Source organism: Chlamydotis macqueenii, chromosome 2, assembly GCF_036417535.1.
Source record: "Chlamydotis macqueenii isolate bChlMac1 chromosome 2, bChlMac1.mat, whole genome shotgun sequence".
NCBI lineage: Eukaryota > Metazoa > Chordata > Aves > Otidiformes > Otididae > Chlamydotis > Chlamydotis macqueenii.
In genome coordinates, this window is record NC_141557.1 from 44,310,699 (window position 1) to 44,452,058 (window position 141,360).

Sequence of the window (141,360 nt, forward strand, 5' to 3'; positions counted from 1 at the left end):
AGGCCTGCGTTTCAGACCCAAAACACATGACATGAGTTACAGGGCTGCTCTGTACAGGCTGGGTTTAAGTGTGCCTTGCCGTTCCTCTACACCCGCTTATGAGGGGTTTCTTAATGCAAAATCAAATGTTTTCTCGATTATAATGACAGCAGCTATCATTATCACTTCTAGACAACTCCAATGTTTATTTTTGGTGCTTTTTCATTCATTACAATACACCTAGGGCTGTTTTAGTGCCATTTCTGAGGAGTCTGGCTTCTTCCCTGGTATATACAGCATCACTTACAGAGGACATGTAATCAGGTGTCTAGATAGGAAAGGGATCGGGACAAGTCACAGGCAAGGACCACAGACACCACTGTCAGGGAGAACTACACGTGGAGCATGCAGAGGCTTTTATTTTTTTTTACTATTTGCCATGGCTTAGTGAAAGTTTTGCGTTCCTTAACATTCACAGGGCATGCAAAGAGGCGGCGACAGCATGGCTGACAGCACTGCCCTGCGCCCGCTGAAGCAAGGCTCTGCACTGCACAGCAAGGCAGGGTCGCGGGGCCAGACCCACAGAGATATTTAGGGGCCTAACTTCTATTTCAGACTTCAGTGGGCGGCCGGTACCTAAATAGGAGTTGAGCACCTGATTACCTTTACAGGTCTGGGCGCGGGCGGAGGCATCTCCACGTCCCCTGCCTGCCTGTGGGAACCTCTGCTCCTCTCTGGCCGACGGTCGAACAGTGGTGCGGTGCGACCCTGGTGTTGTGAAGTAGCCGTTCTCTGACTGGTGACGGCCTGATTCACAACACCAGCTGCTGCACGGCACCCGAGGGGGCCTTCCTGGCCAGGCTCCCCGCCTCTGGGCTCCTCCAGGGTCCATCTTCCACAGCGCCGCATGCTGAAAAGCAAAGTGACAGGGTTAGCTCCATCGATCCCACCACAGCTTATATACCTCTACCGGTTTAAAATATGAAAGCGTGAAGGGTGTATGTCTCCAAGAGAAACAAAAAAAAAAAAAAAAGAAAAAAAAAGAAAAAAAGTGGTAAACTGGTGCTGCACTCAAGATCTACTGCTCTGTAGAGGTGGGCACTGCAGCACGATGCCGGTAACACGTACAGCTGCACTCCTGCTATTCATTTCCTGCGCTCATCTCAGGAGGGATGGAGGCTTGCAGGCAGGGGAAGCAACCTAGAAACTCAGCCAAGCTCTCAGAGACAGAGGAGAAACGGGCTGCTTTTTCACAGATCCCAGGACTGTGTCAGAAGGAGAGTGGTGCCCCAGGGACTTCTCGAGCACAACGCTGCTGTTAACCCTCATGCCTGCACCCTGTCTGCTCCTCCAAGGTGGGTGAGACACCAGCGCCTGCGTGGTCCGTTCCCAGAAGTTGCCTGGCGTTCTGGCATTCAGGAAGGTGCCCCACCCCACAGAAGTCCTGCTGGGACCCCTGAGTGTCCCAGTCTGCAGCCCTTCATTCCCCTGCCAGGGTTGCCTCAGGAACTCACAGAAGCTTAGGGACACAACCTGCTGCTGACCAGGAAAGCTAATCTTTTAAAACCACACACGGAGTTATGGATTCTGGGACTTTTGTATTGCTTGGGGGAAAAAGAAATCTCCCTCGCCTGCATGGGGCTGATGCTGGTGAGCACGATGACCATCACAGCCTGCATGCAGCGTGTATCTTGGGCAGCATGAGAGTTTGGTGCTGCAATGCTGCAGCACTACAGGAACGGCCTGGGGTAGAGCATGGGTCCAGGTGGTCCGGCAGCTTTTCCAGCAGAGAAGACAAAAAAGGTGGAAACAGACATGTGCTATGCTGCACCGGTGATACAATGACTCGCTTGATGTGGTCAGGTTGTTCTTAAGGGGTTACCAAGAACTCCTTGCTGGGCTAATTCATCTAGGCAGATGCGAAAAATAAGCAAATAATAAACTTCATCCTGTGTATTACAGACTTCTCTCAGCAACTAAAATTCAAAAGAAAGCAAGAGTTTCTGTGAATCAGCTGGGGACTATCAGTGGGATGATGACCCGCTGCATGTGTCCTTAAGCAAACCAGACAGAAAGGGATGCGAAGCCTAGCAAACCTCCCAGGAGAAACTGCTGCTTTTTAACAGTTCTCCTGAAATGAGTTAGGTGCGGAGGCAAAACTTCTGACCGTGCTGACAAAGGGAGCGGTCCCCTCCCCATCCATCCCCAGACAGACAGGTCATGCAATTTGGTCGCTTAGGAAATGGAGCTGATTTTTGACACCTGTGCATGTGTGCATACTTGTAAAGTCTCAGTCATGTTGCACGAACAACGCTTTTATTTAAAGAGCAGTTTTTGGAATTGTAATATGTTGAAAAAAAACCCCGATTTATTTATATTTTATGCGTATCTATTATTCAGCCTTCAGTCCTGAAAGGAAGAGCGTGAAAGCTGAAGTTGTGTTGTGGCTGTGGTGGCACGGCAATGCCGGATGAAGGTGGATTGCCTCCCCTGAGCCGATCTTTCACCGCGTGTGGCGGCACTGGGCACACTTGACGAAGCACATTGTGTCACACACAGAGTAACGCCAAATACTTTTTGTACATTCTCTGTTCCCTGGGAACACGAAAGCCTGCCACTAGTACTGTGGGTGGGAAAAGAGAAACAAATGATAGGAGTCTTTTTCAAGGTTGTTTAAATCCTTCTGAAACCTTTTGTGCAATTTGCGCTGAAGTATATCAGACCGCTTAAAAAAAAGCATGCTCCTGTATAAGCATTGCATGCTCCCCGAAGAAGCCAATTTAAAAGCCTTTTCCAGTAAAAAACAGTATTATATGCTGTACAACCAAGAAATGAACACTTAATCTAAGACTCTTTCTCCCCTTAATGTATCAGAGATGGAGGTTGGTTTTCTGCTTCTTTACCCCCTTGGTCAAATAGTCCAACTCAGTCTTAGAGTATGTCTGAGCTGAAATTTTCATCTCCCATTTTAAACTTTTTTACTTAGTGGGATTTTATTCAGTCATCTACTGGCAATAGCTTCCACGTTCTTTAACGCTACGTGGTTTGAAAGATTTCTTATGATTTCAGCTGGGTTACGCATATGTAAATGTATGATTTCCTAAAACAGCTGAGTAACCAGCAGCTCGGGAACTGCGTTCCCCCATGCTGTCCAGCTGGCTGGGTCTGGAAGCCTGAGGAAAACCACCAGAACCAAATATTTACTTCAGGATGACACTAGTGCATTACGAGGAAGGATCTCATCTCCTATAAATAGCAAAATAAACTTCTCAGTTTTGGGGGAAAAAAAAAGACAACACAAAAAAAATCCAGTAACACAGATAATCCTGCCTAGGGTATTTTTTATATTTAGAAACAGGAAAGCATAATGAGAAACTGTGCCAACGAGTTGGTTTTTGTACGCCGAGGTTCCAGGCAGTGAGCAGGACTCGGCCACGGGATCAGGACAGTACTCGGGACACCAACTGCAACCTCACCCTGCAAGGTTATTGCCGCCCTTAATATCCCATGCAAATAGATTTCCTTGCCTTGGTCACAGCAGTCTATTAATTCAGCCCTCTTGTCTGGTACATCTTTATCCTCTGCAGGTTAATCCTGCCAAATTCCTTTGCCGTAGTACATGTCACACAGCATATAATATCCAACAATGCAATTTTGCTAATCCTGTTTTATCAGCTTTGTCGCCCTGTCTGGTCAATCCAATAGTGAAAAACTGCACATAAGGTTTTTGCCAAGATCTCCCTCTCGTTTGCCCCCGCCCACCCCTCCTTTTGTACGGTTTCAATTAAATGGTTCGAGAGCAGAACATAGCGTTTGGATACCCGCCAATGTCCTTCAGACGCAGAATGTCAAGGCTCTTAATTATATAGGTCTCCCAACTCTTTCAGGCGCCCCACCTACCCAGTCAGCTGAATTTACTAAACGCAAGTGTAAAAAATCAGCTTGAATCTCTTTCTAAAACACTCTCCACGCATTAAGGACTTGAAGATGGATGAATAGCGATATATTTATCGCCCATTATCTTACTAGAAGATTAAACAAATGAGTAAAGACTGTCTCATTAACAGTTCTTTGTTGTCTTGTTTACTGTTTAGTGGACTCATTAACATTAATTATTAGAAGAGGAACATCAATTATTGCAATAACCTTTGTCAAGCCTAGCACACTGACTGCGAAACAGTAAAGGGATCCACATTTACCAGGCAGGATTTGCACAGACAGAAAGAAGAAAAAGCCAAGAGCCCTGAAATCCTCGACACTTCTCTAAGGCAGTGGAGATCCAGCAACACTTGGTAGTTCTGGCATCAGCGGAGCATCCTGCTCCAGACCTCTAGGCAGGGAATAAAAGGGTCAGGAAATTCTGAGCTTAACTCCACAGGACTTGCTTACCCAGCTCTAAGAGGCGAGACGTGAACAAAGGCATCCCTACTTCCTCTGGCGCTTGCCAGGCTGTATTTATTACACTAATTATTTTAACGCCGGGAACAGCCCCTTTCTCTCCCCCCATCATCAGCGCTGTGCATATGCTTGTGTAAATATAACGCAGACCGCAGGATCGATTTCAGGATTCTCCATCAATGCGCTGCTAGAGCTGACTGCTTTACTGCCTCAGGTGAGGAGCATTTTTACACTGTGAAAAGATATCATGGCTTGGGCTCCCCCCCTTCCTCCTCCTCCCTCTGGTTTCTCTTTCCTTTTGAGAAAACCAGCCCCAGGTGGAGATGATCTCCTCTGCCTGAGCAGAGACTTGGTAGTGTATCAGTATTTTAAGCACACCATATATTTCAGTAGCTCTGTCAGGAGTTAACTGTCAGCAGTAGCACATCCATTATTTAAAATACTGATGCGGAGGAAGGCTGTCACTGAGCTGGATCCGTCACCTTTGACACTGCTTCTCAGCCTAAATACAAGTGCCAGCCTGGGCCCAAGAACAAAATGAACCTTTTCAGAAGGACCCTGAGCCAAATCCAGGGTTTATAAGATTATATTTATACACAAATATGAGCAAGGGCAGCTAAGCACTGCACTTTTTGCAGATGATTCCACAACCACGTGCTGTGAGCCACTGCGAGCGAATACGCAGATCGCTCCTTACACCAGCCAAGTTTCAAAGAAAAAAAACCTCTTGCAATTTCTGCAAAGCTGCCCTGTGATGGCCACCCCATGCTCGGCATCACCAACAGCCTTCCTCCTCGCCCCACAGCCTCACCAGCACCTTCCCCTATGCTGCCCCTTGTAATGCGCTGGCTCTGCCTGCATCTCCCCACTAATTAAAACGTGAAACAATTAAGCTGGTTGCTAAATTAGCGATTCTAGCCCTACAGCCTCCTGGCCGGATAGAGGTCCGCAGGGACGGCCGTAGCCTGTTACCTCGGCGTGAATTTGTGCTGACAGGACAGTCCATCCGTCTTCACGTCTTTAGACAGCTGTGCTTACCCGGCAGAATGCAAACATCTCTGAACTTTGCTTACTGGATAAAAGGAAGCCTCTGTTTCCTATTGCATTTCCTCCTCCAAGATCAATCATACGTGTGGGCTAGACGCAGCATCCCTATGTTTGTAATTAATCTCGTAAAGGAAGAATATCTCCTCTCAATCGATTGCTGTATTTGTATGCAGTCTTCCTGCAAGGGAAGAAGTAGAAGAAGAAAATAAAAGCCGGTAGCAGAAGAATAATAATTAGCTGATCCCTTAATAAAGGCTGGTACGTGCTACATATGCACAGAAAGATGCTTTTTCAGTGAGTTGGTTCTTTGCTGGAAAAATCACCTTGTGATCAATGTTGATCATGAATACTGGGGACTTCAGGCTTGTTTTTAGATGCCCTGATAGAAGGACTTTGTTTCATCACAGTGAAGCTCAAAAGGGTTTTTGGGAAGCTTTTTTCATCAAAACAATACACGTGCACTTCAAAATAATCTTCCAGATGTTTTACGGTCTCTTGCGAAGTGTTACCGATAGCGGACGACAAAACAGACACCACACTGTTTGTTTGCTGCCTTGTTGGCGCATAGGAGACGCCGTCCCACCCACCATGCCAACATCTGCTGGAGAAGGATGTCTCATTTATGTTTTCCTTACTGTGCACAGAAATGTTTAAAATCCAGACTAAGGAAATATTCGTTAAAACAAAACAAAACAAAACAAAAACTCTGCATCGCAACCTGCGAGATCGTCTGCTTTATGAAGAATAATTTCTTCCTCTCTCAGGGAAAAAAAGAGGTGTGTACACAAAGTTACCGCCCTTCTGAAATCGACGGAGACTCAAACTCGTAGGCAGAGGGACAGAAACTCAGAGTATTTTAAAAAATGGGAAAGCAAGCCCTCTTCAGCAGTTCCAAGGACCCAGGCCCGACTCTTGCAACTGTTTTAGATCTGTCCATTTCCTTGCACGAAATGCATTGAGCTCACTGACATTTACATTGAGCCAGCGTATGCTTTATAATGAGAAAATAAATAGTCTCCCAGACACGTTTCGATGAAACGCATGCTTCTGATAGGCAGTGTACTAGTCCAGGGTGCCACTGCCTATTTTGATTTAACGGAGCAATACGAAGATTTGCTTGCTGAATGCAATACTGAGACAAGTCAGAGCCTTTCCCCCGTTATCGGAGTAGCAGGAGGGCAGGGCTGCTAGCGTTCAGAGCTCACTCTGTGCTACTTCCCACAACCTGCTTTACAAGCTTGGAGATGAGGGTGTAATGCTTATATGATCAAATATTCAGAAGTATTGAACTGTGCATGTCTGAGAGGAGGAAAAAAAAAACCCATACATTTTAGGGAACTGATTTACAGCAATAGTAAGTAGAACAGCAGTTTAAAATAAAATGCAAGTGTGGTATCTGCCTCAATGCCAACACTACAGCTGCATCAAGCAGAGCTTGTGAAGACCTCGAAGTGTCCTTGTGCCCACCAGCATCCCACTCTTGGAATAGGTAACAACGCGGTCCTTGCTCTGCTGCAGTACGGCCTCTTCAAGGACAGAGGCTGATTATTTTGTACTGTTCCTTTTTAATTGAGACATCTTTTAGCACTAGAAAAATTAAAGTTGTGCCTCAAAGGAAAAAGATACCAAGTATGCACAAAATACTTAAGTGAACTTTTTTTTCAGTGTACCTTAAATAGTGTAACCTTCACTTAGATATCTATATGATTTTCATAAAGAATTGAATGCCAGCACCTCCATTTTATAAACCCTTTATCAGAAAATATTCGCATCTACGTGATAACGAGCTGGCTTTCATCTGTGAAATCTATGGCCCATTACCAGATTGCCTGTTCATTGTTTAGAGGAATTACCAGCAAAACCGGGTGACAAATCACTGGTTTGAATCTTTCCACCTCCATTCACCCATCCCTGCATGACAGAAGCACAGCCCCCTGGATGGATGGTGCTGGCACCCCACCCAAAATGATGGATGCTTTGGGAGGAGCATTTGGGTGCCCGGCCCCTTGCCTCTTCCTCCCTCCTGCCCATGGCGAAGGGCATCCTCTCTCACTACCACCACTGAGATTTTTGCAGTTGTGAGGCTCATGGAGGCTTGAACGCCTGCGCTACTCTTTGGGTGCCTCCTCTCTGCGCCTCCTTCATCACTAAAGTCCTGGATGAAAAGCGTAAAGGGGGAAGCAATTCAGTAATCATCCCACCTCCTTGTCTTCTTTAACCTGGCGCTACTGAGCATCATCTTCAGCACTGGAGGAGGGAGCTGCTCCTCGCTTCTCCTGCTTTGCTCAGTCCCTGGGTTTTGACAGTCCCCAAAATAAAAAAAAAAAAAAAAAAAAAAATCTGAGTTGCTTCTTCTCTTGAAAGATGCTGTTTGCAAACACTGATTGTGAAAATTAAGGTGCTGTTCAAACATTCAGTGTTTGATAAGGTGCAGAGAGGATACAGTCTGGCCACGAGCAGCTGGCGATATAAAATACAAAGGCGGTAAGTATGCGACTAAAGAGCAAATGGTAAGCCCAGGGCTGGGTACTGAGTGTAAACCTCGCTTTCTCTCTGTGCCTGTTTAACAGGGGACTTCAAGACACTTGGCTGACTTGAAAGTTTTGATGCCTCTCCAATTGCCTTCAGGCTGCAAATCTTAGAAGATGAGATTTTCCTGTGGCATTTGACTTTTCTGGCTGAAACCCAGAGAGCTCAGCGGAGCAGACAGAATGGAGGTGAAAGTAACCCATTAAAAATGATAATACACCCACTGCATGTTTGGAGTAAAACTTGTGTAGAGTGAAAAAGAAATTTTTTCTTATCCGTGTTTTCTCCATATCCGTATGACCATCAATGTACTGCTCTTGAGTCTGGAAGACCAATAAATGCAAACCTTTCTTCAGGCTGCACTTACTGTCTTAATTTTCATGACTGAAGACAGAGTCCTTCTCTTCATCTCTCTTCTTTAATAAAATTAAAGACCAATATTAACGCTAGTTCCTCCCTCCTGCCCTCAGCCAAATGCCACAGGTACCTTCAGCTCTTGTCCACTGTACCTTTAACAGCCAAGTCATGGTCGGTGGATAGGGAGAGCTAACATAACATAATGGCCAGGTTAACAGAAAGGCTAATAAGGCTGTAGGAACTTGAGATTTTCTTCAGTGTTGTGGGATGGTGCCTCTCCTAAGGGACTACTGCTGTGGTCTTCAGTGGATGGGAAGGATATTCGGCACTCAGGACAGGACCTCGGAGATCAGCAAGGATGTTGTAGGTCAGGATGGAGATGCACCAGCAGAGTTTAGTGGGCAAGGTTTGCACAACGCGCCATTTCTCCCTCCAGCCAGAGATACCAGCTGTCCATTCCCATATGAGCAAGGGAAGAACATATATGCATCAAAAGATATAAATGAGAAATTCAGGTCCGTGACTTCATACAGATATAGTCTTTTTAGCAAAGGGTTTAGACATGGTTGAACCTTACACAGGATAAAAGGATGGAAAGTACGTCTTTGACACACTTCCAACTCAAATTACGCTGAGATCAGAAATACCAGAAAAGTTGACCAGGGGTCTGAAAATGCTCCTCCTTAGCGATAAAAAGACCCTGAACTCTTCCAAATTCTATCTGCTGTTTGTTACGCTTCCTTCACAAGCCGCTACCCTTCTGTTCCCAGACCTACAGAGGCTGGAGATACACATTTCTCAAAGCAGGCAGGAAGACAATAACAATTAACAGAACTGTTCAGTTCTGTTGAAGCCAGATAAAAACCACAATCGGCATAAGAATTCAAACCCATATCCCTAATGAAATTTAATTTCTGGTCCCAGCTATTTTTTCCTTAAGAAAACCCCCCAAAACAAAATACCACCACCACCACCAGCAGCAAAACCCAAACCAAAACATCCCTGAACAAACCCAAACAAAAATCCATCCCACAGCAACTCTTAAGGATAAGTATGCCCTTTCCTTTGCAGAGACCACACTGCAACCTATGTTAGTTCGAGCCAGCTGCACAAAGCGAGCCCCTCCTTTGTTACCAAACCAGTGAAAAAAACATGAATCAAAGTACAAATACTTCAGAGATTTCCCATTAAAGCTGCAAACTTGACAGAGAATCACATATGGTCAGTTGTACCACAAACGCGAAGCCACAATCTGAAATCCAGCTGGTCTCCTTTATCACAACAGGATGCGTCTATCTAGCAGTAGCCACTGAAAGAATGAAGTAATCTAGGGTCTGGAAGATAACAAGTTGGAAGAAAGCATGTTCGAGGATTTCAGCTTAATTAATAGCAATGGATTGTATTATCCTCTGCCTCCAGTTTTGCTCTTAATTCTTTTTCAGACGTGCTCTCCGTTAACAGACAGAATATAATCAGGAAAACTAAGTATAAGGGAGTTTTTGTTTGAAAAAACCAAAAAACCCTAGATCACCATGTATTTGGGATTCTTAGTACACAACATTCATGTCTCTATGTGGGTGTGCATGTTATTACAGCACTAATCTGTTTAACACAAACAAGCACAAGTATCTGAAGATGAGAATCTGCACCTAAAGACACAACCGACAAAACATTCACATGCAAATAGGATGCTCGGGAATTAAGCAAAGCTCGAGTTATTTGCACAAATAAGGTTTTTTTTTTTCTTCCCCAGCAGAGCTGACAATAAAAGTACTCCTGTCATCATCACAGCCTCCTGCAATGTTAACATGGAATTTTTCTCTGTGTATGCATGTGTGCTGGCAGCTTTTGTTAGCGTTTGTCTACAAAATTATAATAGGTGCCTTTCCTTGCGCACTGGCTTGTGTGATAGCGGTTTAAAAGACAAAACCAAGCCCTGTCTTTAATATAGCATTATCAGAGGCATCTCCCTTGGGGAGGTGTTACGGCCATCTAGCAGACACCTAGACGAGATACGCTTTCCTTCGGAGAGATATTGCCACAGAGCGTTTGAGAAAAAGAATGGATGCTCAGCTAATAGATGCGCATAATTACTAATCTGTGATGCTCCTTAATGGAAGATTTTGACAGGCAGTTTTGAGAGGTATCACAAAGACGTGCAATAGTGCTGCTGAGTTGGTGACTCATTCCCCTGGAATCCTCCAAGCTTAACTTTTATTAGCTCTATTTTTTTTTTCGTCACCTTCAGCAAATATTTGCAGATCCGAGCCCGTCGCTGCCCTCCCCTCCTGAAGAAGCATGTCAGAACAGAAATGTGCATCCAGATTTCCCTCATCCGCACACGCTGGGCACACGTTGCATCACAGCCAAGCAGAGATGCAGGGAACGCCATTTCTGTCGTGAGAGAGGTTAACGTGAAGAGGGTACTACAGAAATGACATGGAGTTGCCCGTATGGGAAACCAATTCCTACTTAAGGTGGAAAACTTTAGAGGAGATGGGGTTTTGCCACGGAGAGACATCTTGGGAGGCCAATCACCCTAACTCAGACTGAAAGTATGGGGGACCATGTCTTGCTCTCAATATCGGAGGTGCAAAACCATTCACACCAGTTGGGTGTAATGGAGAAGACCTGAAACTCAGAGGCGAGTAACTGGCCGGATTTCCCCCGTGTCTTTCCTCTGCATCCCTGCACGCCAGCACAGCTGAGGGCAAGATTTCTGATTCTTGCTATTCCTGTCCTGGAGAGGCAGAGTGGCCTGATTCCCCGCTCAGTTGGTTTTGCTCCTGTGATTTCAGGGGATGGCCTAGATGTGCTGCAAGGAATTAACCCCTCGCCCTCCTTCCCGCGCTCGCTTGTTTTGCTGTGAAGCGTAATGGCGAAAGAAACCACTACGGCGACACATCTTGCTGCGAGGGAGCACGATCGATCCACACAAAGCACAAAAAGCCCAAGCCCCGCTTGAAGGCTGTTTGGACTATTTTAAAGCAACGTACATTTGGCTTTTGTCCCTGTTTTTCCTTTGCATTTCCTTCGTACCTGGCTACCCTTGCAGGAGGTGATCGCTCTTGCTCAAATCCCCCATTTACCCCACCGTTCATCCCAACATTAAAGCATCCCAATGCTTTGAACAAGCAACCCAGGAGCTTCCGTTTCAACGCAGCAAAAAGCGACTGTGACAAAGCCTGGGCGATCGCGCGTGTGACAGGTTAATGTGAACCGTTTTGGAAGGTGAAACGGAGGCGTTGAGACCTGAGGGTGGCAAGCGGCGCTCTCCCAACCACCGCTCACGCTGGAAAAGGCCACCGGGTGTCTGCGGCATCTCGGGAGCCCTCTCATGCACAACAAATGTATTTTGAAAGGTTTTATAAACAAATCCAAAGGAGGTTATTAAATTCACCATTCTGTGTACAGAAGGCAGGAAAAAATTTTTGTGAGTCGGGTAAGTAAATAGAAGTCTAACTGCAAATAATAAAACTACATAAATAATACAGGAATGATGACTAGATTGCTGTATTTTGAGTGGATTTGAGGCAGATGTGAAACAGGTGGTAATTATTTGCTACACAGTAACTGCAATTTACTTGAATTAACTGCATAATACATTTTGGCCACAAATCCTTGCATTAACGCAATGTTTTCTGAACTTCTTTAGGGAAAAAAAAAATTAGTAGCGTATCAGGTTGCGTTTTACCACGGCACTTGCCTTTTTTGATCCCGAATAAAATACAAACTTTTAGGCAGACCTCTGTGAGGCTGGGCGAGCTGCCAGGGTGGCAAAGACCAGGAGCTCCAGGCAGAAAATGAGCCCTGGCTCCATGCAAGAGCTCCCTCCCCGCTGGTGTCACCCCGAATACCAAGACGGAGGTCTGCACCACGTCTCCTGCTGCCACCCCCAGAAATTTCACTCTGGGCATCTCCATCTGATCCATGCAATGGGGTTGCAAAGTAACTCCTGCGGCTCTGTTTCTCAGTCACGGACATACCTACTACAACTCTCCTGGTTTCAGGCACATAAACTGATTACAACGATGTTCCAGTGGAAATTTCCTCTTCGATTTGGCATTCTATTCTTTCAGCACACAATGATGAAAAATCTTAATTTGCTTCAGATGAGCCTGTTAGCTGTATTAATAAATGACAACGCTGAAACGAAGAAATAGCAGCGCCTGAAACCCCACCAGCAAAAAAAGCATTAAGCAGAAAGTATTAAGATTACTGTGCAAGGCATGTATTTGCTAAATTTAGCTTTTTACGCTACAGGATGATAATCCTGAAGTGGAATGAAAAATGCGCTGAATCACTACATCTAAAAAAAGTGTATTCTTCTTCAAGCAAAATGTACCAGCCATGTAAAACTGCATTTGAGTGCTTTTCACCCTACATTAAAATATTTATTGAACTGAAAGAGATTAAGGAATACCTGAGACCTTCCCAAATGCACGGTTCAGAGGAGCGGGGAATTAAATCAGAATTCATGTACTTGGAAGTTGGTATTCAAATTGTTTTCCGAAAGGAGCGCTCTATCTGTTTTGACAACCCAACGCACCGTGGCTGCTTCAGAATACATACATTACATGAATATTGGATCCCGTACCGCCTACCTTATTCAGGAGTAAGGGCAAGAGGGACGACTTCGGCAACGCTATTCACACGTTAGGATTTAGTCCTGAAAATCCTTCATCCAGTGGCAACGGTGATAAAATCATGGAGAAAAAGTGTGGATCCTCACCGTAATTGGCATAAGTCTCACGTACGAAACTTGTCAAATGCACGGATAATGTGCATAAACGGAGCAAGCCTTCAAAAATGCAGAGAAACGCTAAATTTTTGAAGACATATTTTAAAACAGGAGGCATATTTTGTCAGCTAAAGAATTCTTTTTAGAGAAACTAAACGTATCACGTTCCTACTTTGCTTGAATAAGCCATGCTATGGTACCATATGGCAATTTCCACCAATGGTGGCAATAATATATTTTTAAAAATAAGATCCTTTTTCCTCTCAACAAGCTTTACAGATGAGTATAGGAAAAAGAACACACTTGAATTAAGCAGATGCTTATGACATTCCTCCTGGCAATATAATGTGATTTATTGAGTTATACTGCAGTCTTCAGCTTTTTAACCAGATTAAGGCTGAAAAGAAGCCGGCAACTAAAACATTTTTTCCATTTTTATTTATATTATATTTAGTTATGTTGTATTTTTAGTTAAATAAACTTGTGGAAGCTACAAGACCTAATGGCCCGGATACGCAATTAATCAGATTTGAAAAGCAAGGACCATTTATCTACATAAACCAAATAGAATCTATTCTATTAAGCTAACCCATTCAAATCACAAACCTGACTGCTGCTAGTGAGAATATTTTGCTTGGCAAAGGTCCTAAAGGTTCTAAAATTATGTATGCTATTTTTATTTCCTCCTTGGATTGGATTAGTTACTAAGCAACTGAAGAGTTCAGTTCTGCTGGTTAACAGACATACTGTATTTCATAAAGTTGGTTACTATATAGGACCTAAGTGCCCGTGAAGAAAAGATAGTATGCACTGGTCTTTCGGAGGCTATTTGGTTTTGTACAACCAACCGTCCCAGCTTACATTTTAAATGCACATAATTACTACCTGCGTTGCAAGTTTTAAAAAAAGTTTTATCTTTAGGTTATATTTTTAAGAAAAGAGCAATCTCTAAATCAGCATGCTCCTTGACAAGGGAATTTGATCACTTTTCATTTCCTAAAAGATGCCGCTAATGAGTCTGAGCTATGTCATCAGTGTAATGCTTGCTCCTCGGTGCATTAAACAGAAATAGGACACAGTTTAATAATTAAAAAAAAAAAAAGGTAAAAAGTAGCAGGGAAGTAAAGACGATGCCCTAAAATAGCCCCCATTCCTGAAAACTGACAGAATACCCTTAACATCCATTAAGGCACATCCAAAAGTCCTATCTTTAGCTGATCTATTGCTATCACTTGTAATGACGTATGTTCTTTGTATGGCCATACTTTTGTTACTGCAGAGGAAAAAAATATTTCAAGCCTCTCAGGACTGTGAAGCGTGCTGCGTACTGACACCGAAGCCTTATAAAAGCTCAACCACGGGCCAAGCTGTTCAACTTCACAAACTATCTGCCAAGCCCCCCTTTAATAGAGTAAAGTGTGGAGCCGATGGTTGGTTTGACAGTTGATTCCTTTGGCTTGGGTGTTTCTTGGGAACTTCAGACTCGGTCAGCTCAACCTAACCTCTTCCTTCGGCAAACTCACTCCTGCATGAAGATGGTGTTAATTCTAACACTCCTCCCCTTTTGGTTTGTTTTGTGTTTTTTTTTTAGTTTTGTTTGCTTTAGCCACAGATGAAACCTCTGACACTTAGGAGGAATGAAATATTAATTTTTCATTTTTACTCTAAAATAGTCCCTGGAAGAATGTGTCCCACCAGACATACCCTGGCACCGTTTCTGAAATAAAAGACCATGCCTAGGTAAGTTAGCCTCCTCTCTTTCTCTCTGAGCCAGCTGATTGCCACTTTTCCGCACTGACGGGATGGCATGACTGTGGTTCACAAAGATGCCTCAGCTTGGCAGAGCCCAGGGATGCTTCTGGCCTGGATGTGAAGAGCACTTACTTGTGTAACCAGCTGCCACATCAAGCATCTTCCCTGCTCAAGTGCAGCTCGGTCAGGTGAACTGCCTTCCTTTCCAGCCTGCAAGGAAAAAACCCTGTGAAGGCTGGCAAGGCATTCCTGAGCTCAGGATGCACCAAGCACCCAACCTTGCTTGCTTAACACTGATGCAGCGAGAAAAAGCCAAGCTGAAGTGAAGGGGTTGCCTGGCAGCGCTTCTCTTCCCTGTGAAAATCGTTAGGAAATACCCGGTTAGCAGAGGGACCAAGAGAGATGCCGGAGCGCGTATCAGCCCCGCAGCTGCCTGTGCCTTCCATTTCTTCTAGGCAATGTATTTAAGCTTATACTCATAAACAGGCGCTACTGGATGATTATAGGAGTAATTGGAAATGCTTAAAGCAGCTACTCCATAAATCATTTGCATTCACTGGGTTCCACCTGGGCCCTCACTGCACTCTCCTTCCCCCGCTCGCTTTGACAGGCAGCACACAAAATGGGTCACTTTCGGCTCCCTTGAATATTTTATCACTAAAAAAGGGAAAAGCAAAAGGTCGGTGTTCAAAGAGATTCCTTGTCTGCATCCCTGTGCAACTTCAGCAATCTGGGCAATCTCAAGAGCAGACCTTTTGAGATGCACACAAGACCTCTGACCAAATCGCTGCCCCGCTATCACAGTCCTTCCTCCTGCGTGGCTCCTTGCTGTCTCAAGGCTAACATGCACACACACAAAAATCTACTTGTAGATACTAAAGCTGACCCCCAGCATGTAGTGCACTATCCTGGAAACTAGTTCAGGCAATTCAACCCCTTCTTTCAACTACAGTCTATCCTTTCAGCATCACTCTTCTAAAAGTGTTAAATTTAAAAATACTTAAAGAACCATTAGTGATTCTTAAAAAATGTCTACATAGGTACCAGGCCACCCAGCCGCAGAACAAAAAAAAAATAGCCTATCTAGAACAAAAAACTAGCCTATCTTCCTGCAAACTAAGCAGCAGCATGTTTGCACTCAGACCTGGACACTTAAGGACCCACAACCTCTGCAAAAGCAAAGACTGTCACCTGAAATCTGACAAACGAGCTACTTCAAAATCAAAGGGAAAGGAAAAAAAAAAAATACATCCATAGTTGTGATGCCCCCCAGCTCTGCTCTCTGGCCAGTAGCAGAGAGCGCAAAATTTTGATCACTTCTGTGGTCCCATTTAAGCCCAACGCAGCCAGGGCTTTATCAGTGTAAGCCTACACGGCAACTGCCATCAGGAGCACCGATGTCTTTTTTCGACGAGGTGCTGCACCACAAGATAGAGTGGTGTGTGACCCAAACCAGACACGTGGCGAGTCAATGCACATTTAATTTAAATACTAGGAATGTCCTGGCTTTTCCAGCAGGAATTCCTGTGGGATCATCCTGAGGTAGCCAGGAGGGGGACAGGAGAGACAGAAGATCCGACAGGGCCGATGCTGGTGGAGATAGGGAAGGAGGATGAGCAGTGTCTCAGTACCTGCTAAACCAGTGTAGTCATTTTAAACAATGTTTAAATACTGATGTTGAACAGTGACATGAATGAAATCTACTGGAAAACATGAAGCATTTAAAAATCAATGGGGAAAGCGTGAGATGCTGATCTGCGGTTTCAGTAAAGAAAAGTCAGCATTGCTAGGAGACAAGCTATGCTGTGAAAACTCAGAAGCAAGCTAGTACCCTAACACAAAGCACAAAGTCAGTCCTTAGCTAGCTTTTTGAGGTCAGCTTCTCTTGCTTCACCAAACCCTTGCCCTAATGAGCAAGGGTTCTACCCAGGGCATAAGGGCTGAGCAAAGTTAATGGGATTGCAGGAACAGGGACCGTTAGACCGAAGAAAAAATATTAGAAGCAATGCCTCAAAACCAGAATTGTCACTTTGCAAACTAACCGTCGTACTATCTCTTATAACCTCACGAGCACACCACAGGAAACCCCTTCAGAGATGTTCATCCCCTCTCAGTGGACACAATCTTGCAAAATCTCTGAGCAAGGCTGACTAGAAGGTCTTCATCTTTGGCATGTGTGTGGTTCCCCCGATTTCAGTAGGACTGCTCATGCTCAGCTCTATTTGATCCGTAGGTGAGCACCCACAACTTTAAAAAAAAAAACTTTTTACTTGTGATGAAAAGAAATGAAGCAAGGAGGCTGAACCTTACAAAGGAAGGAATTCTAATAGAAATGCCTCCCCAAGCGTGAACTCCTCTAGACCTTCAATTTATTTTCCAATACTGGTCTATACCTCTGCAGCCCGTTCCTGTGGGGTGCTACACATCAGTGATTCCCAGGACTTCCCCGCAGCAGGGCATCGTCATCTGTTCCCCTGCAGCAACTTCACCCTTGCAGCTCCAACTGCCTGCATGCAGGAATACTCCCACTGCACCACCCAGGATCTCAAATTGCATTTTTTCATTTTCAAGTTAATCCGTTCCCAAAACCATACGCATGCAAGCCAGGCTGCTGATTTAAACAGGAGCACTTGCAGGTTTGAAAAATCAGGTCACGGGGAAGAAAAAAAAAAAACAAAAATCCTGTTTTGTAATGCCTGAAGAAGGTACATGCGGGAGAGATGGGGTTTCTTTTCTAGGAAAAGAAATACGCAGTGAAACTCAAGGAAAGGAAAATGAAGCCTTGCTTCTGAACTGAGACAAACTGCTGTCTTACTGGCACAAGTAAATTAAAGGTGAAGGCTTTGTCAGGAGCTGTGCTCTGCGGAAGACAGCTAGAGAAGAAGAATTTAAGATTTCTGGGACAGGAAGAGTCACAAGAGATGAACATCGTATGATTTAATTATCCAACTGGAGGGATAAATTAAGCTTTTGACTTGGAGCTGCATATAAAGAGAGCAATTAGACTTCTCCTTAAGAAAATTAGCATACGGTTTAAGAAGGGAGTAATAGTTTAAAATGTAAGTATGAAATCACTACTGATATGCAATGGTAATAGAATTGTATCCTACATGGATTGAACTAGATGCTCCGTTGTTTTATATCAATATCCCTTTTCCAAAGCCAAAAGACCTTGTGCTGGTTTGCGCCATTAGAAGATCTGCCCCAGGGAGTCCATTTGCAGTGTGGACACAGCCTCGACCTTTTACTGAAGTTTTCTCCATTTCCAAATCCACACTGCTGCTATGTATCTCGGATATGTATGATTCATAGGTTATTAATCTCCTTAAAATCGGTGTGTGCTCTCAATCTGCTCTTGAAATGGGCTCTGCATATATGTGTACATGCTTAGCTTGCGTTCAAGTTTTTGTGACAGATTTTAGCATACAGTATTAGCAATACATTCTTTCTCTAATAAGGGAATTTTAAAAAGAAAAAAAACCTAAAAAGAAATATATATAATTTAAAGATATATTTTTACACTCCAGGCTCCATTGGCACTGCATTAAACAATTCCAATGAGATTAAGTGGTAAAATTAAGCAAAAAAAAAAAAAAAATCCCTAAAACAACTCCACCAAGCTTCAGATTTTCCAGGGAGGTAAATCAGTATAAGTCCTTTGACCAAAATAAAACACTGCCAGTCTATTCAACTAGGGAACAAGCCTTAAATCATTAGAAAAATACTTAGTAATAGATTTAAAGTTTAAATTAAATGATTTTCCAGATCAGGAGTGTATATAAGCTCATTCTCTATACAGTGCACCAACTTTCAAGTATGCCCTCTGTTTGGAAACCTACCAAAAATTATTGAGAGAGATCTCTCATCAGTACAGAGGCAAGCACTTTTGACCTCGTGTAAGATTTTGTTATGGTATCCTTATTTGAACAAGTAACAGTTCTGAGGAAGTCAATGTTTGCTCTGCTATTGTATTTCTATCTAGCAGCGCTTTCCAGAGCGAAGAAATTGCTTCTTATGCGTGCAGAAGCACTTGGCTTGCACATAAAAAGTCCCCGGAGGGTTAAAAAAACCCCAACACTTTTGGAAACCCTATCAACGTGCACACAAATTGCACACCAAAGAACTGGCTAGTATAAATCTGAATGCATTTAATACTCAAGTGAGGAGCAAGATAGTAACTCTGGAGCAATGATCTTCTCTTTTTGTGTAACTGTCTGTCCAACAAAATGTTTAAAAGAGTAATCATTTTCCATTCATGATCTTTTACCATGCACTTTTATGGTCAGATAATTAACTTCTCTAAAGTAATGCAGGAAAAAAAAAAGGGGAATAAAATATGAAAAAAATCACTGTGGGTTTTAGTGCATGAATATAAGCACACATTAGTTTAATTTTCCATTGAACAGATTCACACGGCTCTGTTTGAAGCCCTGGGAACTCAATGGTAAAAACCTAATGTGATTTGACCTCTTTTGTACAGAAAATGGCTTGATGGGAAGAAGATGCAACATCTGCAGCTCTACATATTTCTTATGTTCACTAAGTTTTTATGACTAGCAGTAGCAGAGGAGAAAATATTAAGAGTAAATACACAGGTGACAGGTATCACTATGTTTAGTCACCAGTTAGGAACTCGATCTTGTATGGAACTTCTCACTGTAATACAGCACCACAGATGACTAGGATGGATGCTTAGAGTGGAAAACAGCAGCTCTCCCTTTTGTAAATCAGATAGCTTGACTTACTCAGAGTTGAATTTCAGCTATAAACATTTTTGACAGTGTAACAGCAGTAAGCATCACAATGACTGAGGTTGCTGCAGAAAAGCTTCCTTGGTGGATGTCAACTGCTGGGGCACCGCTAGCATCGTCGAGATGCTGATGTAGTCCTCAACTGTTCGCAGAGGACAACCCAGGCAGGAGCAAATGCGTGAGCTCTCAGGGATACAGCTCAAAAGCTTCATGCCGGCGGGAATGGACCTCTTCACCCACATGTTGCACCAACGCTTCTCCCCTGAACAGACCACCCAGTAATGGGCCGGAGCAGGTCTTTAGGACTGGGTATATTTGTGCTTTTCTGTTTCTATGCTGACACTTAGTGTGTGGATGTCTCAAATTAAACACAGTTTTGTTTTTTTTTTCCTCCTTTACCTGTGAAAATCCCTGAAAATGCTGGTTTGTGCCTATTCAGAGCTGTCCTCTGGGAGCAGGTCTTTGTAACAGCTGCCCAAGATGACAGCCAAGTATTTATCTCTCTATGCTTTAGGTGTGTAACCGTCCTCGTTTCCCACCCTGCAGGTCGAGTTTGTATGGTCCAGGCAGCTCTTCCAAGGAAGCCGTTAGAGAAAGGCAGGGAGCAGGCTGTGGCTGCCAGATGGCTACGTATCTATCTATCTCCCACTCCCTGGCACTACCCCATCACGCAGCACCAACTGGGAGCTCCAGTGGGAAATTAATTCTCTCCCCTGGTCCTACTCAGGAAAGTTTCTGCTCCACATCATAAGTTTACAGCTATGCATCACGAAATAAGCCCCAAGAAGGGGGAAGGCAGCCATGCTGATACTAAGTGACTTGCTCGATGTCAAGTGGCAGCCAGGAATACGACCGCGGGGCCTGCACGGTGCAGGCTGCGAGTGGCAGCACGTGTGGGCATTGGAAGTTGAGGAGCGGGTTTGCAGAGCCCACCCCAAGAGTCAGTATCGCCACGTAGCAAGGCATTCCTGGCAGAAGTGGAGCTGCATCAGATTTGCTCTTCTGCAGCTACATTTGCTAGTTTAAAGTTTTGCATATACTTCTGAAAGTGAGTGCATGGTAAGGTATCACCTAAGCATTCAATGCCTTGGTTTTTTGCTGTCTAACACCACCGCCACCAGCCCATACAGAAGTCTACTCAGATATAACTATTTGGAAAAGACAGAAGATCATGTTACTCCCAGGAGAAAACCAAATGACCTCCCCAACCCTTTCTATGCTCAGGACAGTGGGCTGAGTACAAAGTGTCATGGATATAATTTGGCAAATACAGGTTATAAATACTTACTTAATGCAGTGTTTTCATAAAATACTGGCCCAAGTCTTTTTTTTTTTTTTTTTGTGTAACAACATTGGATACCAAGGCGTTACAGGAGGACATGTCTCCCTGGTGATCCTCTACCTTCCTGTACATACTGGTCATCAGGGAGGAACATTACGCCTGAATTACTGCTAGCATGGGCGTGAAATATATTAATGCAGATCTTATAAAGGCTAGTTTTGGAGGCTTATAAAAACCTACATATACTTTTGAACAATTAGTTCTGGCAGCGAGCCCTTTAATCCAATAAAGCCTCATTATGTCAATAAGAGACCTCACGCAACATGCAAATCGTGTAGCTCCTGCACAGCAGCCCACATGAGGGTGAATTAGCCATCAAGAACGCAGGTCTGGGCTGAAATGATCCCTAGTGCAAAGGCAAGGGATTCACACTGAGCCAGATTTCTCTCTTACAACATCCACGGGCTCAGAGCTCACTGCAGAAAACAGGACACCCTCCACAGACTTAAACAGGCCTTGCGAAAAGCAACCTGAACGAGGCTTCTTTCCAGTCTTGGGCCACCCAGCCAAAGTTATTAAAATGTATTGTTGTTTGCTTTGGGTTTTTTTTGGCAGCAGCTCCTAAAAGCCAAAGGTCCCTATGGCATCCCCAGAGCCCACTGGGACCATTTGTGTGTGATGATTCCTCTGAGCCAAGACCAGCACAGCGGCTGCTGCTTCTGGTCACCCCCTTGACTTCTAATAAAGCTGAAGACTCTCATTTGCTTTGCAGAAGCTAGAGCAAGATGGAGAGGAAAAAAAAAAAAGGCAAAAAAAAAAAAAGGCACAAAAGCACCAGTTACGGAGGAATTCAGTGTCATTACTGCCACCCCCAGCTCCAGGCATCAGCTTCAGTCAATTCCACCCAGACAATAAAGTCATTTATCACTTGAGGACCCGCACAGGTTCGATACCTGATGTAAAGCAGATGATTGCTTCCATTGATTCAGATGAAATATCTGAGCAGAGCTATGGATGGCTGCAGCTAGAGCGCATGCACGATTTGTGAAGCTTTAATAAATAAACCATTGATTACAAAATGGAGCCTGATAAATCCTGACAGGGCAGATCTGCAGCTGTACCTCTCCTCTGACTCCTATAATTAATGGCTTAGTGCTGCGCTACTGTTCAGTGAGGACCAGCTCATCTAGAAGCAATAGCACATGTTAGCGACATTTATGCAAACGTGCGTAATTACTGCAGCCAGCATAACTGACAAGGTCACTCCTTGTTTTGATCAGATTTCCTCAGTGGAGACCGTCAGCATTGGCTGGGGATGTCTTTCCCAAAGACAGACCAGGCGATACCATGGCAGGGAGGCAGGAGATGAATCCCTCAGCAAAATGGGGAGATCGGCCCTCAAGACAAAAACCACCAGAAGATGCTGAATGAGAGATGTGGGGAGCGACGGGGCTCTGGATTGTGTGTAGGCTGGGAAAGGGACTGTCCTGCTCCTGGTCACAGGTTTTAAGAAAAACTTCACGTAAGACAGCCCTTGACCAGTATCATCTCACAAGCTCAAAAGAGAGATCTGGACAAATCCAACCTCACACAGTGCGTTTCTCCTAAGCAACAAAACTACAGCCTTGCTGCTAACAGTTGTTTAAATGACCTATTTTTTCTTGAAGTGCTGGATTTAGAAGATCGCAACCAGCCCGTGAGCCTTGCTGGTACGTGTAAGAAGAAACACAAATCAAATCAAATGACGTTCATCTGTCTGCGCAAATCCTCCCGTAACCGTGATGCACGGCCCCAGAGCTCACACAGTCCCCGGCACTGCCAGCTTTTGCCTCTGTCTGCATGGAGGACATCTTTCTGTAACTGATATACATACTCTTCCAAAAACGTCTTTAAGTGTCAAGCCAGGCTAATATATGTCCAACTGCCAGTGGAACTGCTTTACTATTGACCAACCTATTAGACTCTCAAGGTACTGAGTGTCAGAGAAATCTCATACAATAGCCAACCATTAACATATTTTAACATGGTTGCAGCTTCCTGATGACATTCTTCTACAGTTTCAAGGCAAAACCTGAGATCCTTAAAACATATATAAAACCCATAAATATATTAAGGAACATATTAAAATAATAATGTATATTAAGACTTAAATATATTGCAGAGGAGACCGGCAGAGAGAGGAGAGGAAGGAGAAGGGATTTGTCTTAAAATTTTTATTTGACTCCCTCCAGGCTGACTGGAGACAGAAATAGACACATGATTTAAAAAAGAAAAAAAACAACCACCAGATTTTATCATGGTAAATTCTTGTAATTTAAAGAGGTGACTTTGCCTATTTAAATTTGAATGGAAAATGAGCTTTCTTTGGAAACATGATGCATAGATCTACAAAATATGTTCAATAACGTAGGGGGTATTACTGAGTTATGTCCACCAGAAAGTATTCATCTGAGTTAATTCTGTTTCCTAACTGAAATAAAGCGCAACAATAAATACTGGCTAATGTATAATTGCATGTAAAGTCAGGACCAATCTTTTCTTTCATTAAACTTGGTACAGTGTATGTGCTATGCATTTTTAATACCTTTAAATAATTTAGGAGAAATAGTGCAGACTAAGACTGACAGGAAATAGTCTAAGCTCCTAATTTTACGAAACAGTCTATAAATGAAATTTCAGAAGGATATAACTTCTTGATTAAAGGTAAATTGTTGTTGTCACACCCAGAAAAAAAGTATTATATCTTATTCTTTTAATTTATTACATTTATTACTATAATTTAGGAGAGCGCCACAAAGACGATAACCAAAGAATCACAGCCCAGGACCTCACTGTGCTATGTTCTCCCCAACCGCTGCAGGATAAACAACAACAATCTACAATTTGAGATATTAAAGCAAAAAACAGCTCCTTTTACAAGTATGCATCAGCTTCTGATTTTTGACAGGCAGGAAGAGCAAATGCATTTCCAACTCTTTCTATTTTCTTGCCGGATGGCTCTTAAACGCTTCTCTCCCTCCTCCCCACTCGTCACTCCTGACCCTTATTTCCTGCATGCGGTATTTCCGTCCTTCCCGTGAATCTGATGTGCCTGATAGACCGGGCATGCAGGTTGCTGATTAGCTCCATTGGCTTTAAAGTTTCCCTACCCCATTTCTCAGGTAATCTCGTACAAATGCCTATCTACAGCCAGCACATTTGGCAGAGATGCAGTAGCTCACCTCTTACTCCAGAAACACCTACAATAAATCAGAGAAAAGCTCTTAGCCCAGATGTTGAAAGGCAGGGGCGTAACAGCCTGGCTCAAGCTGGAACTTGAACTCAAATCCTACTGTGTGTTTCTACTCTTCCCTGCAAGCTCACGGTGGCAAAGGGTGGTAGTGGATCCATAGAGGGAAAATAAAAGGCAAAGCATAATGCACGAGCTTACACCAGCAAATAGTAATGCAAATGAGTAACTCTACTCACACGAGCAGTCTCCATAAATCCCAAATCATGTTTGTGTTCAAATACTTCCTCCCACGGCTGCAAAATGTGTGAGGAGGCTGAGAAAGAGTCATCCACAAGTACAAGGATTCACGTGACTTAAAGTCATCCTTATTAAAAACCAACTGTATGTATTTACCAAAGGAGTACGCAAGCAACCTTGACCATCTCTTTCCTCCAGCCAACACGAGGAGAGACCAAGCTGCCCCAGAGCAGAACAAAAAGGACGTGTTTTTTTTCAGCCAAGGGGGCTGAAACAGCTTCCACTTCCACTTGAGTGACTTGCTGCAGAAAATACCTGGTTTAAATTACTTTTTATAGCTTGTGTCATGCTGACTAAATAATTTAATAGTCCCTTCTAGCTTTGAAATCTTTTAAGTTAGGGAGACCTAACTATTGCACCATAGGTGGTAAATCCCTCTACCAAAGGAAGAGTAAACTTGGCCTTGAAAAACAGGGTTTTTTTAATAAACTAATCAACCAAAGCCCCATATAAGCCAGTGGGCAAGAGATTTATATCATTATGAAAGAGATCAGATGAGTTATGGTAAAATCTTAGAACCTGGAACTTTTTTGATCAGTTTGTACTAAGCTCTAAAAGACTACATAAAATAACACGTCTTGCCATAAAACACCAGTGTATTTGAAGAGGAAATCATACACAAAGAGGAGCAGATTACAGCGTGAACCCAATTTAACTCTACTAAAAGCTAGAAATATCTAATCTACCACAGTGTTTCAGAAACCAAACCCCAAACATGAAAAATCCAGCCATCATACAACATTCTGGGCTAGAGAGACCGTATCAGGTTCAGCAGGGGGAAATAAAAATAAAAAAAAGAAAGAAAAAAGCTGCAATGTGTTCCATTCGGTCCGAAGGGAACTAGGATCTTTAAAAAGGCATATGTGCACTTAAAACTTTACTTAGGAGACTTACACGGCAACTAGATATCAATGAAATAATGGATGTTCCAACTCCACATCGTGCTTAAGCAGGAGGACTTGTGTGCACAAAGTTAGGAATTTATCTATCTGTGCAAAATCAGCACCCTATACGGTATTCTCCTCCAAACTGGTGTTTGCACATGACACCCCTCCGGAGAAGCAGACGTCCCTGAATGTGAGCTGCTGAGCCACAGCCTTGCATTTCCCAACTGAAACGGCTGCTGTGAAGCCCCTTGGGCTTTTCCCTTGGAAGACCAGTGGCATGAGGCAAGTTTCCCACACAGAAACAGACCCAAGACTCCGAGATATCAATAAGAAAAACGTCCCATGATCTTTGAGGGCCTGTGCAACGCTGGGATGCTTGGCGCTTGGTCCTTGGTTAGGTCCCAAGTACGGCACTTCCAACGGTGCACCAGGCAATTAGCACAGGGGCTCCTTAGCAAGGGGCAAACGTGTTTGGTTTTTTTTGAGTATTAGGTAGAACTTTTGATACTCGTAATGACTCCATTGATCAATTAATCTGCAAAGTCTATGGCAGCTTCAGCATGAGGCGGTACGATCAAGTGCATGGGAGAAGAGCTCCATTGCACCGGGATGCCTGATGCAATGCTGCTGGTGGTTCCACCCTGACGGGCGCGTCTGAGTCTGAAGAGTCCTCTGCCCGAAGGATGGCGGCTGCCGCCCTGCTGCACTGCTGCGCGAGGGTACGCACCTCTTCAGAGCGCTTGTATCTTGATAAAGTTTTCTCTGCCTGACTGCTGCTGTCCTTAAAAAAAAAAAAAAAAAAAAAAAAAAAGACCGAGGGAAACAACTTCTGGCCTTAGGGGAAGAAGCCACAGTGTTTCCCCTTTAAAAGCAAACTGAGGATAGGGAATTCAGTAAAGCTTAGAACAACTAACCAAATGAACTATTTAAAGAGCATTTTTTTCTTTCTGCTACATAGCACAGACACGAATACATACACATTGTATACACCTTCCCCGCAGTTTTCAAGTAGGGAACACACTTCTGTTTTTCCTCTGCACATGCAACACCTCTCCCCCAGATCTTGCTCTAATATTCTGAATTTCTCAGGAGTTTCAAATCTAATAAAAAAAAAAATAAAATCTACTTAGCAGAAAGATGTTTTCCTCTTTTTTACTGCCAAGTCTTTCCAGCTCGTTACTGGTTTCAGATGCAAAGTATGCAACACCCAGGCAACCAGTGACAGATTTAAGGGCTAGCCCCTGATGCCCATGTAGCGTTTCAGACTAGCACTTTGGGACCAATATAACTAACTGGGAGGCTCACAGTTTTCCAAATGAACGCAGAGTAACGGCTTCTCCTTTTTCATCTGGACCCAGCAGCAGAAGGCATCCAGCTTCTGGGGAAAGGTAATTATAAGTGCTCTGAATCAGTAACAGCAGAGCTTTCTAAACAACTTTTCTATAAAGCCATACAGACCATACAGCTCAATAAATCCTTTTTTTAGTTCTCACATGAAGGGACCTGCATAACTTAAAACACAGCTTTATTATGTAATAAAACCTTCCATTGCACTGAATCGCCCTGTGTGTTTCATGTGGACAGAGATAAAACGTCTGTGTGTGCACATGGGCGCGCGCACACGCTGCCCTATTGCGTATCCTTGCGTTTCACCATCTGGCATCATTCTAGGGATTAATAAAGAGAAAGTTAGGTTTAAAATACCACATACACACCCAAGGAAGGAGAATCTTCAGAAGGCTTTAACAACCAACATGAAGGCGCTACCAGAAAAACAAAGCAAGCCAGCTACGACTGCGAGCGTGCATTAGGAACACAAAACACACAATTATCAAACTGACAGACGCAAAAAGTGACAACTATATGCGTTTTATGTAGCGTGAGTAAGTAGCAAACCAGTACGATTGCTTAAAACTTGTTTGAGTCCAGAGGAATTGAAATATGACAAATGCTAACGCGACAGAGAAATGTCAAAATTGATGCGGAATTACACATGCCAGCGACTGAACTAAAACTAGCTGAGATTAAGTCAGAGACAAAGATGAAATGCCAGATTGCCTAAAGCTAATTATCTGGACAATTAATGGAATGCCTGCAACTCATTTTGATTATTAAGAGCACAGTCTATTGGAAAAAGGACAAAGCTATTTGCAAAAGTCTGCACTGATTTCCTCGGAAGAGGATGCTGGCAATGAAGTGGAAGAAATTCTTACCCTGGAGATGACTAAGCCAGCTGCTAAACTACAGTACAGCCATGTCACTTGGTACCAAAACCATACTGATCCCTTCCTTGGGCTGTCACTGGTGTCAAAATTCCATGCACATCTCATTTCCCAAGCTGATAATGTGACAGGGATCCTAGATAAGGAAAAATATTTGCATGTCTTCGATGCTACAAAGCAAGACACGTGTAACTAAGTATTTCTATACTTTGACCTGCCAGAAATTAAACTGAACTTCCTCCTGATCTTCCTTAACTTTATCATGCACTACTTTTCAGGAAATTCCTACATTCTTCTATATTTATATGCTCAAGAGCTAAATATGGTTCCCAGATAAATTCTTTATATGATGATACTTCTTAAACTGGCCAGAGACTAGACAGATGCAAATACTCACTCAGTTAATACGAGGAAACACAAAAAATGTTTAATAAAAATATTTAACTTACTTATTTAAAAAAATGGGGGGGAAAAAAAGAAAAAAAAAAACTAATCCCAAGTACATAGATATTATCTATGGAGAATTATCTGAGCCTTTTTCTACGTTACTGGTACAGGACTACATTCATATCTGGAATGAGAAATACTGAGCGGGTTTCCCTTTTAAGCGAACGTTTTTGACCATAACGAGCACAGGGGCCACCTTCTTTTGAAGACACAGTGTTACACTTTAGTTTTTTTTTTTTCCTCCCTTTAGTGACATCCTGGGAAACATGTATGCATTCACCGTGGCCATTAAGCAGAACATCCATCAGCCACAAGCCACTCTACCCAGGACAGCAGAGAACAGGAATGGATGTGACCCAACCCTGGTCTTTCTCTGGAGGGTTTCCCCACAGATATCCCCTTCAAATATCAGATTTAAATCAGAGCACTTGTCTCGAATGAGCAAAGACCTGTAGCGCAAACCCGCAAGCCCATGCTCTCCTAAGCCTGGGAGGGTGAGCAGCATGGTCGCAGCAAGCTCTGCTCATCAGTCAGCTCAGACCCACCAGGAAAACTCCTGGGTGGGGCTGGATTTATTCATTTGGACTCTGGCACAGACTTGATGTAGTAGCACTTAGCTAATGCCTTTGCACTGCACGTATATTCATTCTGGAGGTTTTTACATCATTTAACAGCTCAAGGTGTAGGAATTTCCAGAGTTGCCTTGATCTTCAAATGAGGATGTATTTCAGCATAGAGATCAAAAAGCCAAGCTGTTCCTGCTTCTTTAATTTCCCATTGTTTAGAATTGTTTAAATTCAACATTGTTCCCTTAAAAATCGAGAGCCTACAGGATAGCATTCGCTACAGAACAGATCAGGGACCACTGCACTTCTTGGGACAGACCCTTCGCCAGGCTGACATCAGTTTAGCAGGCGGTGCGGACGTGAAAACTGATTTTACAAACACAGTTCCCAAACAGGCATCGGATTTTAGCTGAGGGGAAGGCAGCCAGCTTTGCAGCAGGGAAACTAACTTCAAACGGGCATACAGGGAGGGAGCCTGTGCCTTCAAAACATACTTTATCCATCCTTGGATGACAGAGATAAGATAAAACATGAGAGAAGCTGCACTTCCTATTTTATTCTCTGCACAAGAAGGGCTGGAAAAGGGACTGGCATTTAGGGTTTTAGAGCTGATGCACCACCTTAGTCTGGTGAGCAAACATGGTTCTGCTGACTGGTTGGCAAAACGGCACTGGGCACCAATCTAAATCCTGAATCAAAGCTGTTTTAGTAAAACCCCAATGAGTTTTACAAGCACAAAGAATGTGCTGTGCATTAACTGAGAGCAACAGCCTTTTCCCCCACTCACTGTGAAAGCCCAACTCCCAAACGCAGAGGTCACGGCAGTTCAGAGGGGGATCTCAAGCAGGACGGATGTTCAACACTTTTCATCTCATACTAGGACTCAGGCCACACTGGATTGCCACCTCCAGGTAGTGTTACAAGCAGAAAATATTTTGGATCCACAGGCTTAAAAGGTATTTTTTTCACCAACAGAAGAAGTATCAAAAATAGTTTTTGGTCATTTGTTAAATATTAGGATGCTTTTCAGAATATTTTATCTTGCTAACAGTTAAGGGGTTTCCAGGCCCTTAGGGAAAAAACATTAATATTTCATCTTTCAGACAGGTCAAATCTCTCTTTTTTTTTTTTTTTGTCCATTTTAACTGATTTGCAGCTCCTGAGATGGCAATTAACATCTTGGCCAGAGACGTACACATAAACAAAAACTCTTAGCATATCAGGTCATACTGGTATTAAAAAAATGTGCTTATTCTGTTTTCAGCTTTTATTTTGGTTTGCCAAACAAAGAAATCAGCTGTTTCCCAGGGGAGAGTTGACAGACACACTGATTTTCAAAACACAGAGATGATGCGTTGTGCAAAACCAGACATGCACAACACACTCTGTCCCACACACTGCAGTCAAGGCAAGGGAGTGGGGAGCAAAGCACACTGCAGTGTTTCAAGGAGGGAAAAGAGCTGATGGGTCTAGCTCAGCTGCTGGAGTAATGTTTTCTGATCTTTGCTCAGAAAAGATGATTTAAGGCTCTGAAAGATTTTTATTTTTTTTCTCTGTCATAAACCAGTGCGTCAGAATAATGCACACTTCTGCTGACCTCATGGGAGGCACAGGAATCGTGCCAATCCATCACACGGATGCCACTGTCCACCCAGTATCTCCCCGTCTGTGCTTTTAAAAGGTTAAAAAAACCCAACTATTGGTTTTGTGAAAGGATATTTTTCCCTTTACATCGGACTTAAAAATACTGGCAATTTATACAACCTGTATCTATACTTGGAGAGGCAATGCAGAGGGAATCATCGTTGCTGAACTCCAGATTTCTTTACAGGCTTGACAAAACCCAAGCCACTGTGAAACACGCGTGAGCAAAAGCCGAGCGTTGCCCCACGCTTTGATCCCTCTCACACCAAACAGAGGTTAAAAGACTGCTGAAAGATGCATTGCAGGCTTCCGCGCTACAATCCATCCATCTCAAGCACAGACGGGAAAGATCTCACAAAGACTGAGCCTTTGGTAAAGCAACAATTCTGTATTTAAATGCTGATTTGTTTGGACAAGGTTTTCAGGAGGACTCCTGCGCGGCAGCGGTTCCCAGCGAGCTCAGCACGAGCCAGAGCGCTCATTTTATCCTGTCTTTCCATAGCATCAAACAAATGGCAGCTCTCTCTACTTGACTACTCTTTTCACATCTCAGGCGAGTTTTTCCCATTACAAAGAATAACCTGTATTCTCTTAAGCCTCGCGGATCTTAACCAGAGGAAGAGATGATACACGAGGGGGAGTTCTTCCTTTTCTAAAAATTCTGCTGGGGTGGACTTCAGAAAACATGAGCATTTTTAGACAGGGAACATTTCAAACCTCCAAACAAGGAGACAATGAGAGAGATTAAAAACAAAAAAAAATACATGCATGCACATATTTGATTTAAATGATCAAATCCTGCTCATGAAAGCAAATAAGGTATATACACAAGAGGTGGCCCAAATGATAGCCCTGTTGTCCCATTAGTCAAATTTATTGCAAAAGTCTAATAATGTTATCTTTGGTCCCAGCTTCAGGAGACTATAATTTAACATAAGCACCTTTTTTTTTCGACATGCGAATCAGGTAGTAACACGCTGTCCCTTTCAACCTCTTTTGTGCTTCTAAATTAGAAAACCCAAATGTCGTTTTTCTTCAGATATGAAACACAGTCAAGGTCACTGTAAAATAAAAGAGCAATTAACTTCACAAGCAAACTGTTGTACAGGAGTGAAACACAGTACTTGAAAAAGTAGCTAAAAAGGAAAACTGTTCCTATAAATGACATCCTTTGTTTGGCTGAAAATGACAGAGCACAGTTCCAGAGATTCCTGTCAAATTAAAAAAAAAAATCATGGAAGATATCACCCCCTCAATTTATTAGCTGTGCTTTTATTGCTGCAAGGTAGGAAGCTTGCTGCTTTAACAGCTCTTGATGCTGGGGAGTTGGCTCTGTCACCCTCCATCTACCTTCCCCTAATCGAGCCCAGATCAGCTAATAGGCATTAGCACAGAATTTCTCATTGTGTTTCCACTGTCCTCATTGTGCTAAATGACAAAAGTTTTATGAATTCTTGGAGTAAAATTCAGGATGGAGCTGCCCTATCTGAAAAGACAAAGAGAAAGCTAACATTAAGGGTTTGGAGTTGATAAGGATTTTAAAATACAAAATTATCTCGGCTCTGACCCTTCTCTAAAATCACCCAAGATTTTGTAAGTCGGTAAAATTAAACGCGTTATCAACACACAATTGCCTGTGCAACCCAACAGAGATAAATTATCTCACTATTGCCACAGAAATCAGATGAGGCATGCGTAGTAAGTGACATATTAAATGCAATTATAAAACCCTACTGAAGTGATGTTAGTGACCTGACACATGACAAAAAAACCCCAACGAAGCAATGCAGAAGCCAGGGCGGAAGATGTGCTGATATTATTTCTACACTGTGTACATCAGATACACAAATACTACTTAGCCATTGGTACAAATCCCATAATCGAAAGTGCTGGAAAATTTTATGTCATTATTAACATGCAAAGGAGGGGATATTTTCAAGAGAAGCAGCGCTACCCCTAACGCAGTGACATGGTGTTGCCAGGACGGGGCAAGCAGGTTCGGAGAGCCGCCTTCCCGCATCGCCTGCCTCTGTCCCTACCCGCACACAGTGACAACTGCTGCCAGACACATCCATGTTCCCTCTTTTCACATCTGCAGTGATAATTTTCCCCTACTAACCATCATAAAAATAAAGGAGGAGGGAACCACATGGCTCAAAGAGACTGTGGGGAGCCCCCGATCCCCTTGCCCTGTTGGCAGTACCAGTGACCTGGACCCCTCCTCACCAGCATTTATCCACCTCTCCTTGAACCCCCTGCTGCTGACGACCCCAAGGACTGCCACAAGCTGACTCTTGAGTGCTTCCCTCTCTTCTCTGTTGCAAAGTCTTTTCTTAAAATCTAACCTACATTTTCCTCGCTGCAACTTTTCTCCAGCTCACGGCAGACAGGTGACAGGCTGCTCCCTTCTCCGCAGCAGGCTTTTACGCCTTTCAGGGTCGGGCAGCCTAGCCCAGAGACTCGATGACAGCTTGCATTACTTCAGCTCGCTCTCCTACACCCTATTTTCCAATTTCCTCATCATTCGTATTGTTAACCTTTGCTCTCCCTTACATTTTTTCTAGAAGTGCTGTGCTCCAAAGTGGACACACGAATGCTCTAGCTGAGCACTCATCGGTACCAGCTACCTCAAAAGGATTAATTCATGTGTCATATGTGCAACACCGTTCAGATCCCGCGAGTCGTCGTCTTGCAACAGTACATCACTGTCGACGTGCGTCTAGTTTGACATTTTCTAACTTTCCGACTACAGAAGAGACACCCCTTAGGAGTTGTCCCCTGCTTGGGCAGCGAATGGTCCCTGCCTAAATGCCACCCTTTTCACTTGTCCCGTGGAACTGCATCTCACGTGAGAGCACGGTCCCCAATGAAAGCAGAGTACTGATGCCCACAGAAGGACCGTGGTAGGGCCACCTCGCCGCCGGGACTGCTCCGAAGGAGCGCTTAACTCCACCTTTCACCGTCAGCCTCTTGCTCCATCCTTGGCAGGCACAGCAAGCACAGCTGGGAGACAAACGAGCAGCCAAATCTGACTTCAAACTACCCAGCAAACACGCACCCTGTGTGTTTGCTCCCCACCGAACACCTTGGCATCTCCCCAAGAACCAGAAGACGAGAGACTGATGCGATTTTGTCTCTTCTTGATATGGAAGCTCTATGGAGTAATCAGGGATGACTCTTCCTGAAACAAGACCTTGACAGTTGGAAAAAAGGAAGTTTTTTTTCCTTTCTTTGGTTTTTTCCCCCGTCCTTCTGACTTCTACAGTGAACATCGAAAGGCAACAGTGCTGAGGGAGTCTGTAGCAAAACAGTTCTCTGCTGTATCTCGTAGTTGAAATGCCACTGCTGAAGGAATGGCACTTTAGTAATGTGAAAACTTAGAAAGAGTAATCAAAAACTATATTTTGATAAAATGAAGTTGAATCAACATATACCTGACTCAAACACATTGTTTTTATGCTTTTGGGGAATATTTTGTTACTGGTTGAGAGCCTCATTTTTATAGGGAAGACGACAGGAGGCTCCAGCACCAAGGCAGAGGTCCTTATGAGACTGGGCACTGGTAGGGAGCTCCCTGAAGTCTTCTTCCACTTGCCAACCCCATCACGTAAAAGAAGGGGGAAAAGGCATGAAAAACTCTTGTACTCCTACTTCACATTGCTAGCCAAGGAGAAACACAAACAAGTACTTCTTACATGCCGTTGTAAGAGGATGCAGGGATTTTGTTCACCTATTGAAATGAGTCAGGTTGAAATGCTTTCCCTCCTCCTAACGCAATTTTCAGCTGCCATCGGTGCCCTTTGTGAGTGGCACTGGTAGGTGTCAGATGTGGAAACAACCACGTCAGGCAGACAGAGCGTGCAACCATTTTCTGAGCACGTTGTTTCATTCTGCCATAAAATAAGTTGCGCTGTTCACAGAGAATTACTCTTTATCCATCACTTTACTCAGCGAGACAGGCCAATACAATTTCTGCTCTTTTTCTTTCTCTGTGCAGTTCATTTTTGTTCCTCCTGGAGGTTAGGAAACAAATTACCAATCGACAGGTTTGAATCCTCAACACGCAGAGGAGCAATGCTGTTTAACTGCAGGTACATTACTGGGATCAGGTCCTCCACTTTAATACATTTGCTTTAACTGTAAAATTAATTACTTGGTGACACTAGTAAATAGAAATAATCAATAGAGATAACCACATTTGCATTTACCTGTATGTTAACATGCAAAAATGACATATAGTAAAAAGATCTGAGCATGTTCAGTTCTGTTGGCGGGGAGTGTTCAAATCCTTGGTTTTTAACTCTGAAAGGTTAAAAAGTTTAATTGGATTCATTTGGCGGTCTACTTACATTATCCAGTAGGGATATTTTGAGCCATTACAGAATGTCTCTTGTGTTCCCCAAGATACAAGCCAATGAAATTGAGAAGAGGATTTGTTATAGGCCTGAACCAATTATTTCTGCTGGGAGAAAAGATAAATTTGTGATAAGAATTAGAATGAAATAACAGGGCAAGAATTTGAGAAGTTTTGACCTTACAGTAAGTTAACATTTTCCTTGGAAAAATTTAGATACAGCCTTTGTTTAACACTCTTTTATATGGCAAACTAATGTCAGAACAAAAAGGCCATTTTCAGCGTCTGGGTTGTTTGTCCTTTCTTACTGAACAGAAAACACCAACAAATTTATTCTCTTTATTCTTCATGCCACACATTTAATCTTTCAAATCTGAGCATCAGCTACCAGAGCTACTTGACAGCAGCAAGAACTACTGACAGCATATTCTTTGATGGAAACGGAAAACTGACAAAAAATGTTAGTAAAGAAGTCATGGAACAGCAGAGGTTGAACTCATCCACCTGTTTGTCCATAGGAACATCAAATGCCCTTTCCTATGAGTTTACATGGAGTCTTGCATCTCATGGATGCCTCTGGACGCAAGCTCCCGCGGAAGCGCTGCCTTACTGAGGCTTCTGCCCACCTCCTCCCAGACTCTCCCGTAACCTTACGGCTGTCACCTTTGATTACCTAGGAAAATGATCAGCCAGAGGCCGATATTAAAACTGCACCAACTTTCCTATCCTAAAGGACATTCCTTACTGGCTTCTAGTTTTTCCCTGCTTTTGTTCCATCCAGAGAGAACATAATCTTTTCCTAAAAAATAATGTCTAGGTGTTTGTTCAGTGACACTTGGAGCTGTTTTTAGCAAAGACTGCTAACTTCTCAGGTTCACAGCCCTCCTGCACTGTGCGATTCCTGCCTGTAAAGGCAGCAAATGATGCTCCGTTTCACACGTAGCACGCATCCAGCCCCCGAACACAAAGACAATGCCGGTTCCTTCCCGCGAGACCCCCCCAGACTCAGCACACATAGCGTTTCCTCAGCGGAATCACCCACAAGTTTCTAACTAATTTCAGCTTTTTATTTCCCTTCAGTCTGTGAGAAGTTGGTCTGATCTTTGTTCTCACATCCATTTCACAGCCATCCTGCTCTGTTTTCCAGGCCGTTGAGTTTCTTTCCCTCCTTACTCACCCCCTTTTGTCTGCTCTGTGCTCTTGGGAATGGCTCCACTGCAGAAGCTCCTCCACCAAGGACTCGGCCAAACTCTGCCCTGCCTTGCCTCAACTCCGCCCTGCCTCGCCCCGTGCTAAATTGGGGGACAGATAACAGAGTTTATGGGTGGTCACAGGGTTGGGTCAAGCCCTCACCTCTGCAGCTATAGAAATTTTAATAAAAATACATCCCTTCTGACTATGGGCTAAGACAATGGAAGATGAGAAGTGGGTGAAAAGTGGCACTTGGTCTCCAGCTGCATTTCAGCTTTGGAGAGTAACGGCAGAATGGGATACCATTTGCCATATCCCCGTTGGATTTAAGATAGCGTCTTTATTGTAATTTTAAACATCTTTTAATTAACAAATTCTTCTTCAGTGGTGGTTTCCATGGATGCTGCTATCCAATATTGCAGAGCAGGAAGCGGGGCTGCAGCGGCAGGGGGAAGGGGAGGCCGTCCACTGTGCTGACGGGGAGAGGGACCACCACCACTGGCTGGGACCCTGGCCCAAGGGGCAGAGTTAAGGCTGCTTTCACAGCCCTCTTCCCTGGGAAGGGATCTCCTCCTAGGAAGGCATTGGGAGAGCGGTGCTGGATGGAAACGTGCCTCCTTCATATCTACCCGCTGCTAGTCCCACTGAGCCCTCCCGTAGCCCCGATGGCTCAAGATTAGGCCTGCACCTCCTGTGGGGAGGACGGCTGCATTCAGCCCCACTCTACACCCCAGGAGTATCCCTGTAGCTCTTTTGTACCAGAACGGGTGCAGGCTTTAATTTGTTCATCTCCGACGTTCAATCAAACAATCTACAGTAGGTCGACTTTCTGATGGGAACTAAAGGCGATTCTTTAATTAGATTTAAGAACTGCAACACTTGAAGTTAAATCATGCTTAGAAAGATGAAAATTGAAAAATGATAACTAATGGGATTTACAGAAGATTTCCTTTAAAAGTAAAAAATTATTATTACACACATGTAACCCAAGGACCTTTCCATAGCTGTTAAAAATATTCCTCTTAACAGCAGACAATGAGAATATATCCACTTATATGGAAAGATGAACAACAAAGCTTCTGCTAAGACATTTTTTAATAAAAGCAAAAATTCTCAATTATCGACTAGAGCCTGCAGTCCCTTCCACCTCCTCCTTCATTTCAGATTCTGGATTTCTTTTGCAACTGAAAATAATGGCACAGCTAGGCAATGTGGGGGCCACATGCCTGGGTTCTGACCTAAGTGACGCTGATGAAGCCAGTTGTAAAAGGGGACGTTGAATCCTAGCTCAGTGGCATGTAAGTAAAGTGAAAACACATTTTCAAATATCTAAGTAGTACTTTATCCCGAATTTAATACCGTTTAAAAAAACTTAGGACCTTAACAGGTATTACAAAAAAAGCCAGGTGGTGTGTTTTTAGCTGACTTTCACATTGTTGTGGATTTCTTCAGCCATGCTAACAACTCACAGAAATCATTGCTTATGGTTTAACATCCCACCAATAGGGGCAATGATAATTTCAAGGTTTCCCTGGAAATCTCCCTTTTGCATCATATTCATCTCTTCTGACACAGCCCCAAGGTCAACTGAAAAAATCCCTACCGACTTCAACAGGAGCAGACACAGATCCCAAATCTACTTCATGAAAGAGTTGTGTTTCCTTAAGTAGTGTATAAAAATTGAACTTGTGAAGATATTCTGGCTGGAATGCAAACACAACCCAGTGCACAAAGCTTTTTGTGCTTGCGTGGCTTGGCTTGCTCAGTTAAGTTAATCACTGTGAGATCCTGTTCATCTCCCACCTCTGGTTTGTGGAAGTCCACTGCCACTCCAGGGGCTAAAATACATGGTCAAACTACAAGCATCAAGAGTCAGCATCTATACCAGCTCTCGCAAACACTGTGTACGCTTTGCTTAACTTGAGGGCTTATCCTCAAGGGACACGTGGGAAGTGCCGTGGATGTGATGAAATCAGGAATCCTTCACTGAAGTACTTTATCACATGTCAATAATTAGAGTAACATTTTTGTACATCTGAACAAATTACCATGTCTCTTACAGGGAGTCAAACGGTGTTCTGAAGGCAAGTATTTTACGTTTTCCTTCAAACATTCATTAGTAACATTTACCACAAATTCTGTGGTCTTACTTGCTCACTAAAGGAATTAGCAACAAATCCAAAAGGAGACAAAATTCTGTTCTGAATCTACAGACCAAAATGAAAATGAGGAGCATGTTTGATGACATACATATAGCATGGTACGATACAATAAATATACTGGGACAAGACAGAAGGAAGACAAACAGCTACTGCTTTTCACACAGATTGTGTTAAGAAATGTCCTATAGAACAGGTAAAGAAAAAAAGTGTGATGACAACTTAGCATCTTTTACCTAGCAAGGTATAATTCTTGCACTTTGCTAGAAACCAAAAGTCACTTCTGCATAGATACCAAAATCCTGACACTGCTCTCTGGCAGGGGCTGTTCAGCCTGGAGAAGAGAAGCCTCTGGAGACACCTTATAGCGGCCTTCCAGTACCTAAAGGGGGCCTACAGTAAAGACAGTGAGAAACTCTTCAGCAGGACCTGTTGTGATAGGATGAGGGGTAATGGTTTTAAAATAGAAGGAGGTAGATTCAGACTGGATATAAGGAAGAAATTTTTTACACTGAGGGTGGTGAAACACTGGCACAGGTTGCCCAGAGAGATGGTGGATGCCCCATCCCTGGAAACATTCAAGGCCAGGTTGAATGGGGCTCTGAGCAACCTGATCTGGTTGGAGATGTCCCTGCTCCTTGCAGGGGGGCTGGACTAGATGATCTTTAAAGGTCCTTTCCAACCTAAACTATTCTATGATTCTACATTTATTTCCAAGAAGCAGCTAAAAGTTTGATGTTGCAGCAGCAGAACAAACACAGACAGGGTTTGCCAGGCAGGAAAGGTTAGATTTTCCACCAGCTCAATGTTCCTGGTGAACTGGTAGAGTAAAAACTGCCTGCTCAGGAGGCACAAAACCCTGTCACAGCTTTCCTTTGACACATGTGAATGTGCTGAACCATTAAAAAAAGGTCTTGCTTGACTAGGTAAGGCAGTATTTGAAGGCTCTGGAGAAGAGGTTATTTGGAAGTCAGAATACTGACTAATAATTAGAGGTAGCGTTCTGATGCACACTTTGATTTACAAACTGATTTCATGCCAATGCCACTTCAGCCCGAGGAAGAATGTCTTTGTGGCTATCTGGCAATGAGAATAGCTTGCCCATTCACTCTGCTGAAAACCAAATAATCTGCTGTGTAGCAGAAACTCTCTTGGGGTGCATCCTCTTCTTTTGTAGACTCTGATAGGGAGGCTCTATCAGTATTTTTAGGGTAATCCCAAATTATGTATGTTTTCAAATCATGAACACCATTAAAAAGCTTTCTTGCATTTTCTGGCAGCCTGCAGTACAAAAATGTTAACTCAGGAGTTTATTCTACAATGGATTATAAATGACATTTAGTGACGTGATGGATACTTCCTGGCTTTGCAATATAAAGACAATCTCAAAGTACAAGCCTTATTCCTTGTTTTACTAATGTGCTGCACACGGATCAGTGTTGTCAGCAGCCTGTCTTCAGTACTTTGATTAATAACGTCAATGTGGTTTTCTAAATTGAGTTATTGCTTTCATTTCTGAGCACAATTATGCTAATAGTGTTTTTTAATGTAAACATTTATGAAAGCATTATTTTGTGATCAACAGGCTTAGTTTCATAGGTTATGTTATTCCAAAATGAAGGCAAGATTATGTGGATCAAAAATTACAACTTGTTTTCTTTTGTTTTTTAACTGGGAGAATATCTTCTGGAGATTATTTTAAATCTTTCCCTATTCTTCAGTTCACATGTCCGTAGTGAGATTTTTCTTAGAACATACAAACAAGAGTCATTCAACTCTTCCCTGCTGACATGAGGTCAGAGAAGGTATGGATTTCCCAATCAAGAACTGGTCTAATTTTGGGGATTTCTTCCAATATGCTTCAAATGAAGCACTTTCAAACTAATGATACCTAATGAACAAGGAATATGGCTTTTGGCCAAGGTCTTTTCATTCAATACCCCAAACGTGGCATATGCAGACACATGCAGTGGTAACTCTCAGCCCTTGCGAATAAACAGGGTTAAAGGCAGAAGTCAAGCCAGGCTTCCCAGAAGTTCAATATGGAGACTAACATAAGAAAACACTTTCAAAATATGTTTGAGATTGACAGTCAATGCAAGATCAGCCTAAGATGCCCTAAAAAGGCCATGCTGGTGATATCTACCCTCCCCATTAAGCAAAGATCTGATTCCTTTCCAATTCAAGACCTGACTCATGGCATCAGACTACAGTCTTCATATGGCCACGGTGAGGGCAATACTACTTTTTATGCTCACTAATTGCAGAAATTGCTCTCCAGCTTCAGGCATCCGAAGGGCACGATTCACAGCATCAGCAGAAAATGACGGGGTTGTGCAGCAGGAGGAAGGGTGATGCGAAGTCTCAGAGTATGAGCACCGTGGGCCATGGGGATGAGTCGACCATGAGGTTCTGGCACATCAAAGACAAGCATATGGACAGGAAAAGGAACTTCCACCCCTCACCAACTGACATTTCAAACTGTCAATTTTCTCAGTTGTTTCACTGAGAAAGAAAAGTGTATTTTGGAGCTGATTTTAATTAGTAGTTTTGCAAATTATACTTTTTTTTTGTAGTACTTAAGAACAGAGCAACTTTTCTGGAAGGCTGCAGACCCAGGATGAACAATGTGTGAAAAACCCGACACTTGTCCTCAAATAAACAGGAAAAAAAAAAAAAAGGAATGTAAAAATTGTATGAAACACAGTCCTACTTTCTTTTCCCACTGAGCAGCAACCAACCACTCAAATTACTCAAGAAAACAATTTTCCTCTTGATGGAGAGCATAGTGGGTTTTGATATACATGTGCCTAACTGTGGCTTTCCACGAGTACAATTAATATCTCTAATGTGGCTAACAAAAGAAAACCTTTTAAAAAACATAAAGCTGAAAAAAGGGATCTAAAGCTGAGCAAGCGGAGAGAGGAACAAAACGTAAAAGCAGCTCCAGTGCTTAAGGCAACCTACATGCATACTATCTATAGATGAGTCTCTTGCTAGGAAATGCATTTATATGGATCATTATCTTCACACGATACCTATGCATTCCCAAAGCATTCAAGTGACCACGTTATGCATGGCTCAGCAAACCACTTACATACACATGTGGGTGGCTTTGAAGAATCCTGAAATTATGTCAACAAGATGAGGAAATGGGGCCTTCCTATCTAGGGAGAGAAAGAATAGCAGAGAGTGCATACAGAGGGCTGGGCCCATCCCATCCATTGTGCTGGACATAAAAAGCAAGACATGCAGATGAAGTAAAAAAATATCACTATAACTCAACAGAGGACAGCTGCGGAAAACATCAATGCTGCCCATATGTGAAAGATTTCATAGAATCATAGAATGGTTAGGGTTGGAAGGGGCCTTTTAAAGATCATCTAGTCCAACCCCCCTGCAAGGAGCAGGGACATCTCCAACGAGATCAGGTTGCTCAGAGCCTTGTCCAACCTAGCCTTGAATGTTTCCAGGGAGGGGACATCTACCACCTCTCTGGGCAACTTGTTCCTGTATTCCATCACCCTCATTGTAAACTTCATAATGACGTTTGCCGTGTTGCTTAGTTTGTATAGGGGGAAGCTGGGAGAAGGCAGTAAGAAGAAAACAGTAAAAGACTTGCGTAGGTGTGGGAAGAGGGAGACAGGTGTACATGCAAATTGCTCTGAAAAATTGGCTGGTGATGGGTTGAGGCTGAAGCAGGAATTTCTGTGTGTGAGCTCTGCAGAGCTGCAAAGCTTGGGAACCACAGCAAATCTCTGAAGGAGAAAAAAAATAGTAAAAAAGACAGATGGACTCTACAAGAAGTCACCCAGTTGTGCCCCCATGCAGCTCCTTGATGTTTAACATAAGCGGCACAGGGTGCCCAACTGGCCCAAGAGCCAGCTGGACCACCTCGCCGCTATCACCCCTTGCCGCTGACTCGCAGCCTGGAGAACAGGGCTACTGAAAGCAGAACAGCTGTGGGGTCCTCTCTGAAGGGGCACCAGGTACCCCCAGACAGCGCTGCTGAAGCACCCAGGCACTGTGTCATGATCTGATAGGGGACGCTTTGCCACTTCAGCAAATTAGGAAATCCTGGAATCGAGCCCCAAAAGCACTCCCAAACTCTTAAGTTACCAACCTCTGACTCTCCACTATTTTTAAACTCTATTTAATGGAAAACCTTTAGATGGGTTCCTCAAGCCCGCGCCTGCACAGCACACGCCTGGGGATGGGGACTGGCTCCACGCTGTCATAGGGAACTGGTTCCTGCTTCCAGCTGATAAGGAAACACGCTATACATTAATCTCCTTTTTGCAATATCATATAAAACCTTAATTACAACCTCATGTCTCCACAACAAACACATCACACATTGAATTCATGCACAAATGTCAGCCCTCAACAATTTTTCTAACGTGGCTGAGTTTGTAATTAAGGGTTTGCATTATTCAGCAAGTGAACTATTAGGGCATGACCAAAGAGCCCAGCTCCACCGCTATTTCCTACAGGATTTTCTCAGATATAAGCAAAACCAGGACAACTGACTAGCTACATTAAGGAGATCATCTGCATGGTCAGAGGTTTTACAGAGCTACAGCTGGGACAGAAAACCCTTTGTGAGTCCCGATCAATGGAAATAACCAGAAAAGCACTTAATTTGCACACCTAACAGATGTTCCAGTCTAGGTCACTATTTATCCATGTGCTTCTCCCTCTCTTTCTTTATGTTATTTTAAAGGTAGACCTATCTTTCTTCTTTTTACAGATGCTTTAAAAAAACCTAAACAAACAATTAAGCAGGATCCTTGGTAGCAGTGCTTAAAATAAATTATTATTATTATTTTTTTTAAATTGGGTGACATTCAGTACAGGGTTTACAGCTGTCAGTCACTCAGCCAACAGCAGCCTTTCATTATCCAAACACAGATCAGTCCTGAAAATAGGAACTAAAAACCCCACTTCTTCAAAATCCAAAGGAGCCTTCTGCTGGGTTGGTGGTCACTTCTAGGTGCTCTTATCTCTCAGACAATCCCACACATGAACTTTGCTGTTATCTAATAGTCTTTGTTAGGAACATACAGAAACACAGCTGCATGCAAAATCCATTTTAGATTTAAGTTCAAGTGATGACCGCATCACGTCTACCTAACAGCACACAACTAAACTAAAGGCTGCTGATCTACTCCAATGTTAAATCATGCTTAAAACTTCCTATTTTTGATTCTGCTTGCATTGAACTACATTCCCTTGACTTGAGGATAGCAAACGATAGCAAACAAGCTTCCAGGCATTAGCAGATAATAACAACTCTTCCAGGTGTTCCAAGCTTTACATGAATCAGCTTTTATCAAGCTGAAAGGAAAGCTGGATTCACCAAAATACAGGTAATCCAAGCTGCTATAAACACGTATGACATGGCCTCACAATTTTGTGGTGGAAACCGGAGATTAGAGTCTCACATTAATAAATTCACTGATTAGGCAAGAAAAACATTTCAAATAAAGTAGGACATACAGAATAGGTTATTTGCTCCTTTTCACCTGAACATAACCGTTAAACAATTTTTAAATTACAAAGTTATCATAGTAAATGGTCTTCCGGAAGATCACGCTACAACAATGAATAGACTCTGCATTACACACAAGCAGACTAAACGTGACTATTATTCTTGGATAATTAGCCTCAGAGCTGCAACATATTAGATGAACGTAGGTAGTGTCACTGGATAGCCGTGCAACAAGACATACTGCCCTGGTTAATCACACGCAATTTCATCCCGTCACATCCAAAGCATTAAGGATAAGGAGGCTTTGAAATGTTTATATAGAAAATATTAAATTAGGAATAAACCATTTTTTCCTCCGCCATCAGCAAGGATAATGAGGCAGGCAATGCTCAATGTCAGAATTTAAGACCGTAAAAGCCATAAAGTGCAAAAAAGCCCCACTTTCAAAACCAAGTAATTAGATTAGACCAAATCTGTAGTAAGTATCTCTTTTATAGATTTTGTCTCATGTAATCTTGAGAATCACAGACAAGCATCTCTGATTTTTAGGACTGACAGACTTACCACAGGCTTAACCTAAACAAGCCTATTGGAAAGGAAATAGAGCAGAAATATATAGGAAACATTAGCATATGGGTTTTTTTTTGCATAAAATACATCAAGCAGGAAAATGTATTTAAGACCTGGATATGAAGTGAAGTTACCGCATGTATGGTTGGGTACACTGGAAGAAGCTGGATACGTGTTGTACTGTCATAAAGGTTCTGTACAGAGAGCTGTACTCCTTCAAGTCACTTAAAAGATATTGGATAAAAATCCAATCAATGATTGAAAGATGGGAAGCAAAAGGGAAGCACAGGCCAATTTAATTAGGTTCCTACCCACGCTACTGTCTCGCCAACTTAGGACATACATTACAGCAGAATTTATCAGTCAAACTCACCAAGGCTCCATTGCCCAGAGAAAAGACTGAGAAAATACAAGCCTGTATTCTCAAGGGTCTTCAAAACTAAGACTTCGCAGGTGAACAGAACAGAATAATAAAACGGCAGATATGGTTATTTCCAGTCAATCAGATGAGACAATGACAGTACTCCATCTGCTTAGCTACAATCTCTGTTGCACTTCCTACACAACAAATAAACTAGAAATTCTGCATCGAATCTTTCTGGGAAGTGGTACCCCAATCATGACAATCAACCAAGATGAGAAGTTAGTTAGAATTATTCATGATTAGAATTATTCTGTATCTATCTTGCTCTGTATGATTACAAATGTAGGTGAAACAATCATTAAAAGAGAGTAAGTTTCATCAAAACGATGCGATTTTCCCCTCAATAAAAAGATTGCCTACAATAATTGGCTTTTGGTTAGGGGACACTTATAGAGATTGCTTTCATAGACTACTGAAGCCTGCCAGAACATAAACTCAAAGAAATAGTATAGGCCAATACTACTGAGGCTAACACAACCTTCAAGATCTAAAGCAGGACTTAGAGAATGCTTGCATAGCACATTGCAGAGAAGATCACTATCTACATCTGGTATTGGCCTGAAAGCCAGAGAACTACATGGGACCGGGGTTACAGATGTTGGCAAGAACTGCCCCTGCCTACATGCAGAGTACTTGAAACTGTTCCTTTGAAATCTACACCAGAATTGAAAACATGTAGTCCACTGCTGAGGAGAAAAAAAGAAAGGATGCTGCATTGCTGATGCTCTTTTATCATATGCTCAGACCACTGAAGCCATTGCTTCATAGGCTTTCCCATTAACATTGGCAGTCATCGTCTTCTTCCTTGCCTTGGTAAACATTCCTGATATCTCATCATGAACTGTTTCTCAATAAATCTTTTAATTCTGAAGAGGTTAACAGAAATCCATGGGTTTCTGTTGACAGAAATGCCATTGCTGCATATTGTCCGTGCAGGAACCCTACTGAGCAGCAGCAAGCCTGACCATCCACACCCCTGCAACGGGAGAGAAGGGACACGTCACGCTTGCCAGAAATATGTTGGTCTATGAGCATTATGCCACAGCAACAATTGAAAAAGCCATGATCATTCTCCCTAAAAATAAGGCAATTCAGAAATGTCACTTCCGTTGTCACAGTTGATGTCACTGAAGTGTCACTTGGAGTTAATATTAGCCTAATCAAGCCAACTGTAGAGTACTTATAGTATTTAATAGGCTTTTGTATTTGACTTTTGATAAAAAATCTGCATATTCCTAGATATTTTATGAATTTAAAATAGTTCAAAGTTCAACTCCAAAAGAACAGGGAGCTTGCAAGATGTTGTGTTCAAGCAGAAAACGATGTGTTGCCTTGCCAGCTGTGTTGGGCCTTTGGCACAGCGACTCAAAGCAAACGCAAAACCTGAACCCTCTCTCACCAAGTGTGGAACACTTTCAGCCCCTCCGCCTGGGGCCATGGTCTCACAAAGGATTAGGCTCTGCTGCTTTGCTTTGGAGGTAGCAATGGGTCACGGACAAAGCGATGCAGATATAGGGAGGTGCTCAGGACTGGAGACTCCTCCTTCACTCGAGGGGCATCCCAGTTCCTGGTTTGGCTACGTAACCAGGACTCGGCATGCACCCTGGTGCGGTGGCTGCAGTCTTCATTCTTCTAGCGTTGGAGATGAGGTTTGCCTGAAAACCCGCAAGCTGCTGCTCCAGAGTCAGAAGAGCTCCTGCAACACTCCCACTCGTCTGCTGCGGAAGCAAAACTGGGCAGAAATTTCTCTGTGACATCTATTTTCTCTTTTCTTTAGTACGGAGGCTAATGAAGAGTTTCATGTACACATAATTGTCATGCAGAGTAGTTTAATCTCCCTATGTGGTGTTCATGGTCTAAACACACAAAGAAGACAACCTGATTCTCAAAGAAATTAAGTGCTAGGGCATAAAACAAGCAGGCGGGAGGGACAGCGATGTTATTTCCTCAAGGAAGAAAACGATACCTTTGGGATAATGGGTGTCCTTGAGGGAAGGTCAGAGCAAAGCAGCTAGGGTGTCAGAAAGGTGACTTTGCCTTTTAATAAAATACAATTTGCTAAATGCAGACATCCAAGGCAAGTTGGTACAAAGTCACATTTTCTTAACTCCTTCAAACCCAAAAGGCAGCGCTCCCCCTCCCATTGTGGTGCCAAGAGCAGAGGCCCTGAAAGGGATGGAGACAAGGGGCTCTACCCAAAGCATCGACCCCAGCCCTTTCCCACACATAGCCCGCTGTGGGGGTCTCTGTCCACCCCCATTCTTCAGGTCAGGTTGTTTACAGCATGCCAGTCACCTTCAAATCTCTTATGAGCAACAAACAGGCATGATCCATGGAGGGGGAAATTGACCATTTCAGCAAGGCGAAAGAAAAAAAAACCAAAAACCTAAAAACAACCCACTACCTTAGCAGATTTTATTTTAGTTTAAAAGGGATGGGTGCTGGGAGTATCTGCAGCAGTCCCCAGGGAGACAAATAAATGGGTTGTCCACGGATAATGTGGAAAAGGGTGTATGATACCGACATTTATCATGTGCACATTTATAAGCTACGTGTGGTTTATAGCATAATTAATCAGTAGTTGTCTCCTATTCCATACAGAAATGCAGCCTCCAGTCTTTCCAGGCACATTCAGTAAATAACTAATTTATACCCTTCTGCAATCCAAATAATCGTCTCCCTGATGGAAGATTCTGGGAGAAGCAATTCAGATTCCCACACACGGAAACTCAAAAAGTGTACTGGAAGTGCCGTCTCTGTGCATCCTTGGTACCTGCATGCTCAGTCCCTGCAGACTCCGAGATGCTTTCACAACCACTCTGCCACATGTACAAAGCCACGCAGAAATACATGTAGGATTGTGTGTATCTGACTTGAACAAAAGAGAAAGATGGGGAAAACTATCTCCTCAGAGAATCACTGCTGCTTTTCAGCTCTCACCAACAATGCTGCATCTTTCTGTACCCAGTCCTGATTCTGAGAAGTATGAAGCCAGAGTCACAACCCGGAGAAGAACGGGCACCTCTTTTTGAGGTCAGTCAATCAGAAGACACAGAAACATACACTGATGAAAAGTAAATACATAAATTTGAGGATTTTTCCCCTGCAAAAAATCTCACTTGTGTCATATAGAGGAAAAAAAAAAAGTATTCAGCGTAATGTAGGTCCCCTCTTTGTAATTATAACTTGCCACATTTTCACCATTTCTTACTCTATATTTACTATTCTGTTTTGCTGCTGTACAGAGTTTCCTCTACTGCAATCAGCGTGGGTGTCTGGAGTGTGAGCTGTTAGATTTCTGCTCCTCCCCTCACATCAACACGCTGGAGGTTATCACAAGCAGCTACAGTAAGGATCCTGGTTAGAGATTTGCAAGATCTTACACAAAAACCTAAAAGAGTCACTAGAAAGATGATTTTTTTTTTTCCTTAATAGAAAGTTCAAGGAACATATATATATGATTTAATGGGAACAAATAAAAAAAAAAACAAACCTGTGCAAAGTATTTGTGGGTTTGTAAGCCCTATGTTAGCAAGACACAATGTAGTGAAGCATCCGCTGAAACACTGTTCTTCAAAATTCAATTAGAGGAGAACTCACTGCACTTGGAAAAAGCAGAGTGTTTGTCATGCAAAAGTGCTACACCTACCTAAAGAAAAGGAAAAAAAAAAATTTGTCACCTTTTGGACATATCCTTTCCCTCAACATGTATATAAAAAGGAAAAAGGAGGTAATTTTAAAAGAAAAACATCTATATATTTATATATATATATATTTATATACTGCTCTGTCAACCCATAATTGATCCTGCTTTGCAGACAATCACTTAAAAACAGGTAAGCTTTTAAAAAAATTAAGACCGCTTAGACAAAATTACAGTGATATCTTTTCAGAAGAGGCCAAATCACATCCTGTCATATAAAGCAGCTCCATATTACCTTCTATTTTGCTCCCTTTGCATGGATGCCTCACAAAGCATTTCCATTTTACACAAGGGTGCACCCAAAGTTCAGATAAAAAGGAATCCTGCAATTGCCCTTCTTTATTTAGAAGGCCTTAAACACACACATTAACAAAGGATAAAAATCTGGAGTTCTTTAAGGAGCATTAAGGAGGAGCAATGCCTGCAGCTTATGTATTTTTGTGTGTATTTTATCTGCAAGATATTGGCACACAGGCATTCCTCAAAGAACCTATGTAAATTTTATCAGGGGATCATCTCTAATCCGTCCAACATTCCATCTCTGTCTTCAGCAGCTAATGAGTTAAAGATGATAAATACCATTAACAAAGGAAAGAGGATCTTTCCTTTGTTTCCCAAAGAATGCGGAAGCCTGACTTCTAATGTATTTTTATATTACGCAAAGTTCCCTAAGTGAAAAAATTTGCTTCTAGCTTTGTTTATAATTCTGCCTAAAAAAAAAAAAAAAAAAAAAAAATCCAGAGGACAACCATAGTATAAAAGTAATTCAAATTGCTGTTTCCTATTACTGATTGTATCGGTGTGTATATTTTCCCCTTACAGGAAAATAAGGAGCAAATGTACGCTAAGGACACCCAAACACCACAAAATGCACACAGCCTTTCTTCATTTCACAAGAAACTCCTACCAGAGCAAAGAAGAATTTTATATGATCTAAATCATTAGATTAAGATAAGTCATTAAATATTAAATCATCAAATATTACGCATCTGAGCTGTATTTTGGACATAAAATTTGCCATCGATAATCCAAAAAGGGCCCAAATATGCAACTAATGCCACAAATAAGAAAGTAGTTTCAGGTTTGTTGGTTTTGTTTTAACAAACAATAGGTAAAGTACAAAACATACAGCTCAGTCCCACAATCTCTCCTTATGCTGGCTAATGTTTAGGTCTTCAATTAATTCTGAAGGGATTATTTTATAGAGCCAGTAGAAAACAAACCATTAAGCACTAACAGCAGTTGTAGCTTCACGCACTGATTTCATAAAAAAGGGCTGAATGACACAAATGTCATATAAATTCATAACAGAGTTTACCAAAGAGATGTTAGCAAAATATCAACAAAACACATTGACTCAAGTATATAATTAAAAACATGGGGTATTTTATTGTTCTTTCGAACCTGTCCGTTACAAGCCTTACTGACCTCTTCTCTAATGAGAGGGGCAAACGTTCTGTATTATTGAGCAAATAAAATTGCCAGAAGTAAACATACAGCAAGTTTTCCCAAGAAAAATGGCTCTATTTTGAAAGGTTATTTGCAGATGTACTCATTTTAAAGTTACACACATTTCATTACTTAATTTAGATGTTTTGTAAAATCTGCGCATTTATATTTGAAGTCTCACAGATACTAGCATTACACTGCAATTCTATCAGAAAGATAAGAGGAACAATCAACACATTAAAAAAAAAATAGAGCTATCTGCAAGTACAGCCTGGAACTGATAAAAGAGAAAACATTACAAAGTTTTATATAAAAGTGTATCTTGGTTTTTAAGTCTTTTCTTTCACCTCCAAGTTTTACATACAATTTTTTTATTATTTATTGTCTTTTGGATTTGGACACCATTAGAGAAAGAAAACATCTGAGGAACAAACATTATAAATATTTATGCTTTTAAAATATGCCAAGTAGTCAAATTATTAATGTGTCCATTCACACCCCAATTCAGTACAAGACTGGCAGCGACCACACGGTACCATCTTAGGTGAAGCGCCCGGTATGTCGGTGTGCGTTCACAAGGACAGGCGAGCTACTACACTGTGCCTCATTACACAGAAAGAGAACACAGGGCAGTACCCAGTACAACAAGGGGTTTTAAGCATCTGATAAGTCAGAGCAAATTTTATTTTAAGTTTTCAGTGAATCTGGAGAAGAGTAAGGCCCATCCACCCTATTCAGAAGGCTGCCCACTGAAATCCCATAGACTGGCTTACGCAGCACTTCCAAAAAAACGCCTGCTCATGCCCCTGTTGTTTCCCTCCACCTCGTATCTTTATTTTTCTGAAAAGACAGATGCAACCAGATTCTCAGCTGAAGGTATTACTGTAGGATATACAGCAGAAATTATGCTTCCCTATGTAATACAGTATTCTTTGCAGCGAGAGACTGATGGCGATTTGCATGCATAGTAATGGAAGAATAAAGGGGAGGTGGAGAAATAACTGTTCTGTCTGTTCCTTTCCAAGCAGTTACATTACCTTTCTGCACGTTTCTAAACTTTGAACGGTAATATGCAGCTGGTGTAACCAGCTGAAAAGGATCCGGAGCTGATACCAGGATTTCCCCCCCCGCTCCTCATGTCTGTGACAAGCTAGGAAAAGTGCATACCTCTACATTTAAACACGTAAAGCAAGACTGTAGTCCAACACAAGCGCATGCAAGGACAGACATTCACGTCTCATATTTAACTGAAAGCAATCCTAAACCTGTGTGATGCAAATACATCTGACACGGTACTGATTATAAAGATTTTTTTTGCCATTCACTATGACCACTAGTATTTTACCACTACTTTTGCAGAGTAATCTGTGATCAAAGAAATAGCATTAAAAAAAATAAAATATTTTAAGTCCTTCTGGTATACCCCACCCTCTCCGAGTTAAACTCGGGCAGCTATAGAAAGAACACACAGGGCTATCTATTCAGAGGCAGCACCGTGAATATATTCAATTAAAACTGAGAAGCATCATCTTGAAAAAGGGGATACGGCAACTACATTTCCCACCAGAGGCTAGACCTCACCTCAAGTGATACACTACATGCTCTTGCAAGCGGAAATAATTCTTCCTTCCCATAAAAAAAAAAAAAAAAAATTAAACTAAAAATCCGTGGCCGTAAGGAGGAGGAAACTCTTACCTTCATTCCTTTCGAAGAAAAATAAATAAATAATGACTAAATAAATCAGCAAAAGAGCCTGGCTCCACCACCTCGAACAGAAAACGGATCTCAGAAGGTGCCGAGAGCGAGCGAGCCGGCGTGCAGCGAGCGCCGAGGCAGGGGCGACTCTGCTCGTGCCCCTTTTTCCGGCAGCAGGCATGACAATGCGCGAACACCCCCTCCACATCACAGCAGGCAACTGTAGCCAGGAGACAGAGGTGCTTAAATTAGAAAACCGCTGCCAGAGGAAATAAACGGGAACCACAGCGACCCCCTCGACCCCAGCAGCTATCAAATCCGGGAAGATATAGTGCACATCTGTTTTACGAGGCCCCCAGGGAGCTCCAACTCCAGCTACTTACCCTGTCTGCATTATTAATAGATGTTAATGGCTCCATTATATCGAAAAGAAGCCTCTTCCTCTTTATAATATGGAAATTCCAAGTTTAAAAAAAAAAAAAAAAAAAAAGGAAAAAAAAAACCTCTACACACCATGAGGCAGCAAAGAGCTCCTTGGTCCTGCTAACTGCAGAACTGCACCCCCCGCTCCACCCTGCCTTCTTCCCCAGCCACCCTCAATATACTGATTTGGTAGCCAAAAATCAATGCAAGGCAGTAAACAACTGCAGTAAAGCAAACAGGCAGACAAAGACTTCCTGCCATAAGGCAATTCCTGAATACATGATTTTCTTTCAAGTAAGGTTCTGAAAAATTTCAGCTAGAGCATATACATATAGATTTTCATGCAAATGATGCAGCGTAAGGCACGGAATAAACCCACCCCATTCGGCTATTTCTTGCCTATCTAAATAGACGGGTTTATTTCTTCAGCAGAAGTTATCCGTCACCTCAAAAAGTATTATTTAGACTGACTCAATGACAAAGTATCCTCTGTCAAGCCTTTGATTTAGTTGATGAATAAAGGAATGTGATCCTAAAGTATCCCTAGGCTGTGTTTTTGTTAATGCAGGGATTTCCTCCGGGTCCTTTCACCCTCAAGGTAGGCGTACTGCAGTCATGCACCAAAGTGTCAGAAGACCTTCCACAAAAGATATTGACCTATTTTAATCTGATCCATGTATAAATGCAATGGAGCTACCGCTGGGAATAAAGCGAACCAAAGATGTATTTTTAACCCCTTTATAGCACCGTACGCAGGAGGAACAAATTCACATGGAGAACAAACGCATCCTCAAAGACCGTACGAGAATGTCGTTTGCTCTAACCCGATCTCTTCCACTGATGTTAAGAGTCATGTGAAATGCTACCGTTTACTCAAAGAACCAGGTACATCATCTCTGCAGTTTAGTATTGCTGTCAGATAATTTTGATTGGCTTTAAAAAAAAAAAAAAAGAATCACAAAAAATCAAAAACCAAAACAAAAAAAAACCAAGAAATGCCAAAATGGTAGGCTTCACCTAGTCACCTTTCACTCCGCTACACAAGATACCGATTTTAACTCAAATAGAAAAACACTGCAACATCTCAAATCATAAAGGAAAAAAAGCTATCCTTAAGGATGGCAACACCCCAGCGTTAATTGCGCGATGAAATTTTTGCATATGGGGAGGGGGAGGTGGGGTGGGGAGAGCGGACGTGTCAAGAATCACCTTCTCGCGCTGCAGATGCATGCTGCAGCTGTTTGCTGGCTTTCGATAAATGAATGAAAAGTGCCGCTAATTCTTCCAAGACAAATGTAACCGATTGGCTTTGTTGCTTGCTTGCCTCTGCGGCTTTTGAGACCACGCAAGTACGCTGCAGACGCGAAATCACAGGGTCTGGCTGTATTAACTGAATTACAGACAGCGCTGATGTGATCATCTTCATCTCTCTCGCGCGCTCTCTAATTATTTATCCAGATCAAGCCTGACTGCTGGAAAATTAGCTCTCTACAGGAGGTAACTGAGCTGAAAGGTTCTTTTTACCAAGAAATGATGGGCTGGCCTCTAGCAGTACATACGCCAGCGTGCAGTTGTAAGGAAAAGTCACAAGATGTAAATTGGCAAGGAGAATTCTCTTCCTCCCAGAAAAAGAAATAAGACATTTTTAGAAGGTATGAAAATACAAATGTATTTATACAGGCAAACAAAATAAGTTACTGTCCAAATTCCTGACCCTGAACTTAGAAGAATTTACTTAAAATAGGAAGTGAGGAGATGTATATTGGTCATATCCTCTCGTCATTGCTTTATACGTTCGTTCCCACTTGCTTGTCTACAAACAAGTTCATCATATTTCACTTACACAAGGATTTCACTTCTTGCCAGCAGCCGCAATGAGACCAAGTTTTAGTTCTGATGCTTAGGGGGAAGAAAAAAAAAGAAAAAAAAGAAAGAGAGCAACATTTCAGTCACTTAATCAAACCAACTTACAACAGAATGAACAAAGCATAAAAAAAAGAGGATAATAGATTTTTAAGCTCAAGATACTGCTTTAGCCTGTAGCAATCCAAAAAGCAACTGTGAATGTATTTTTATTTTCCATTTAATTTTGGCTTTTTTTTTTTTTTTAAAAAAAAAAGTGTTATTCAACCTGCCAGACAAACAAGGGTAGTTTAAAAGGAATAGCTTTGAAATTATTTTCCAATTAGCGAGACTGTCATTATGAGCTGATTTGCTGTATTGCCTGCGTATATGGAAGTACACATTTTTAATACGCTTTAATGCACACTTCGGTCCAATTCTAGTCACATGTAAGCCAGTATAAATTTTAGTGCTAGAGAGCTTTAACTTACCATTTGAACCATTAAATACACAAAACATTGATAGTAAAACAATGCAGCTGTATGAAATACAAATATGTTGATTTTGATACCGACGAGCTTTGGAACTTAATCATTAAAAAAAAAAAAAAAAAAAAGAAAGGAAAAAAAAAAAAAAGCAGCAGATTCCAGGCTTAATCTCTTTGCTTGCTGCATTTGCAGCAGTTTCAGTATGTCAAGCCTTCCCTGATCTTTTAATTGCACTGGGTGTTATGCATGCCAGGGATGGATGAGAATAGTTATCAACCCACCTGACTGCAGAACAAAGAGCATTTTTTCTTCCAGCATTTGTTAGGGATGCTTGAGCCACACCCTGTCATCCGTACAGAACACACTCTTTCGCACATTTTCCTTTTTCCTACTCACACCAAGACACGATTTCTTCCCAATAATACAATATTAGCCATTCTCTACAATTACTACGTTGGGTTTCACCTTTTATTTCAATCCCCTGTGGGTTTATTTTTAAGGGAGGCAGAGGGGTTGCAGGCGCAGCTGCGTTTCCCACAGCGAGGGGAGTCCCTGGGCCTGGATGCCTCAGCGCCCCACAGCTCGGATCCCCTTGCTCCCCTTGGGATGCTACCGGAAGATGAGGGGCCTCACCTTCCTCGCTTGGTCGAGGGAGAGGGCACAGCCTCCGGAGCATGGTTTTAGACCAGGCTGATCAATCCTGGGATTTGAGGGCAGATAAGGGATGAAGAGAAGGGAAAAAAACAAACAAAAAAAAACCAACAGAAAACCAAAACCAAATACAAAAACAAGAGCGGAAGCCGTGTGTCTGGCTGCTCTTCCCACCAGCCCCAGGCACCTGCCTGTGGGGTCAAAACACTCCAGGCAGCATTAACCCCTAATGCTGATTTGCCAAACCACGCGCTCCCCATCTCACTGCTTCAAATCTTCCAACAGCTGGGAATTTGTGAGGTTAAGCTCCTCTCGGCCTGGGCGATAGCCACGGAAAGGCTGTTCCCCTGCCATTCTGTGCAAAGACCCTTCGGCCTTCCATTTCTCACCAACACTCCCATTAGTGCCATGGATCACGCACAGCACCTGGCCCCTCCAGAAATGGATACAGGAACAAAAACCCTTGAAGAGTAGCTACACAACACCCAGAAGGATACTGTGGGTTTTTTTTTTCAGATTTGTATAAATGAGGCATATTCCTGACTTGATCTATTTATAACATAAGCAAACAAGGTAAAGCAAGATGCAGACAATGTGAAAACTGGTACCTGCAAAGCAGCCCACATCCCTTTTCCTGCCTGTCAGAAACACAGAATCATGGAATAGTTTGGGTCGGAAGGGACCTTTAAAGGTCACCTAGTCCAACACCCCTGCAGTGAGCAGGAACATCTCCAACCAGATGAAGATGTCCCTGCAACATCTCGTGCATCACCTCAATTTTCTGTTCCCAGAAGTCTGGAGGCAATCCAGACACCACAGCTTCTAACACTGCCCTCACCGACTTCTTCATGAGGTTGTAGTGACAACTCGGCTGCATTTTTGGCAGCTCCATAACAGCAGGTAAGCTGCAGGCATCCTTAACAGCCAAGCAGGCAGCTCTTTCACTCTGCATAATCCTGAGGCATCAAAGTTACACCTTCTGCCCTATTGAAAGTAGCAGGAATGGTGTTTTTTCCCCCCATGTTTCAGGACAGGTGGAGTTAAGGGATGTCTTGACTTAGCCTGGATTATTTTTGCAAGCAGGAGTAGAAGGTTTACTTGGTCTTTTCTGTTTCCCTGACAGAGCACACACATCTGATGTGCCTTCCAATCCCAGCCCAACAGGGCAAACCAGTTTGAGAATCAGCAATGCTATGGTCTCCATGAGGTTTGGTGTACGGTGCTTTTTTTTTTGTTTGTTTGTTTTAAAAAGAGCTTTTGTTCAGCTGTTCCGTGGTATTTGATACATTATCATCCCCCAGCCATGCACCACCGTGCGGAAGCCACGATGCTCTCAGGCTACGGCTAGATTCTGCGTCAAACAGCACAAAGAAACTGTTGCCACTTCAACCTTTGAGACGCAGAAAAACAGAACCCCTTTAACTTTTCATCACATGATTCTGGAATAACCAGCAGAGTCAGCTTTAAAAAAAAAAAATTAATCTGTATATCCCAGGACACATTAGACTACCAAGCACTGAATGTTCTCATTACTATTTTGAAGTGGGGTGTGGGTGGAGATACCTATTGAAGCTTTCTAGCTGCTGCCATTGCTGCTTATGAGGTATGTCTTTTCAGAAATCCCTGCTCCTAAGAAGCCTGAACGTCCATCTGTGCATCCTCCGGGATGCATCAAAGAGAGAAGCTCTTGCACTACCTGTTTTTCACAGCACAGCTGCACGGGCATGCCAGCCTGCGACAGCACCCAGGTCTGCTGCAGGCATAGCAGCAGCCAGGGAGGAAGAACAAGGAGAGTCGTGAGGGGAAGTCAGAGACTGGGATGGCAACTGAGAAACACGCAGGCAGCGGGTTATGGGATGCTGATGTAACTAGGCAGGAGCTGACAGTCAACAGGAAAAACCCCAAACACACTTTCCACAAGACAGCAGATTAGTGGCTTTTAAGACACCTTGGCGGCAAAGGCAGCACAGTACGGGAGGAGTATGCATCCCAACTCCAGAAGCTTGCTCCACCACAAGTTGCCACACGCTTCAGCCAAGCCTTGCAAGAGTTTAACAGACACGGGTGGTGCAAAGTCAGTGGCCACTCTCCCACAACTGCTCGTAGTGACCGGAGGTTCCATGTGTATTGCTGAGGCTGCGCAGGTACCAGGTGGCAGCAGGGGCTTTCCTGATGCACCTGCCCACTGAACATGCTGCACCCTGCTAGATGCCCTGTCACACTCCAGTTTCTGGGGGAAGGGTTTGCTGAATTTGCATGGAGCCTCCAATCTGTTTTCCCAGCACAGCTGGATGATTTAATACCTGCTCAAGGTTTAGGCAAATGGGTGACTTTAGTATACAGTGACTTTAATGTTGCTGAAAACATATCTGAAGGAAAACCAGAAGGTCTCCAGAGCACTGACATTGCATGAATAGATAACAAGCCCTAAAATTAAAAAAGCCATACAGGGCATCACAGCTCTCAGTACGAACAGATATGTGAATACTCAACACCTTTCTAAGAGATGCTAACAGTGAGTCTGCACAGTTTATCCACTGTGAGGTGTCTCTTTCAGTATAGTAGCTGTACCTGCTGAAACCAAAAGCAGAAGACCAGCACATTTTAATGGGAGGACAACTGAGCTCGCAAGTACCAGGACTTCTTAGTTTTTAGATTGCAAATGTGCTGTTAATCCCATTACCATTCAACCTTTGCTCCCCTCAGCCAGGCTGTTTGTTGTCCAGCTGGACACCAGCCTCCTGGCACACAGACGGCAAGACGCACGTTCCCAGGTCCTCCGTGCCTAGTGTGCTCGCAAGCCCCAGTGAGCCCCCTGCAGCCCTGCAGCATCTAGGCGACCCATCAGCTCCCTTTTCTGACATACACTGCATCTTCCCTCCCAGAAACCTCTACTCACCTCCCATCAGCTTTCCCTGGAAGAAATCTTAATCCTGCTGACCTTTTTGAATACAAGTTCTCCTGCCCTTTATTATTATTATTTTTTTTTCAGTAATCCTTATCTCTAATTGTGCTCAGGCACACTTTTTGTTCTTTGTGCAAATTTCAATTCCCTGTGCAAGTGTAAAGTTGTTGCTGTAGATCTTTGGGAGTCTTTCCCTCCCTCCCAACCTCCTTTTCTGCCTTTGAAATTGCTTCCCTATTTAAAGCCTGCCAACCTTGCAAGCTGTTTTTCAACCATACCCAGTTCTCCCATTGCTTTGTCAGGAGCGCTGGACTGTCTTTTACAGTTGGAGACAGTGATGATAAATGACAGCCTCCATAATCCAGCAAGTGATGCTGTCCAGGGGCGAAAGCCACAGGCAGATGTGGAGCCTTCCTGCTGCGCACAGCGCAGAGGGAACAGGGCACATCACTCACAGCAGTGAATCCCATCCACGCTCCAGTTTCTCAGCTCCAAACAGTGTCAAAGCCCCCTGTGCAGGGTATAGAACACACAGCGCTTCCCAGTTTTCTCTGGCCAGACATCGCTTTTGCTTAAAAACACAAAACAAGGGGAAAAAAAAAACCCTTTTCCCCAAAAGAAGGCTGCATGCAACTCTGTACACACCCTATTTCAGTAGCTCTGATACTGGCAGCCATGCATTCAAATGCTCTGGGGATCAAGCCTTTTTTCCAGGAAAGCTGTCCCTATTTTTTGAAGGAGCCTGCGGGGAGGAGGTTTTGAGAAGCAGAGATTCAAACCACACTTCCCACCTTACCCCTGCAAAGGGGGTTATGAAGCAGGAGTGCCAGCCAGGAGCACACTGCACTCCTTCCCAAAAGATCACAAACATCTTGACAAACATTAGACCTCACAGCATGCTTGCAAGAAGTCGATAAACGCCATTTCCACCACGTCACCCAATTCTTCGCTGGAAAAGCAATTCTGGAGGGAAGGTTTATCTATGTGTCCAAGGTCAGGCTTGGCATCTGTGACAAATTGAGCTGTCTTAAGTCCCTGCACATCCAGCCTTCAATCCTAGACTTAGTCACCAGGCAGTGCCTCTAACTTTTAAACAGGAAGCTTTGAAGGAGATATATAGAGATATATATATATATATATATTTTTTTAATAGCCTAGCTAAAGAACTGGAAGATGTGATGAGGCTGCACTTCTGGAATCAACTGAAGCATCATCCTCTCCTTTGGGAGTACGCTTTGCCCTCCAAGCTGCGCAGGCTGTGCCCATCCTCAGTGTCTCTCAGGACCAGTAATGTACCAGAATGGGGGTGGATGGAAAGCAGGGCATAACTCACACTAGAAGTGCCTGGGTTTCATCCAGTTTTCTGTCTGGTCCTTCCTTGTCTCCCTTGGACCTGGTGATCAGTCAACAGCAAAGATTTAAGACACAGCCAGCAGCATCTTCACTGATGCAATACCTACCACAGCATGCCAAGAGTGCTTCCACCGACTTCCAGTAAATCCACAAGTCCTCAAAGGTGACCTGCAGCCAGAGATAGTTAGAATCACAGGATAGTTTGGGTTGGAAGGGACCTTTCAAGGTCATCTAGTCCAACGCCCCTGCAAGGAGCAGGGACATCTTCAACCAGATCAGGTTGCTCAGAGCCCCATCCAACCTGGCCTTGAACATTTCCAGGGATGGGGCATCCACCGCCTCTCTGGGCAACCTGTTCCCGTGTTCCACCACTCTCATTGTAAAAAATTTTTTTCTAATATCTAATCTGAACCTACCTCCCTCTATTTTAATAGTATTACCCCTCATCCTATTGCAACAGGGCCTGCTGAAGAGTTTTGCCCCATCTTTCAACTTATGTTGAGTTCCAAAGCTCTAGTACCTGCTCTGGCAAGGCAAGGCTCCCAATCGCCTCCAAGCAGCTGTGCAACGCGTGGCATGAGTCACCAACTGCTAGACAGAGATTTTTCTTTCTTTAGGCTGAAGTAACCCTGTTCTGGATAAGTTATCTAACTCCGCACTGGTGGTAAGAGACTCTTGTGGTGCTTTTTGCAGGCCCTCCTCTCTCAGGAGGACACAGTGCAAGGGGAAGGGGACACTTGCGTGACAGCTGGTGGGGCACGCCTCAGCTCAACAGCAGGCAATAGCACCATTCCCCCTGGCTGCAGTGACAACCACCACTTTTTGTCCCAACCTTGTGAATATTTGTTTTAAGAGGTCTTGATGAGTCAGGCAGCTCAGGATGAAAGTCCACAGTGTGCCAGCAAGCTGAGTGAAAACACTGAGCTTGTGCTAACAGAGCTGTTCAAGGATGCAAGGAGTGCAAGGTGCATCTCAAAGCAAAGCGCTCTCAGCTTGGCTAAGGGCACTATGAACCAGCACCAATGAAAAATTTGGGGCAGAGCTCTCACTGCTGTAAGCACAGCCCAGACAACTAGAGGCAGCCATTTTCCTCCAACATGCTCTGAAACTGCCTGTGGCATCATCACCTTGATAGTTAACCAAAATAATAATATAAGTCTTTTCCATCAGTTGCAGTTTAAGTTTAGACTAGATCTTTTTTTTTAAAATAATAATTCAGATTTAAGCTCACATTGTAGTAAATCCTTAAAATAATCTATTTCTTATTTGTGAGCCTCCAAGACAAAACCCAGTCTTCACCAGAACAAAGAGCAGCCAAAAATTCAAGCAGACCTCTCTATCACCTGCAGCTCCTGGCAGCAGGATACAGGGGCACAATGTGTCCCATCAGGACAATGAGGAACTTGTGTCTAGCCTTGCACCTTCCTGCACATAAAGCCTGCATCAGTCTCAAAGATTGGCCTTCCTTCGCATGCTGCTCCTTAGTAGAGAAGATGGAGAAATTAAATCTATTCAGCAGGGAAAGCAGTCTTTCCCAGTAAGGAAAAAAAAAAAAAAAACCAAAAAACCCAACAAAAAAAAAAAAAAAAAAACCACCAAAACATTTTTCTCATCTCTGTCTTCCTTGTTCATGTTTTTTCCTCTTACGCTTTAAGAAAGACTAAAGTCCAAATTTACACAAAGACTAACAGCATATTGCTGAACTACTAAGGACCACATTCACTGCAAAGGGTGAACAGCACAAGTCCACAAGACAAATTGCTGCTTTACATCAGTTAAGGAGGTCACCCTTTATTTTTTATCTGGAAACTCATGTTTTTGCTCATAAAGTATAAAAACATTAAAATGCGATCAGGTCCTTCAGCTAAAATAAAACAACAAAATCCAAGAAGTGTCTTGGCTTAGTTAGAAAGACTGAATTTCTTCCCAAACATCCCTAATTTTAACTGATTTATATGTGAGACAAGCAGTTAAAAAGAAAGCAGCTATTTTTCCACACAGTAAGACCCGCTGGGCAAACAAAACCGTATTCGTTATTTACCTTGGGGCAGGACCCAGAGTCCTTAACCAGGTTAAGGGCCCTATTGTGTTAATCTTTACATTAGTCCCATGTAACATGCACCATATTTAAACAAAATAATGTAAATCCCTCTTTAGTAAGGGGGCTGGGGAACGACACAACACCAGCCCCCTCCTCCCTACACACACACACTGCGGTATAACCTGCCACCTTCTATAAACGCTGCCATTTGTCTTTTCTTTAGATGCATTGCAGGAATATTTCCATATAAGCCCTATTATAATAAAAACGACAGTGTGACAAACAGCTTTGCAAATAGGTCTGCTGCTCCAACAAAGCACAGACGCCACGCACCGATTTGCAGAAATATCCCATATAATTCACAAGTGCTACCAGTTGATTTGAAATCCAGTAAATTTAGGTGGTCGCTTTATCTTCTCCATCACTATACGTGCCTCCTTACATGGACCTGAAGAAGTAGTGCATGTGCTCTACTCCTGCGACCGTTCCCCCAATCCCTTCTCCTCCCCTCCAATTTACACTGATTACAGGTTTCAAAGTCTTGGAGATTTATTTTTAAGTTCTATTTAAAATGCTGATTTTTACTTGTTTCCTTTTCATCTAGATCAATACTGCACAGATGATAAATATGCACCATTTACCATCTATACTTTTTCATCTTAGCATTGAATATCCTACAGTAAGCTTAAGAAAAATGTTCCTGGATAGCACTCACATTCCCCCTCTTTAGCCTGTTCCCTATTTTACCTCTAAAACAATACCTAAGCCCAAGTGTGACCTATTAACACAGGCACCCATTATAACATTCATATAGTAAGTGCAGCAGAAACAAACTGCGTCTCAAGATGTTCGCTGCTTATTTTAAACTTTAATCTTATGATGATACTTCAGCGTATACATTATTCTTTGCAAAACATTGCCCCAGTGTTAAGACATCACCACATTGGTTTTCTATTCGGTCTTCACAGAGATGAGAAGCCACCATTTTCTTTTTGATACATGCAAATTAAATTGTTTGTCTCTACAGAAAGTGTAAACCACAGAATTCTGCATTTCAGTGGTGATACTGTCACCTAGCATTAAAAACGAGTATTAACTTATAAATGAACCCCCTCAATCATGTTCAAAGGAAGCAATTAAGCATTCAACGGTCTAACAACACCGCACAAATATTAGTTTTCGTATTTCCAAGGTACCTCACAACCATGTAAATTTCCTCTCACACTGATGATCATCTGCATCAGAACAATCAGACTCCTGTACAGCACAATTTTCCATCGATTCAGGCTTACTAGAGTCTTGCACAAGCTATACAATTTATACTGCTTCAAATTCCACAAAACAGAAATAGCTGCTTACACATATCTGGGATTATTAGACTTGATTTTACATTCTAGAGCCTTAAAAAAAAAAAACCAACAGCGTCTTGCAAGTATCCTGCTTATGAAATGCTACAAATTCTTTAATAATCATGCAGTTTCTCCAGCATTTAAAGAAGCTCAAATTCATTTTTCTAGCAAGAGCATTTAAGAATGCCTTATCTCATTAAAATAAGGTTTTTAAACAATGCCTACATTTAACTCACATAATGCACTAGGTTTTCTGTAATTATCTAGTAATTCCAACTATTCAGTAATACAGGAGACTTAAAGCGCAGCTTAGGAACAGCCAGATTTGTGTTTTCCAGCAACCCTGTGAAACTCGTGTGGAGTTAATTCATTGCACTGACAAGAAAAGAAACCTTAAAAACAGCCAGGCAAAGTAGTTTAGCAGCTGTATACGGGGCTTTTCTTTTGCTCCAGGCTTTAATAATTTCAACAGGCACTATGTCACAAATAATAATCTTTCAAACTCTGAATAGCCACGCTGCGATAGGAACCACAGCCGCCAAGAGACGTAGCTTCTCTAGCGATGCACAAAAATCCCAATGTAGCGGGTGGCGACTGAAAGATACATTCATTAACTTTGTTTTCCCCCCCGTCTTTAAAAAGGTCAAGTGCGATGCCAGCTGCCAGACGATCACTTTGTTTCAGACATTTTTATTAGACAAAAGGCTTACAGTTAGCACTGCATTGTGCCCCACCCAGCTGGCAGAGAATTGTCATCTTCTCACTCCATTAGGCTGTAGGGCTGTATTACAATTTTCTAATTAAGCATTCCCTCTGCTACATGTGTCTACCTTAAAAAACAAACAAACAAACAAACAAACACACTCTCTTCTTTTCCCTCCCCTCCCAAATAGTCTTTTGGCAGGTCAGATACGAGGAGGAAAAATCCTATGAATGAAACAATGAAGGAAAAGGAGAGTACTGGCCTTTTCCTGTAATAGCGTCTCGCATGTCCCTCTCACTTGCTGGTTTCTTAAACTAAGGGACCAATTCTTTAAAAATGAAGAATTACCAGAAGAAGAAAAAAACAAAAAACAAAAAACCAAACCAAACCCTTCACCAAAGCACCCACTTCCTCCTAAAAACAGGCAAGCCTATATCGGTCAATTATTTTTCCTCAAAATATTTTGAGAGCAAGGATTTTTACACACACACACTACATCAACCTCACTGTATCTGCATATAGCATAGGAAATGTAATGGTTAAAATAAGACGAAGTCAATGTTACTGTTTCCTCTCCTTGCACCGCACATATGTATTGACATTACTACACAAATGCACAGTATGTGAAAAGAATGTTAAAAAATTTATACTTATGAAATCCAAGTTACAAGATTTTTTTTCAATAAACACATGAATTTAACCATGTAATTCATAAGAACAGTAAACGACAAGTCTCTCGTGAAAGCATGTTGCATTTACCTAATCACTATTTATGTGACTGATTTGAGGCAGTCGTACCTTAATATTAAACATCAAGTAGGCACTGTGAGAAAATACTGAAGACACTGCTGAAGTACAGAAAATATTTCCTGTTTTCAAACAAATTTTAAGTAACATCACGTTCTCCTATGTCTCTCTATGCACGCTCAGCTTAATTAAAAAGAACTCGTAGCCCTCATCTATCTTTTAAAACGCAAGCCTGACTAAGACTAGCCAACAATAATACTGTATTGACACAAGTCAGAACGGAGCATCATTTAGCTTGATGTATTCACAGGAAAACAACCAGGTAGGACATGGCTTTCAAGAGAAGGTCCAATTCCCTCCCGCCTTCTATTTCTAAAACCGATCTTATGAGCACCCATTAGTTCTCCACTCCAAGGCACCTTTTTTAAAACCTATTTTGACATCTCCAGACAGCCATCGTGCATCTATGCAGTATTAGGTTTTCAGAAATGTGGACTTCTTTTCAAGGTAAAATGCAGGCATATTAAGAAGAATCACTTCTTACACTAATATTTCCCAGCGTGTATATGACAGAATTCTATTAAACCACAATTAGTTATCCTGCGATAAAATGCAGCCAACTCTTCCTTTCTGGATGGGTACTGAATACGTAGATGTCTCATGCTGGTAGGACAGTTCATGTTCTTATTACATTAAAACCACTATTTTCACATGAAGTAAGTTGTATTTGTTACCATACCTTAGTTTCGCTTTGTCATTTTCATCTATTCATTGACTCTTGAGTGGTATTAATGAAACCCTTGGGGTACCTACCTTCCTACATTTCAATGGCTCAAGAAAGACCATAACATTGCCACAAATTAATTGAAATATATCTCATTATTTCACCGGGAATAGATGCTGGTCATGCGAGCACTGGAAATACAGGCAAATTCTTTCCTCGTTACTTTCTTTTTTTTTTTTGGTATGAAAAGCAGAGCCTTTCAGACATTACCCATGATGCCTCCCAGCCAAAAACATCTGCAATATGCTATGTTCCCTGTTTGTCGCAATCAACCCGCCTATTTAAAGAGGGGGGAAGAAACCATCAACCTACCAAAACCCACACACAAGCGAAATTCATAGGAACACCCCTTGTACTTACATGTTGCTCTGAGCCGCGCGCAGGAAGGTAGCTGTGGCAGTGCCAACCGTGTCGAAGACCTGCAAGACCGGGGTATTGGTGAAGACGTTATTTGTTGGCTTTGTGACTTTCCACCATAAAACATCCCCTGCTTCCCCTGAACAAGCTACGCTTTTGCTAATGACGCTCTCATTTTAAATGCGGTTTGTGAGAGATGGGATAAGAAGAAATGTTCTAGGTATTTTAACCTCTTGATGCTATAGCTGTAATGCAAGAATGTTTAGGAAACACCTAAAATGCATGTTTGTAAATAAGTATTTCCTTCCCACTAAATCAGTAAGGGGGGAGAGGAGAAGGGGGGGGAAAAAAAAAAAAAAAAAGCCAGCCTTTGCACCATGCATTTCACACCTTCAGGAATAGTTAAGATAACTGGTAGGACACGCAAGGTGATGGCTGAAATCAAGGTCTCCTCAAACACTTTTTTTTCCCTCCTCTCCCTCCAAGTAGGTCACCTCTTTCAGCTGGTTTTGGGTGATCAGTCTAGCTTGTGAGAAATCAAAAAGAACCCATCCTGCGGCATAAAGTGCGTTAACGCCTATGCTACAGAGACAGCTAGCGCTCTACCGCAGGACGAGAGGGCTTGGTAAAAGGCAGCATCATCAACTATTGCCGTTTTAAACTTCTTTCCAGCAAAATTTCTCAAAACCACATCAATAGGAGCAGCACAGCAAAGGCTGTTTTCTGGTGGTTCCCTGTCTGCGACCGCACCGAGCTACAGCTTGGTCACCGAACCACGACTGCACGAGGGATGCCGAGCTTTCCTCCCGTCGCAAATCCCGGCGCAGCAGCTTGACGTTGTCATCCTCCCTCCCCCAGCCCTGGGTTACAGCGAGATGCACGGAATCGGTGCGGAAGCCTGGTTGCTCATCCCCCCTTGCGTGGTCCCTAGTGAGAGGTGGGTGCTCCCGCACCGCTGCTGTTCTGGAACCTTCGTGCGCACGCCAGGATGCAGCACCTGCATCCCAAAATCTGCTGGGCAAAGGTGCACTCTAGGAGAGCGGCTGCTCTTCTCAACACACCGGCAATCAGACTGGATTTCCCAAAATTTAAAGAAAAAAAAATTAACTGTGCTTTTGCTTGATCCTCATGAGGTGAACAGTGGCTAGGATGTGATGCTTGCAGAAGTTCGGAAGGATTTTGACTAAAAAAAACCCAACCAACCGCAAACCATGCACCCCAACACTGCAAACCCATTTCCTCCGCCGCTCTGCGTGGGAACACGAGCCCCCGCCACCCCGTGCCCGGTGCGGGGAGCGAACCGGCGTCTGCACCCCCCGCCCGCCCAGCTGCCGGCGGGGCGGCTCGCCGGGACCTGCATCCTTACCCAGCTCCCCAGTTTTTGGAGCGCAACTTCCCCGTTTTAAGGAGTTCTAGAAACTTTCCGGGAAGAGCCCGGGGCGGGAGCTGCCGTGAGACAGAGGCTGCGGCGGGGCGGCCCCCTGCGCTCCACTGGGACCCCCGGGGGCGGGCAGGGCGATGCCACTTCGCTCCCCGGTCTCTGCGGCGGGACCGGACCTCCGAGAGTCCGCGGGGCTCGACCCACTGGCGGGGAGCAGCTTCCGCCCGCCGCCACCCCAAACTCCGCACCCACCGCCGCCCACGCCCACGCCCCCCAGTCCCCCCCCCCACCCCCAAGCCCCGCAACAGGTACGGCCCGCCCGAGCCCCCCGCCACTTCCCTACAACGGCGGCCATCCCGCTTCCCCGCCCCCCACGGTGTGGGGGGAAAGGGGGGCCGGAGCCCCGCACCCGCCGCCCACGCACTCACCCCGTGGCAGCCCCGGCGTGGCGTGGCGTGGCTCGCCCACCTGCCGGGGCCCGGCGTGGCGGCAGCCGGCAGCCTCCCCTGCTGCAGGAGGCCGGCAGGGGCGGGGGCGGCGGGGCTGTATATACCGGGCACCCCCCGCCCCCACGCGCGTTCGTGGGGGGAGGTGCGGCGCGCGCGCGCGCGGCGATCAGGTGACGGGGCAGCCCCCGACACTGCGGAGCCGGGCGGTGGCCGCGGGGGGTGGAGGGGGGAGCGCCACGCCGCGCCGCGCCGCCCCACGCCACGCGCTGGGCGGGCGGGGTTCTCGAGCCACCTTGGGCGGTGCCGCCCGCGGGGACCGGTAGCGATCGCGGAATAGGGCCGCAGTCAGCCCCCCACCCCCTCCCCTTCCCCACGGGCCGGTGGTACCCGCGGCATGAGATGAAAAAATGGTGCGAGAAAGGCCCTTTTTAAAAATTATTTTAATTTTTTTTTTTTTTTTTTTATTTATTCCTGAAGTGGGCAGGTGGGTGTCGCGGGGAGCCAGGGGGGCTGGAGCAGGGGGCGTGGGGTGGAGGGGGCAAGCCGGGGGAAGGCGGCTCTGCTCCCGCACCCGCGCGTTTTGGTCGCGGAGGGAAGATGCCTGCGGTTGACGCCTAGAAAGGGATGAGTTTAATTAAACCTAGTGACGCCGCTGTTACTCTCTTTTAAAAAAAATTAAAAAAAAAAGCAGGAGCGAGGGGACTGCGGGATCCCGGCGAAGCAGACGGGCAGCCCGCTGTAAGGAGGAGCTGGAAGCTCATTTTAACCGGGTGGTGCCGGCTGCACCTCTCCTTCTGAAGATCAGCGTTTGGTGCAGTCCTCTAACTCGAGGAGGGGGGCAAGGCCCTACCCGGGGCCTTCCCCCTTGCCTGCTGCCCACGCGGGGCACCCCGATAGGCTGCGGGCTTGGCCGAGGCGTGGCCCTCGCTGCTCCACACCTCTGAAATCCGGTGCCTGGGGTCACCGAGTTACCTAATTCAGGCTCTTCTACCTCCATGCTGGGCAATGGAGTTGCTGCTCTCTGCTGTAGCATCCTCCACCCCCTCCCCCGGAGAATGCATCCCCACATTCCCCCTTGCTGGGTCCGTACCTGCAGCAACACCCATCCTCTGATTTTGGCCAAACCAGAGTGGGCATGAACTTTTGGGAGACCCACCTGCATCAGGAGGGCACCAAAGTGCACACCAGGCTCAGCAAGCGGCTCTGGGCTGAGCAACGCGCTTGCAACCCTCTGCTCCCAGTGGGAATTTTTGGTTTAAAACAAAAAAAAAAAAAAAGAAGCCCCATGAGTCCCCAAACTGCACCCCGTCAAACAAAACCCCAAACCCACCCGAACACCCCATTTGGTCCTGTTTGCCAGACCAGCCAGTGGACATCTCTGCCTCCTGGCATTTTAGTCCCAGGCTTTTTGGGGGCCTGCTGATGCCACGAGGCAGGGGACAGGTGCTGAGCGAACCCCTGGCTCTGTGTTTGCCTATCCCACACCAAATGCCCCCGACTTCCCGCACCTGCCCCGCTGCTCTGGTACTTCTTACCTGCCTGCACAGCGTAGCAGCCCCCTGCCCCAGGGAAGGCCCACCCCAGCCCTTCCGCTGTCATTCCCGAGCCTCTGTGATTACTCATAGCGGCAGAGCTTTTCGTGCTCCCCGTCCCTGCAGGCTTTGGGTGCCGGGTGGCTCCCCTCTGCAAATGGTGTGGTTTTAGGTAGTTCTGGTGGAAGGAAGCACACCGGCACAGGGCTGAAGCTACTGGGTAGGCTTATATCTTTTATATCTTATATCTTTTGTTGGCATAGAGTACTTCCAGATGGATGTGCCAGCTTCCCTCAAAAATCCCTAGGTCAAAATGTGTTTAATTCCGTGGATGTTTCAAATTTTCGTGGAAATATTTTCTTATTCAGCCTTTACTCATTGACATAGTCTCTGCTGAAGAGGTGTGTGCTGGGTTGGGCTTTTTCCCCTGATGGAAGAGGTACCCTTCACGTTAGTGCATTAGTGTTTTTGTCTCCTGGAAAATTCTTCAGACTTTAACCTTGTAACTTATTGCCATGTAGTCATAAAGCTGTGTTTTTCCTCCTAGAAATTTCTCACAGGAACTTGTCTCTCTGATGTGATCCACTTACTGTTTTTTTTTTCCCCTTGTCAAGCACAGGCTTGTTTTTCAATAAAAATAAAAGCAAAGAGCTAATTCTGAAATCCTTAGTCAGACAAAGCTTGCACTGAAATCAAGGGGAGTCTTGTCTCGGTGTAAAGATTGCAGGTTCAGGATAAAAATCGTTATAATAAAACATTGTCACAGGAGCAACATCTCCCACTTTGAAAATAAACATTTTTGCTCCAGTTAGGTGTTTATGTAGCAACAGGAGATTATTGATTTAGGAAAGCCTTCTGGTGCACGGATCCTCTAAACCTTTAGAGCTGCGAAGAAGCAGCAAAGCCGAGGAGGAGCAGGTTACAAAAGAAGTACAATGCAAACCTCTGCTTCCTTTTGCTCTGGGAAGTATTCAGGTAAAGCCTCTGGCTCACCTTCACCTGCAGCACCCCTTTGCCAGCTCTTTTGCCCGTCCCTTGACCAGATGTTCCCAGCCAGGCTGCAGAGCTGGCAGAAGCAAACATCTGCCCGTGGTGGGGTCATGGGGCTTTGTAGCCTGGCAAAGGCACTGAGGAACAAGGGCTGCGTCCTTCCTTGAGCAGGATACCCCTCCTTACCTAAGGGATTCTCACAAGGGGGACAACAGAAGTTTTGGTAATTGTACCAAAATAAGAACCAATCTACTAATTCATCAGTAGCACAGATCAATACCGGGAGGCAGAGAGAGAGAGGGAGAAAGCATACACAAGCAGCCTGAATCAAACAGAGGAAGATTTGTCATCTTATTTATATAAATTTCCAGAACTTCTGTAGTAATGCAATCATACTTACGGTAGAAGAATACTTGCAGAGTTATTTTTGAACAAAAGCTTCCAAGTGGTTACGTTGCATAAAACGGAAAATTGAAAGTCTTTAAACAGTGCTAGCAAGCCTTTCCAGAGAGTCTGACTCTAATCCCTATAAATGGCAAATAACAGAGGGAGCTGATTGCTTTTGAGTCTTGCAACTTACGGCACGTAAAGCAGTACCAGTTGCCTGATAGGGTGCGTTTCTAGGAATTAGGCTGGGGACTTCAGTGGGAAAAGAGCTGGGCTGAAAATATGTTATAGAGTTATTTTGATGGGACATGACAAAGTCTTTCCCACTGCTTCTGTCATAAAGTTCTCCCTACAAGATGCGTAAAGAACAAAGTGTTTTAATAAATAATGGTCACCAGGTTCAGCCGCTCACCAGAAGCCATTTCTAGTCTAACAAGCAGCAGATAAATTTGAGTCCACAGGCAAATTTTTGTCCCAGGGGAAGGCGAGTATTGTATTTCCTCACTAATGCAAACAAATTTTAACATAAAAGAAGCTGAAACAACACACCACTCAGAGAAAATCTAAGTTGCTCAGTCTTTAGTCTGTTTAACATAAATAACTGCCATAACTGTGGTGAATAGGGCAGTTGATCCAAAGTCCCAGTATGGAGGCTGGGAAGTCATGGTATGAAATCTATTCATCTTACATCCCACATCCCGAGAAATGGCAATATCCATCTCTGATGTTCCGAGAAGTGCCAATACGGCATAACTCTGCTTAGTGGCCCGTTTACGTATAGAGACTGGCTGTCTGCTGCAGTGTAAAATACAGCTTTGCCATAGTTGGAGGATACTAATATAAGTGGCATGCGCTGGATCTGTACATCAGCTTCTAACATCCTTTGGGGGCAGGCAGATGCAGCAGTTCAGCCATCAGGAAACCCTCGGGATGCGTTTGGAGCAGCCTTCTGATTACCCCGGTACTTCAAGCTCCTCTCCGGAAAGCATCAGGTGAACTCTGATTTATTTGCCGTACATGAGGAGAGGGTAAGAGCTGTGTTACCCCAGTTAGATTCCAGTAAAGCCTGTTTACCCCTTATAGTACTGAGGGCTCTTCCTCTCGTCTCTGAGCAGAGCTTGGCTTGAAAAGCCTTACAAAGACCAAGAGTGAGCTTGTCATTGTGTTGGGGGCAAGACTTTGTAGATGTAGTTTTAATTCGTATACTGAGCTGTGAGTACCATTGCCTTGCTGTCCTGCCAGCCCTTTGTCCCTGCAGTGGCAAGGTGACACTGCCTTCCTCTGCCACCTCTTTTTAAGTACTAGACACTTGTGACCGCAAACTAAGCACATAGAAAACGGGGCCCTGAGCTTAGCTGGGAGGTCAAGGTGCACATGAACGATTTCCCTGTCTGGTATCCATGTGGGGCCACATGTGTGGAGCGAGAGCAGTGCCGGAAGCAGCAGACCACAGCTGGGACCTTCAGAGGCTTGATAGTTCCTACTGCCCCTCTGCCCAGAGAGTCCAGGGAGGAGACAGTTCCCAGCTTCCCTCCCTCAGCCCCAGAGAGGACCTTTTCTGGAAGCTGTTGCAGCAGGCGTGGGGCCAGCAGCCATGTATGGGGCGAGACCTAGGAAACCCTGACAGATGTATCAATCCACATGTGACCGCATAGCCATGGGGTGGCCCAGGGGTCATCCCCCGTCACGTTGTGTGCCCTCCATCAGCAAATGATGGAGCTGGGGCCATTGCCCATACTGAAGGGTCTACAAAAATATAATTTATTATTTCTATGGGATGGCTGAGGTGAAGTAGCTCAATCAAAGGCATTGATACTCAATTTGGGAAGGCTTTCCATTCATTTAGCAGTGAAAAGGAACAGAGAGGGACCATGATTCCCACCACCTGCTTGTAACTTTTCAGCCTTGAAAGCTTTGGTCTAAGACATAGACTGCTTCTATGGCTTGCCCATGCTGTACAATGCTTGTTGTAAGAAAGAGCCCTTCCTACGCTACCTGCCCTCCGAAATGCAAATGCCTAACTTAAAATGAGAGCAGCGGGCAGCCTGCAGACTGCGAGTGGCACATGCCAGGGTTTGAGAGCTCCTGATAGCATAAAATAGAGTACAAGCTGGCAATGTTTGCATCTAAACTGAGCTCTCTGAACAAACATTTTGGAATTGTTCATAAACAACAGGTTCCAGTAAAGATGTGACTAATGCCATTAGTCATCAGAATCGGACCTTCCGCATCGCCGTAGACATTGGTGGCAAAGTTCCCATTGACTTCAGCAGGAGCGGGTTGTATTTCTAACAGATTTACTGCCCTTACCTAACATGTCAAAAATGTCAAGGTCCATCAGAAGACCATGGTATGTGAATTGTTCTCGTATTAACAGCAGAAGAAAAGACTGTTTCGGAACACGAGGAAGCTGACATGAGAGCGGTAATAAAAGAGTGCATTAAATGATGATGCCTCTTTTGAAAGGAAATTCACAGGCATCTGGGACCATTACCTTTCATATCCTGGCAATCAGGAAATTAACCTTTAACCCTTCTCTGCTGACCTCTTCTCCTTTCTCTTTTTCTGTCATTCATTCTTTTTTCTCCTAATGACTGGAGAAGATAGATACTGTCTATGATTTATGCTTCCGAAGGCTACACTCTGCCTCTTTCCCAAGTGCCGTGCTCACTCAACTCTTCCTAGAGTCAAAGCTTCACTCAGATTTACTTCCACCTCACCCTTTCCAACACCTGAATTGTTTATACTTCATTTATTCCGAATCCTGTGTTATTTTATTACACCTGACCAAGGCATAAATCTTACTCCCATCTTCTGCTGTCACCTAGAGGCAGGCAAAGCACTGGAGGTGTCGGGTGCATCGGATGCCCTTTGCTTCAAGGAGGGGTTGGACCCTTTGGACTTGCATAGGGTGATCCTGCACAGGTGATATGTGGAAATACACCGTGACCGTGTTACAAAGTGGAAATATGGAGTAAGAGCCGCCTTTAATATCTGTACCTGAGGGAGCGGGGTGCAGAAATTACTATTTCACCTCCTGATCCCAGGGAGATCTGTCAGATACAGCATCAGATCACTGGGTTACAGAAAAAGTGTGACAGCATCACTTCTAAGCACAGAAAAGGTGACTATAAAGCCAACAAATGATGGTTACAACTCTTTTCAGGGCTACGATGACTGTGTACAAAATTTCCGAAATGCAGTATGTTAGCAGTATTAACTTTGTCAGGGGAAGAGCTAGGAGAGCAAGACATGGCCTCTTATCATGAAAAATGGAAATTCTGCCTGAGTAAGATCTGAGCAGCCTTTGCCTGCAGAGAAACCGAAAAGTCCTGAGTCATCACAATGAATTGCAAGCTGCTGGCTGCAAATCTGGGGACTGAATTCCCACCTATGTTGGCTGCACGTATTGCAAATGAAACTTTGCTGACATCGCTGTATTTCACCATGTGCTAAACTGTGAGTTTCTCCTATGGTTTTCTTTTCCTTGGAGGCTTCCCCTCCCTGCCTTTGGTCGTGCCTATAGTGTGAACCAAGAGCTAAGTCTGGCACAATTAGTCCTCTGGCCATCATGCTCAGGGACACATGGAGACTTGGTTCTTGCCTACACACCTGGGTTTTGGACTTTTTACCCTGCAGAAACCAAAGATGGGTGGGGGAATGCAGTTGAGCTCTAGGTCTCATCCTTTTCAGTGATGTGACTGGGGCATGTACCTAGCAGCTCAAAACCACTGTTCGTTCCTTCCTTTTAACCCTTGTTAAGGTCACACTGCTACCACTCAGTGTCTCTGGAGTCAATGTGAAGCTTTGCGCTCTTTTAATCTTAAGCGATGGCTTTTCCTCCGGAACCGTCTAAGCGGTGCTCAACCAGAGGAATGGAGACAGTGAGGGCACCGTCTGCGGTTCCTGAGGGCTGGTCCAGCTTTGCAGGTAACCTATATGCTGGGAAGAGGTGATTTTTTTTTCAGGTTATTGAATAGGGATGCGTTTGGCATGATGGAGTGTAGGAGTTCGCTTCCCCTCAGAGCTGCCCCATCAGCACTTGTCACCTCCTTTGGCACAGACCCTGTCAGCTCACAGGCACCATTCAATTTATTTCCTCTGCTCTCTATCAGAGGATTTGCTGCCGTTCGCAGAGACCCGCTCTGAAGCATTTGGGGAGCTGTAGTTTTACCCGGCATGTTTGCCAGCTGCTCGAGGCGACCATTTCCTTCCCAGGCTGTGGCAGCCCCAGCACGTTGGGGCGGTGGGCTTTGCTTTTGGATTAGTGCTGCCATCCTTACGCGGACTGCAGCAGTGGCACATCCGTGTGGGATGGGAACCTGCCCTTTGCTTGGCCTCCCGCTCCGTCTGCTACCGGGAGTGCTCGAGGGACGGTGTGTCAAGGAGCTGGTAATAGAAATAAATGAAGGCAAACCCCCCTCCCATAGTCCACAGAGGCTATTTTTGGTGGAACTATTTTAAGGGTTGCTCTCCTGGCATTCCACATCCTGACATTTCAGCACATTTCCTTCACCTACTGTCTGCGTTAATGGATTTTCAGCTACTGATCATCCCTATCAAGCCACTGCAGTGATTCTTTACGCCCTATCTGTGTTGTACACCGAGTGTCATCAGCACCTTTTATTTATAAAACAATAAATCCAGGAATAAAAGGGGCGTTTCCGCTCTCCCTCTGCCCCCAGCGCTTAAGAGCTACAGCATCATTTTAGTATTCTCTGTACAGTGCCTTAGTCAAGCAAAACACACTTTGTGCAGAAGCTGTTTAATAAATAAAATAAAAACGTGCTCCAAAGTGACCCGCATGGCAGGGGTAATTTAGTATGCTGCTCTTCATGCTTTCTCTCTTACTTCTGCTGTTTACAGATATTTTTTTCTCATCTGTTTGCCCAGGGAATAGATGCTGACACTGTCCTTTTCATGAATAAATCTCTTTTTGGCATGTTGGCCAGCACAATAAAAAAATTATCAAACAAATTAGAGGCTAAACCTGCAACCTTTTCTCATGAAAGGAAAACCTGTTCCTGGGCCAGCTCCCTGGCTTGCCAGAGGCTCTTCGTGTAGGAAGAGCTGCTCGCATGAGCTATGCATACGAGGTCTCAGGATTTTTGTGCTGCAGAATTTGACTGTCAGCCAAAGCTGGAGGTGGCTCAGCAAAGGGAATGAAGGTAGGCGTCAGAGACCAGTCTCAATTTCCTTTTCCTCTGCCACCTGGCATTGGCATTCACTGGAGGGGCCAAAGGTTGCTGTAAGTTATACCATGGCTTAAGGTCTTGGTGGCATGGTTTGCCTCCAAAGCAAGAACGATGCCCATGGTAGCTCTTCCAGCAGGAGAATTAGGGGGCACCAACTGAAATCTCGAGGAGGAGATTGAACACAGGGAGGGAGAGATGCATCTCATGCAGCCCACAGGTGCACTGAGGAACCTGCTATCTCAGGACACAGTGCCTCCAAAGTTACATGGATTGCAAAGTAGATTGATGGGAAGAAGTCCTCACAAAGGCTGTTAATATGAAGGCATCACCTCAACCTCAGGTACCCTCTGAGCTGTCAGTGTCTGGAAGCTGAGTATGTCTAACAGAGAAGCACTATGCTATGTTGCTCCTCTGCCATTAGCTGTGTGGACCTTTCTCCAGCCTGCTGTGTCTGTCTTCATGTTCAGAGCTAACATCAACAATTTCCGATTGCGAGTTATGGTATTTTCGCTTAGCTACATCCCAGTAAGCAAATGACGAGGAATGGTCAGGACATGGCCCATATTGCCGTACACTAAGCTTCCCTCTTCCTTCCTGCCTTCAGTGGGAGAGGAGTCGTACCCATCCTTGTGCAGGTGTTGAGGGACCAGCGCAACACGGATGCTTATAATCTGCATCCTCACCAGCTCAGCGGGAAACAGATTCCCTGGCCAGACCAACCAGCCTGGCTTGGAAGTGCCATCCAGCTTCAGACAGAGGATTTTATGTACAGATCGGGAGCTTGCATAGGACAATGTCTGAGAGGCAGCAGAGATGTGCAGCTGAGGCTGTCCTCAGCACATCCCTGCTGCCAGGCAGTGCAGGAGGTCCCTAAGCAGGTTGCAGTAAGTGCAAGGCGTCTTCCCTCTGTGGGAGAGGTGCCTTCTCAGGGGTTTCAGCCCAGAGAGCATCCGTGGGATGTCTGCTGCCTTGTGCCCTAGCTCTCGCACACCTTTTGCCAGATTCCTCCTCAGCGTGGTGAGGAACAGCTTCAGCTTTCTCAGCCTTTCGGAAGGGGAAAATTGTGATCCCAGAAACAGTTCCTGGTTCATAGGGTTGAGGATGCTGGCTGCCCAAAGGTGGAAATAACAGGATAGAAAATGTGTGTACAAAGAACTATTTTTGTCGATGGCTGAGGTGTATTAGGTGCAATAATAAAGAGTTAAAAATTAATATGGCTAACCCAGGCTCCCAGTAGCCCTGGCTCCCACTATGCTGAAAATGGTATCAGCATAAGTCTTTTATATGCTGGAGCCTAGAAGGTAAGCAAAACTCTTCTTGATATCTTTCTTCACTCAAGCAAGAATAGTCAAAAGGCCTTTGTGTTGTGCCTGGTGAGGAAACGATAAAAACAACTGCGTCTTCAGCCAAGAAAAGCCTCGCAAGGGTAAAGATGCTAGGATTTCAGCTAAACAGCAGAAAGGGACTTTGGTATGAATAACTTCATAGGCGAATATGCTAATGTTTGCAGCAAACGTGGTGCTGCCAGCTAGTGTTGTCAAGTGCATCCAACACCAATGAGCAGTGCGTGGACACCAGTGCTGACATGTATCGGTGGTTAGTAGAGTTTTAAAGGGTAACCAAGCAAACACCAGCCAAAGTCCTGCAAAATAACGCCAGTTTTACAGAGCCAGAGATACAAGGCAGATTATTTAACAGGAAAAAGGGAAATAAACCCCACAAGGCAATAATTCAAGCAGTTTCAGCTGACTGGATGTATGTTAGAAGGGGAGGCTAATTGAAGAGATATTTCTGCAAATACCCAAAAAGCCAACAAAAAGAAGAGTCTCCTGCCTTCTGCATTGCCACCAAAAGTCTTCAAGCACTGCATTAAGTTCAGGAGCAGAGTCATCAGAGCCCTCCTGTACAGGACAGAAACAGGCCCCCAGATCTGACTTGCTGTCCAGAAAAATCTGTCTTCTTCCTCTGAGAGGGCAACCAGGGCCCTTAAGAGCGTGAACGAGGTTAGTCTCGGTGGTTGTGTCCAAGACCGGAAAGCTACTCTTGTTTCTCCTTGCTTCCTCTGCCCCTCTGTGTAACACACTTATCTCTATATGAAGCACAGGATGTTCATGTTTGCCTGAAGCATATCTTTCAGAAAGACTTTAATAATTCATTGAAATAATTAAGGGTGAGGAAATCCATAACTTTCTGTGGCAGTTGGCTCTCAGTGCCCATCAAGCCTTGTGCTAAAGATGTGTGCCGCACTTCCGATCTGAATGGGTCTGAGATCACCATCCAGTCTTTGATACTTACTGTCCCTTTCCTCCAAGAGGTTAAAAGAGCTCTTTAATACCCAGTATTTTTCCTCCCTTAGAATGCTTGTCTGCTGTCTATCAAATCATTCCTAGGTCTTCTTTCTGATGAGCTAAACAGATTGAGCTCCCAGCCTTTCACCAGAGAATAGCTCTCTCGTTGTCCGGTTGGTTTGGGGCTCTCTTCTTTATATGCTTGCTGACTTTTTCCAAATATTTCTGGTAACATGGATGTCAGAAGTACACTCACTATTCCCACGTTGGTTTCACTAGTGCTGCATACATATGTGCTTAGTTCCTTTTTTTATTTTTTTTTTTTTCCAAATAAAATAGCCCTTTCTTCCTTAGCCATTGGGGTCCCTGGATTTCTCTGAAGGACCCATTCCAGGCTGCAAACCTCTTTTTCTGTAAGAGCAACTAGCATCTGCTGCTTCTAGATGTGTTATATGTTACTGAAAGAGACCCTCCAGTCCAAGCCAGCCGGACTGCTCCATGCATATCCGCATGTCATTTGTTCCCCTGACCATTTTAGATCGGTGAAGTGTTGTGTACGTGAGACAGCCTGAGCAGACATGGCCGCGGTGGTACACTCAGCGTGGGACTTCAGAAAGGGAGAATCCCAAGGGTCAAGTGTGCCTCTGCCTGATCCCATGATCAAGGGATCTCAAGGATCCCAAGAGGTTTGTGTTCAGTGTAGGGGTGGCGAGTGCCTCCACAGCCAATATCGATCAAATAGCCAGAGTTTTTTTGAAAGAAAGATGTGGTTCCAGGTTATTTTTGGCTTGCTGTCTGGTTTTGCACTGCCTACATCAATATTCTGCCCTGATCGGTGAGGAGGCTGACCCAAATGGTTTTGATAAAAGGGCATTTAATAGGAATAACACTTCTGTTTGAGTTTTGGCCCTCTGAAGCCAGGATATGGACATGCAAGCCTCAAGGAGGGCCTGCGCTCAGCCATCCCGTACTTACCCAGAGGACGTGTCAGCCCTGCCACCCATCTGATCTCACTGCACCTTATCTTGCACTGCTTGTCCCTGTGGCCATCATATCATTTTCAGGGTACAGATCCCTCCTCCTCAGATTTTGGGGCTGACTCACCCAGTCTTTGATGCGAGGCCAGTTCAGTGAGTTGTTCTGGCACTTACTTAATCTTGGCCAGGTTTTTTTCAGTGTCTATTGTGAAAGAAAGGGATGAAAGTGAGGGCATAGATGTAACAACTTTTTTAAAATTCCCTTTCTCTTACACGAGACCAGCCAGCATACACAAAGTGTGTGAATAGCCAGAGCAGAATTGAGCACAGAGGGCATCGCACCATGTCCGTATCACCCAGGGAAGGATGTTTTTGAACAGACATGGTTTCTGGGAGTCTAGAGGGACCTTGCAGGACTGGTGGATTCAGAGCTGGTTTAGGTCTTTGGGTCTCAAGAAAATAATTGGGAGTGTGGCTTGGGATCACAGCTGGAGAGTGCAGCTCTTTTCAGGAAAAAAAGGAACAGTTTGCTCTGTGGAAAACCAGAAGAGATAATGAGGGAACAAGTTTTGAGAAATTATGTGCTGAAAGCTTTTCAAATTACATTCATTTACGCCAAGACATCTCTTCCAACATCCAGGAGATGATTTGCATGAACATGTTGGTGATTGCACAATCAATGAGGGCCACACATGAAGCAAAGTCTTTGCCAGTTCCATTAGGGATAATGACATTAGGGAGGAATCCCGAGCAGGGCTAATTACTCAGTGTTTAGTAGGCCTGGTTATGCAAGCTGCCAAAAAAGTAGTGAATGTGTGTACATGGAAGGAAGGACTTTTCTTTATTATGATTTTGTTGTTGTATTGCCATCATGCATTTGTTTGGTTGCAGAGGAGATATGTGTGCTGCTTATTTTCCTGAATTGATGTACAAAAGGAATAAATAAAGCTCAGTGAGATGAAGTGAGGAAACATGGGCAAGTCAATAAATCACAAAGTCATTAAGAGTGGGAAGCAGATTTTGTATTGGATTGTGAAACGCACAGGAAGTCACTGAACCCTCCTGTACATGGGGATGAGTACAGTCACATGTGTATTGAGAGATGAGCCATTGCATTTTGAAGATTAATATTTAGTGAGTGAGCATCATAAAAGAAGAATTTATAGGAGTCAAAACTAAAGGCCGTGAAGAGGTAATTGCTCACTTTGACCACAGACTTTGCAATGGAGCAGGCTGGTTTCCATACGCGGTGTCATTTGCTGGCTAATTCCTTTGTTGGGTTGTGGTGGTGAGGAGCTGTGGAGGAGCAGGACAGTGCTGTAGGCCAACCTTTGTCACTTCACTTGCTCCAACTGAGTGAGAGGAGGTGGTGGAGAAGAAGGGTGTAAGAGGAGTCTCAGAGCCCATACCAGCTGGATTAAAGTAGGGTAGGTAAACAAGGAACAGAGCCTATGGAGCACCTAGGTTCTTGAGAGAAACCAATGTGCATAGTTCACACGGGGACCAGTGACATATGGGTGTGCAGCTTGTCAAAAGGAAATTAAAAGCAACAGCCAATAGAGTAAAATGCTTGCAGTTGGTGAGGAGGTTATCTTAAAAGGCACCTTACTACCAGGTCATAGTAAGGGTATTTCTAGTTATCAGAAAATGTTTTAGAAAGAAAGTAACACAGGCATAAGGTAAGCAACTGGATAAAGAAGGCTGTCAAAGACGGCCTTAAGAAGTACAGGTGGTCTCCAAACCAGGGGAAGCAGAAGAGTATGACCTCTGCAATTAGATACAAAACAGTGGTGAAAGAAAACAAAATGGATTTTGTGGAATAATTTACTAAAAGGCATAAAACCCAACAATAAAACCTTTTTCAACTGCATCAAGTGGAGGCCGCTTGCCAGCAAACACGTAAGGCCAACAGATGACCATGGGGTAATGGGACTACTTAGAGATGACAGGACCAAAAGAGCGGAGGCAGATGAGCCCTCTGTGCTGGTGTTTGCTGGAGAGGAGCCTCGGGATGCCTCCCACGCCTCTTATGGGGACTGTGGGGTCAGTGAATATCATCATCATCATCATCTTCGTCACTGACAGAGTGCCTTAACTTTAGCGCAGGCCCCATAGTGCTATGTGATATATAGAGACAATAATAAGGAAAAGTCTGTTCTTGCCCCCAGATTTTGCAGTCTAAGACAACAAACAGCAGAGGCATACAAACAGTATCCAAGACTGGATTTGATTCTTCTGTGAGGGGCAGTTTCATGTCTTGTCTGTTCCAGCACACGCCACCAGGATTAACATTTGGGTGGAAAGCCCCTTCAAGCCCACACCCTTCTCTGCAGCTCTGCTGCCTGACTGCCTTTTTACTTGTACAGTGGATTATTCCTATTTTGTTCTTGTGTTTATTGGATTGCATCTCCTGCTGGAGAAAAGATCCCGGATTCACCAAGACAGTTTTGAACTCTGACTTCAATTTGCGGCCTACTTGTGAAGCCATTTAGTTTGGGCTTATCTGCAAGTGAAATACAGGTCTAAGATATTCATGAAAATATGAGGAATTCCCATTTTTGAGCTGACAGCCTGGCTGTTGTGCCCTGAATGGGCTGTCCTGGCAAGGAAACTTGGAACGGTTCTTCTTTGTTGGGATTTGTTTGCTCCTGTTTGCTAATTAGAGTGAAAGCCCATTGCTCGAGGTTATAGAATCAGCTGATAACTTGTTTGCGGGGTTTAAAAAGATTAAATCAAACAAGGAAGCTGCTGAATGTGCATTTAAAACTGAACTTCTGGTTTAACATTTGGACAGTAGTGGTCTATAATGTGATGATTAAAATGGAAGATGAGAAAATACATTGCTTTGAAAGATTTAATCAGTTATTTCCATAGGAACATGTCAGGTAATCAAGGACACTTGATTTCTCTTCATTGTTCTGCATAACTGAATATATTTGGGTCATTATATCTGAATAATCAGAATAACATTCTTAAAAACAAAAAGGGAGTAGTGATAGCAGCATACGATTGAGTGTGGCTTGTTTCTAATCTTCTGGAAAATCAGATTTAACAATTTTCAGAGTCCTTTTCCCATTGATGAACCGAGGATTTACATAAGTAATGTCTATTAGCACATGTAAATACCCCTTGCCTCAATGGGACCCGACAATGGGAAAATAAATCCTGCCTGCAGCCCATTCTGTCATATGAATCGAGCCTATGAATGGTACGGTTTTGTGGTGGGGTATCGTCTGGGGTGGGGAACACAGCCAACGTTCATATAATAGGTTTTCATCTCTGAAGGCAAATGTCAACATCAATTTACCTCCAGGATAAGTGAGACCTCCGGAGGGATCTCAGCCCTGTGTGGAGAGGTCACAGCATGAATCCATTGCCCACATTTTAGCAGATGTAAGAGTGGGCTGGCAGGCACACAGGGAAAGGCCAAGGAGTAGAACACGGTCCAAACTGGGATATTTTCTGAATGTGGAAGACGAAGGTTCAGTGATTAGAAATTAAGTTTGCTGGCCTGGGCACTGAGGGACAGTTGTAAATAAGTTTCAGTATCTGCTTTCTCTGTTAGTAAAGCAAAACATGTAAACACATCCTAGATGGCCATCCATCAGAAAGACATTTTACATCACATACATTTTATGAATATTAGATAATGGAGGAATGTAACAAATAGTCATTTTTTTTTCTCTCTTGGATTTCAAATAATGGTTATTAGTATCTGTCAAATAAATAATAGGAATAATTTAACAAGACATCACTGTTGTGCAAGAAATTATATCCTGTTCCATTAAGCTTTCAAGTCAGCTATTGTATGAAGATAATAAATACAAGGAGCAGCTACCGCAATTATGTCCTAGAAATCTACTTCGAGTGGTGTGCTGCTTTAAGAAAATCAGACTGTTCTGACTCTCCGTATGCCATGCAAATGAAAGGCTAGAATGCACAATACGTGCAAAATCTTTGGCTCATGTCAACAGGCGCGGCTTCAGCTGTTTCCGATGTGCTTTGTATACAGTGCCCTTCTGCATATGGTGATTATATATACACACACACCTTACTAGCTCCATCTTCTTAATAAAAGTGTATGTGACTTCATCTTGTCAATTTGTCCTCTCTGATAACTTTTGAACCTTCTCTAGCTAAATCTGCCAGAGGTTTTGTAGGTAGGTTCTACAAATCAGTATGAAAACATGGGACTAGGAAGGGAAAGTGAAGCCAGCATCCGTCTGTGGCTTGTGTCTACACGAAATCCAACTTAACACTGTTGGTCAGAGAGTCACTGGCAAAAAGAAAGGAATAAGGTGAAATATTAGATTAAAAGGATTTCAGTGGTCACTTTGAGGCGATGTTCCTCAAAGGTGTTGGCCTCCTGCTGCAAAACAGGGCACACTCACCTGCTCACAGTCTCAGGATTCCATATCAAATCATTAACAACATTGATCTTTCTAGATTCCTGCTTGTGCCTTGTTATTTAATCAATCAAAATATATTGGCAAATATTATTGTTTAAAACTACTAGTTAGGGCTACAGAAGTTATTCTAATTACAGAAGACATGGGGTTCATTACCTTTTACTGAAAAGACCTGGTATTTTCTGTGATAAAACATTTCTTCCTGAATATAGAAAAATATTAAGTATTTGTGTTAAAGTTTTCTGTGCTGGATGTTTACTACTCTCTGGTATTTTTTTCTCAGAAGCAGCTGGGGAAAAACATACATCCCTCAGCTGAAATGTGAAAGCTTCAAGGTAGGGGCTGGCAATTCATTTGCAGCCAAGTCCTTGTGTCAAGAACTTTTTACCATCCCCATCCCAGACTTGTATAAAGTACAAGAATATGTATGAAAAAAAAAACAAACCAACCGAACATTATGGGCTGCATCTGCCTATTACTTGTCCTACTGAATGGCTAAAAATCTCCCCGAGGACCAACCTCACACAATGTGCTACAATACCACCTTCCAGGACCTCAGTGACTGCACTACAGGTGCACAGAGCACCTGAGCATGGTCAAGCTCAGGGTCACAGGTGGTGATGGACTTCACTCAACGCTTACCAGCAGTGCCTGCATAAATGGGATAAAAAGGAAACAGCATCTCTTTGCAGTGCTCTCAGCAGCTCTGCTCCTGTTGCTGGACCCCAGGGAAGAGAGATGGGCATCCAGAGCTTGCAATGGACTTCCACATCCATGACTTCTGCTGTTCCCCAGCTATGAGTATCATCTAGGAACCTCACCTGTCTCATTCTCTTCTACTTCTGGTCAACAAAAGCTTACCACTGTTAGCAGTCACTTGGCTGGCTCCAGTGTCAAAGGTTTATGCTGTGAATATTGAAGTTCCCACCAACCCAAAGGAACCACGTGGATGTTGTCTGATGCTAAATGACAGGATTAATTTTTTTAACATGTTTCTTAGAAAAAGAATGTAGAAGACTACCTGAAAAAGCTACTCTCTTAAAGCTAATAAAGGAAATGCCTGAAACCTTGAAAGCTGCCAGAACTAAGGCAGTCCAGGCAACTCTCATTGCAACTCTGTTGTACATCTACAGCATTGCGTGGCCAAATTGTGTTCTGTGAAGGATAACTGGGTTACTGAATGCAATGGGTCAGCGTTGTGCACAGCCTGGGTTTGCTTTTGGACTGAATCAGAGCTGTGGAGCAAGCTGAGCATTTCTCTGCATCTTATTTCTTACACCAGCTGGAGCATGGGTTGGTTGCACATGGGACATGGTGCTGTGGGCAGAAAAAGGCCTCTTCCACGATGTAGTCAAAGCCCCACCTGAGATCTCACCCTAGCCTTTTTTTCTGCCGCAAAATCCCTTTGTGATGGTGGAAAGCTGCAGGAACCAAGCTTTTCAGAGATGGCATTTTGCATGTTGCGGTACTCAGCTTGAAATCTCGGGACTGGGCTTGCAGGAGTACTTGGCATGCACAGTCGTATCTGAAATCAATAGAAGCTATTTTCTGAGCATATGAAGTGCTGTAGAATATATGATGTACTATGAAATGATAAGCCTTAGGTATTTCAAACCTTCCACCCTGAATTAGTGGGTAGTTTGGACCATACGCTCAATGTGTCTTGGTTCTCTATGCGCAACCATCGCGTCTGATAATTCATCTCACCAGAAGCACCGTGGGAGTAAGTTAAATGTTTGTGAAACACTGATACTGCACGCTGCAGCAAAGCGCAGGAAGGCATGAATAATTCTGCTTTCAGAGCAGGGTGTGAACAGTGTGCAGTAAATGAGACAGTCATGCATTGGTGATGAGGACGAGCAGGATTTTGAGGAGCAATTAGTGAGGGAGGGGTCAAGCAGAAAAAAACCCGGTAGTATAGTGGGGTAATTAAAGATGTTTCATAATCCACATGCCCATAGGAAGTGGTAACATTTGCTCAGACAACCACGGAAAATTAAGGACTCATTTAGGAGATCTCATGTAATACACTTCACCAATTGCTTCGGTATTTGTAGAATTGAGGTCTGAGCACATTCCCTTGGTCTAAGGTAATATGATTGCCTCAATGTTGATATTTTACATCAGATGAAAATCTGACATTTTGTTTTGAAGAGCATTGAGGTACAAATACCGCTTCTGCCAGCCAATGCTAGATAGCCTTCTGCAACTAGTATTTCATACGTAGTTAAATGATGTGGAAGTGGGGAAAACCTGAAAACGCACCCTAAAAAACCATGCCAAAACTCTGTGGAAGGGCGTTGCTGTACTACAGAGATGCTGTTTGCCTACAGACAATTTTAGTTCATTATTCATCTCCTTTTGTTTTCCTCATACAACCTGGAATTTTATTAAATGTAAATGAAAAAAAAAAGGAAAAATAAATAAAGAGAAAAAGAATAAAAAGGAGCACTGTATGGATGTCTTTACCTGAGATAAGGTGGGGCTGAGAAGCTTTCCTTCCCAGCCAGATTTTCTGGTGGATTTGCCCACTGCTTTGAGAACATGAAAAAATGAGGTACATATAAGACCCCCTACCAAATTAACATTTTCAGCTCAGTTTTCAGGGGCATAAAGTAATTGTCAGCTGAAGGTCTGTCTCCAGTAAGATATTTATTCCACCTAGTAAAGAAGGACACAAGCCTGGTAAGGCTGATGAGGCTGTTGACTTCCGTTCTCTTATCAGCTCTTGCCCCAAATAGTGGCACATTGCAGAGATGTAATTGGACAAAATGACAATAATGTTTTCCAATATTTGCTCCAAATACACAAAATGCAAATTATTTTGAAAGAGATGAATAGTGTGTTGAGAAGCACCATTCAATTAAATAACTGGTTGTAAGCATCTTTTTTTTATTAAAATGAAGCAATTGTAAATAACAGAATGATATTTAAATGAAATGGTATATAAGAGGAGTAAGAAAGATTTGCAAGAAACATTTGTAATTGCATTATTTCTAAGTAGAAAATTTATAAATTATGATGAATAATACAAATGTATCCTGATATAAAATGGAAATGTTTGATCAAGATGCTGAATATGTAAGGATTAGGTTCTTTTTATTGAGGAAGTTTCTCCTGGCTGTATGCAATATTCATAAAATGTGTTACAACTTTATAAACAGAAAAGATATTTGTTAAAATGCACATTTAGTATGGAAGGTGTATTTTAAATATTTAATGAAACAATTATGCTGTATTAACAGTATGTTCTTTATTTCTTAAATTAAAAATTCACAGGGATTTTTATCCCTCCCATCTTTATTTGACATAGCTTTTATTAGAATTATTCTCTATACATTTTCAAAAACAGCTGAAGAGTGCTAATTATTTACATATACATTTAAGAATAGCTGTGGTTTGTGTTTCAGATGTGTTACATACATGCACAAAACACCTCAGTATTTATTACCCAAAGAGTCTTCACATTCTATGACTGTCTAACTGGCAATATAGCATGTAAATTTGTTGCTGCTTACATGTACCTGTGATGAAAACAGCTGCCTACGTGAGGGGAGGAGAGGTGGGAGACGGCCAGCAGCTGAGGAGCAGCAGTGGTTGCCAAGGCCAGAGGACACCAGCTCTCTTCGTTGCATTACCTCCCAACACTTGCCAGCACCCGAGCCCAGGTTGTTAGATGAAATTAGGCGGTACTTCATCTAGGCAGTGCAGAAAAATCTTTCCCTCCCCTTCCACCAAGGACGTTTCCTTATAGACAAACTATAAGGCTGCTGAGATGTAGGTGCTGGAGCACGAGGCTTCACCTTCCCAGAGCAGGCTGGTCAGTGATTAAAGCAAATCTGTTGTCGTTCTGAATATTGCCATCATTTAAAATAATCTAACTTTTTCTGGACCTGTATGAAACTCAGTGACACTTGACACTGCCCTCTAGCACAAAGCCCCACAAATTAGTTGCTTGCAGTGAAGCAAGCCGCTGGGACCTGCTGAAAATCATAGGATCATAGAATAGTTAGGGTTGGAAGGGACCTTTCAACGTCATTTAGTCCAACCCCCCCTGCGAGAAGCAGGGACGTCTTCAACTAGATCAGGTTGCTCAGAACCTCATCCAACCTGGCCTTGAACATTTCCAGGGATGGGGCATCTACCACCTCTCTGGGCAACCTGCTCCAGTGTTCCACCACCCTCATTGTAAAAAATTTCTTCCCAATGTCTAGTCTGAATCTACCTCCCTCTATTTTAAAACCATGACCCCTCATCCTTTCACAACAGGCCCTGCTGAAGTGTTTCTCCTATAAGCCCCCTTTAGGTACTGGAAAGCCGCTTTAAGGTCTCCCCAGAGCCTTCTCTTCTCCAAGCTGAACAGCCCCAACTCCTAGCTATTTACAGCCTGGAGAACAAAAAGTTGTTCAGACCGCTAATGGCTGCTGATCGTCTCTTTTAACTGGTGGAAAAAGCTCTGCCTCTTAGGTTGCAAACCCAACACGGATTAAGTATTGGTACCAACAGGTCTGGTATCTTTGTGACTTTTCCACCAATATCTAAGTGGTACCATCAGAGAAGTTAGAAACTCAGAACTGCAGGGATATCTGGCAAAGAAGCTTTTAGAGAAGGATTTAATACAATGTCATCCAGGACAAGCACTACTGGGGACCTTCACTTAGGAGTTACCCAAAGGTGGTGAAAACACCTTGTGAACTTGGTGTTCTAAGGTTAAATTTACCGATAACTTCACAAAGATGTTTCTACATTTCTCTTTTCTCTGAGATGCCAATGTAATACTTGCAAGGAAACTTGGAAAATGGCTCTCCGGAGCACTACAACACTGCTCTGTGCTCTGGAGTGTAACAAGGCAGAGCTCACATCTCCTTTCAGGCAGGGTTTTTCTCATCAGAGAACTGATCCCAGACCAGCTCTGAAGACAGCAAAGTGCTACCCATAGCCATTTATTATTCTTAGTCATGGAAAAAAAAATTTGATAAACTAAGTGGTTTAATTGGTGCAAGACTCATTGCTCAAGCAGCAGGCTGTACCACACGATCAATTTAAAGACAAAGAAAGAAAATCTTACCAAAGCAGAGCCTAACTTGAGTACTGATAGAGCACTGTCAGCATCTGCAGTAAATGACTCAGAGTCTGACAACTGAATTTATTAGAAAGAAGGATCTGGGCTTTGATGGATTCAGTCTTGCTGAAAAATTAATGGATTTATAAGTCTCCTTTGAGCTTTTTGAAACACAAATATCTATTTTTATTGGTATTACCTTGATTTTAATCATTATGCTCTTACATGTGAACTCTACATAAATATCAACCTTGTCAGATGTCTGCTCTCTCCACTGGTGGGAGGACCCCAGCAGCTCCGTGTGCTCTGCCTTTCCTACTGGACACAGAGAGAGTGTCTACCTGATGTAACCACATTTTTGCTCCATTCATACAATTAGTTTAAGAATATTTTTATAGAATAATTATCTGAAGGCAAAGTAACTTGATGGAGGAGTGCTTTCTAAAATCAGATGTGTTGAGCACGAAATGTCATTTGCGCTAATCTGCCTGAAACTAGGAAAGTGTGAAATGTGCTGTAGGGAGGAGTTATCTCTTCTGCAATATTACGGGCTGGAAAAAAAAATCTGTTTATTACAGAAAATAAAATGTATTTATAACAAAACTTTAACTTATTCTCACTCATTCCTGGCTAAGTTAATGTGTTATTAATTGCACATTTTTGGATATAATTTGAGAGGGAGGGAGGACAAACTATCTCTAGCACTGCAGCTACTTAACTGTAACAATCGCATTTTCTTTTTAATAGAGTAAGTTAATTTTTAAAGTGATCTACAGAGGAACAGATGGAGGAACGCATTCTCTACGGGTATCTCCTGCTACAGCAACACTCAGAGCGCGGTGCAGTGCCTGGTGCCAGGTGCATCAACCTTGCAGTCCTTCCTCCCCTTGTTCTCCTGTTATCTTACGTCTGACGACCAGAAATGGCAAAGCAGCCTCTGAAGGTAAAAATTCCTCTGGCGCTTGAGGTAGCCTTGCATTGCAATCTGCTTCATAAACAAACTCCTTGCTGGGCTGCAGCATCCCGCAGCAGGGTCCCGTCTTGGGGGCTTGTCTGTAAGCAGGATATGCCTCCAGCAGCAAAGGAGGAACGCGGGTGCGAAGAAAAAGCTGGGAAAGGAGTCCCTGGACCGCTGATCGCAGTGAAAAACACTGGAATGATTAACTGCTGCCTCATCCTCTATTTCGTTTCACTGCTGGCATGTGAACTCTTGCTAAGGAGGAAGCAAAAACCCCACTGGCTTCAGTTAAACTGGGATTTCGGTCCGGATTGCATCCTCTTCATATTTTCTCATTAATTATTGTTCCACTGCTTTGTCTGTAAAAGAAAAGAGCAGCAACACATCAATCACAAAGCAGACTTGAAGTGTGGCTTTTGTATGTCCTGTGATTTTGGAAGGAGGTCACAGACTAGGTCACTTGGAGGCTGGAGGCTGCTCTAGGTGGTCTGAGAGGCTCCCCACGCTCCTGCAGTGTGCCCTGTCCTCCTCTCCTCTCCATCCACGCACCCTGCTGCCAGCAAAGGAGCTGGGTATTAACACCTAATGTTTTTAATCAAAATTTTTAAACTGTAAAGTGTGCTTTCAAGTTACCAGGGAGAGTATAGTGTTAGTTCAGGCAGCTGATTCAGAGCTGCTGTGGGGAATAATCCCATCACGGCAGGAGGAACTGCGTGCGGTGGGTGATGCTCCTTTAGGACACCAGATTTGCACTAGAAACAAATGCCCTGTGACACACAATTTAAAAATCTTTAATAATGGTAATTACAGCAGAACAAATAGGATAGAAACTGGAAAAAGCCCTTTTCTTAGGCATATATTTTTCTTTAAAATATTTTCTACGTCTGCTACCAACCTCTGATCCTCAGCACCACCCTCCTGGAGTACGCAGAAGCTGAACATTGATGCAGGAGATAAAGGCACCTTAGCCCGTAGTTCACGACAGTGGGAAGCATTTTTAACCCTTCTGTTACAGTGATTTACATAATAGGTAGAGCTAATTTTCAGAGGTATGAATTTAGACATGCAAGAGATTGAGGGGGGAAAAGATGCCTTTTCATTTTCAAAGAATGAAATTATCGTCTATTGTATTTATTGCTAATGACAGTAATGTTGTGTTTATCTGATGAATTTGGTTCCAGACCTTCAAAACAAGCGATAAGTTGCCCCAGAGCCATGTTGCAGTAGTGCTACATCTGCCTGAGCTTGGAGAAGGAAAGGTTGTCCCAGGAGCTGGTGGGGAACAAGACACGCAGGAAGGAAACTCACCACCCGGAGAAAAGCCCCCTGTGATACCCCACAGTGTGTGCACACACATCATCCCTCTGCTACCAGACAGGGTTTTTTGCAAGATGCAGATCACAGAGACGAGAGATGACAGGGTGCTGTGAAGCATCAGCGACGTTTCTGGGAAGATGTCTCAGGAGACAAGTATTAGCGTGACAGCTACCGACGTGCTCAGCCCCTGCTGCCAGCGATGCCCCAGTAGCACAGGTACCACGCAGGGCATCTCCTGGTGAAGATGCTGGCCACGGTCCTGGCTCCCTGGGCCTCCTGTGCAGGTTTGCCATAAGCAGCAGCATTTCTCCATGCGATCAGGCCTGTCCCTGGCTACCAAGAGCCACTGGTGATGTGTGAGATGTGCAAGCCACCAGGATGCGGTTACACATCTGCTCCTTTGGAACTGAAAATCAGGGATCCTGAGTTGAAGCCTCATCTTTAAACCAGCTCCTCCAAAGCTGTCCATGTTTGTAGGTGCAGCAGACTGGGTTTGACTGAAACATACTTTTTTCCCCATAATAGGGGAAATTTCATGAGGTCTGTTTTGGCTCTGAAGCTGCACAGTCCAAGTGAAACTGAAACACCCTCTCTGGAAAAAATGCAGTTGTCTGAGCATTTTTGAGTTATGTTAAGAATTTTAGACTCGTGCTGGGAGCCTGTTTCAATTTCATTTGTATTTTAAGAAACATTTTAGTTGAGCCTACCCTCTCCTGACTGTCTCTCTGGGTCCTCAACAGCCACCCATGTGCTCATGCAACTGTAAGCAAGGAGGTGCATTATGTGCCTTAGTTTTGTTACCATAGCATGGTACCTGCCTGGACGGCCCAGAAATGGATGGGCCAGACTTCCAAGTACCTGAGATGAATGTACCTCAAAAATAGCACCACATTTCAGGAGACCGTGATTTTGATGCCTAGATTTTGCTGCTAGCTGTCTCTGGGCTCCCTGGGCCTTCGGCAGAGCTGATTTGCCTTTTGGCCAAGCCAAGGAGCACTGTTTAAGGTAAACCACGCTAAATGGCCTATGTCTACGTGGATTAGAAATTACTCACTCTATCAGGAAAGAAATTCTTTAAAGTGATCACTAATCGCTTCAGTGGGCAATGCCTGTCATGGGGTTGCATTGATTGCGCTTTTTGCATGACCGATCAATATATTTGTGTATATAAGTATGTAAAGATGCAAAGTTCTTTTTGCAAAGTTTTAGCAAATGCTTTATTCATGGAGGTGTAGTATCAGGGGCATCTCGCCCCATCTTCCCATGACCAGAGCAAAATCTGAGGCAAATGCAGGACAGGCAATCTCATACCTTGAACCTTGGCCACCCTATAGTGAGGATCTGGGAAAAGAAAAGGAAAATATCTGATGGTTTGGCAGAAAAAAAAATAAATCAGTATCTATTCCAATTAGATCAGTGGTCTTACACTTGTAAAAGAGCTTTTTACCAGCTTTGCCAGTGCTGGCTCTTAGTAGTAGCAAGCGGAGGCTTCTCAAGAAGGTGGGAGCCTGTGGCTCCTGAAGTGCCCTGCCTAGAGAGGGTCCAGGGGTTTTTCTTTGCTTTGTTACTTTTTCTGGGATTTTTGTAATCTCTTCTTTAAATAAAGCTTTCAAAACTTCTTTGTTAATTTTAGAGTTTTATTTTACATGTTTCACAGAGCACTTCCTATTTTGGTTAAGACAAGTTGTCTATCCTGTGGCAAAGCCAGACTTGATTTCTTTCCTGTTCCTACTTCTCGGACTATGGAGAAGGGGTTTCTCCCCGTCCTTGCAGCAGGCTGACTCCTTAGCCCAGGGCACTGGGGGGACCAAGCCATAGGTTGGTGGCACTTTGGCTGCTTCTCTTCTCCTTCACCCCTTGCACTCTCCTGAGTGCAGCACGGGCTCAGACCAAAGGAGCCGGGAGCATCAACATCATAGTGCTGGGAAACATTTCCAGTCCTCAGCTCATTCTGTCCATTGCTTCCTCACCCATGAACACTACAACCCACATTTTCATACTCATGGCCCAGGTGCATTAAATGGGAATTGTATGCTCAGCTCTGCTCCCAGTCAGGACACAGGTGCTTCCCAAAGTGCCCATTCCTCTGGAGACCTCCTTTTTGGGGGCCAGATACTTCAGGCCTCATGTTTAGGAGATGGGGCTTTCTTCTCCCCTTTCCTGGCAGCTGCAGGGCTTTAGCCCTAAGTACAAGCTTAGTCCTGGATGGCTGGGGGCAAGGTGGGGTTGATCATTGCCTTTATTTCCATGTCCATCTGAAACTATTGGTCCTTCCAGCACATGAGTTAGGAAATGTTGATTTACTCATCAAGATGGATGTGCACAGAGGTAAAGAGGAAATAATATGCACCTCATAAGGCTTCTTGCCTCTGTAAATTTGATTTCTGATTCTGTTATATCATGAGTCACCACAAGGAAGGTCTAGGTTTTTTTTTTACCTTCTTGCACTACTCCTCCAATGTATCACTAAACCATTTTTAAAATGCAATTTAGCTGGTCCAGTTCCCAACGGAAAAAACAATTTCCAGCCCCTACCAATTGCATCTCACTTATCCTTCAGGAACCAGCTATGGGGCTTGAAGAGTGAACCCATGTTATGGGTGCCAAAGCTCTTAGTTTATCATTAAGTTGATAATACACTTCACTCTCATTACTATTCTATCATTAGGATCTGAGTGGTTTGAGTGTTTGACTAAGTGGCTGTTTTTTCTCCTCAGAGTTATATGAGATGCTGCCTCTCAGCAAGGTGTCCTGAAAACCTTTTCTTAATGAACAAGTGATTAAAAGGCTTAAGTGCAAGCAAGCATCCAAAACACAAGCTGCATTATCATGAAACGAGCCAGAAATAGGCTAACCGTCAGTGCCGCTGAGAGCACAGAGGTCCTTCACTCGGATGCTCTCAACGCTCTCTTGTTTTGTCTCACTGGTAGCTGCCGGGCGGGGTCCCGTGGGCTACCCGTGCTGTGTCCCAGTCTCCGTCGAGGATGGCTGCCTTATCCTCTGCCATGCACAGCAAATCCACCCCAGGGCAGAGCTGGCTTTTCCTTTGTTCCCGTACATGCCCCCATTTCTGGTCTCAAGCAGCTCAGGAGAATGCTATGAGTGTCCTGCTCCCACCAAGGCTGCATCTCCTTTGAGTTAGCTGCCAGGAAAAGCACAGCCAGCGAGTAAAAGCAAGACAGTCAGAGTCCTCAGTGGTTTGTACTTCTGTGCTGTCTTTCACCAGGTCAGATTTTAATATTTCATGTGGAGGCACAAGAAAATAACACCCAGGCTGCAGCAGTCAGCATCCCTTCCCAAGCAGTGGAGATGGCTGTGGCAAATAAAAGCACATCCCCTCTGGAAGGAGTGTCAGGCAAGGAAATGCACCGTCCTCTGAGTGAAACCACAGTCCTCCAGAAATCAGGGGAAGTTTAGCCAGTGGCTGAAGCAGAGACCAGATTTCACCTAATTTTCCGCACGAGATCCAAGTGTTGTGTTGGCATACCAAGTCTAGTGCTCAGTGCTGCTTTTCTGATAGATCCCTTCGTGCCACCCCACTGCAGGGGCAGCCTGTGCACCGTGTCACCTTCCTCCCCAGTTAGATCTGGGATGAATTGGAAGGCTCTGGGGAAGTAACGGCGGGTGTTGAATACACCATGTTGGGACCTGTGGGACCTCAGCACCAGTGCCGATGCCATGTGTCTGGTCAAGGCCCTTCTGGTGGCACAGGCTGCTTATTCTCTGAATGAAGAAAGGCAAAGAGATAAAAATAAAACCCTCTCCCTGACATCTGGTAGAAATTTTTCTTCCATTTATTTCCCTTTCTGCCCTCTTCTTTTCCCATTTGTTCCAGTAACTGAAACAGCAGCATGAGCTGACACTGTCATTACCCACATCATTTTCAGTGACACTGGTTCAACTAAATGCCCTCACAGATGTCTTCATGCTCCTGAGAACAAAGTTTCATTTCCCCAGCCCTAGAGAAGTGAGGATGGGGTCATCTTTGCTGTCTCTGACGTCCCATGGAGTTGTCTGGCTGATGAATTTTGTGATGGCTCCATAATTTCCTATTTCTTGCTGACCCCAAAAGATGTGGGTACCAGTTGCTTTTACCATCCCAGTGTCATGTCTGAGTTTCACCACCACTGAGTAAATTAAACATCTCGTCTGGTCTTCTCAGAGGCTGACACCCTGTGGTTGTTTTCCCCTTGTTAAGCAGCTGTGATAGCCTTGCTCAGCAGTGTCTTTGATGGGGCTGTCTGAGCAGGGATCCTCACTGACGGCGGCTAAGACCTGAGGAAGAGTCATCCTCCTCTTGGTACCATGACCGGGAGAAGAGCTGCCCAGTTTGCCTCTGTTTCTCTCCTGACCAGTCTTATTCTGGAGCATCTTGCTTATTGCAATTCTCTCTAGTGGCCAGAATTTCGCATCCTTAGTTTTGATTTAGATTGTGGTTTCTATATAGAGAGCATCTCAGCACTTACGACTTCCTTGTAGGTTTTCAGTAAGGGCTGTGTATTAGTTTCCAGCACTGCTTATTTTTTTTTCTCCCAAAGGCACCTCTTCTCCTTCCAGTCATTTGAGACACTTGGGGAAAAGGAACATCTTCCGTTTGCAGACACTAGGTTATGACCTTGTTTCAACTGAAGAAGACTTTTGACAGAGGAGAGGCTAGTAGGCAAGCATAATCCACCTTGTAATAGTCTTATCCAGTCCTGGACCTTGGTTAACATCTCATTCCTCTTCTCCTGAAGAGGGGAGGCAGTACAACTGATCTCATATACCTTGCCCAGGGCTGTGGGCACAGCGCTGATTCAATGGAGAGCAGGGAATCCAGGATAAATACTTTATTAACTTCTTGCCCTGCTGGTAGTCTAGGTAGGAGGTGGGGAATGGAGGCTTGGAATTAAAAGTCTGATAACTTGCCAGGGAGATGATGACAAAAATCAAAAGGAAAAGCACATTTTATTTGCAAAGTTCAAGAAGGGTATTACAATCAAGAAGAGGAAAGCAAATTGAAGCATTAAAAATAAAGCACTTGATAGCTCTTTGAAAGGGTGGCTAAAAAGTGTTTCACTCAAACTCTCTCATGTCACTACCATATTCTCCCCCTGCATTTCCCCGCTCCATGTCACATCAATTAATCGGATGACAGCTGTTTGTGATGCCAGCCCGGCTGCAGTGTGGTGCTGCCGAGTGCAGGCAGTTTCAGGCTGTGCAGGAAGGAGCCGTGCCGGGTTATTCTGACCTCTGATCCCGAAATCAGCTGGTCCCTGAAACTGTGCTGAACCACATGTTGCAATAAGGTTTATGTCACAGGCGAGGAAGGTTAAGTCATCAGGAAGGCCCCTTCAACGCTGAATTTTATGGTAATGATCTGTCAACAGTTGAGAACTTTGCCTCCTTCCAGGATTCGCCGACCCAAAACAGTGTTGATGGGCTGGAGGCAGTTGGACCCTCTGATTAGCCCAGCGTGGAGGTGAGGAGCTGGCAGAGAGAAACAGAACTTTAACTCAAGCCTGGGTTTTGTGCTCATTGTTGTTCACTTGTACGTGGAGGGAGCTTGAGGACCCTCTGCCAGAGCCCGGGAGCAGAGTTGCCACCACCACCCCACTGCCCCGATTTCCCTTCTCGCTGCTGCAGACACCTCAGGGGAGCCACCAGCACAGTCGGCTGTTTTGCATTCCTACAGGCAGGCTTTGCTAGGAGAACAAAGGCAGGCTTTGTTTTAAAGGCTGAGTTTATTCAAAAAAGGTGTAACCTTGTTTTTGGAGAACAGAAATTTCAGTGCAACTTAGCTGGAAATTGCCCCCAGGTCAGGAGTAGACCCCTCCGAGAGGAGGAGAGAAACACCAACACCTTGCGAGTCTGCTGGTGTCTGTACAAAAATGTCTGGCTCTTGGCACAACACCAGAGCTCTTCTCCTCCTTCCCAGCCCAGGGTCCTCTCTGAAAGCTTTAACTGGTGACGTCTCAGGTGTTTTGGGGTTTCTGTTTAAAACCTAAGAACTGTTTTGTTACTCAGCTTCAGAGGAAAAGGGGGAATGTCCTGTGAGAAAGGCTGGCTCTCTCCACCATGAAGGCTTTTATAATTGTCCACCACCCTTTCATTAAGATAGCGACACATATTTACATATATACTTATATTTTTACATATATATGTATTTCCTTCCAATCCGTCAGGCTGCTGCTTGGGTACCGCTGCTGGCTTGTAGGGACAAGAGGCAGAAGTGAGCTACCTGGTACAGTTTTCCTCAAGTAATACTTCAGCCCAGCCTGTGTTTTAGTTGCTGAGCCTGAAAGTGGTGAGGGCAGGGATGCCAGGCTAGGCCACGGTCTGTTTAGCTCAGTCTCGGAGCGGAGAATAGGAGAGGCCATGGGGAAGAGGTGGGAGTGGGATGCGCGCCGCCGGTGCTCTGCTGGGGCCGTGAACCCGCCTCCGGCTCTTCGCCATCAGAGACTTTCAGGGAGATGGCGAACTCCGAAACTCATCCTTTTTCTCAGCAGGAAGCCAAGGAAGAGCCAGGACTTTAAATAGTCAGCATAAACCTCAGCCCAACCAGTTCTTAAATGTAAGGTGCATTTCTTCAAAAGCATAGCATAAATATTTCAGTAATTCTTCTGACATTAGAATTACCCAGATGGGCTGAGATGAAAAAAAAAAAAAAATACCTCAAACACAACGCATCGAACTGTATTGCATTAAATCGCCCTCACTTGCTGGGTACGCACCAGAGCTGCGTGAATAAAGGGTCGAATTGCAGAAGCAGGTCACCTGAGCTCAGCAAGAGCATAGCAGGGCTTTAATAAGCTCAGGGGAAGGCGAGGGAGAAAGACTAATGCAAGAAACAGCTTCTCTGCAAGGCAGAGACACAGCAGAGCAGGACTCTGCCACCAGTAAGGGACACAACAGAACCATGGGCAGGGCGGAAAAGAAGGTGCCAGACATGCAGGAGCGGTGGGGAAAGGGTACTTGAGAGGCCGTTACTCACCCTTCCAGGTCTTGTGTAAGAAACCTGTGGAATGATCAGTCTTAAAAGAAAATTAAATATTTAGAGATCAGATTAATGAAAATTTAATGCATGCTGCTCCCCAAAAACCCCCACACCTTTTTTAGCCAAGTGCTCTATGAATTTGAAGAATTTATTAGCACAAGGTGATGTGGACCCCAAAACCACAAGTAAGTTAAAAAACATGTTTCAACAAATATACATGCCTCTTGCTTGCCATTGGAAGCAGGATGCCGGGCTAGGGGATCCCTTAGCAGAGTAAACTTTAAGTTCTTCTGTTATATTAAACAATTCCATCAGTTTTAAGGGTCTTTGATTTTTTTTAATGATGCAAAGGCACCTGTTGACTCAATTTTGACCAGTGTGGAGAATGCAAGGGCTGAGCTGGGAGCAGGTCAGGCAGAGGTGGCACTGGTTACGGTGGGAACTGGGGGTCCCATTCTGGTGCTTCCCTCAGAGATCTTCAGCCTTGTGGGATGGGCAGACTGGGACATATCCTATAGGGACATCAGGGAAAGGGAGACAATGCTTCTCTGAGCCTGCCGTCACAACAAGCACCTAAAAGCCATGTTCTCTAAAATCCTGGGCTGACATGACTTTGCCAGATCTCAGAACTCCTGGTAGGATGAATAGTCCCTGGGACACAAACGGTGGGAGGCTGCTCTTCTGTCCTGGCTACTCCTTCCCAAGTCAGATAGATTTTGGTCTTCCTACAAGACCCATTCGTACTGCAGCTAATGGCCAGAAAAAACAGGGGAGGAAGTGCATGTTCTTATAAAGGACTTTATAGCTCTAGAGAATGGAATTAGTCCTGAAGTAAAAGCTTTATGAATACTTCACTAGTTTTAATCATTTAGTTTGGTTGATATAGTTTTCCTGTACATTTCCTGTATTTTTTTTTTTGTTAGTATTTAGTTTTAAAAGAACTAAAAGGGCCAAAGTGTTTGCTTGTTTAGTAGTATGGCAAATTGGCAGGTTTCATCTGGTTCTGGGAGGCTGGACACTAATTTTGGAAAACTGGTAATGGCCTGAGACTGCACTTAAGACATCCAAGCAAACTACAGTCTTAACAATCTTATTCAATATTTTTGTGTTTATTTTTGTTTTAATTTTTTTTTTGTGTTAAATTTGTAGGAGTAACCTGAATTGCTGGAGTTTATATAGCAAATTTTGAGGAGGCAGCTGAGCATCCTCCTGCTGTGTTCCAGTCCAAGGGTATCTTCATAAGCTTTTATTGCTTTCTTCTGTTGTGTGAGACGTTCAGGAATGCCTTTTTCTGCTGACAAGTGGAAAAGAACCACTGCTGCAATGCATGCTAAAAAGGGACTTTCCTTTCTACTATCCACACATCTCCCCTTTGGCATTCGTGCTGAGGTTCGGTGCTCACCGCCTACACCAAAACCTCAACATTCATGAAGAAGTGCTAATCCAGATGTTGAAGTCAATGCTGATGCAGAAGCTACTATAAAAGCCAGGACAAGTCATCTGGATTGCAACACACCGGGTATCACTGGGCACCGCTCGCCCATGCCCTGCAGCCCAGCGCAGCCGGAAGTGACTCTCAGCTCGATTCCTCCTCATCTTCCTCAGGAGCAGGGTGTCCTGAGCTGCCTGATTGACTGCTCAGAAAAGGGATGGTCCCTAATGAGAATGCCAGTCTGATATATACTGGGCAGGCAACTTACCTGCACCCCTTCGTGACCTGATGCATTGTGGAGAGCCAGTGTTTTGATATCTTGGTCAGCATGCCCTCTGCTGCAGAGGGGACCGTGGGTTTCTGTGGGGGCATGGGCAGTTCCATCCTCCCACTAGTGCTGAGGAAGCACTTGGCAGAGTGCATGCATGAGAGTGAGATGCATGTCCATTTGCTCACATGTGTGGACACACACACATGTGCACACGCACACACACATGCACTCCTCTGACTCCGAAACATGAGTGACGAGCAAGCAAGGGGAGGCAGACAGCGAAGGGCACGCTTAGGTTTTGAAATTAGCCTGATCAAAGGCAAAACTGCGGCTTCCCGATATACCCCAGGGAATTTCTGATGCACTCCTCCCTTCTGGAGCAAGGGTTAATAACTGGGGCCGCTTAACTGACAGCCATCCCTGCAGCCAGGCAAACACCCACAGCCAGAAAGTGGATCTGACCCCCTGGCATGGCAGGAAAGTGAAGACAAAGCCCCTGTGCCCACCACATGCTTCCGTGCAAGCATGGGCACGTCGTCTTGCTGCGGCTAGCAGGCGGGCTCCTGGGCTTGCCGCATTGCTTGTAAGCCAGGGCTTTGCCAAAGCAAAGGTAAACATGAAGCGGGGGATTTGGGAGAGACCTGGTGCAGGAAACTAAAAGCAAAACAAGGGAAAGCAACCCATGCGGTGTGAGATAAAATGAAGAATGGAAGGGCTGTGGGGTAGCAGCAGCCTTATCTTTTTTTTTTTTTAGCCTCAATCTAATTAAAATAGATATATAATTAAAATGAAGCAATTAACTATTCTGTAATTAAATACAAAAATAATTAAGTTGAAATTGAACACGATAACATCCAATTGTCAGGACAGGATTTATTTGTACTTTAATCTCATGAATTATTTTCATTGTTCTACTGATTGTGTTCCTGCAGAACGAAATTGGTCCTTTTTGCAACAGGGGACACAGGCTGTCATTCCATGCCCTTTGGGCTTGTTGAAACCCAAACTACAATACAGTGCGTATGTGGACCATGATTCCACCTTTCCACAGAAAGGACTGCATTTTTCCCTGTGCACCAAGGATTTCATGTTGTACGTTTTCCATCATACTTTATTTGCAAATATTTGGTCCATGTAAAATGTAAAGCATTATACTAAAACAGTGGTTTTGTCGCTGCATAAAAGGTGATGCTCTGTATAGAATTTCAGACCAGAAGAAATAAGTACGCGGGCATGAAGTCCATTGCAGAGTAGCAACTGAAGGAACAAATTTACAACCACATTTTGACAATTAGACCCAGATCTATTGATGTTTCTCAACCTGCTTCTGTTTCACTATGCTTATGTGTAAGGTGTTTATGTGCTTTGCTAGATAAGGGCATTGAAAAGCAGGATTACAATTGCCTGGGTTAAGAGTAGCTCACCTATTCTGATGCATTTGCAGAAGTTTGAATACATGGGTTTAGACTTCCCACCTTGAGCAAGGAGCCAAAAAAGTATTTTCCTCTTTCTCCGCACCAACAGTGACAACTCAGTATCACTCACCTCAGAACAAGGGCATGTCTTGGTGCCTTGCTTGTCTTCAGTGGAGCTGTGGTGATTTATGAAATAACTGAAGTCATCGCGGCAAAAGGCAATGACAAACAGTTAGAAATACTCTAAGAATGGAGATCCATCTTTCATCTGGACATTTTCAGCTAACAAATTTCTTGCTGGTGTGGGGATTTAGGACATGAATAGTGTCCTTCATTGCTCTTTACTTGAAGCATCTTGCTATTTGTGTAGCTTTTGGTCTTCTGTACTACAAGTCTTGTGGTGGCAACAGTGATGGAGTGAGCTTTGTCCTGCATGAATACATAGTAGATATTTGGTGGACTCTTCCAAATGAAGCATCTATTTTAGGCAGCTGCCTGTAACTGAGAGGAATGGCGAACTGTGGACCTTTTGCAGTCTCAGTTCTTCACCTGGAAACAAAAAAAAAATAATGCAAGTGTGGATTTACCTATGAAAGAATAATCTCAGTTAAGATCACGGGAACTGCCAAATTTTTCAGCCTCATTGGAGATAGGATACTGGGCAAACCCAGCATTAGATGCCTCAAAGAGAGGCACAAGAAAACCAAGACAGGCAGATGTGGAATGATCTCCTGCTATTGCTCACGTAGTTCTCTAATATCCAGCTTGGTGTAGGGCACAGAAAAACAGTTTGGTGCCTATTCCAGGACCTGCTGTCCAATTTAAGGAGCAAAGTTGATGGTAGAGGGTAATTAATAGGAAATCTGTACTGCAGAGAGAAATCCAGCTGTGATAATGGATATAAAAAGAAGTATGGTAGTGGAGAGTTGTATAGCTCAGAAAATACGTATTATATAGTAAATGTCATCTCATTGTTCAAGAAAATAATGGTCCTCCCCCACAAGACTGAAAATATGATGCTAAATTCACTTATAGATACCTCAGTAATACTGGAAAGATGGCAGAGAGGGAAAAACTCATAAATGAGAAACAGAGGGAAGGTTGAACAAGCTGATTTATGGGGAAACATTAAAGTAACTAAACACACATCACTCAGCTAAATGACATCTCAGGGGAATGTAGTTGCTGACTCCAAGGACTTGAAGGATTGGACACCAAGGAATGAGAGGAATCCCGAGGGCCATGCAAGGCTGGGACCTATATAATGGGGAGAAATAGATGAAACTGGACAAATTAAAATTAAGGCAGAGGTATGAGAAATGATTCCTCACGGAGAGATTTCTTGAACCGTGAAATCCTCTCTTAAGGAGACCAGTGAAATCTTGGATTATTTAGCACTAGACTAGAAAAGCATTTGGAAGTGTACTAAAAGCCACAAATCTGCCTCTGTAGTGGGTGCACTAGGGAAGTGATAACTCTTCTTAATGTTTAAATACTATGGCTTTATTTTTAAATTTTTTTTAAACAAACCTGGGCTGTTTGTCCCTCTTCTACAGCATCTGTCTGCAACCCTGCTCTGCATTTGGCATTATTCAGGGCCCCAGCCCCATCAAGCCCTGTGCTCTGATACAGCAGATTCTCCGAGCTGAGTCACACCTCAAAGGGAGACGACGCCACACCGTGATGAGACAACTTCTCCGCTTTGTACCCTGCAAGAAGCACCCTCACTTGCTAATTGTACAGCATCTCTCGTCTTTCACTTAGTTCTGCTGGCAGAAGTAGCGGTCTGCTGGCACACGCCGACGGAGCCAGCCCTGGGTGACAGCCAGTTGCACACATGCAGCAACAGGAACAAAACTCTTGACCTTCACCTCCAAAGGCAGGGACCTCTCCTGAAGGACCAGCCTGATTAACTAGCCCACAGTATTTTGAGAACTTAATGCATGCAATTTAGTGAAGGAGAGCAGAGCGAATAAATAAATTTTATTACCAGTGACACCAGATTGCAGAGTCATTTCAGCTACATTGTAATACTCAGACACAAATTGATCCAGGGCATAAAGTTTCTTGAGAGGCAATGGTTAAAAAATCTTTCAAAATCAAAGCAGAGCAAGGCTATTGGGACTGCCTTTTGTGCTGGGGAAAAAACACAAGGGTCCAGACTTTGTCCCATTATTCATCTGATTGGCAACCGAGCAGAGTTGGACTGGTCATCCTTCTCACCGGCAAGCTAGGCAACCCCCCAGAGAGAGCTGGTTGTCTGAAGACAGCTGATTCCCAAGCCCACCACACATTACAGCAGCTGGGAGTAGGTGCTGGGGGAGGGATTAGTGGGGTGAGCTAGACTGTGCCCACACTGAGATCCAGCCCAGCTCTCTGGCCGGGCCTGTGCTGACTGGTGCAGGTCAGGCCGACCCCTCCCTTGTGCTGGTGATAAGGACAGGAGAGAGATGTGCCATCAGACCAAGGCAGGCAGGGTCTGTTCACTGCTCTAATCATTAGGTGGGTAGAAATCGTTCATTGCCTTAATCTGTGCTAGGGGATGCGGTGCGGTGATTTTTACCTCTTTGCCCTTTCTGCCTGGGTTTTCCTGCTTCTAAATTTTTTACATGAAAGAGGAGGGGATGGGGCAGAATGTAAACAATGTCAGCATCAAAAAGGTGATAGTCTCTGTGTGGATGTCTACTTTTTTCTTACAGGGTGACACTTGCATCAGTTGATGTTTGCCATGCCCAGGAGCACCGATTACCAGCAGCCAGGATCCTCTTGACTGGCTGAGAAGAAAGCAGCGGCATGAACTTGTCAATAGAGCACCAGCGATTTGTCAAGTGGTTATAATGCACTAATCAGAGGGGTGGAGGGGAGAAAACCCTGCCAAGACTCAGCCAGCTCAAAGAGAGCCGCTCCTAGTGCATAATCATCTGCGGCCAAGCGCAATAACTTCCCAGGAGTCGCTCAGTAGTGAGGCACTGCCGGCTCCCCTGGCTTGGCTGGCTGGCTCACGGCCACTCAGCTCCCCTGGCCCCACACACAGCCACCCCATGCTGCCGAGGGATGCCACAGCCCCCCGGATGCCCCAGCAGCAGGGGACGGTGCCACTGAGCATCAGGGCAGCCCTCCGAGCCTCCCGCAGGGACACTGCCTGTGGTTGTCCTCCACCTGTTCGGGCTCACCTCTGAGACCCAACAACCTCACCTTTCTAGAAGGTCAAAAGAGTTGGGCCTATTTAGAGCCTGGTTATTTGCTTTGATGTACCACTCAGCATCTGATTTCCAGAGCTTGCCTAACATAAGAAAAAACATTTCCTGTCCTTCCGTGGTACTCTCCCTGGTTTTTTTTTTGTTAATGCAGCACATTTCATTTGAGAAAGGCACTTGAAAAGCATTGGTAGGCACAAATAAAAATACACCCATGCGGACAGGCAGTGAGGGAAGGAGGACTGCAGTTATGTGCAAAGTTGGGGGATACTTCTGCAAACCAGCCCCCAGGGTCCTTAAAGATGCTCAACCCCTCCTGGGATTGGCAAAAAAAAACCTTTGGAAAAGGAGAGCTCCCCTGCATCCAGCGGTGTCTACATTCCTCTCCTCGGCAGTCAGAACAGATAGGCACAGTATCGATTCATGACTTCAGGATTTTGGCGGGGAGGGGGGGGTGGCTCTACTGCGTATTCCCCACACTGTCTTATCATTAATGCATTAAGGAGCTGAACAAGCAATAAGGGCAAATGGACTTCAAAACACAGGGAACTGTCTATATAGGGCTCAGGCTGATTTACGGAAATTACGTCTTGGCAGCATTGCCAGAGCCCATTAAGCCCCGCACCTGGCTGTAACTTGAACATCCCCTGGTTTCCAAGGGGGGGACTTGCCATTAGTCACCCCAGCACTGCCACGAAGCCTCCCCCTCAGTGATGGAAGGCAAGATGTAAAACAATGTGGGGAGGATTAACAAAAAGTTAACAGGCTGCACAGCACAAATTGATCCCGACTTCAGGGTTGGATATGGTTTCAGACACCAGGATGCTCTGCTGGCCTCCTTCCAAGATCTGAGGGGAAGGTACTGGAGACGGAGCCTGGAGCCACTGCATTCAACTCCAACTCTCCTTGTCTATCTGCTGTTTCATTACCAGAGGTGGGCTGGTTGCTCAAATGAGAGTGGGGAATATCACACCAAAAACACAAAAGGAGGGGGATTATTTCTGCAGCATCAGCGCAGCGAGGACGTGTAAGGAGTCTCATGACAGATCCAAACGCTGGGTCAGATCCAGATGGACAAGCTTTTGTGGGGGAAGGCAGTGAAATATTTCACAGATACCACCAGCACAAAAGACCTTCGAAGAGAGTTAAAATTTACTCAGTGCTCCAGAAGTGTTTATGGCCCACATAAAATTTACCAGAAAAATGTCAGATGTCAGTGGCTTGTATTAAATGTAAATATTACACAACTCGCAGCCTCCGTTTCTTATTGCAGCTCGGCATGTAGCTCTTGTGGATCTCCTGTTTGAAGGGGAGTCTCTGGAGGTGCTGCTGCTTGGCAGCGTGTTTGGAAAGGTTTCAGTGTGAGCTGTGGCAGCCCGTCTCCCCCAAGCCGCATTGCTGGACCGACTGACCAGTGACTCTTAAGGTGGCAAGGGTGCATGGTTCATCAGAGAAGCCCACTCCAATATGTCTGTGACAACCACTGCTGTGACACCGATGTCCATCACCCCCACACCGGCTGCATTCTCGGGCATCACCCCAATAAGGAGAGGAGACAGCAGTGGAGGATGCTTTCCTCGGTCCCACCATCGCTGCCTCCAGTTCCAGGGGCTAAGCCGGCGGGCTCTGCCCCAGTGAGGTGGGTGCTGGCACTGGTTGGTGTAGGGAGGAAGGAGGGAATGTACTGGCATTGCTGCTTGGTTGGAAGAGGCTGAAGTGCACAGTGGTGATGGGATTGTGCAATTGTTAAATGCGCTTGCACTTAGTGTAGGGGAAGACTCTTTGTGCAGCCGTCCTGGGGGCTTGGGCAAGTCCCACCAAGGCTGACTGTGGGCTTGATGCGGATTTCTCCATCAACTTGTCCCCAGCAAGCCTGAGAGACATCTGGCATGCTTACATTACTGCTGGACCACTAATTCGTTTTGCTGGCTGTTTTACCAATTTAACAAATTACTGCCTCTTTGGCCTGGCCTGTGGAACTCAAATGCTGTGTTGTGCGCAGGATATGACTAAGGGCTTGGTACGTCTTTTCAGTATTAAGACGTCTTGAGGAGTTATGATGCTCAGTCATTTCAACGTGTTTCTGCAGCTGGGCCGAGCCAGGGAAAGTGAGTCAGTGTCGTGCGTTGCAGCTGGTAGTGACAGATGCTGGGAAAGGACTTTGTGCCTTGGAAATGATGTTGTGTGTTGCCCCGTTGCTCACTGTGTGCGTTACCTTTGCGGTATCAGCTCTTACAAAAAAAAAAAATCATGTGGAGGAAATTTTTTTGTTTGCTTGCTCCTCATAACGTCTGAAGGAAAAAAAAATCCGATCCCAAACACTTCTCACTGCAACTTGAATCATTTAGAGCTGCAGCGGATTTCAGCGTACTTTTTCCCAAAAGGATTAGCTTTGATAACACTGTTCCTGAAAATCCCTCTCCTGCGGTATCTGGGAAGCTCACTGACACAGCACGAGCATGTACACAAAACACAGGAGCCTGGCCAATTCATGCTGCAGATAAAGGAGGTTCAGAGTCGCACTTCTCCTATGAAAACCATAAATACGATGGCTTTTGCAGATAGAAAGATTTTCACTCTGTGCTTTAAACAGTGAGTTTACTATTTTTAAGTCAGGAGAATGTACACTGGTATTATCTCGAAATAGCTTCTGGAAAGCAGTTTTGATTCCTGTAGGCATGTAAACAGGGATGATCCTCAAATACAAATTGTATCAGGTTTTTTTTTCAGATACAAGAAACAAAACCTATTAACAGTTCATTCATGTGTTTTCCAGGAAGCTGAGGAATCCTGTTGAGATTTGGAGGAGGGAGAAATTGCCTGAATGAGCAAAATCCTTCTCTCTAGTCGTTATTGCAGAGCCACGCTGCAGATTTGGCTTTGACAACAGATACCTCTTGTGCAGACCAAAGAAACAAACTGGCTAAAACCATATAATGAGATAAGCAAGTGCAATTCCTGCTGATATTCACAACAAGCCAAGGCGCCGTCTGCTTATCGGGGAGACCTTGGCCTTCGTGAGAACAGCAAAATGTTTAGCCATCCCCTCACTAGGAAGCAGCTGAAAGACGCCCCAGCAGCTCACTGCATCTCCTGGCAGGCTTAGGCTCAAGCATGTGCTGCAGTTCTGCATTTAGCATCCAGAAGACAATTTGGAAAAAAAAAAAAAGTTTCCCACCAAATCTAGCAAAAGTTGTTAAAACAATTTTAGGCATTGTTCGTGTGTTTCGATCTGGCTATATGTGAATGTGTTTGATTTTCCCCCAGTAACGACAGCTGGTATACACGGGAGAATTTCACACAGGGTTTAGGGCTTGTACTTCCCCGTTATGCCACAAAACCTTTCAGACTTGGGACGTAGGAGGAACACGCTGTGAGCCCCAATGGACACCCGGTTTTCCTGTCTCGTTTGACATATGCAATAAGAACACTTTGCTTTCAATCTGTTAAAGCAAGTGATTGCTGCAGTGGTGAGAAGATCTCCTCAGATGGACACAGTTGAAAGGTCAGGAGTGTTTATTGATTTAATAATTCTCACATTCTTTCTCGACAGATTATCTTTCCAGAGACATTAGCAGAGGCAGAGCCCAGAAGTGCAGGAGACCACCAATATGTTAGGAAGGCAAAAGACAGGGCAGAAAGGTGATGAATTGCTCTGGTCCTGACCTATTAAGCCCCCAGCACAGATTGGAAGATAGAATAGGAAATCCATGTACCTATTTTCTATAGGGAACGTTTATAAGGATGCTGTTTACGTTGACCTTTCACACTGAGGTCGTGCACCACTTCGTGTTACATATTGGTTAGTCAGTCACTGGTGCAGACAGCAGGCAGGGAGAGATCACAGCTCAGCACCTTCCCGTGGGAGCTGGCAAGCTCATGGGCATGGAATCATCCACCCTTTTCGGAATCAGGGTAAAGTGCTTTTCTAGAGGCAGTTGAGTGGGACTGCAGCCCCACAGTATGTTGGTCCCAAGTGGCAGCAGCTATCAGGTGCCTGTGAATGCGCTGTGGACTTCTGCAAACCAGACTCACCCAGCCTACTGAAGGGATGAACAACCCGGCCCTACTACCCTGCTTTCCAGTGCTGTCTGGTTGCCATTTTTTACAATTTTCAGAGCATCAGAGGGAATCAATGACAGCCCTTCATGTTCCCTTTCAGCTCCTTCCAGCAAATAATGGTTTTGTTATGTGCGGGGAGGAAGCCCTGCACATCTGGGAGCTGAGCAACCCTGTTTGGAGCAGGTTGAGTGCCCACAGAAGTTTATCACAGCTTCCAGTCAGACCATGGCAGTGCCTGGGATCTCGTCCTCTAGCCACTGAGATCAATCCAAACCGATGCACTGATTTCCACAATTTCACCGTATCAACTGAAAACTCCTATTCTGAGAACCTGACATCCTTCACAGCAGATTGTAGCCAGTGGGTCTTCTGACCAAGTTTTGGAGTTGGAGCAGGCCTGCTCCTGAGTTGCACTCCGTACTCTCGCAGCCATGAGCATGCTGAGACCTTTAATGGGTTGCTAATTGCTCTGATTACAAGTCAAGACCGAAGAGGATTTCTTGGATGATGAGATCCCTGGCAGACAAAAAGATACCAGTGGAACATTTTTGATGAATAATTCAGTAGACAGGAATGGGAAATGAACAAGTGTTCTGTCTGATAAAGGGAAGAAAAAAAAGACCAAAGAAAAAGAGAAGGAAAGACATCTCCTGCTTGAGTGAGGCAGACCCCTCTGAGCTTGGGCTTCACTGGCGAATGGCAGCACAGCCTGGCTTTGACTGACGGTAGCTGAGCACTGCGCGAAGTCTTTGCGTGGTTGCGCCATGTCTGGTTATGAAGCGCTTTGCAAAGTGGAATGAAGCCCACCTCTCTGTAGTGATCGCTGCAACCAAGGGAGAGCTCACAGGCTCGGGTTCTCATGCAGTGTGAATCCCTCAAAGTCTATTCGGCTGAAAGAACATGTACAAGTCACAAGCTAGCAAGCCACGAAAGATAGGACAGAGATTTGGGGAAGGCATTAAAAGGTTTTTTTGCATGTGTTTTTAGTTTTGTGTCAGTAGAGTTGGAAGGTCTTAGCACAAACTTATTTATCCAGTACAAATAGGAAGTTTTTGCAAGCGTGTCTTTTTTTTTTTGTTTCCAGACCAGCGGAGGCTGTGCAAGCACAAGTGTTAGTGCAACACAGGAGCATTTGCGGTGAGGGCTGCTTTTATTTCATGCATCTACTTAAATGTCCCGATAGCAGTGCAAAACTTTCTCCCCATTCATGATGCTGGAGCTGTGATATCTTTTTTTCTGTCTTTATAGTTTCCAATTACTCCTCTCACTCCCCTTCTGCAGATACAGACTAACTTAATCTCTTCACTAACGAAGGCCTGCTGTCTTAATCCAATGGTGACAACAGCAGAAAAATATTTCAATTAAAACTGCATTCCACTAAACAGCTTTATTCATTATACTGTCTCCCTTCCCTTGCAAGAGAAAAACTGATTGAGAGCAGTCGTGTGAATGACTTGCATCCAGAAGTCTGCAAATAGAAGTATGCTGGTTACTCTTCCAGCAAGGAGAGAGGCAAGCAGCAAACAAAAAACAAGTGTTCCAGGAGTCAAAGGCTTGTCCTGGACCATCTCTGGTTCCATTTCAGGTAAATCCTCCACTCTCTTGAGAGGTTTCAGTGCTGCAAGCTGTGGAGGAGACAACTCACTTGATTGCTACAAAGCTGTCATGGGTAGGTGGGTCTGTACTGAGGAGCTTTGGCACTTGTTTTGGCACTGAAACCTCAGCTGCTGCTAGAAGCTCCCACAAAGAGGGACAAGGGGAAAACTTTTGTTTCAGGCCCCATTTGCTCTGCCACTTCATGTGCATAACTCAGGTTATGGCAGCTTTTGCAGTTTGCTTACTTCCTTGGAGTCAAATTCAGGTGCTAGCTCATTTGTACCAGACTGGTATGATCTCATTTGAGACTTGAGGACTTCAACCCAGGACATGGGGCTCTGCATCCAACCATTATTTTTTTCTCGGGAAATGTAGTTCACGTGAGGAGATTATCCTAAACTCCATGCAGTTCTCCTCACAAGTGAGTGCAAGACTAATTTCCCAGCTTCATTTACAGCTGCCTCTAGAGAAGTTAAAAATCTGTTAAGACAAAGACTGGACACCCCTCTCCCTAGTAAAGAAAGATCCCTTTTATTTGGAAGCCTGTTGAATCAGTGAATTATACATTGAAATCTTTTGTACTGAAAAGCTGCCATTGAGTCCTTTCTTAACAAAAAAGGAATGAATGGCTGCAGCAAGGTGTGTTGCAATCATTATTTTCGAGCAGAGAGAGCAGCACAGAGGCCTTGCAGCAGTGTAAAGTGTGGACACAAGCATAGCGTGCAACATGCAGTCATGGAATTTTCTACCAGCTCGCCTTATCCAGGGGCTGGTAGGCATCACAAACACCATGAAAGGCTGTGTCTCAATTTACTGTCTCTTTCCAGGTAGTTTTAAGTAGGCTTTTTTAAAAGGGTGATGGATAAGCTGGTAAATGTGTGCAGCTGTTGGTAGAGCTCATCCCTCTGATGATGTCTAGTGGGATCTAAGAAGCAATAATAAGGAAGAGAGGATTGAAATCCAAAGTTTTTGTGTCCACCTGCAGTAAACCCACAGTTTTCAGACGATGCAGGATTCTCATGTCTGCTTCAGTTTCAAACACTGAAAGAGCACTCGTCCTTCGTACCACACCGAACGCTTTCACCGTCACTTGTGCTCCTTGTGGCGTACTTCTGTCCCTGGATATTTATAATTTCAGCTGCTGTGCTGTACTCAAAGGCTCTCCTGCAACCTGCCCAAAACTTGACTCCCATGTACTTATCAATTTATCTGTCATGGAAGAATATGACACTTATGAGGGCAATGCTTGCAGCACAGAGGTCTTTGGTGAGGTTGGAGTGTGCCTCTCCCTTTCGAGCCCCTCCAAAGACCACTCCAGTGTTATTCAGGAACCTCATTCTGCTGATTCAGCCTGAGAAGAGAATAAGGATGGAGTCAGCAAAATGCTGCAGTGTGGATTTGAAATCTTCTTTCAGATGCTTCTTCATGGTTTTTATCTTCACAATGAAAGATCATAGACTCCATAACACTTTTCCTTATGCCAAATCTTATTTCAATATCTTAAATAGGAAATAACAGGTTTTTTTTTTTCAGTGAAAACAATAGACATCATCCTTCAAACGAAGTGGAACTGAAGCTTCAGACCTTAGTTTTACTCAAGATACAAGGAAGATTTGGATAAATATTCCCTTATTAAATACACCCTGTGGGACATGGTGCTAGGGCTACAGGTGACAGTCCCAGGCACTGTCTCAAGCCTCTTAAGCATACAATCTTCCTTTGCTGTACTTGCGCCATCTTTCACCAGTTCTGAATTTGATCTGTTTGAAAAGTGTGCATGTGTAAGGGAGCACAAAGACAACTGTAAAATAATTAAATGTTAAGGAGAAGGATGATGTAAAATCTGGCCGGTGCCAAGGTATACTGTGATGTATATGAGTTTGCAAACACAGCCCATTTGCTCTGCTTCAATACTTTTCTGACAATTCAGCGCATTATTTATTTGATTAAATAGTTTTCTGACCTTCCTTTTGCTCTCCTTCCCAAAGGAAATAACCTTGACCTTTTTTCTTTGCACAGAAATCCTTAAGAGTGGCTTCTGAACAAAAACACGTTGGAATAAGAGCAAACACTGAACATGCTATAAATGAAAGCAATTCCATGTCAAGAGGCGGCAAAGCCTTGCTAAGTATCGCAAAGAGCACTTCTGCTCCTGAGAGGAAATGGAGCCTTCGTTCTTCCAGGTGACGCAGACAGTGGGAGGAAGGATTCAGTAACAGAGGTAAATAATTAATGGTTTGAGGCAATTTCCCCCAAATCTCTGAGGGGCTTTATGTGCTAAGTCAACCCAGCCACAGCAGAAACGCTTCCTAAGTTGCCCTGAGTAGTGGGGTATCCATTGCAAGCCCCAATTTAGGCACATCCCATGTGCCGTTCCAGGCATGACCATGGCTGGCGGCACTGAGCATCACGAACAGCTGGACCATAATTGTTTGTCTGGGCAAGGCAAGGCGCAGCCGGGGCAATGCTTATTTTTCACAAAGGAGAGGAGGGAAGACTCATCACTCAAGCAGAAACATTTTCAGAATCAAGAATATAAAAAGAAGAGGAAAAAAACCCCAAACTTTTAAAAGTCTCGCAGCTGCTATTGCTGATCGTGTGTGTGACTCAGAGGGTAGACTGTACGCTATAAATGGAAATGGGTTACTTACAATTTGACTGATAATGTCTTAGTTTTTGTAAGAAAAATGTCTTTTGAAGAAATACTATAGTGGGGTGGCAAGCTGTACCATATGTTCTTTGCTGCAGCTGACTTTATAATACATCTCAGCTACACTTTAAATTGTATAGCACTGATTGCATTGTAACTTCTATGTCCTCTGCAGATAAAGTTATGAAAATATAATGATTCTGCTTCAAATACGTGCCAGCGCTGCCTATGCTATTTCAAATCGTCAGACAAGGGAAGTGCACCTGCTTGCCGAGGCTTTCCCCCCTTGTTTACCGCCTTCTGCACCACAGCAAGGGAGGCTTGCAGGTCCCCCGGGGAGAGCCACCACCAAAAATAAATATTCATGCTTGCTGGAGCTGTGCTTTGACTATGTAGTACTTTGCGGAAAAGGATGGATGCCTTGTGCCCTGACACAGGGCAAAATTAGTAACTGCAGCTGCTTGGGCCATTCCTTCAGAGGGCTAACCAAGGAGGGGGACAGCAGGGAGAAAAATCTGTACAATGCCCTCCTTCCTGAAGGAAAATGGGTCTGGGAAATGATGGCCATTGCATCCCAAATTCATCTCGAATGGCTTGTCTGTTTGTTGGGAAATTCCTTGGACCACCTCCTGCTGTACCTCCAGGAAGTGCTGACACTGTTCGCAAGAGCTGTGGTCTGGTCAGCACCCCCACGATTATTGCCCTGTTAAATTTGGGTATTACGAGAAGGTTGAAGCCATGCGAAACACTGCGGCGTGGTCTCCTGGCAGTGCCTGGCTGGGTCAGAGCTAGCAGATCCCTGCCTCTCTCTGTCTCCAGATTAAAAAAACTGGCAAGATGTCTATCTGAATCTGAAAGCCTGGCTACGTATCGACATTTGCAGGAAAAACAATTTGTCACTGTGAAGCTGTCTGTACAGGGTGAGCCATAGAAAATGGTTGAAAAACAACTTTCTCCCTGAAGATCTTGATGCAGTGAATCTGATGGCGATTTTACCAGTGGCCTGCCTCCACCACTGCCTTACACAGGATATTTTGATGTAGGGCTGGACCGAATGGTTGTCTGTTGAGAAAATCTGCTTCCAACACAGAGTAGGCCTCAGTCCTGGGCTGTTCAGGTGCCCCAAAGGCTTTACTATATCTTACGGCAGGGAAATGCTGTAAAATTATTGGGGAGTGGCAGGCATCGTGGCGTAAGGAGTCCATAAGTCCCTGTGCCTTACCCTTTGCTATCACCTCAGGAGTTCAAAAAGGGACCGTGCCACAGCAGAGGGGTTGATCTTTCCGTGTCCTCCTAAGCAAGTTTGCCTTGACAGGTTATCATTTAACCCACACACTGATTGCAAATAATTTTATATAAGATGAACAGAGAACAAGCAGGAAAAAATGCTGTGAGACATGGCAGGAGGCGATGGTTTATGCATTGCAATGTTGTACACCTCCTTCATATATACACACGTACCAGCCTGAACACATTGCATCTGCTGAATGCTTTATGGGGTGGGGAACGCACAGGCTAAGGGTTGAAGAGAAAATTTAACATCACATTTAAACAGTGACTCAGTGACTTGCTGAGATAATTCCCAATACCCTGGATGGGTCAGTGCCAGAGAAGGGAGTGAGTGTGACTCAGAGGCGTGGGGAAGGGGGGTGATGGATGGGGAAGGAACCAAGGTTGGGAGAGGGGGACTTTGAAGTCAGGAGGACCGATGGACCAAGCCCTTGGAAAGCTCTGTGAGCTGGAAGGATACTGTGGGAAGAGGCTGAGGGGTAGGTGAGTGCCAGCAGCCATGGCAGTGGGTAGTGAGAAGATAACCTCCTGTCCTCAGTTGATGGAAGTTCTCAGGAGCTCCTAAAATTCAGGGAAATTACTTTGGAAGCAAAGCAAGAATAAAGTGCGTGTGGGAGGAGAGTTGGCCCTGGGTAAGGAGCCTTGGAAAAAAAATCCTCTAAACAAAGGGCATTGCGGGTTGATTGCATCAAAGTAATGTATGTGGAGGTGCCCCATGGTGGGAGGAGCAGGACAGGGACACGCCATGACTACAGCCTCACCATGTGCCATGCCTCAAGCAGTGGGATGGCATCACTGCCACTTGCCATCTTGCCTGCGGTTTGCAGCGTCTGTTAGTTGGGGAGGGGAAGGTGATGCTCTTCCAAGGTGTACTGTAGTGTCCTGTAGTGTCCTGTGCAAGGTCTGGGTGCTATCATGGTAAGATAGGAATAGAAAGAAAGACAGTGGAGACCCCAGACCTTGAAATGCACTTATATATCCTGTGGGGTCACAGCCTGAGCTCAAAATAAGAGTTTTGAGCCAAAGCTAACCTAGAGACGGAGTCTGTCAGTAGGCTAGAGGTAAGAAGTTGGCTTATAAAAAAAGACAACACAAAGCTTGTGGTCCCAGATATTGCTGAAGATGACACCTTACCCAGCTTAGCCGCTCAAGGCTTCCCCAGGAGGCAGCTAGGAGACAGTTGGAAGGTGACTTGCCCAGCAACCAGCCCCAGGAGATATCTATGCTGATGTTGACCATGGGGAGAGACAGACCCAGGTGGACCAACAAAGGAAAAAATTGTTAAGGAAGAGAAGGGATGTGGAGGGAAACTGGACATGCATGCCTCCAGTGCTCACGTGGCTTCAGCCTTCCACGGCACAGAAAGGAGCATGTGGGTGGAAATGACTCCAAGGGGGAATATGCTGCTGCCTGTGACATGGGAAACACATCTCATCCTAGCGCGGGGAGGACTCGAACCTCTCCGCAGTGGCAAGGAGTGACCCATGAGGCTGCTTTTTGTGGATGATGCTTCAGTATGCAATGTAAATTGGTGAATATTTAGCAAGTACTCTGCCACCTGGCAAGAAGACAGGACATGGGATCTGAAGGAATAAGCACCTGTCAACATTTAGGGATCTGTTTAATTGAAGGAGTCACTCCTTTCTGTCTCCTGTGAGGTTAGTAGCCGTGATCCACTCCTGACCTACAGTAGATGCAATTTTACTGCAATTTGTGAGTCATTAATGCCCATTGCTCACTCTTTAATGCAACTAGGTGCACAGATTTGTTTTAATACACATCAGATGAAGTATGGTAGGAGAGGATAGTCTTTACATCAAATTTCATCAGAGTACTTATACACCTATCCTAATTTATTTGGCAGGCACACAGGAATCACAAGATTTGCTTCGACTGGGAAAAGAAATCCCGCATTACTAGCAGGCAGGATACCAATACTGTTCCAGACTGCTGTGCGTTATTATCCAAATATCATTTTTTCTCCTTCAGGGCTTGTGCCAGCAGCAGTGTCAATGGAGCAGCCTAGAGAAAGCACTGGTTCAGGTTAGCAAAGAGGTTTTGCAAGTATGCTGGGAAAGGTGTTTTCTGTCCTCCTCATGCACAAAATGGCAGCTGAGTCTGGAATTGACTCTTTTTGGTTAAAGCGTCATCTTGTAGCTCCCCGGGAAACTTGAGTATCGGGAGGAAAGGAGCCCCCCCATCATTACCATGGCCTATGAGTTGACCCCTTACAAGCCCTGCTGTCCTGCTCAGGCAGGAGCAACAGGCAGAGGCGTGTTTGTTCCCTGCTCTCCCATCATTGAGATATCATTTAATATTAAGACGCAAAGGACCAGAGGCCTCAAAGGCAGAAAGGGAAGATTTACAGCAGAGTGGCTGTCAGTCGCTTTGGTCTAATTAAATGGCTCCTGCCTCCTTGACTCGGTTCCAGTGCAGTGGAGCTTGACTTGTTAAGCATTGGGGAAGCGTCCTCACCACTCACTGTTACTAATGCTTCAGCCCCAAAATGTGACCATTTGGCTGAAATAAGCTGTAAAAACCTGTTATTGCCTTCCTACCCTGTTATGTGGACAGCTAGGCACCTCTCCTGATGGGTGCCTGCACCTGTGACAGCAGCAACAGACCCCATGGGGCAAGGAGCACCACATATGGGCAGCAGGACGTGGGGCCAGATGCTGCTGCTGCAGGGCCACTGCTACCCTTGGACCCTCTTGGGAAGTGAAGACACTTCTCTTCTCTGCCTCCTTTTTGGAGGGGACAACAGGGAGCTGGTGGTAGAAGAGCACTCTGGAGGTGAGGATCAACCCCAGTGGTGGTCCCATGACGTCCTCTCTATACAATGTGTAAAACTATAGATATTGTCTACCTAGACTTTTAATAAAGTCTTTGACACCATTTCCCATAGCATTCTTCTGGAGAAACTGTCTGCTCATGGCTTGGGCAGGTGTACTCTTTGCTGGGTAAAAAACTGGCTGGATGGGCAGGCCGAAAGAGTTGTGGAGAACGGAGTTAAATCAGTTGGTGGCTGGTCACAAGTGGTGTTCCCCAGAGCTCAGTACTGGGACCAGTCTTGTTCAATATCTTTGTCAATGATCTGGATGAGGGGATTGACTGTACCCTCAATAAGTTTGCAGATGACACTGACTTGGGAGGGAGTGTTGATCTGCTTGAGGGTAGGAAGGCTCTGCAGAGGGATCTGGGCAGGCGGGATTGATGGCCGAGATCAACTGTATGAGATTCAACAAGGCCAAGTGCCAGGTCCTGCACTTTAGTCACAGCAACCCCATGCAATGCTACAGGCTTGGAGAAGAGTGGCTGGAAAGCTGCCTGGCAGAAAAGGACCTAGAAGTATTGGTTGGTTCACAGCTAGCCCAATATGAGCCAGTAGTGTGTCCAGGTGGCCAAGAAGGCCAATAGATCCTGGCTTGTATCAGAAATAGAGTGGCCAGCAGGAGTAGGGAAGTGATTATACCCCTGTACGCAGCACTGGTGAGGCTGCACCTTGAATATTGTGTTCAGTTTTGGGCCCCTCACTACAAGAAAGACACTGAGGTGCTGGAGCCTGTCCAGAGAAGAGCAATGAAGCTGGTGAAGGATCTAGAGCACAAGTCTTATGAGGAACTGCTGAGGGGTTGTTTAGCCTGGAGAAAAGGAGGCTCAGGGAAGACCTTACTGCTCTCTACAGCTACCTGAAAGGAGATTGGTTGTAATGAGGTGGGTGTTGGCCTCTTCTCCCATGTAACAAGAAATGGAATGAGAGGAAAAGGCCTCAAGTTGCATCAGTGGATGTTTAGGTTAGATATTAGGAAAAAATTATTCACCAAAAGGGTTGTGAAGCATTGGAACAGGCTGCCCAGGAAAGTGGTGGAGTCACCATCCCTGGAGATATTTAAAAGACATGTAGATGTGGTGCTTAGGAACATGGTTTAGTAGTGGACTTGGCAGTGCTAGGTTAATGGTTGGACTTGATGATCTTAAAGGTCTTTGATTCCAGATTCCATGATTCTACGACCCCATGCCTCTCAGGCAAGGGTCCTTTCCCTCTTTTCCCAGAGCCATCCTGCCTCTCCTGGGGCACTTCCCAGCCCGCCCTGCTGCTCTCTGAATTTCTAAGTATCTGGAAACAGAGCAGACCAAGTCATTCACTACGAGTAACACACCCAACACCCTCAGCCCATTTTTTTCATGTCAGTGAAATAAGGAACAGGTCATGAATTGAGTAAATGCATCTATTAGTCTCAGTCACATGAATTATTTTTTATTACGGATTGTTATTTGTGTCTTGTTAGCAAATTGGCTGGTGCTAGTCGTCAGAGCACATGCCATCTAATTGGATGTTTACATCATATGTTATTCCCTCCCTTCACTGATTGGATGAATTAAACTTTATTAACGCAGCCTTCTCTCGTGTTTGCAGATGATGCATGAACATTTGTAGCTACTTGGCAATTCTGTTGTGAGACAATAAAAGAGCTTTTCAAAATGCCAGGAGAGGAAATCCAGTGTGAATACTCTTGCAAATATTTACTTGTGCTCCTATTTGCAATATTTTATTGTCTAATGGACTTAATGATGCTATTTATCAAATAATTATGATTGCGCTTTTTATTGAATTCAAATTTAACTGAGCAATTTCCAGAAATATCTGTCAAAATTAAAAGAAAACTCCAGTGCACTAAATGCACAAGATACAGGAAACCATTATAAATAATTATAGCTATAATGTGCTTAGGTATTGCACAAATGTGTGTTTCACAAGCACCTTAGAGGAGAGAAAACAAGCACAGAGCTACCTCAGGTACAATAACAAATTAGCAATTAGTAAAACTCCGCTTCCTCAATTTGTCAGCACTGAGTTAGGACGCAGTGAACTGGCCTTTCCCCGCAAGCAGAGCTGCACAAGGGTGAACACACCCAAAGGCTTCAAGGCGGAGCTGTGATATCAGCTGTATTTTAGAAATCAGAGATGTTTTCAGGGTTTGGAGGTGGTTTCACAAGCAGGGCTGCCTCATCCCCAAAGCCTTCACAGCCCTGCTCTGTGTCCCCGGCCCCGATGCCACCCGTCTCTCCTCTTGGGGAAAGAGGGAATGGGATCTCACAGCAACAGGAGTGTGTAAGAGTCCCTCAGACTTAATGCATCAGCTGACCAACTCTGGTCATGGAGCTGTGGCTGATGTTTATTCTGTTCAGGCCAAGCAAGTGGATGTGGAGGCCACTTTTCCTACTTCTTTTCTGCTGTGCATTATACCTGTGAAGCTTCTAAAATCCACAGAGATAATTTCTTGCTACCTGATCTTTGTTGGAAAACAATAAGAAGATGTTGAATTTCTGAGGTATTCAAGAAAACATGGATGAGCATAGTGAGACCTTCCTGAGATGGGCAGGAACTGTGATTTTCATGCTTTTCATAGACTCATAGAATGGCTTGGGTTGGAAGGGACTTTTAAAGGTCGTCTAGTCCAACATCCTTGCAAGGAGCAGGGACATCTTCAATTAGATCAGGTTGCTCATTGCCTCATCCAACATCAAGGAATGTTACCAGGGATGGGGCATCCACCACCTCTCTAGGCAATCTGTTCCAGTGCCTCACCACTCTCATTGTAGAAAATTTTTCCCTATATCAAGTCTGTATCTATCTCCCTCTATTTTAAAATCATTACCCCTTGTCCTATCACAACAGGCCCTGCTAAAAAGTTTCTCCCCATCTTTCTTATAAGTCCCCTTTAGGCACTGGAAGGCCGCTATAAGGTCTTTGTGGAGCTTTCTCTTCCCTGGGCTGAACAGCCCCAACTCTCAGCCTGTCCTCACAGGAGAGGTGCTCCAGCCCTGTTATCATCTTTGTGGGCCTCCTCTGGACTTGCTCCAACAGGTCCGTGTCCTTATGTTGGGGGCTCCAGTGCAGGACACAGTACTCCAGATGGGGTCTCATGAGAGTGGAGTAGAGGGGCAGAATCACCTCCCTTGACCTGCTGGCCATGCTTCTTTTGATGCAGCCCAGGATGCAGTTGGCTTTCTGAACTGCAAGTGCACATTGCTGACTCATGTCAAAGTCCTTCTCCTCAGGGCTGGTCTCGGTCCATTCTCCACTCAGCCTATATTTGTGCTTGGAATTGCCCTGACCCATGTACAGGACCGTGCACTTGGCCTTGTTGAACTTCATGAGGTTTGCATGGGCCCACCTCTCCAGCCTGTGAAAGTCTCTCTGGATGGCATCCCTCCCCTCCAGCATGTCAACCGCACCACACAGCTTGGTGTCATCACCAAACTTGCTGAGGGTGCACTCAATCCCACTGTCCATGTTGCCAACAAAGATGTTAAACAGGGCCGGGCCCAATACTGACCCCTGAGGAACACCACTCATCACTAGTCTCCATTTGGACATTGAGCTGTTGACTGCAACTCTTTGAGTGTGACCAGCCAGCCAATTCCTTATCCGTCGAGTGGTCTGTCTGTCAAATCCATATCTTCTCAGTTTAGAGAGAAGGATGTCATGCGGGACAGTGTGAAATGCTTTGCACAAGTCCAGGCAGATAATGTCAGTTGTTCATCCCTTATCCACCGATGCTGTAACTCTGTCATAGAAGGCCACCAAATTTGTCAGGCACGATTTGCTTTTAGTGAAGCTGTGTTGACTGTCACCAGTCACCTCCTTGTTTTCCATGTACCTTAGTATGGTTTCCAGGAGAATCTGCTCCATGACCTTGCCAGGCACAGAGGTGGGACTGAATGGCTTGTAGTTGCCCGGGTCTTCCTTGTTTTCCTTTTTAAAAATGGGGATTATGTTTCCCCTTCTCCAATCATCGGGAACCTCACCAGACTGCCACAACTTTTCAAATGTGATGGACAGTGGCTTGGCAACTTCATCTGCCAGTTTTCTTTGAAGGATCTTCAAGGAAGTGTTCCTAAAATACTGAAGATGAGGTCAGTCTCTAAGCCCAGTCACTTTCCCTGGAAGATGAGGCCTGGACATCTTCCAGTGGCCATGACTTGAAAGACTCCATCCATATGTCTATCAAGTCACTAAGCTGAAATTGGTGTGCTGCACAAGTCCATCAAAATCTACGTGATCTAGGCTAGGTCTATGAAAAAGAAGCAACGAGAACACGTTCTTAGCCTAGTCTGAAGGAACGCCTAGTGAGCATCAGAGGATGGGACCATCTCCAAAACACCTGAGTTTCAATGAAATAAAACACACTTTTTCTTCATCTGACCAAAATGGAGGCACTACCTTTCTTCACATCGCTATTTTGACTCATGCCTTGTTTGAATATGCAAACCAGTCTCTATTTCCAAGAAATGCAGTAAATGTGGATTCTTGGAGAGCCAAATTCCTCTTTACTAGTTCTGAAGCATTCAAAGCTTCGAGGCAAGAAATATTTCCTCCAGCTGTCCATGCATGAAGTTGATTTATGACTAGTTTTCTGTTCAAACCACTGTAATTTTGTGAAATGATAGCAGTATTGATTCTAGCAAGAGTTTCACTTTGCTGAAACTACCAGGGCAGAGGGACTAAATGGAGCCTTGGAGTGAATAATACAGCTTTCCACTTTATCAATTTCATCTGTTTTGCTCCCCACCTTTACTTAACAACCTACATCTCTTCTTTCCTTCCTTCTTTTCCCTTTAAGGCACTGGTCTTTTGCTATGGTTCACAGCTATAAATGATGGAGAGTATTTTCTTACCTGGGAACTCTGAGCAGCATCAAAATACAATCTGAGCAATGAATAGACTGCTCGACATCTCCGAGTGGTTTGTGTTGCTACGTGGGAAGCTGAATTCTGGCTCTGAAAGATACTGAAGTATGGAGGTGAAAGATGATTTTTTGTTTGTTTTGCATGGAAGAAAATGTTTCTGGTCTAGTTTTTCTTAAAATAACAAGTGAGCAAAAATATTTGCTTAGAAGAACTAGGTAGTTTTTTGGTCTGGGCTAGATTCTGCTCTCAGTTATGTTGATATGAACGAAGATAAACTTTACTGAAGACAACGAAAATATCTTGGCATAAAACTGGTCTGAAGACCAGTTCCACAAACAGATAAATCCTCATCCATGTAGGAGAGAAACAGAGGGCTGTTGGATGACCTTTCTGGACCAGTAACCCCAAAATGTCCTGTTTTAGAGAATAAGTAAAAATTGCAGATGAACTTCGTACACTTCTCATCCGTACTCCCGGTGCGCAGGTGTTGCTGTGTTTCCATTACTAAAGTCAGAGTGAAAAAAAGCAGAGAATACAAATACCTCAGTGACACTATTAATTCAGTCATAGACACAGCATGTATGTCAGCAAAAATCTTCAGTAGCCTAGCCAGCTACTGAAACTGCTGCTTCTGCATTTGCTTTCTGTATACTTACTTAAAGAAAGAAATTTCAGAAACCCAGAGGTCTATAAAGGTGCTAGGAAGAAATGTCATTCGGAAAAATTTTTTAAAAAGCTAAATAAAATATTATTCTGGGCATGCAAAAAACATAGATTTTATTTTTTTATAAATACCTTTGGGCTCTTGATATCAAATTTGCAAATGGATGATTTGAGGCTCTGTAAGTGCATTAGAAGTTTGAGGACTTTGAGGCAAATATTTAGGAAAAAAATGACAAATAATGCAAACAGATTTTAGCACGATCAGATAATAGTTGGGATTCTACTACAGGAAACAGGGTTTAAAGTAAAGCCGAGACACACTGCGTTTCTCCAAAACACTGCACATGGCAGTGGGCTCCAGCATGAGGACGTCACTGGCCAGCCCCGCACATGGGGTCGAGTTTGGAGGTGGAGGTGGGCTACTGCCACCGTGCTGGTGCTAAACAGCTCCATGGTGGCCATGAAATCCCACTGCCTTCAGCCACCCTCTTGGCCCCAGGGAGAGGGAAAGGCAGGTGGTCACTCAGCAGCTCCTGACACAGAGAAAAATCCCACATCCTGATGCAGGAGGGGGAAGGCTCCTGCTTGAGAACCAAGCCAAGCATGAAATTAGTATTTCCTTTACGGTAAAAGAAAAAAAAAAAAGGCTGTGACATGGGAGTAAATATAAACTTGAGGTGGGAACAGGCTTTGAACTCATTGGCTGGTTCACGTCTGTCCCTGTTAAGCAGCACGGTGCTTAAGACGTCCAGGACGAGCCGCGCCTTTAGATCCTAATACCCAATCTGCAGCCTGAGTGAGATTCCTGTAGGTCTTGTACTGTCAGGCCCCTTGGGAAAATCTCACCCATGAGGCACAGCCAGGGCCCATGCAAGTCTTCAGACCTCCAGGAACAGATTACCTTCTCCCTGCCCAGCTCTGAGCACCATTTGCTGGGTAGCCAGCTGCCGAAAAACACTGCAGGAAGCTGGTGGGGCTTCAGAAGGGCTTTTCCGGGGACAGAAGGGCAGCAGTGCTGTGCAGGGCTGTGCATCGACGGGCATTTTTGCTTCCATGGTTGGATTTCATGAAGTCATTTGTATTTCTTCATCCCTCCATTTCCATTAAGGTACAACTCCAGAACATCTCATGTTTGGAACCATCAGGACTGGGTCTGACCAAAACTGGGGTGTGAAACTAAAGCCCAGGCAACCTGAGAGGTACAGGATTTAATCAAAACTGCATCTTGATTAAAAATGGCAACCTTTCCTTTTCGCAAATGAAAATTTCTCAGGATTTTTTTTTTATTTGTGGTTTTTTTCTCCCTTTTTTTTTTGTTTCCCCACAGCCACATCTCAGCACTGCTCTACCCTTCCCTCCCTTCCGCTGCAGAGCTCTGCACTGAGCGTTTCTCCTGGCTGGTTTAGCGCAGGAGCGGAGATCCCCGCAGCATCACTAATGCTCCCCAGGGGAGGGAGACTCTTGGTTTTGCTGTCACCACCGATGAGCCGAAGCAAAGCAAGCGAGCAACGGGAACCAGCAAACACCTTGGGTGACAAGCACAAGCAAAGCCTCTCCTAGAGGGGAAAAGCCGCATCCACCCGGGACAGGCACATTTTGGAGAGCACTGGTGCAGGCGGCAGGTGGGGAAATGTGAATGTCTTGAATGTGTCGTGAACTTGCTGCTTTTACTCCCTGAATGGTGTTGGAGGAAGGAGGCAGAGATGGGCACTCTGTGATGGAAACAAATGACCCAGCATTGCCCACTTAGGGCACAACACACAGGAGCGAAATTATGGAAAAAGCAGCAAATTTTCACCACAAGAAAAAAGCTAAATAAAATCCTACAGATATTTTGGTTTTGAAAAGCTTGTGTTTGGGAAACCTACTTGAAACTAGGCTTCACCTGCCTCTGTTCTCCTCCCTCTACTGGGATGAGCTGTCACTGGTTCATGAGGCCTGACATGCAGTGATGCTGCTGCTCAGTGTATTGCCTTTTTTTTTTTCATGCCATCCGTCTAACTTTTTGGTCACTTGGGCATACTCGAGCACAGATCTGCTTTGAAAAGCTGCAATCTCCTCCTAAGTCATCAAGCTGCTCCTCCTGTCAGCTAGGAACCTGACATGCCTGTTTGAAAAGGCAAAATAATTCCTTTTTTTTTCCCCTGCAACTGCTATTTCAGAGCCAACCCGGCTGGTGCAGCAGGAGCTGGACTCTGGTCTCCCTGCGATATCTACCTTTCCCAAAAAAAGCCATGCTGGAGGGCATCTGGCAGGAGGAAGCAGCTGGGGTGAGGAGCCATGCGGCGTGCTCGGAATGCCACCATGCTTTGGTCCCTTTCCCTGGCAGGCTGCTCCTCGCCCCCTGCCCTCTGTGCACCTACGGGCCTTTAAATTCCCCAAAAGAGCTTTGTTTTTGGAGAAAGTAATAATTAAAAAAAAAAAAAGAAAAAGCAGAGGAAAATTTCTCCTTGATTGCTGAGGCGCTGATGGTAGGACTCCTCCTCCCCAGTGGGTTTCTTTCCCCGCTGTAGCACTTAATCAGGCTGTCCCCGCCACCTCCGGCAGCCGCCCTCTGCACGACAGCAGGTACCCACTGAGGCAACCTCGCGAAATCTCCTCATCCCCGGCAAATGGCCTTGATGATGTCACAGCAGGCGTCCAGCGAGGCCGGCTCTTCGCTAGCGCAGAGGAGCTTCACTGGCGGTGCTGGAGCATCCCGCCTCTCACCTTTTCTGGCAGGGGGAAGGCTGCTCTGCCACCACTCTGGGCTGCTCCCTCAGGCTTCGGTCGCTGGCTGTTGATGCTGAGGATGCTCAGCCCTGAGCCCCAGGGTGGCAGTGGTGGCACAGCCCAGTGGTCACTGATTTTGCACTCACTGCTCACCTTCTGGGACATTGTGCTTTCACGTATGGTGCCTATACAGGGCCCTATTCCCAATCTGAGCCAATCTTTATGAATGAGGGTAGAAAGCACAATTTTGGCACAACTTTCCCCTTGGCTTCCGTGCCACGAATACCGATGCTTTCCTGTGACCCACAGCTCCCTGCCCCAGGCACTACCAGGGTTACGTGGCTGCCCTCCCAACTTTCCTCAAGGTGACGTGATTACACTCCCTGTCTCCTCTGGATAAACGTCTTCAGTTGCTCAGCAACCTCCACACCAGGATTAAATTAACTTTGATTACAATTACAGACAGCACGAATCAGCCTGCACCATCAGAGGAAAGCAGAGTGCAGGCTGGTTTTTTTCTGGAGGATTTTCTTCCTGAAGCACAGCTCTCAGGAGGAATAGCATCTCCCTGCTTTGCTTTGTGTAGAGTGTGGATACATCCCAACCCCAACGCTTTAAATGTGCAGTGGAATTGAGCACAGAAGAATTGGTTTATGTGCCTGAAGATATTTCCCTGCAGAGGCAAGAAAAGCAGAGAGGAGGCCCAAATGCTGAAGGCAGTTTTGCTCTTACGCCAAGGTCCCAAAACTTCCTCTGGTGAAACCAATAGGCTTAAATACAGCTACTCATCACCCCCAGAGGGCCCTTGCTGTCATCTCCTCCAAGTCCTCAATTTAATATATGGGAATGTTCAGTTATTATATATAGCTCCACAGCTCCCTGGAACAGACTTCCCAGCTCGGAGGGTAGCATCTCCAAGAATCCCTCAGGGGATGAGAGGATGCAGGGGACTGACTTCCCAGGGATCAGACCTATGGGGCACAAAGTAGGAGGGTTAAATGGCTCTATCTGCCACTCGTGGTCTTCTCTGCCTGTGCCTGGAGTAGACCTGCCCGGCTGGCAGGGTGCTTTCTTGGTGCCCACTATCTTGCTATGTGGGCTGCGGTGGGCTGCACCTGGACCTGCAGGAAAGCCTTTGTCCAGGATCTAGAAAACTGAGAGGTGCCTGAAGCACTGACTATTTGCTCCCGGCCTTTGGGAGGTCAGGCTGCTCTGCTCCTTGCTCTTGCACCTCTTCATTTCACCATCTCCCCTCAACAGAACTGGAGCCTCTCTTTCCCTGGCTTTCCCTCTTCCCCAGCTCATCACACAGGAGAGCCGAATGCTGGCCGCCAGAGAAGAAGTGTTTCTTCTCTCCCTGGACAAAGAGGAGGAAGAGGAGGAGAAGAGGATAGAGCAGAGCAGCAGCTTTTTCTCCTCTCTGCAGTCCCCTGGCCAGGAAACTTTTGCCAACCCAGTAGGCCGGAGCATCGTTAGCTGCAGGAATTGGCCAGCAGCAAATGACTGCTCCCAAGTGGGAGTGGGGAAGGAAATGTGGAGGCTCATTACATTTAATGTCATTACTCTGGACTTACAGCAGAGAATGTGACAAAGGAATTTGGCCTTCTCTCTTTTCCCCTCTCCCTGCCTTAATCTTCATTGGTATAAGAGCCTGGTCATACCAGCCTGTGATCCAGAGCAGCTCTCCGCACGTTCTCCTTAAACGGGGACACTCATGGGCCTTGCACAGGCAGAGGTAACATGGCAGAAAAATTGTTAAATAAGCCTAAAAATTGGCCAAGGCTGCTGCTGTGCAGAGGTCTGATGCAAGCAGCCCCTGCTCTGGTGTCCCCTGCCAAGCAGGTCGCCATGTTGCCACTGCCCTTCCAGCTCTGCCAGGGAAGGGTCAGAGCTGCTCCTTCACCATCTGCCCATCAGAGCAGTTGCACCTCTGTCCTGCCATGGACCCTCCGGGTCTTGGGTACTGACCTTCCCCCTGGACTCCCAAGGCTTATCCATGCAAGCCAGGCTGGGGCCCCCTCCCGCCAAGGCGTTCATGGGTTGTGCAGGCAGGTCCCCGGGCTCTGGCAGTGGGTGGCTAGCTGCACCCTGGGAAAGTGTGTGGTCATCATCTGTCACTGCTCACAGCTGTCTTTCAGTATCTGTTTTCTTTCTCTTGTGAGTGTCTTGATGTTTCCTGACACTTTCACCTTCCTCTTCCTTGTGTGCACCCAAGGGAAAGTGTCTTTGACTTACATTCCCGTTTCACCGTGACGCATTTCAGTCCTGCTGCAGCCTGCTCTGACCATTTGCCTGAGTGTAGTGCATCAGATAGGCCACAATTCGCCAGGACTTGTCTTTCCTAACCATATTTATTATGATGGCCTTTGCCAAGTCCACCTCTCACAGACTTGGTCAAACAGACCACTTTGATCTTGGGATCATCAAGAAGGAGTAGGGTCCACGCTCCCCTTTTCCTAGGGTCAGGTTGGACTTTCACATGGCTTAAATTTGTCTGTCTTCTGTCCCTTGCTGTACTCCTTGCAAACATCTCACACTCTCATTTGTTCCAGCGGGAAATATTCTCTGTGGCTGATCTTTCTCCAGGAGTGCAAGGTTTATCTGCTTCGTGCTGCCAGCTCTACGTTTGCTCGCATCCCTGCTTTAAAAAAAGTCCCCAGCTGTGTACAGTGCTCCTCATTTTCTGATGCTGGAGGTAGCACAGGATGCTTGGTCCTTGCAGTCTGGCCATTATTGATTTGCCACCTTCAAGCCACCCTGCAACCAACCCTACTCAACTCTTGGCAGGGCCATCTGGAGCCTCCCGCCAGAGAGGCACACAGCAAGGGTGACAGGGTCAACCTTTTCTTCCATTTAACCACCTGTGTTGTACCCTGTGTGTCCCGCTTGTGTGGGAGACACATCCTGCTCCACGTATGTGTGGAGCCACCACTACTGCATTTACAGACGGGAGGTCCAGTCAGCCATGGCTCCTTCCTAGTGCGTCCTCGCAGCGGACGGTCAGGCTGTGTATCCCGTTGGCACCAAACGATGCCCTGTGGTAACCAGCCATCTCCTCTCTTTCAGGGCTTTGCTACAGAAACTCCCATGCTGTTGTCTCTGCACCAGTGATGCTCTGAGTCCCGGAGCTGCTAGTGCTCCTCCATGGTGGTGCACGGGAGCACTAGCAGCTCCACCTGCCCCAAGGAATTGAGGAGTTACCCATGCGTATCATCTTCTTGACACTTCCAAGTGCAGAAAGTGGACTTCTTTTCTTTGTCCTACTGGTCACCAAAGCCAACCGGCTGTGTAGTACAAAAAGATAGGTTGAACTATTGGCTTGCAAAGGCATCTCCGTCTCAAGGGCTTTTGTGATACCCTCAAGTTGTTGCTTCAGCAACAGTGATGGAGGCATCCAAAATGAAATACCTAAGTGTTCTTGCTTCCCCCTCTTATATCTCAACAGCCATAGAAACACTGTTCCTGGTCATGCAATCCATATGTGTCAGCCAACAGCCTCCATCAAAGGTGCTGTCTGTCCTCTGTTTCCCTTTCAGGAGTGAGTGTCCACGATATCCATTTCCCCTATGCAGATAAACCCAACTTTCAGAATATAAATGACTTTAGGTCCATTTAAATACTTATTTGCTAACACAAAAGCAAGTGCTCCCATAATTTAATATTGTTCTGGAAGTAATTGGATAGAAGTCCTTTGTTTCTTTTCCTCCTGTCAGCTTGCATTTGTTTAATTTGGCTGTCGTGACACGAAGTGACAGATCCCATGCTCCGTTTTTAGAGATAGTAAAACTCTGGGATTCTTCTTCTGCATTGTTAGAAATTTATGTATTCTCCCCATTCCCTTGTACATCACTATTGTGTCAGATTACTGACCCCCTTAAGAATAAATGCATTTTAATACAGCTGACCCAGAAACCTCCCAGAGGGGAGATAAAGCGTAGCTCCGAGAACCAGCTGAATTTGCTGTGGCTTGGAGAGGAATTAGAAGGGTCCAAAGCGGGCAATGGCTCCGTGTCATGGCTATTTCCTATTAACAAGCCCTCCGCCGTGGCCACAATTCCTGCTGCTCACAGCAGTCTGGTCCCAGGGCTGTGCCCGCTCTTCCGGCTGGGAAGGAGATGCTCAGACCGAGTTTTCTGCAACACTTACCTAGAGATATAGATGCGGGGGGGACCAGGCTTTGTCCCTGTGCAGAGCAGGCAACAGGGCTGTCCCAGAAACCAGGGACCCTGGCTTGAGGCACAGCGGGCACCGAGGGCAGCAAAATTCAAGGACAGGTATTACTCAAGCTCAACGTCTGCCAGGGCGAGAAGGCAGGGGACAAAGCTGCCTGCAGGGGATGAGGACGTGCACTGCAAATAATGCCTCGTAATATGTTTGCCTGGCTGGCAGCGTTCCTGGCACTTCTCTTTAAGGAATATTTTTCAGGAGAAAGGAAACCAGCAGGAAATTGCAGATTCAACCTTGTATGGAAATGTGAAGCTGCAGAACGTAGGAGAAAAAAAATATCATCTTCCTCCTTCTAGAAGTCTTCAGACTTTTTCTCAGATTTCATACAGTGAATCTTGCTCCCTGTCCATTTTAGCACATTGTTTTAGACTGATCTCTATAAAATGCATTCAAAGCTTGAAGGACTTGCTCAGTTCTGAGGACCACAGGCCAGTAACGCTTTTCTTGCTCTGAGGTTTCTGAGCCGGGTGTTTAGTTCCCTGTGGGTGTCTGCAGTTCAGAGGAAATGCTTTCAGAGTATGGCTGTGGCAAATCACTGGGGAGAAATTTGTGTTGCACTGGATGACTCCAGTTACCCATCATGTTATTCTAACACCATCCCCAAGCACCACAGGCCTTAGGAGCTTAGTCTCTGTGCTATAACATAACAGTGACCAAATAAAGACCTTTTCAGGCAGAATTTCTCTTAATTTACAAACTGCACGTTGAGTGTTATCATCAGGCAGTTTATAATGGCCACATTGTTGTCAGCCCTAAGAGGCTGGTCCTGCAGTGGCCCTGGTAATGACCTTGCAGAACAGCAAATGCAGGTGGACGCTGCCGCTTGGCAGCCTGCCCACATGTTGGGTTTGCCACCACGGCTGGCCCAGCTGTGCAGGACATGGATCTGCATCCACAGAAACGATGTAGCCTCCCACCGATGAACCAGGAAGGTCCTTCACTCCAGCAATATGCTTTACACCCACCCTTGAAGGGACCAGACCCTCCATGGTGCTCTCCCCATTTCCCATGCACACATGGAGGCAAGGTCCCCTCTCCCACCCACCAGCCCGGACCCTGTGATCATGAGCTGAACCAGGTCTCTGCTCTCACTGCCGGAGTAAGAAGCTGTGGGCACAGCAGGCAGTTTCACATGAGCTGGTGAATTTGTGCTTGCCGTGAATGTGCGGGGACCAGTGATTTACATGTACTGGGAGCCAGCACACCTCATTCAGCTTGCTAACCTGGTTAGGGCTGAGCCTTTCCGCTTTTTTATTACTGATGATCAGTGGTGTAGGCATGAATCAGAAAGCGGCTAAGTTCATTTGCTTGATCTTCCAAGGGAGTGAAGACTAGGTAGGCTCTTCTAATCTCTGTTTCCCTTCCCTGAGGAGGTTTGAAAGCCAAGGGGAGAAAATAGCTGAGGTTTCAGATCTCAGGTTGATATTGCAGCATGGGCAAAAAAAGAAAGCAAGCTTCTCCTCTTGTTTGGAGCTCAAGAACATTTGCTCTGGAAGCCCTTGAAAGAAAATAAACATGGCACAACATGGTGTTGTTTGTAGAATCAGTTTTCTGTGAAAAACTTCACTTTGAACGGTTATGGAGATCTGGATAACGGTGATCACGCATGTGGATTTAAGGACTATGCAGTAGCCAGGGTAATATTTCTACAAATGCCTAATTAGGGAATAAAGCAGGCATCAGACAGGTACATTTCTGAGGGCCACTCTCCTTCTCTCCCATGCAAACAGGCTCACACATGCATATATATGCCTATATATACACGAGTTTGTTTAGATCTATGGCCCATTGAACAATCTGGCTTTAAGACTTATGATGAGATTAATTGGGTAAGGTAATTACACATGCTTGAAAATTACTTAGCAATTATACTTTAAGTTACCAAGAATTTCTATGATGAATTACCTTAGGATTTTAACTCTGAAAGAGGTAAGGGCAAGGTTAACAGAGGTCTAGTTTGAAGACAGTCAAGCACCAGATAATTATCCTGTGCTGCTGTATATTTACAGCATGCACTGCTGCCATGAATCTTCAGACCTGTTGCAATGTAATTATTTCTGTTTTCCATAATTTGAAATTAATTCTGCACCATAGCTTGGAATTCCCTGCTCAGATCCATGGATATTTTTTTGTTGGTGGTCCAGAGAGGAGACCTGGCAGTCCCTCAGGTCACTGCAAGTGACTCATCCCACTCTCCTTCCTTACATACCAAGATGTGGATTAAGATGCCAGATGTTGGGCACCTGTTTTGGGAATTTTCATGGAAGACGATTTTAAAAATTCTGTTTTCAGAAATCAAAGCATTTCAGTTGTTAAAAAATGCGGCATAAAGGGCCTCTGCTTGCCTATGTGGGCTGAACTAAGGAGGAGATGCGGAGCTGGCACACTTTTACACACACACACTTTTACATCTACGAGCATCTACTCTGTGCATTAAAACCAAAGAGGCCATAACTTTTACTGGCCTCAGTCCCCCGGGGTATATGAGGCTGTGGTCGTGGTGCGAGCTGGATGGACCAGGGGTTTCAGTCAGATGGAGGACCTGAGGATGGTTTCAGCAGTGTTCCCGGGCACAGTATCGGTCCCCTGGTGCTCTGGGAGGACCAGCACCCTCCTCCCAGCAAGAAACAGGCACAGCCCGACTTGTCCTCAGCAACATCACCAGGTCTTCAGCTGAGTTACACACAAGAGGGGTTTCGTCTCCAGCGCCCAGGCAGCAGGAGCAAGGGAGAGCTGGGGCTGAATGAAATCTCTGCAGCACTTAAGTTCCCACGCAAATATCTAATTAGATAAATGTTTGACTTCAGTAATACATGAGCGGAATATCAGGAGATGTGAGTACTGGCAAAGTACATCTACGGCAAAGTCTTTACAAAGGGGACACTTTTTGGCCTGCCCTCTTATTAAGATTCCCATGTAAGTGGAAAAACCATGTGTGCAGCTGCTAAGGTAGGGCATGACTTCCCTCACTCTTGCTCTAACAATTTGGAGGCACCCATCGGCAAGCCCACCCTCATCAATTCTGCATCTTCCTGAAAATGTACTTTTAAGCACCTTAATTGCATTTCAGAGATAACCCTGCAGGCAAAGTGACAGGAAGAGAAACCATATGGAGCAGTTTGGCGGTCGGGCTCTTTGTTTTAAATCAATCAAACATCTGCGGCTAATGTAGCTTTGGGCTGCTCCTCAGGAAACATTAGCCCTATTAGTCTGGACTGGCAGGAACACAAAATAATATATTTATGGACAGAGCACATGTGCATTACTGCTGGAGAGCGAGCAGAGAAGGAGGAGGAGGAGGAGGAGAAGATCTGTGGTCAGCACTTTGCCTTCTCAGGAGGTCAACTGCAATACGCAAGAAGCAGAGACGTGGGGTCCTGTCTCCTCGCCTCAACCCTGTGCCATCCACCTCCCCGCCCAGGTGTTGCCTCCAGACCTGCTGCCCCAACCCCAGAGGGGAAAGACCACCAAAAAGAAGCTGGGTGGCATCTTAGCTTAAAGGAAATGAGGCGGGACGGTGCAGTGGGCTGTGCTACAGTCTGCGGGTCTGGGGATGGTTTCTCATCTGTGATGGGAGAGCAGCACTGAGCAGTGGGGCTAGCCATGGGGCTGTGTCTGTCTCCCCACAACACCACATCCCTGTAGGGCTGATGTAGCCCAGCAAGCACAGCACAGGGATTGTGCTCATCGCTTACAGGCAGAGGCAAGGACTGCGTGTGAGGGCAGCAAGGTCCTACGGGGCTGAAACCACCGTTTCACACCAAGAGCTACAAATCCCAAGGCGACTTATTTCCCATACAGTGTTCCTTTTTAAATTTAGAGAGCCTTCAGGTGGTTCATTCCATTTTCCTCCCATGTGGAGTCTTTATATGCGCTCACACAACAGCAGCAGTCCTAAGGAGGAGGTGGGAGATGGAGAGGGTAAAAAAGCTTTTTCATTTACACTATCATGCAGACAAATATGCATGCACTTGCATGTGCATCCATAAATGAGAGGCATGAGGACATAACTCCACCTGCCAGCACCTCTGTAGTCCATCCACCCATCCCACCCATCCCACCATCCCTGGGAAATGGAGAGCCATGAGTGAGAGCAAGAACAGCAAGAGCTTTGAGGCTGCTTTGCAGTCAGCCGCTGCCCCTCTGTGGGAGGGAATTTACACTAGAGAGACCTTAAAAGGTGTGAAAATACTGTATATAATGTTAATTAACTCCCTAACCACAGTTTTAGGCTTCCTTGTTTCTATTCCCTACAGGGGAAAACTAAAAAGCCTGTGAAATTGAGGGGGATAAGGTAGACCATCCCTATTTAAGGAAGAGTATACCACTGATATGTTTTGATTCTGCCAAAATAAAATGTTGTGAATCCCAAAACCACAAATAATTGTTGAATTTAGGAAGAAAACCAAACTTATTCAGAGAAAGGAGTTGTATATTAGGTAGGCTGAGAAAAACCTTAACTCTCCCCCTTAGTGACACTGTAAAGTAATCATTTAACCGTGACATTTCAACTAGATTTTCAGTCCAGCACTAGATGAACCTGATTTCCAAAATAGAATCTAGTTATTCCTTTTTTATTTTTTTCTGATGCTATCAACACTGGGCAGAGTCAGGGATTTGGGGATGCCTTAACTGCAACTTTCCAAATTTTTAAATGTTTTATTCCGTCTTTTCACTTCTTCAGATTATAATGGCAGGGGTTGGGGAGAGGAGGATGGCAGAATGTGTAGTTTGGGTATTGTTTTTTTAACCATGGATGCGTTTAGTATTAGTGTGTATGTATCTGTTCAAGGAATTTCCTCTTTTGCCCAGGTTGAAAATACCAGACTGGTACAGTGACCGTGAAATGCAAAGACATGCAGGAAATGTAACGACTTAAGTCTGGAGAGCACCAGTTGGGTTTACATTTCTGGTCTTTCATGAGCAAGCTCTGGCTTTCTTGCAGGGACACAGAGAAGCTAAGCTGGTTTTGTAAAGCAGTTACCTCCTGAAGCAGGTAACTCAGCACACCCTGCAGACCTCCTCGCTCCCTCTGCAGCTTATGGCCCTCACATGCCCTACATCATCCTCCTGCCCGCATGAGAAGGCAGAAGTCTGAAGGCTGCTGCTAAATTTGTCAAAGGATGTATTTTCCGAAGTACTTCTAACTCAGGCAAATTATCCAATTTATTTGCAAATTATTTGAAAATTCATTCTCTACTCAAAAGTGCTGTAATTGTGCCAGAGATGTGCTGCATCCGCACCAGTCACTCACTGCCTTCTCCAAGAACAAAGAAACATCGTAATTCTCAGCAGCATCCCCATCATGCAAAACACACTGATTTGGTTTGAATTTTCCCAGCACCACAAGCAAAAGGTTTCCTTGAGTCATCCAGAGCTGAGGGGCTTTAGGAGGAGACCGAGAGACAGCTCAGCTGTGAGGACGGGGAAGCTGCTGCTGATGAAGCATCCTGGTGTGTTCGAGTGCCTCCTGGGAGGGTGGGAAGATTAAGTAGGAGGTGTTTCTGGCAGGGAAATATGGTAGAAGGGAGTTTGCTTTGAAAATAATGTTTACTCCCACCTGCAGGCCACATACCATGATGGGGAAATAAAGGAGGTAGCGGAGGTCTTGCAACAGACCTTCCACGAGCCCTGGCTGCCCTATGGTCCCCTCAGTAATTATCAGCTATAACAAGGGGAAGGTTTTTCTTTCTTGACCTGTATGGTATGGGAACTCTTTTTCCAAGGAAAGGGTGTGGGAGCTTCTCATCAGCAATGACAGCAACTCAAAGCAAGGGTGACTGAAGGTCTCTTGTGACCTCAACGAGGTGATACTGCAAAAAAGAATTCAGAGAAGAGTCAGTGTAATTCCAAGTTTAGCTTGTCCTGTCACCAGCTGCTTGAAAAACATCAGTGCTGCATGTCTGAGGTGGAGGACATGGGAAGATAATGATGCAAGGAGAAGCAAAATCCTTTGGTGTGAATGTTTGCCGCTGTGGGGAGAGGGAGGTTGTGGCTAACCTTGTGAGGAGTATGCCTCGCAATTAAGAGAAGTGAGAAACAATGTGGTGACCACATGTACATTTGAAGATGGTCTGATAAAACTCTGATCCATGTTCCGAAACAGATACAGGAGAGGGATGTGACCTCAGGGGAGCCATCCCACTGCCTTCACACACCTTTGGACGAGATTTGCAGTGTCTTCCCTCCCAAGGAAAAAGGATGCACAGGACTGGTACCAGGTGATCTTTGGCCCGTGGCCTACAGGTTGGGCCCGTTTACCTCTTGCCCCATAGTTAGTTGTTGATTGACAAGACTGCACTCAGATGGGCTGCAGCAGCCCTTTGCAAACAGGTAGCGAGGAGCCCTGCCCAGCTCGCACAGGGGTTACCAGATAAGGGGGGCTGATAGTGGCTCTTTACATCTTCATCCTGACTGGCACCAGCTCTGTGGGCTTTGCAAGACCCATTGTCTGGGAACATAAAGAGCACCCTTAACCTTCCCCCTAGGTACCAAATCAAACAGCGCTTGGTTTATTTTTGCTTTCAGCAGGTTCTCTAATTATTAACCACACAGAAGGGCGTAGGGTTTACTGCGTGGGTTACTGCGGAGCACCTCGCTCAGGGAAGGTGTTTGCTCCTTGGCGCTCCTGCAAGATAAGAAAGACATTGAACAATGGGAACCCAATAATCTTCCTCTTTCCCCCCTTGACCATTAATTTGATTCATGGTACTTTTTGTTTGCCACTGATGAGTAATGAGCCATTTCATCTCACTCCAGATCTATGCAGAAATGATAGGTACACATCATGCAACATAAAGGACATATAGATTTAACCCCTTTGCCCAATAACGCGCTGCTAATAACATGTGCCTTAGAAATAGTGCTGTGGTAGCGAAGGGGAGAAGTATTTTTTTTTAAATCTACCTTTGATTAGGGACATACATTTTTGGAGTGATGGCCTGCCAGAAACACGGTGTTACACAAGCTCTCATCATCTGAAGCAGCATCCTGGAGTGGCTCATTTTTCTCTGTCAAGGTCATTTTGTTATTATGCAACTGCACAAGCAAGGCAGGGACTAAAGGGGTAAAAAGATGAAGAAGGTTTCGGTGCCCTCCCAGGAGCACAGGGCCTTTAGCACTGTCCATTTAAGTATATAAGTCTGAAATATTCCCCACCCTTTCTCTCAATTTGGCCATTTTTTGTGCAGCCTGGGGCACAGAGGTGCCACCTGGCCCTGGGTGCCGGGCGCCTGGGGGTCCCGCTCTCCCTGCGCCAGGCCGCAGCCATGTCAGGAGGGTCCTGCTAAACGCCCCAGCCTCCTTCCCACCCATCCATAGCACGAGGTGTCTGCTTTGGTCTCACCCTGAGCACTCATAACCAGAAACCCCCACGCCAGGTTGGCCTGGCGGTCCCTCCAGCCCAGTCCCCTTTCTTCAGCAACGCCCAGTACACCAGACCCTCGCTGCCACCAGGACCAGTGGCAGTAGCACCCCAGCTGGCAGGCAGCCCTCACTTGTACCCCCTGACTCAACCCAGGTATTGGCAGGAGAATATATATCTAACAGCGGTGCCGAAACGGCGATGGTTTTCCTGAGCCCTCAGAAGCTGACTCATAGGACAGAGCTGAGCCAGACATGACAGGGGGATAGAAATCAGGGCCCTGACGAACTTCTCCTTCAATTATCTCTTTGTTTTGTGCACCATCTTCTCCTTCTGCCTGTTGGCAATGAGGAGAATTCATAAATGACGGTAATAAATACGAAATGACAGCTAATCTTAATTGACCAAAGCTTCCCTCAAAAGCCTGGGTCGTGCTGGATGTAATATGCTCTAAACATAAAAATATAAGCCAGGAAATTACACTGGCAGTTTTATGTGCTTTTAATAGGGAGGGGTTTATGCTACCAAGCAACAAAATCAAGGTGGGATCCAGCTGTGAGGGGGATTTCCCCCCCCCAGACAAGAGCTCTGCAGTCCAGTGGCCTTGTGTTGCTCCCCTGCCCCGCCGCCTTTGCCCCCCAAACCTGCACATTTGGGCTCTGAAGAGACGTCACTTAATAGGTGTTTATTTTTTGCCTAATCTAACATCATCTTTCCATGCATCCACCACCTGCTCGGTGCAGCCACCATGCCAAGACGCAGCCAAGATGTGGCCCATATTTTGCCGATGGTATTTTACCTTTGTTGGTTAATCATTTTCTCTCCATCTATAATGCACCACAGGCTGTTATTTTTTCCAAGAAAACATTTTTCCTCCCAGGAAATTGGTGTTGATAGCAAGGTGTCCCCTTACCTTCCATCAGCTCCAGTGCATTTCTCTCTGGAAACTGGTGTGGGATGCTGTGGGGGCTCTTTGGGGCCAGGGGAAAAGGAGGAGGAGGCCAGGCACAACCCCAGCTATTCCCTTCAGGACAGGCAGGCAGGGCTTGGTGCAGCCCTGGGAGACCTCTCCTCCCATCCGAAGGTGCCTGAAAGCTGCAATATTTTCCATTGCTCCCCACAGGAGCCATGCACCAGGGAGTTGGGGCTGCAGCAGCTGCTCCTGCTCCTGCTTTGGACTTGCGGCACCACCTCACTCCCCAAATTTCTTGGCTGAGTGAGCAGTGGCCGGGATGCTGGGGCTGAGACTTGTGAAGGATGAGGGCCAAGGGAGAGGGATGAAGAGGAAGGAGACCTGAGGACAACAGCTTTTTTTTTTGCAGTCCTGTCAGGATGCTCCTGCTTGGGGTTTCTTTCCCCCCTCCCCAGTTTGGGTAGATCCTCTCCCCGCTGCCTGCCCCGCCTGCCGTGCCAGCTCACCCGGGGTTGCACTGCAGCACTTTTGTGAGAGCATCCCAGGGACTTCAAAACCTCCTCCTCATCCTAGCAGAATGACTTGCAGCTTTTCGGAAAGTTGGCTGGCAGCCTCAGTGCTTTACCATGGGAAGAGGGTTAACCCCTTCCCTCCTTTTCTCCTTCTCTCCCCTTCCCCTGGCCCAGTGCATCGTCCTCCTGGCTTGACTGGGAACTGGCTGGGAGGAAGGACAGAGGACGAAACAGTTTATTTTTAATATTATTTAGCCCTTGTGGCTCCATGGCTTAGGGTGACAGGAGCACAGCCTCCTACCAACAGCCTGAGGTTTAATCCGTTGCAAGATAAAATCACTGGCACTTGATTTTTGAAAGGGGCAATTATTGAGGATTTGGGGGTCAGTTGGTTGGTTTGGGGGAATGTGAAACATTTAGAAGTGGGAGAAAAAGCTTTATCCTTCAGATGCTGCAGGGAGGAGCTGGCAGCTGCTCAAAGGGCTCCCAGCCCCAAAGGAATATTGGAAACTTTTCCTGTTTTCTACCTCTGTGTAACAGCAACCTGCAGCAATCGCACAGCAGGGATCCGGGACTCCCACCTCCTCTTCCTAGCTTTGCCTTGGGCCTGCAGCATGATCTTCTTCAAGAACACCCAATTTCTTGGTTAATTTTCAGAAACATTCCTTTTTTTTTATTTTCACTACAGGAAGCTTTGCAGGTACAAAAAGCATCAGGGTTCAACGCACTGCAGCTGCAAGCTCAGCTATCCACCCAGCTCCCCAGTTTACACCCAGTTAACATGGGACCCTGGGGTGCTGCCTTTGTCCCCCTGTACCTCTGGACTCCTCCATGCCCCCCACCTCCCCGAGGCATGCCTGTCATCCTGCCACCCTTCGCCCCTGGCAGAGGAGAGGCTGGCTGGGACAGCCGAGGGATGCGCAGCAGGAGAGGTGAGGGCTGAGGAGGAGGAGGGCAAAGGGGCTGCCACAGCAAAAGGGTCCAGCCCGCTAAACTGGGCTTTAAACATCTTTTGCAGACATGATTCCTGCTCCTGTGATGTCAAGACTTCAGATTACTGGGAGATAAATTTAGAATAGATCTGAAAAGTAATTTAGAGACCTAAAAATAGCCTGTGAGCTTGTCTATCCAGCGACTGTAAATCCAGAAGGGAGGAAAAAGGAGAAAAAAATGACCAGGGTGTGGGGGGAAAGAGGAATAAACAATTATTAGAGAGGGCAGCCACTACAGAGAGAAACCTTGAGAGCATATGTGCCTGATCGCTGGGATCAGGAGCTGGATAGCAAGCTGATTTGTTCCCGCATGAACTGAGAAAACACAGCCAGCTATTTTGATACTAAGATTGAGAGATGCTATTTTGTGTTGCAGTGGGTAACCCTGTGTGATTGTCCGCTGCTTTGCCCTCTGCACCCTGCCCTGGCCAGAGGCATCACCAGTGCCCATAGCCCAGCAGGACGTGGTCCCTGATCTTTCTTTCTTTCTCTGCCAAAGTGGTGGGAAAAGTCGTTTGTCCTGGGTTCTAAAACAGATGCAGAGCTGGCTGGAATCAAATAGCACAGGGGAAATTTTTTGAGGAGTTTCAGGAAACTGAGTAAACACAACTCGGCCAGTGATAAGGATTTGGCGTAGCAGGGTTGGAGCTGGGGACCAGCATGGTGAGCCAGGTTTGGGTTGCAACCAGAAAATCTGGCCAGGAGCAAAAGGAAACGGAGACCAGTGACAATGTATGAGCAAGGTGTCTGTGCCAGGGAGAAGCTCCCTGCAGGACCACGGTCCATGTTGAAGACAGCCAGAGGCAGGCAGTGCAGTGCAGGTAGGACCGGGTGTCCCAGCCAGAGCTGAAACAGATCTCCTAGTCCCCCATGAGAAAACAACCCTGATCCCGAGTGGGACCAGGGTACTCAACCCCTATTCAAGCACCAGAGCCCTTGGGGGAAGCGTGGCAGCATGAGGAGGGGGTGATGGGGACTGCAGATATTTCCTATGTGCTGAACACGAGCCATTGAATTATTTATTTATTTACAGAATTATTTATTATCAAGATTGGAAAAGACCTAAAAGATCATCCAGTCCAACCATCACCAATACTTCTCAGCTAAATCATATCCCTCAACACAACATCCAAATGTTTCTTGAACACCCCCATGGTCGGTGACTCCACCACCTTCCTGGACAGTGCATTCCAGTGCCTGACTACCCTTTCCGAGAAGTAATATTTCCTAATGTCCAGCCTGAATCTCCCCTGGCGCAGCTTGAAACCATTGCCTCTAGTTCTATCACTGTCTACACGAGAGAAAAGGCCGACCCCTAGCTCACTACAACCTCCCTTCAGGAAGTTATAGAGAGCTATAAGGTCTCCCCTGAGCCTCCTCTTCTCCAGACTGAACAATCCCAGCTCCCTCAGCCGCTCCTCATAAGGCCTGTGCTCCAGACCCCTCACCAGCTTCGTAGCCCTCCTCTGAACGCGTTCCAGGGCCTCAATGTCTTTCTTGCAGTGAGGGGCCCAAAACTGAACACAGTACTCGAGGTGCGGCCTCACCAGTGCCGAGTACAGGGGGACAATTACCTCCCTGTTCCTGCTAGTAACACTGTTTTTGATGCAAGCCAGGATGCCGTTGGCCTTCTTGGCCACCCAGGCACACTGTCGGCTCATGCTCAGCCGAGCATCAGTCAGTACCCCCAGGTCCATTTCCTCCACACAGTCCTCCAGCCACTCCGCCCCAAGCCTATAGCGCTGCCTGGGGTTGTTGTGGCCGAAGTGCAGGACTCGGCATTTGGTCTTGTTGAACCTCATCCCATTGGCTTCAGCCCAGCTCTCCAGCCTGTCCAGATCCCTCTGTAGGGCCTCGCTACCCCCAGGCAGATCCACACTCCCAGCCAATTTGGTGTCATCTGCGAACTTACTGAGGGTGCACTCAATGCCCTCATCCAGATCATCAATAAAGATATTGAAGAGGACAGGCCCCAGCACCGACCCCTGGGGAACACCACTTGAGACCGGTAGCCAGCTGGATTTAACTCCATTCACCACCACTCTCTGAGCCCGGCCCTGCAGCCAGCTCCTTACCCAGCCAAGAGTGTACCCATCCAAGCCATGGGCTGCCAGCTTCTGCAGGAGAATACCGTGGGAGACAGTGTCAAAGGCTTTGCTGAAGTCTAGGTAGACCACATCAACAGCCTTTCCCTCATCCAGCAGATGGGTCACTTGATCATAAAAGGAGATCAGGTTGGTCAAACAGGACCTGCCCTTCATGAACCCATGCTGGCTAGGCCTGATCCCCCGGCCATCCCGCACATGCCGCATGATCTCCCTCAAGACTATCTGTTCCATAACCTTCCCTGTAACCGAGGTCAGGCTAACAGGCCTGTAGTTCCCCGGATCCTCCTTACAACCTTTCTTGTAAATGGGAGTCACGTTGGCAATCCTCCAGTCTTCCGGGACTGGAGGGAGATAAATCTTCGTGCTCTGAGCTAAGCCTCGCCTCGTATCGCGCCTTGCTTTTATAACCTCTTCTTTTTAATATCCTGTTGAGACAAACAGCCCGTGCATGTGTGCTGAGGGAGGGGGGCAGCGGAGCACTTACCAAGCAGCCGAGCATCTTGGAGCATCTCAGCCTGAAAGATGCTCAAATGTCCCTGGGACCGCAGTGGGACAGGGAGGTGATGTTACAGGCGCCGAGATGGTCATTGTTCTGCCTGGGGAAGCTGAAGTGAGGGAAGCAGCCTCACCTTGCCCCAGCTCCCATGGTCACTAGCCCCACCAGTAAGGTCTGGTGAACTGTCTTTCCCCTTGGCAGCAACTGGTGCAGCCCCAGTTGCCCCAGTGAGGGACTGGGCTGACTGGGAATGGCCATGGGGTCACTTCCTACTTCCCTGTCCCCACTTACCAGTTTTCCTCTCAGAAAAAAAAAAAACACCCTTTTAATTAAACATGTAGCTCAGACTACTAATTTCTGTCACTTCGGGGACAACCTATTTTTGCAGGGCACCCTGAGCCTTTTGGCTGCTTTGCCCCCACGGGGCAACAGGCCTGCCTTGGGTGTTGGGTCCCCACCTCAGGAAAAGTGGGGTCTGTCCCTTCCAGAGCTGCACAAACCTCAGCTCACCATTCCTGCATCGCTCTGTCCTAACAGTGACATGCAGTGGTGGCACGCTGCAACGGAGGCTAGAGATACCCTTGCACTTGGCCAGAGTTGCTGGTGCCCAACAGGTTTCTGTAGCCATACCTTTAATATTTTTTTTCTTTTTTTACTAATGGGTCAATATTATCTCGACAATGAATTTTGCCCTTGTTTTGTACAGTATTGTTTTCTTCAAGCTCCTTTTTATTATACCCATGTATACACACACGTAAACCTACTACAAAATTTTCTGCTGAGATCCAGCTGAGCCGTGGTAGAGCTGCCACCACTTGTCCTAGCACATGGCCCGCGATGGGCTCCTGCGTCTCCTGGCACAAGCAGGATGTACTGAGAGGCGAGGCTGGCACAGGCTGGGAGGATCCCAGCTGCCTCACCCGTACCCCACACCCCACACAGCCCCCACCGTCTCCCCATCCCTGGGGTTCTCTGCACCTGCAGGCGACAGATCCACTGAAGCAAGGAAGCATCTCCCCAGCCCCACAGCCATGG

At 45.1% G+C, this 141,360-nt stretch overlaps 1 long non-coding RNA gene across 1 annotated transcript; it reads right to left on the bottom strand.

Annotated features, from left to right (window-relative positions):
- Positions 1-359: 359 nt before the first annotated feature.
- LOC147601641 (uncharacterized) lies at positions 360-64,873 on the bottom strand. Its single transcript, XR_015257825.1, has 2 exons — positions 64,814-64,873; positions 360-889 (listed from the first exon to the last, which is right to left on the bottom strand). It is a non-coding gene; the product is annotated as an uncharacterized LOC147601641 (long non-coding RNA).
- Between the last annotated feature and the right edge of the window lie 76,487 nt (positions 64,874-141,360).